Source organism: Cuculus canorus, chromosome 13 (genome assembly GCF_017976375.1).
Source record: "Cuculus canorus isolate bCucCan1 chromosome 13, bCucCan1.pri, whole genome shotgun sequence".
In the NCBI taxonomy this organism is placed as follows: domain Eukaryota; kingdom Metazoa; phylum Chordata; class Aves; order Cuculiformes; family Cuculidae; genus Cuculus; species Cuculus canorus.
This window is the reverse complement of record NC_071413.1, coordinates 14,093,527-14,225,000: the sequence shown is the minus strand read 5'-3', so window position 1 is coordinate 14,225,000 and position 131,474 is coordinate 14,093,527. Positions and strand designations below refer to the sequence as shown.

At 40.4% G+C, this 131,474-nt stretch overlaps 1 long non-coding RNA gene across 8 annotated transcripts; it reads right to left on the bottom strand.

The window, feature by feature from the left end:
• Positions 1 to 9,900: 9,900 nt before the first annotated feature.
• On the bottom strand, positions 9,901 to 91,159 carry LOC128853511 (uncharacterized). 8 transcript variants are annotated; one of them, XR_008452083.1, is made up of 9 exons: positions 91,066 to 91,123; positions 89,490 to 89,552; positions 88,849 to 88,935; positions 32,479 to 32,642; positions 29,356 to 29,463; positions 25,424 to 25,569; positions 23,245 to 24,532; positions 22,321 to 22,951; positions 16,734 to 22,061 (listed from the first exon to the last, which is right to left on the bottom strand). It is a non-coding gene; the product is annotated as an uncharacterized LOC128853511 (long non-coding RNA). The 8 variants fall into 8 exon arrangements; XR_008452085.1 differs by lacking the exon at positions 89,490 to 89,552 and having other exon boundaries at positions 25,424 to 25,598; positions 91,066 to 91,159; XR_008452081.1 differs by lacking the exon at positions 89,490 to 89,552 and having other exon boundaries at positions 91,066 to 91,159.
• Positions 91,160 to 131,474: the final 40,315 nt, after the last annotated feature.

The following is a 131,474-nucleotide window of genomic DNA, read 5'->3' as shown; positions in this document are numbered from 1 at the left end:
TCAATTACTGGTATCTGCAAACTTGCATACTGTCAGCTGATCATAGACTAAATGAAAACTTATCATGCACAGAGGCAGCAAATACATTTATTTGAAGCAGGCATCATATTAGTTCACTGGTTTGACTGTGGTTAAGGGAAAAAAGGGGTTATCAGTCTTTTGGGAAATTCTTTCAAATGTAACCTGCAGCAAATATCTAAAATTGGGGATTATCTATGTTATAAATCTTTGTTCAAAAAAAGTAGAAAAGGAACAGAAATTGCTCTGTAACCCTCTAAGACGATAAATTATGTTATTTAACAATAGATAAACTTAGGGCACCTTTCCTGTGGTACAGCCCTATTGTGAATTAAGCTTTAATCTGCTTCACCTCAACATCTGTTTGGTGGAACCAAAGATCTGGCTGTATTGGACACAGACAATAATTTGTTTGTTAACCGCTTCTCCGGAACAATATATCATTTCAGAAAACAAAGCCTACTAACACAACGTATATTTATCTGTTTCCTCTATCTGTGTTCCTTTTTCCATAAGTGCAAGTTCAGGCTTTTGAAATGTTTTCCTAGCAATAATTTGTGATGCTATTAAATTCATAACCCTGGAAAAAAAGAAATTCTTTTCAAGTTTTTTTTCATCTTTGACCAACAGATGTTCTGTTCAGAATCTGAAAGCACTCATGATGTACGTACTAGCAAATTATAATTGTTAATGCCCCTGTGGAAGGAAAATGTCAATAAATATTTGTTATCACTAGGCTGTTTAGAAACAAAGGCACTTGCCTCACAGAAGTTCATGTGCTCAACCTTCCTATTTGGCTTTTCCAACAGTTTGTTCAATTAGACATTTAACATTTTGTTTCTTTTCAGAAGAGGAAGTGAAAAATAACTTCATAGAAACAAAAATAAAACATAAAAGCCTGTGGGCATCCTGTATTCCATTGTAAAATAACACTTCAACTCATTTCAGCGACACAAAGGTGACCACAGAAACAAGCTGTGATCCGGCTCCAGCATTTTACCATGCACACCAAAGTGGCAATCAAGGAATGAAACGCATCTGGGATTGTAATGCAAGTAGGTGTCCAAACATCTGTATTCTAATGAGAGCTATCCATCCCTATAGATAGTCTCCCCTGGCCAGACAGCTTTGCTAAAAAACATACTTACCTGCAAGTCTCCACCCTTAGTGAGAGATAAAGCATCTGGCTGGTTCACGCACACCAGTATTTTTACAAGTCAGACTCCTCCCTGCATTGAGGGAGCTAATCTTCCTTTCTTTCTGTCTTTTTCTTTCTTTCTTTGGTCCTTCCTTTCTTTTGGCTTGAAACAAGCAAATCACTATAATTTTCAACAATAGGATGGTGAGATCTTTATAGACTATCAGAACTACCCTGCAGAAATATCGTAAAGCATATTCTGCCACCGGTTCAGCAAAGACACCATCCTTGTGTTTTATTGTCTTGTGTTGAAGCCGCTTCTACTCTATTCTATATCTCATTGCATTCTTTCATGTCCCTCATTGTATCATTGGGTGTGTCCAAAGCCCTTACAAGTGCTATACAAAAGAACAAGGCTAATGTCTAACACATGCTGTGATGATCTGGGAGATCAAACTCTGTCCTGCTAAAATGAATTCCATTTTATGGTATGGACTGCCCTGCATCTGTTTCAGGCAACAGATCCCATGTGGACTGGAGTTTCTTGGCCATCTCTGCAGCCTTTTGTCCTCCTGTTGGTGCAATGACCATAGAAGATGCGGGGTATTTCCTTTTACCTGGGTACAGGGCTAACAGTGGAGCATCATTAAGATGGGAAAAATCAGCCATGCAAATCAGACAGAGAAATGGCTGCCACCCAAGGCAGAGGAACTTTTCCAAGTCTGAGCCTTAAGCAAGCAGCAACTTAGTAACTGTTTGTTTTGTGGATTCATTTGATGAGCTGATAAAGCTGATAAGAGTGCACCTGAGGTGTTACAAAAATCAGGAGAGACTGAGAATCCATGATTCTGAGAAGTCAGAGGCAGGAATTTGTGTCTGGAAGAATTGTGACCTACTTAGAAGAATCTGACTTAAGCCCCAAATAACGCTCTTGCTCAAGCATGAATTACAAGCAGCTGAAGAAAGATGAGCTTTTGCACTTGTGCTCCAAGCCAAGTTTGCCCACATCTAATGAGGGAAAGTACAACTTGGTGCCATTTTGTATTCCCATGATGCGGTACAGATGGAGAAGCTGCTCTGAGTACGGGTCCAGAAGCCATTCACCCACTCCTGGAAGGCACTCCACGCATTCTGCCTTGTGCTTCTCCTTGCAGAGCTTGAAGCTGGAAAGCATCAGGTTCCAGGGTGGAGAGAGCAGCAGTAGCTGTGAGAAGCTGCCTCACCAATGCGGAGTGGAGCTGGCATCGGTGCATCAAGGATGGACTGGGCTGGAGGAAAAGAATTAAAAGCCTGGAGAGTTAGAGAGCAGCGGTCACCCACAGAGGGAGGGGAAATGCTAAGCTATTGCACCTAAATATGAATACAATAGTCACAGTATGGTAAAATTCCCGGGGACAAAGAAGATGGTGAAAATATGGCTGCCATTTCATCCTCATGCTGGGTGGATGCTTCACTGTGTATCGAGTCTGGGCAGATGCCTTGTGTGTTGTCTTGTCTGGGCCAAAGTCCCACAGAGAAAAAGAAAGTGAGTCCAAATTGAATGATCCTATGAGTCAGACTTCTGATGAAAGAGAGGAACGTGGTGTTGGGGCTGACAAACATGACAGTGCTGTGGGACTGACAGAAAAAAAAAAAAAGGACAAGAAAAAAAGGAAAATGCCCTTAGAGAGAGGGAATTGATGGGGGAAAGCAAAATAGGACATATTCTTCAGGGACGCTTTGGACTGATCAACCGAGATTTTTATCAATGTGAGGAATCAAGAAGACATTCTCTTCATCATGTGCGCTGGGCTGGGCTTCGTGCAGTCTGCAGAGCTTCCTGGCACCCGTGGCAGGGCTGGGACTGCCCTCTGCTCACCACACCGGCCACATCTGAGAGGCAGGAGGCGAGCAGATGGGAGAGCGCAGTTTCTGCCTGGACGCTGTCTGGAAAGTTACAGTACCAGGGACTTAAAATACATGTATATTATGGGAGGGCAAAGTGTTACCTAAGTTGCAACTCCTACTGTCTGGATAAATTTGGGACTTACTGGCTTATGAGCACTGCTCAATAAATCTATTTAAAAATCAACGTGAAAAATCTTTATGTTTCTCTCCTCCCTTGTGTGGCTTTCCTTTCCCTGAATGGCAGATGCCTGGTGCTGCAGGTTTCATGGCTACGGCTGTGAGTCCAGAAGCTGCCAGTGCCTTTAACCAAACGGTAACTCAACTCCAACCACCATCCGGAAGGGCTGACTTCCGACATGCTGCCCAGCTGCAACTCACACGTGCATCACTGGCTCTTGGTGAGCACCACCAGCCTCATGACTTTCAACAGTGATTGCAGTGGGAATAGTTGGTCCCTAGAGCCCTTTATTTTCTGCTCCTGCTTCTGTGCCACAGCCTTCCTTCTTCAGGGGTGTTATCCAACCTTAGATATGCTTTTTGCTCATCTGTTCATCAAAGCCTGAGCGGTTTCCCCACTTTGGTTCACATCTCTTCTCACCTCATCACGCTGCCAGCCAGTGCCCAGGTGGCTCTTCAGTGCTACATCCCCACCTCTAGACTTGTCCCAGACAGTCATGGCTTTGGCAGCTCTTTTGAGCTCTTCCAGTTGGCATTGAGAAGTCAGAAAGATGTAAAGAACAGTAAAATTGGCCTTCACCATAAGGGTGCTTTAGTCCGGTTTTTAGGGCTACGTGGGATCCTGATATAGCTGCGTTCCCCCAGAGGATTGCACAGCCAGTTTGGGCGTGCTGCAAGACAAGCCGTCATCGAGAGGGATGGCCACACAGTAATCACTGACCCAGACGGGAGGCGCAGGCAGGCCTGCAAGATGACAATTCATAGGACCACAGTGACACCGACCTGAGTCGAAGCTCAAGTTTTAACTACCTTGTATTGTCTGCAAAAGCAAAAACAAACGCTGGCATCTGTACTGCCCAGCAATGGCAAAGAATTGTACAGAGGGCACAGAATGGAGGAAAAAATTACTGTGAGGCATAACTGAACTCTACATGGTTTTGTTTAGCGAGAGGTATTTTCAACAGAAAAGGCCCCACGTTCAACAACGCCGTTTAACTTAGCTGCAGCAGTGCTGGCAGTCCAGGCAGGGTTAAAGGAAAAGTAGGAGAGGCGGCTGTTGTCAGAAAGTTTCTGGAAAAAATTAAAGTTCTCTTGAGGCATGTAGAAAAATTCCAGGATACCGTATTATTATTGTTATTATTATTATTGCCCTTGATCTTTTGGAAGGTGGGGAGGGAACACGTGCAGTTTTAAAGAAAGAAGACAAGACATCTGCAGCCTTTAAACAGAAAAGCACAAAGGCTGCTAGGCTCTCCTTACAACATTTTTAATTATCTTCCTTAAGTTTCCCAAATAAAAACACATTGCATTGAGCCTCACCCAATAAAACTATGCGGGTAAATACAATACCCATTGTCTAATCAATATCATACTGCTCATGGCTTTAGCTTGTTCAATAGGTGAGATCACTGACTCCTGAGTTGCACCTAAGGATGCCAATATCTGCTTAATATTGGACAAACCACATTTGTCTTTCCCTGTAACTGAGTTCTTTAACCTCATTAATAACCCACAGACACTAAAATACAGCTTCAAATAAACTGGTCAGAATATGCCAGGCTTTCAGTACACACATTTAGCTCAAGGGTGGCAATATGTCGCAGGTTAGATAAACTTACCGTCTCCTGCCCCATTGATCCTGACCTCAGACACCCACAAATGGCAGAAACCACAAAAAAAAGCCAAAACCCGGGAGAAGCTGTCAGATGCAGAGCATTAGAGGCCATGGAAGATAAGAGAAACTTGAATTCTATCTATATTATTTGCATCACAGCCCCCATACCATGTTGTCTTCTAGCTCAGCACATGTAGCAATGACCTTAGCCCTAACTGCCATGGAGGCAGTGGACACCTCCTTGCGCCCCAGCCTCATCCTCCCCGGAGCTCACCCCCATATGGCAGCAACCCACACACTCCAGCATAAGAAGTGTGCATCAATAAATTATCTTCATTGGAAACACATTGCAAACAAAATGCAAATGGCAAGAAAGTGCTTGTTCTCAAAGGCCCGTCTTGAGAGTTCATCTACCCAGATTATAAACACTTGATAAGTATCCTGGTTTTCAGGCTGTCTATCCGTACGGCAAATCCCAGGACTAGGCTCTCGGGATTTCAAAATGTATCATGAAATAAAAACAGCTGCAAGGGAAACTCATATGACTAGGATAGGTGCCATATAGCAATTAACAGCCAGAAGTTTTGATCTGGAAAAATCACATTTATTTTAATTGCTTCACTGTTGTTTTTATAAAGAATTTGGCTCATTTGATTATTTTCCATATTAGATATACTACTTAACTTTGGAACAATGTAGTCATTAGTTCCATTGTTCCAGGTTTTTCATTGCAGTGAAATGAATGACAGAGACACGTTCTGCAAGGAAGATTGTTTATAAATATTTATCATAGACTTAACAGATATTTGTGTAATCCTACCTAATTTTGCTAGCACACAATTCGACAGTTATTTAATCTGTTGGGCGATGAGTGGCAGGTTTCTTAACCTGCGAGTTCAGTAAGGTGTTTAAAGTGTGTGATCTCTTATTGCAAGAACAGAACCGGAGAATGACGCTTCTTTCTTTATATTCCTTTGAAATCTTTTCCTTTAGTGGTCTGTTTAAAGCAGATGCGCGTGTTTAATTGCTTTCACGTCCGTCATTTCTTTTATTTTTGGACTCAGCAAAGTGGTATGGATAAACCCTAGCTGCAGCAGGCCCTACCCAGCTCCGCTGGGACCGACGGGTGCAGGATGGGGCCGGGAGCGAGGGCACGTGTGCGCCGCCACTCACAGCACGCAGCCCTGATGCTGTGCGTGTGCCGGAGAGAGGGCGTTAGCTGAATCCTACCTTCCATACTATAAAATATGCATAGGCTCTTCTGCAGCAAACGAATCTACTTAATTGAAAGGAATCGGAAGGCGAAAAATGAAATTTGGCAGTTCAGCGCCTCTCCGCCATTTGGTGGTTGTTGTGGGACTCCCACGAAAGGGAGCTATCACTACGGGCATAATTTACTTGATTTTAAGGATCCGTATGAATTCTGGCGACATACCAAGTAGCCATTAGCTACGAGGAGTGTTTCCCGATGCTCATTTGTTTTCCATGTGTGAATTTTCATTCTTCCAAACTTTCTTTAGAAAAAAAAAGTATTTTTTCTTCATTAATTCCATGTGGAAAACACAACAAAAATCCAGATAATAAATTATTCAAGAAACACAACAGATATTATTTTTTTTTTTAATGGAAAAATACCAGTTCTGGAATCAAACTGTCAGCTTGCTTTGATTTCAATATTTTAAGTGTTATAAAATTATATGCTTGTTCACATGCTCAAGGATAGTCTTTCTGGGCAAATTATCCTAAATAGGGTAACTCAATAGCAAAGTAGGCAGGCTTTTAATGCTATTACTATTAGGAAAATACTATTAATACGAGACATATGCAGGATGCTATTACATCAGTAGGCTGCATTTATTTAGTCAGTATGCACAGACAGTCCCATGGATCAGAGCAGAGATGCTGGGTCTTTAACACATGTAGCTTGGCTTAGACTCGAGGTCAAAATCTGTTAATGCAATTTTCTGTATAACAACAAGAATTTAAAATCCATGTGGTTTTAATGACACATTTGAAGACTGAGGGGAGGTTGATTGTGGGGTGGGTTTTTTTTATTATTTGTCCTACTCACGTTAAATGTGAACTTCTTTGAAATATGCGTATGTATGTCAGAAACTGAAACTAATTTGTGAAACAAGACAAACTTTAAAAAAATACTCTCTATTTATTTGCTTGAAAAGCTTGATTTTGTTCAAGTTATGTTTCAAATTAAAAATATCATTATTGGTAATTTGCATTTACTTATTGAAGCACTACATAATAAACCAAAACCATGTGTCAAAATGTAACTCTCATAAAATAAGTGCACTGAGATAAATGGGCTTCAGAGATTTAAAAAATCAATGTGACACTTAAATAAGACATCTAAAAGGGGTGCCTGCCTTTAAAAAGGGAGTGTTTCTATTTCAAATAATTAATATGTTTTGGTTTCTTCATTTTTGTGGTCTCATGGCACAACTTATATATAAAGTACTATGTTCAACATGCATATTTTGGACCGAGATCTTGTTTGTGTCTATTTAACAGCTACTCACAGCTGTCTCTGCTTTAGAAGTATTGGGATAAAATTTCATCACAAGCTCCAGTCAATACAAAACACTAACATTATTTTCAGTGGCCGGGCGGCACGGCGGCGGCTGGAGGGCTCTGGTGCTGCCTGCCCGCAGCTCTCGCAGCCCCTCCTCTCATCCAGCTGCACCACTGGCGGGTAGCACACCTTGCGTAGGTTTTCCTTCGGAACAGAGAGCCTGCAGGTTATCTGATTCGTATATAGAATTATATTTCAATATTTACTGCAAATTTAACAGGTCAAAAAACACACTTGCCTCCCTGAAACGCTGGGGAGCAACAGGGAAAGCAAAATTGTGATTTACATTTCTTTTCTTGGTGTACTAAGGAGATAGAAAAGGTGAGTGGTTGTTAACTGGGTCTGGAAAGATTTTATTGATGTGAAAACACAGAATAGGGGAAGGTTTCATGATTTCCCTCACTCAGAAAGTTATGGAATGTTGTATTAAAGGAAGACTTCTTGTTTCCCAGGATCACAGTGTTTGAAATCTTTTGCCACTCAAAATTCAAAATGTAAAAGCTTGTGGTAGCACACCAGCCACCGTCGCCTCTAAAGCACAAATGAGCACACACCATCCAGGCTGCAGGGCGAAGCACAGCTGTGGCCCCGGGGCTCTTGGTGGGGTTACAGAGAGCTGCAGCAATCAGGTGTTCTGCTCAGAAATGGAAAGAGTTTATTGCAGTAACAGACTCCAAGTACTGGCCAACAGTCAACTCCATGTCAGGGGAGCACGCCAGCACCTGAGCAGTCATTCTCCAATACATGTAGGAGACTGTGTTTTTAACATTAAATACTTGCTAAAGAGCACTTCTGATCTTGTCTCTTTTTCACATAAGCATTCTCTCTAACTCTAATTTAATTTTCATTTTTAATTTAATTGTAAGGGCTTTCCTTTGACCTCACTAGTCTACGTGAATCCTGGCCCGATTTTATAACCAAAGAACTCCATCACCTCTCCTTTGGAGAGCTCACTGGGGGCTGGTGGGTTTGCATGTGTAGAGCAGCTTGCATTACACCACAGATGATGAGATGCATGAGGTGATCAGCTAGATTGCCAGAGGCTGATAAGTAGGGTGTCTGGTCATAGTATACCTCTCGATTCTCTTATAAGGAGATTTCCCATCTTATTCTTTATGTTCACCCATCCTACTTACGTTTCTGCTTCCTGCTGCTACCAGAAGAGCTGAGCGATCAAGCTGAGGTGAGGAAAGTCACCTGTGGTGTGCTGACTTCAACATTTACATTGACCTTTTTTCAGCCACCCCCACCAGTCATGCGGAATTCCACCAGGTCTCACTGTCCCCCTGGTTGTGGTGGCTGACACTAACCATGTGCTTTGAGGTCTTTAGCCCAGATTCAACACCTGGGGATAAAACTTCAACTTGTGACAAGCCTCTTGGAGCATTAGGAGTGTTTCAAACCCATGTGTAGTGCCAGTGATGCTCATGCAGCCAGATCTTCATATTGTTTGAGGCTCTGAAGCAATGGCATGGCTGGCAGCACTGTGTCCCTCCAACACGTCACCCGCATGACTGACCAGTGGGGAGCGAGATCTTTCCTTTCTGACTATTTGGAAGTTAAAATGGCCAGAGATTTTTTTTCCATGATCTCCAAGTGCATTGTTTTCATTTTTATTTCTATTTATAAAACAGAACAAGAAGTTCTCATGTAATGATTTGCTCCTTGTGCTTAGTCTGCCCACAGAACATTAGCACTTAATGTCCCTCAAAACTTTTTGATGTTTATAGACTTTTGTCAAGCATTGGTTTACATCATTTTTCACTCATTAGATTAACTAGCAGTATCTGAAATGTGATCTGACACATGAAGCCTAAGGTTTTGTTTGGTACGCCTGGAAGGGTACTTAACGTATGCCCCTTTCCCACGTGCAGGTCCCAGTGATGCCCACCAGCTTGCAGCTGGGCAGGCACTGCCCGTGCACAGGCTGGCATCTCAGTGTCCAGCTACAGGCAGCATTACACACTGCCACAGTAAGTTAGGAGGCCACAGTAGTTAGGAGGCCAAATTGTCAAGATAGATCAGTGGAAGTTTTGAAGGATGCAGTGAGCACAGGCTGGGTAACATCTTCCCAACAGGTCAGCTAAATTAGCTTAGTGGTCCCCACTGCCCGAGGTGGCACAGCTCAGCCACCTCCAGTGCCACTGGTGACACCATCCTTAGAGATACCTTACTCTCTGTCATCACCATTCCTCTCAGGACAAGCTGCAATGGGTTTGTCCTCTGTTTGTAGGTTCTTCCAGTGTGTTCATGTCTCCTTCCACCCACTGGTCTTCCTCCCTCACGAGACCCTACCCCCCTCCTCCCATGAGGTGGCAGCCAGTTGCTCGGGCTGCTTCCATGTGTATGTACACATGACTTACTATGCATTGTAGATGTATACACATAAGCATACATATATATATATATATATATATATATATGTATCTCATAAACCACTAGGGCTGCTGTTTCAGCCCTGGTGCTGTTGTACCACATTCTGCTTGACCCTGTGAGGATGATGCAGTCTTCCATGGGGTGTTAGCTGTGTGTTTTGGGTGGGATGGGGTGTCTTTATTTCTTAAAAAAAAAACCCAAACACCTCTTTCTGGAGACTATCCCTTCTCCTTACACCTGGCAAAGGCCTCTGGGCTACTGCAATTCAATTGGTGCATTCAAAATACTTAGGATTAGCTTTACTAAGTGTGTTTTTGATGTTTATAACATGAACACTGATTGTAGCTGCAGAATACTTTTACAAAATTTTAATTAGAAACCTAGTAATTATGATATTAACGTATTAGATAGTAACTTACAATCTTAATGTGTTTTAATAAGAGCAACAAAGAGAGACATGCATAAGAAATTTCAGTGAATTGCTCCAGAGTACAGACAACTTCTGCTCTTTTAAGAGGCGAGCTGGTGCTGGGAGAGGCAGACTCATTCCCAGCAGGGAGAACTTTCATATAAAGGAAATAAAACTTCTTTTTTTTTTTTAACAACTGTTCCTTTTCACTTTCTCAGTGAACTCCATGTCTGTTTTATGGTGCAGCAGGCCTGGCTTTGCAAAGTTTAATTCTTCTGGTTTGCAATACCAGAACCATACTACTATCTGTGTGAATAAGGCATTTTCTCCAAGAGCATGCCTAATGGTTAGAGTCAGTCTACCAGATGGGTTGTAAAACACTTTGAAACAACTCCATTCAAAGGATATTATACTCCTGAAGCTGTATGTTTGTTTTATTATAAACAGAGCTTTCTGAGTAAAAAATATAGAAATGTTTTCTACTTCTGAAGCAAACTAACATGTGGAGTTGCACTAGATCTCTGCTGAAACAGAACTTAATTTATTGCTCCTCCTAAATATCAAAGGGGCTTGAGGAGCAGCCCTATCACTTTTGGTCTTTTTAACTGAAAGACATTGTGGGTGACTGAAAAGCCCACATAGTTTTAATTTATCAACTGGCTGATAGGCATTAGATAGTCTTTTTCTCGTAAGCTGATTTCAGGCCTTCCCTGGTCTAGCTCTGCAATGTCAGCAGCAGCTCCATGGGTGTGAGGAGCACTTTGTAGCTGATTTTCCTGTTGTAATGTCAGTGGAGAGGGCCCTGCAAACCTCAGTGCTCAGCTGGAGACAGAGCATCCAGCTGGAGAACTACTCCTGGATGGACCTTCCGATGGGGGACAGGTCTGAACCACTGTCTGCAGACACGGCAGCTCAGACACACTTGCCCACGCCAGGTCTTACTGCTAATGACACCAGCAGACATCATGTCAAGCCCATATCTGACTGTGCCTTAATCCATACCCATCCATGATACCCTTTGATTACAAAATGGTCCTCTGTACAATTTTTATGCAATACAACACGACACAAGCCCGAGCAGTCCACTAGACTATCTCAAACCAGGGGGTCTAATAATGCTCCCAAGAAGTAGGAAGAAAAGTCAACACATCCCTTCCCACAGAAGTACCATCAGCCCTTCAGCAGGGATGGAGCTCATGGCATTTCTCCTTTGCTAGAATGCAGTTTTCCTGGCTGGAAATTCCCCCACACCAACAACTTACACTTGATCTGACTTCCAAAATGTGCCATGCATATGAAAGACAGCTGCTCAGAAGAATCCATAGGTGAGATGAGTAGAGAAGCACTAACTCTAAACAGCCGTCATTTACAGTGACCATTATATTCCTTCAAAACCTGAGAAACTGAAATTGTCCCTGTAAATTATCATTTGTCAAACATCAACTGTAAGAGAAAAGCTAAACTAATTTTTATATCTGAATTTGTACAGGATCTTCTGTCATTCTTCAAGGAGATTCGTTATTTTTTCCCCCCCTAATTTGTATAAAGGACATAGCATACAAAACAGATCCTTTTTAACCTTTTGTCCAACTTAGCTTTTTGTACTTTTTTAAAAAAAAGGAGAGGAGATGGAAAGGGAAAGAAACCATTTAAGTACCCTGGGCCTGGGTTCCTTCAGTATGCAGGCTGTAAATGTTTTACTTTGATTTGAGATACATGACAATAAATTAGGGGACATTTATCAAAGCTGCTTTGTTGCATTGCTGACAAAAGCTGCTTTTTGCATAAATTACTGCATTATACAAATACACTTAGCAGGATCCTGTTTCTTTGATGTTAGTAGAGGAGATTTATGTCCGATGGAGTTTTTATTTATCTGCCCTGTTCACCTCAACAAGGGCAGGACATATTCCTCAATTAGTTCCATACCCCTAGAAATGACATATATATCTCACAACCAGAAGCAGAGAAATTTAAACAAAACAAAACAGAAAAAGCAAGTGCACTTTTTCTGGCAAGTCTAAACTACCGTACAGTGTAAAAAGTAAATATTAGGCCACTGCTGTAGCTTTGAAATCTTTGTTCTCGGACTGCTTTGAAAACTATTTAAGTAAGCTAATTTTGAGAAAACAATATTCCCTTTTCAGAAAAGCTTTTCTAGACTTCATTAAGAGACTAAGTAAATACGAGTCCGTTTCAACAAATACTCAATAGCTGAATAAGTAGGTTAAAAGAATAGATTCCCTGGGTGGTAATCCTCTCTGGAACTGTATTTATGCTAAGATGTCTTTCGATGAATATCTAATAAACTAATGAAGGCCATCTTAGGCTAAATGGCAAATTAGGATGGTTAAAAAGGAACTTGTCAAATGAATAAATCGCTAAACAGTTACATTACTTGAATGAATACACAATCTCTTGAAAACCATTTCTGAGCACTATTCTTCTGTCATTCGCCATCTCCATACCTCAGCCTACACGTAATTTATTTTGTTCCCAGGTCAGTGGTTCAAATGCAGCCCTACGTGGTAACTCAGAGCTGTTGCTATACAATGGCCTGAAATCATTCCGGAGAACTCTGTCCCAGATCTAAAAAGAGAAAACAAAAAAAGCAGAAATTTACTATTACCCTCCCCTTAATATAAATATCCACATATGAAATCTGTCAGTCTTTGGTGCATTATTTTAATTAACACTGGTATTATCACTGAGCAAGACCACGCAGAGGAGATGGTCTCTATCAGAGGCATCTAGTTACAGCTCAAAAGTTATCAGGACCTGTGTTAACTTTAAAGATATGACAATGAAATGAAAGATTGAACAATGAGAGGGCTGAATCAGCTCAAGCAGACAATTTGGAGCATTGTCCTCCCCATCTTCAATTTCCCCAAAATTGAAAAGAAGTCCCTGCATCCCTGGAGCCCTCCACTGAAGCTAAAAGGCCTATAATTGGTTCCTCTCATATTTCACACTTTCTTTTCTGGCTTCTGCCAGGCACTTTTTTGATCAAAATATTTCTCTTGGAATGACTTTGGGCTTTTGTTCATTTATGTCTATGAAGTTATTGAAGGTTTTCAACTTATAATAAAACAAAAATCTTCTTCTAAAATAGTTATAAAATTTCATTAGCAAACCCTTGTTTAAGGCAAAAGATGTTCTTATAATTTATTTATTTTAAATCAGATCACACTCTTTTTCAAAAATTATGGAAAAATCTCTCTCTCCTCTTCCCCCATCCACCTCTAAGAAAAAAACAAACAAACAAAACAAAAAAACCAAAAAAAAAAGAAGAAAAGAAAAGAAGAGAGCAAGATCCTTTGAACGTTTAGTGAAGATAGGAAAACAATAAAATTATACAAAAATAGATTTTCATTATTCAGGCAGCTCTGGGGAACAGATTCCACACAGCGCATTTCAATGATCCCAGACAATGGATTACTATCATAATTTGTTCTTAAAGTCTGTTTAATTGGCTTACTTAGCCACCTGTTCAGCACAGTTACCATGAAAACAGTGGGGATTGCTGTGTTTCTGAGTGCCAACCTTTCATGCTTCATCCTGCATCTTTCTCCCATTCTGGCCCTTATAAAGCATCGAGTGATGCTCAGAACAGATTTTTAAATAATCTCATAGACATACAACATATATTTCAACTAATCGGGAAGGAATTGCAAAGGTATAACAATAACATGCTAATCAGGGCATTCACTCACTGTCAGCTCTGTCTGTTCCTGGGTGAGTGTCAATTTATTACATCTCACTGCACATATAATAATGAGGGAGAAAATGAAAAGAATGATACGCATTTTTAATGTATGTAAATAGACGGATAGATACTATGCACCCCTCTAGGTGAATTATATCAGCCAATTTCACAATAAGAAGTCCCGTAAAAAGCAGCAAAATTGCAAAAGGAAATTCAGCCAAGGACTTTGAAAATGTTGTCCGTTCCTTCAAAAAATAATAAAAAAAAAAAGCAGCGAGTGGAGTTAAAGACATGAACTCCCATTTAGCACCGCTTACCACATTAAAAAAACCCCACCCAGTTATAAAGCACTGGGGCACCCTTTGTTGCCTGCCGCAAGTCAGATGGCTTTCCCCAAGACTGATGTAAAGTATTTTTGCAGGCCAGCAGATTCTGAGAAACAGAGGGGTTCAGCAGTAGAGCATAATTAGCACTCTCTAAAACTGGAGCTACAATGTAAACAGCTCAAGTCTTCATTGCACAAAGCAAACAAACAATCCCAGCTGAGAATTCCCTGGCAGGGCTTGAGCAAATACGGCCCTCGCTGCTGACTGCTGTTATTGCTATGGTTGCTTAATCTAAACAGACAGCAGCATGTAAAAATGTAAATATTTGATATTTGTTAATACAGTCCTAAGTTATTGCTCTAGCCGGCTGTTTCGGTTTTCATGCACAGGGACGCCTATGTGCAACCCGCTCTTCATAGATTTCAGTAGAGGAGTATTTTTAAGAAGCCATTATCTAAACTGCTGATGTAATAAGGCACCAGTATATGAAATACACTTAATAACTCAACTTTAGTTATTTATTGTGAACGAGGGTGCATTCTCCTTGATTCCATTTCCCAGCGACATATAAGTGGAGCTTTCATCATGAGTGCTTGAATTTATGGCAAGCAGACCAAGTGACATTAAGAAAGCCACACAATCCCTTCATTCAGGCTTTAATAAGGAAGCCAAGGAAAAATTATCCAAGCTGGTTTGCGGGTGACAGCACAAGAACTTTTTAGAGTCAGAAAGTTAGCACGGAGGCTCCCTGTCAGCCCATTAAAAAGCAAGGTTGGCATTCCCAGATATTGGAACCATGTGTGCAGAGGAATTTTTCTTCTGGTAAGACATTCCAAATATTGTCCCAGAGCCAAACACTTCGGTGTTAGACTAATTTAAGCAGTATGTTGGAATCAGCGCTCAGGACTTTGATCATATGGAGATCGTTTGTTACAAATTGAACTAACCCAGTCTCTATTTCTGGTGGATCAGAACTATGGATTTGTTGAATTAAATGCCTCATTTAATGCAGTTTGCACATGAAAAGAAAGCTGCACTCAGGAATCTGATAGTGAATTTTTCACCTAACCAACAGGTCTACTTTTTTATTACTTTTAAACCTAATCCATACTCAGTCCACACTGTTCCTAATAAGCCCGAGGCTGTTTGGAGTGAAGGTTTAAATCAGCTCGTATGTTATGGGGGTAGGGAGAGCATCACTGAATTATCAAACCGTGTAATAAGGAACACATTTGAATCCAATTCAAGAAATAATTTTATGAAGAATAATAAATTAGTCCTCACTTGTTATTTACCATTCAAATAGCGCAGTCCTCTTTCATGACAGCAATGGAGGAAAAGCTGAAAAATGGTTTTGCAGACGTACGATTTTCTCCCTGTCTCTCATTGCTGTCCCCATTTTTGCAGCTGAACTATTGTGAAGGTTCAAAGTGCACAAAATAAAGCATTTCCACATATGGCTGCACTTTCTTCTCATTTCTTGAAGTTATAATGTCTTTAACTGTTGATAATGATATTATAAACTGTCATTTAGTGCATTCTGAGTATATTAAATACATGAAACAAAGATGTGTAGTTCCAGCTGGACTCTGATCGAAAACACTGAGATCTGATTCACTAAAACTGCAGATAGCTACGTGCAAGGCTTGTGAGGAGCGTTGTGGAACAGGCAGCAACTGCAATAGTAATAGAAAAACAGAATTAAATAAAAGCTCCAATTATTACTCCAGGAGTGGGACAAAACTGAAAACCAGGTACCCCAATGATAACTAAATAGAAGAGTTGCCGGTAGGCTGCTACACCATGGACTGATGCAGGACTAGAGTATATCACAATTCTCTGCCTTGGGGAACTCAGGATTTACACCATTTTCAACACATTTTCATCTAGCGCCTCACACAAAATAAAAAAGGGAAAGCCAGCAATTCCCAGGAACCCTTCCTCTTGGTCCCACAAGAACCTGCACAACAGAGCTTATTTTGAAGGAAATGGGAACACTGGTTTCTGCCCGGAAGGGGCAAAATGAATGTCTCCAAATTCACTGCTTTGAAAGGACCCTCTAGCTGAGTTGAAAACCTCTGATACAGGGATGTAATTCTTGAAGACATCCTACTATTTGACTGATTTAGCAAGGAGATAACATGCCTTGGTATAAATAACCTCAGCCTCTTGGTGCCATTGCAGGCATATCTGGCCACCGCGTCTGAAAGAGGAATGAAACCAAAGGGTTAAAAATGAAAACAAAAAAATCATAAAACCCAGATATAAGCCCTGAGCAAGACCATTCCTTCCAAATAATCAAGACCCTTTTGGGGTATTAGAGACAGAAACAGAAAATAGTGACATGCAAATAACATGGAAATACCCTAAACCTGACCAAGGCAAGCTCAGTCCTTGGCTTGTGTGGATCGTGGTATTTCCACTGCATTCACACAAATGGCAATGAAACTGGTTTGAGCCTACACTGTCCTGCACAAGGCCACCAAGAGATGAGCATGAGATTGCCACTACCGATGCAGAACACGAGTCAGATGAGGGCAGCAATAAGTGTGCCCTGTGCTCCAAATCCCAACCTGGGAGTGGGAAGCGTCTCCCACGGATTGTTCCCTTTATCTGTCATTGTATGCACAGAGCAGAGTTCATCCTTCATAAAGAAAAGAAAACTGTTCCTTTAAAAAAAAAAAAAACCAGTTATATAGCGGATATTGATTTACACACACACACACACATTTTATTGGCAAATAAAGAAAGATCAGATATTTAATGAAATCAGGATGGTTTGGGGAGCTGAACTTGAACTGAACTCCTCAGATTTTCATGGAACTTCAATTAAAAGAGTTTCAGAGGAGTTGTTGAAAGCCAAGCACTTGCCATTGAAAGCTTAATTTAAAATGAGAAGTATTTTACACCACATTTCCCAGTGAAATTCATGATCCTAATTATATCTTTTTTTTTCTTGAATGATAGGGGTTTTTTTCTTTTTCGGATAATCCATGTAGCAATGCAGATCAATTTTATCCCCAGGTGTTGTGACCAGTGGCTACACTGACAGAAGAGCCCATCATTATTATGGAGAAAATGAATCCACGTTTTCCACTCCAAAATAAGTGGTGAAATTTCAGTCAGCTCTTGTTATCATAAGCAATATACAAGGATTTGGGCGTCTGAGAAAAGCTATGACTAGTGAAAAATGTGGTTAGAGGAAAGGAGTGAAATCTGGCTTCAGAAAACAAAACAGAAGAAAATAATTAAAATTAAAGATGGTGGTTTAATTTCTGCTTGCCATCTTAGACTCACTCAAACAATCCTAGGAATACAAGGTTAATACAAAGCCTCAGTGTAGGGCCCTTTTAAATATCAGGGAGTCATGCAACTCAATCCTTGAGCTTTGCTTTGACAACGTATCCCTTACTTTATCAGATGCACTACAATTCAATCTCAGCATCAGCTTCTGGGGTGGGAAGGGGCACCAACAGTGTTTGAGACTGATCAAAACTGGACAGTGGATCCTGGAGTATCGATGGCTCGAAAGCATTAAGGGAAATGATCTTGTTTTAACCAGGTACAAGGAAATTAATTACTTTGGAAGGCATTTAAATAAATAATGCTTTACTGTATAATGAAACATGATGCAATAGAAATTATTCTGAAACTGTTTTAAATAGTGATGGAGGGAGGGGAAAGTTGTGCTTAAAATAACAAAATCCAGCACTGTTCCAAGGGCACAGTTACCAAGACAAACCTTATCTGCTATGGATTTAAACCTCTTCCTCTGCCCAAGTTATCTGCAATGCAATTGAATGATAATAGATCCTCAAACAATATCTGAGCTCTTGGTGCTGTAATGTAAGGAGCAAGCACTGTGGCTTCATGTGCAAACAGCAATAATAAATAGACTGAAAGGCCTCATTCCAAATAAAACATTAATTTTTCATATTTTTTCTGGTTTTCATTTTACTCTGATCATTTATTCTGTCCTCACTGTAGCCCAAACTTGTCCTCAAAGGCTCCTCAGTCTCCTTCGTTTCCTGGATGCTTTGTGAGGTGCCTCAAAGGAAGGCCTTCCTTCTTTCATCCTACTGGGAGATCAGCCTATGTCCTAGTGCCTTCTCTGACCTCGTCACATCCAGCAGCTGTGGGAAGTAAACTCTAGAACTGTGCAAGTTTTGTAGTCTGGGAGATGAACGGGAAGTTCAGATTGGCAAACACGAGTAATATCGGTGTGCTGGATTGTCTCTTAGAGAGATCTGATATGGTCTTAAAATTGTCTGAATACTCAGAATATTCAACCTCCTCATTGTTCCTCCTCTATGAGATCCTCTTCACTTACCCCACAGGGATGGGTCCTGCCCTGTTGAAACTTCATGGTGTGAGGGCATCAGGGGGCAGCCAGCCATTTCCAGGTCAGTATTGTGTGACTCAGTGTTTAATGGGCAGCTCCTACAAGAGCCCAGAATTAACAGGCATCCCATTATGTTCATAGCCATCTTTGTAGGACCACACATCCAGCAGGACAAACGTGATGGGGCTCTGGAGAGGGGTATGGCTACAAAGTTGCTGGGTTGACCAAAGCACTCAGTTTATGCTGGATGGAACTCTGCTGAGGAGCAGTAGACAGCTAGTGCAGCATGGACAGACAGCATCTGATCTCTCATATAGGCTGCCCGACAGCAATTTTTATACCTGCAGAGCGGTCATACACCAAATCAGATCTCTACATGGTGTGTTCAAGAGATTTTGGGTTGGTATCAGAGGCACCACCACTGGGATTGACATACCATCGAACCATGTACTAGGACAAGCATTTAATAGAGAAACAGGTAGTCTGGTACTAGTTAGAGGAAACAGCTTGTGAGACAGTGCCTCCCCCTCAGTCTGCTGCACAGACCTGAGCTCACACCAGCTAAACCAGGCTGCTCCCAAGATGTCCAGGATTTCACAGATAACCTTCCAATTGATGTTTTCAGCCTGCTACAATGCAGCAAGGAAAAAAAATCAAAGCGGATTTTTCTCTCTGCTCATACCTTCCTTTCGGTTTCCTATTTTACAATAAGACTGACGCTACTTAATATACAAGAGTCATTAAATCTGTTGTTTTCTCTAAACAAGAAAGAAAATGGTTGCTCACAGTTTTATGGGAAAGCATCAATCTTTCCCAAAGCGACTTACTGTACTGAAGAAAATAAACATCACTGTGGATGTAGAGCAGAGCAGAAAGGCTGCAGTCATGGGCAAAGCACTGCTTTCTTTAGCAGTAGCAACATATTAAAGACAAATATAGTCCACTGAAAGTGACATAAATAAGTGGATTTCTCATCTGAAACATTGTTTTTAGCAAGAGAAGCTTTTAATCCCCTTAAGTTCATTTCTAATCTGCCTTGGAAGTGCTTGTCTAAAGAATATTACATTGATATAAAGGATTTAATTTATTAAAACTAAACAGCAGCCAGCATACTACTAAAGAATATCTTGTACACAGTACTCTCCCAAATGAATAAAACTGCTACAGGTAGGAAAAAAAAATACACAAACACTTGGCACAGAATTCATTAAAAATTCACACATTATGTTACTGCGCTATTCTGCTCGCTCTGCTTTTCCCAATAAAGCAAACACTTTAGAATTCATAATACCTCTTTATCCCATGTGCACAAGTGACCTCCTCTCCTTTACCCACCTAGCAAATGAACAAGTACAAAAGGGAATTGAGTAAGCAGAAAACTAAACATGCCCTCTCCTACCCAAGAGCATAAAGAGAGGGCAAGCAGAGGTTCTCTGAAGGGTTCAGAGCAGCCTCTACCAAGATGCCAGTGCTCTTGCTACCCATCCGTTTTGGCTGGTGCACACCATATAGACAGCATCAACTATACAGTTTGTCAGTCAATTAATTTTGAGGGATCTTTCTTAAAACCGCAGTTGAAGGAAAAAGAATCTGCCTTCAAACTACGTTTAAATTACCCACTAGCCATAAGTTTGGAGGACTAATAAGCAGCATGAAGCCAACCACCAAATGACAAAATGGCTTTCTTGTCTCTTCCTGAAGATACGAATGTTTCTCCATGTTTCTAACAGTCCGCCTTAAGACATCATGAAATATCTCCCTGGATTCTCTGTGAGTGCTTTCATTATGTAAGGTGGTGTCCAAGCACAGTAGTTTCAAAGGAGGTCGCAGAGATCTTTTAATCCTACACTCCAATCATGGAAAAGACTTGCAGAAATTCTGTGAAAATGAGTAGCCATCTGTCTTAAGGGAAGATTAAGTCCAGTAGGAACAACCTACACACTCAAAAATGTACTGTTATGTATAGGGCCTCTTTCCTGAACTGTGCAGTTCAATATAGTGTAGATTTTCAGGCTTTTTTCCCTGTGTCTTGCCAAAAAGAGACATTATTTATAGAGAAAACTCTATTCTGCTGTGGCACAATATATGCGTTGTGACTCATCTTACATTACACCCATTGATTTCTTCTGAAGTCACAACGGAAGCGTACTGTTGCAAATGAGATCAGTATTTGGTCACATATTGTTATCACACTGGATCTTAGCTGATATTATGGATGACATAGTTTCCGCTCATTTTAATAATGGCCAGCAGCCGTACTGCTTCCATTCCAAGCCCACATACCTTAAGTCAAATAGGGTCAAGATTGGTCAGAGCTGGAAGCTCTCCAAAGAAAACCACGAGGCAGGCAGAGATATTATTCGGGGATTAAGATTTTAAACCTGCAGAAAAAACATGTTCGCAAGGAGTCAGTGTATTAGTACACGTTTTTTGTGAGGCAGCCTTGGATCAGTTTGATGCTGAGTAAACACCCCCTAACCAGTCTGCCCAAAAAAATAAGAGTCAGCAAGTCATTCTTGCTTTTGCCCTACTACATGATCCCAAAGCAAAGCTATTTTTGTACTATTACATATAGGCAGTCAGGGCAGTTCTAGCAGTATCAGCACCTCGTTGTACGAGTAGAAGGCGGACTGGCTTTCCTGAACTCTTGCGAAAGAAAAAGTGTCCATGAAACTGAGGGTCTTTTATAAGAAACCATTTTTCTCTGGATGCTATATAGGTGCGCACATTAATGCAATTAGCAAGGGCAATGACGAAAAGCTATGCTTTAAGGAATAAAATAATTAGCATAGACAGGGAAGGCTTCTGCCTAATAGGAAATTCCTTTTCTTCCCACCATTTTAGATGGTGCTGTAGCACAGTCAAGTGGTACTTACTGACATTTTTATTTTGGGTAAAAGCCCATGAAAATATTAAAGCATGAACAAGTCATCAAGTCAGTTTATGAATCAATATACAGATTTCCTCTATGCCCATAGCTGATTTCCATAACCATGAGCGTGCTGAAATCCTGTCTAGATGCCAAATCAATTTTTCTTATATATGAACATCACAGCTACTTGAGAAAGGGAATCTGTGCCAAAAACCTCACGCTCTTAACTAATTATTTCTGTGACTCTCTCCTTGCAAAGCACAATGTCTGCCACATAAATACACACAACATTTATTAGGAACAGGCACACTTCCCACAGGTTCAGCCTGAGTGCAGCAACGTTGCTGACAAGCTCATCTTTCCAAACCAAGCAGCAAGCCTTTATCACAAGAAATAGTTCTGCTGTTCCCAAGACTTTTTTGCTGCGAACTACTCAAGCACCTATTGTTTTGGGCAGGGTAGCCAGGACGGTACAGAAATTCACAGCTCTCTGTAGAAGCATCCTGCAGAGAGTACTGCTGTCTGGAATTTGCTTTTGCTGGTCACTGCTACTGGTCTTGCCTCGTGTCATCGTGCCCTCCCATACGGTTCCCTGTGTGAAATATCTCCTGAAAGATGAAAAACCTGTTAGACTTCCTGTACCCAAATGTATCGATAACATCAATCAGCACTTAGTTTGTCCTGAAGACTTCAGCCCCTAACTTGCCTGGATTGTGGGAAGGAAGCAATAGTGCTGCTGGGGAACTCTGCTGTAACCCCTTTGCCACACAGCCTCACCCTTGGGCAGAGGTGCCCTGTTGAAGGGATATTTTGGATTTTGCAGCAGCAGAGCTGCTCCATGAATTCATTGCAAGGTTCTGCTCTCACCTAGTCTGGAGCTGCTGTCTGTGGTGGTGACGTGACCGCAATACTTCATGTAAATAATTTCCAAGTGGAGGTACTCATTATTAATGCAGACAGTTCTGAAAGTAAAAGCAAACAGCATTTGGCAGCAAGAACTATTAATGAGAGCATCATTAGGGAATTCATTCTGCAAACCACATGACGATTTGTTGTGCAAGCGCCACTGGCACAGATCAAGCAAAAAGAGAGGTTAACGTATCGAGCCAGTGCAGATGACCAAGCAGAGGGGAAGACAGGAGGTTGTCAGAACAGTAGGTCCTGAGAAGACATGGGTTGGTATTGGCAGATTAAAAGCACACTGATTGAATGAACTACCACAGCACAACAGGAATGGCTTTGGGGTAGGTGGTGATTAGGTCTTGGTTCCAGCCTCCAGACATTGTTGGGTTTCTGGACTTCAGGCACCATTAAACATGTGTGTGCACATGCATGTGTGTGCATGAAAAGCCCCATCTAGGCTAAACTTTCTAGGCTCTCCTTGAATCAATAAGTCTTGTTAAAAGATCAGGAGGTCAGTGATGGACTAATGACTCATTGGGGTGTCCTAGATATTTGTTTCCTGGTATTTCTTCATATTCTGACAGTCTCCAACCATCTGAAAAAAAAAAGAAATAAAAAATACAAATACAAAATAAGCAACGTTCGAATGCAGACTATATTAACTAGATTAATTAGATAACAAATAAAATCTGTACTATAAGAAATAGGAATATATTAGAGAAATTATAAATAATGGTATACCAAATACTGCCCTAAAAGAAAGGAGGTAAGTAGGACAGAAGCCCTTTGCTTGTGCTGGGAAGGCAGGAGCAAAACTTGTCTCAGACCATTCTCCCTTCCCAGCAGGACCCATGAAAGCATATAAACCAGCCAGCTAACCTGACCCACCTGTAACATTGAGGTTTTGTAGGGAAAATGGAGTCTGTTCAAAAAATACTACTCTTGTCTTTCAAAGGCAGCTTCTGTTGATGAAAAATAAAGTGGGTGCAGAAAAGGAGAAAAATCCCTCCCTTGTGTTCTATATTAGTATATACTTTTGTTGAACATACTGCTGGTCCCTGCTGTCCCGTCGCCCACAGCCTGAGCTCTTGGCTACCCTTCCCCATGCACTTCACTTGAGAAAACAGAAATTTTCTTCATTTCAAGCACTAGAATAACAAAAAAACGGAAATGTCCTACTCAAGTCTCTTCCAAATTACCACATACCAATTAAAGATATTCAAAACCCCGAATCACTGCTTTAACACAAGAGGACAAAGTAAGTTTTCAGCTGCCTGGTAAAACACCATTTATTGCAGAAGGTCTGAGGGAAACTGCTTCCTTCATTAATAAGATTTGGGAAACATTGTGCAGTGCCCTTCAGCAATGCAGGAGATAATGTTTGCCCAGGGAAGGCTGGCACCGGGTGGTGCATTCAGTGCCTGAGTTGGGATTGGAGTCCAGGTCCCCCTAAAAGTTGGCAGAACAGAGCAGTTTGTCCCCCAGGGGTTGTGCCATGGCCATGCAATGAGGTGCTGGATGTTGGAGCACTAATTCTGGTTCACCAGGGCCTTGGACCAGGACCCAGGACAAATTACAATACCAGGAGTACCAGTTGCAGCACCGAGGATTGGCCAACCCTTATTCAAATACACATCAACCGACACTCTAAGACTCTCTCCTAATTTATAGTGATGTTTCATTTCACTTAGGGCAAAGTTTCGGAGCAGTGTAGTCCTGTTCCCGGCACTGATCACCCGGTGCACAGTGTACACTGTCAGCCAGGTGCTAAATGCCAGCACACAGAGGATTATCGCTCTCCCTCCCTCCCTGCCCGGGCTGAGCCATAGCGGAGGAAATGCCACAGCCATCACACACTGCAAGTCAAAGCTTCTGCAGATTCCTTTTGAGGACAGAGCAGGAAAAGTGGGGTTTGGACTAGTGCTCTCTGCTGCAATGAGGTTGAGCCCTTCACAGAGGAAAACTGTTTTCCCTGGCAGAGCAAGCAGTCCAGGACACTGCTGGGTGACAAAAGGCAGCCAAGGGCTCACTGAAAAAGTTTGTGAGTACTGCAAAAGTTATAACATTGAGGACTGCAGTGCTGCAAGCAGTATCCAACTCACCCAGCTGAGACCTTTTTAAACTCTTTGTCTTGAATCAAGCACATAAGGTTCCAAGCTACATCAGCCCATGGCACCTCGGAGAAGGAAATAATCAAGTAGTTGTTTCCAACACAAAGGCAGTACCATTTCGTAACATCACTTTGCCATTAGCAAACATAACCTAAGTACTTCAGTAGAAATAAAAGCTACAGACAGGACAAAGCATGTCTGTGTGAAAAATCCATAGCTTTTCTAGGTAGCAGGCACATCAGTATCTTAATCAGTATCCTAATTCTATTATAGTCTAATGGCTAGTTCCTGATCTAATGGTTAATACTAACGATATCAATGTTTTTTTCTTAATGATTTAAAACTTGGAGAGAAAAATATCCGCCCTGTGCTTCTTGTTTGTGGATATTTGTCTTTGGCTTTAAAGCTGCAAAACTAAAATGCTTACTATGACTCAGAACTTACTATATTTTACCTCTGTCTCCTAGTTTATATAAAGAGACCATAACCTCCTCTGGCACCATAAATAATCATGACTCTACAGCAGCAGAGCCAGGCTCATTGGACAAAAAATCATCAAAAGTGCTAACCAAACAAGCAAAAGGAGTTATTAAAGAGTGCTTAAGCTCCCACATGTTTATGTTCAATGATTTCCACTGTGAGTGCTGCTTTGGCTCTCCCAAAGAGCCAGGACACTGATCGTGCTCTCATTAAACAATGCCCTGTCATCGAGACGAGAGGCTGAATACAATGTATAATTATTAATCCCTTCAACATAATTATAGATGACAAGAAAAAAAAGGGGGGAGACCATATCAGTGGAACAGCTTCGCTCATAAGAAATAACCATGATAGCAGAAATTATAAATGTTTCTAATTCAAGCACAATGTAATGTTTTGTTTTTCCAAGTAGCACCCTACTATTTACCCCATATTTCATCAACAAAATTAGTTTCTACTTCAACGAAATTACAAACCTTCAGTCAGAGATTGGCTGATAACTTGGTGACCCAGATCCAAGATACCATTTCCGTCTATATTTTGTCATACCATGGTTGTGTCTTTGGATGTCTTGCATTATGTCTTGTGGGTGGAGGAATCAAGTGCAGTCACATTGGGTGGTCTGTTGAGGACCAGAACAATGGTTTTGAGCTGAAAGCAAAAGGAACTGGATAGATAAAAATCCATTTTTTCCAACCTCTTTGCAGGAGACTGTGGAGACAAAGTTGTGGATTTATCAAGGAGAAGTAGTGAGAAATATCAAGATTCTCCTATTTCTCATGCTGTCTACAGCAGAGTGAGAAGTTCTGGACTGCTGAGTCTAGGTTGAGGTGACTTGTGTGTCTGGGAAGAAACACACCCGAGCTACAGAAGAGTCATATGGCAATTTAGGGAGATGGCAGAGAATAGGGCTGTAGCAGGACTGTGATAAAGGAGTTACAAGATGGAAGCGGGAGCTCCAGGAACATGTGAGGGTCTGCAGCTATGGAGCCTTCACTCCACAAGAATTGGTACCAGATGACTCAGCTGTACAAATCTGATACAGATCACACTATGGACATGTGACTGCTTTACCAAATTAGATACAGCACATGATGCGAGCTTGTGCCAGCTTCACTCAGGCTGTTGAAAGACAGACAATAAGGATAAATAGTCTTAAAGACAGAGCAAAGCAGTCAACCACCACCTATTTAAACAAAGATCTTCTCCCCAGACTTTACTCCTCCAAAATGGTGAACAAACTTAAACCTGTGGCATTAGGATATACTGGATCAGTGCTTTGCATTGCAGAGCCACGCCACATTCCATTCAGTAGCTGGAAATAAAGCCAGATGAGCTGCGTCACCAACAGTAGTCAGTGCCGCACTGTGTCCAGGCAGAGAAGGAGGACATTTAGCACAGTCTCATCACAGAGGGACTCTGCCCTAGCGGTTAGGAAAAGAAAGAGAGGGGGCAAACTTCTACCTGAGACCCAAGGCAGAAGATACTGTTGAAAAGTCTGTCTTTCTCATAGACCTGCTGTACAAAATAGGTCTAAAACTCAGACTATAGTGTTCATAGCATCCTGGAACTCTGACTTGCAACACTCTGAAGAAAACCAAAACAGCATTAAAAAAAAAACCTTAACAAACAACAACAACAGAAAAAATTCACAAGCTCTCCACCACCAAGCCAGACCCCAAATCCAAACCTTCTGGCCAGGTCATTCAAGGCTCTTTGTCATTCTACTTATCACTGCCACCAACATTTTGCTTAGTCTTGAAGAAAACATTGTCATTACACAGTCAGATGTTTTTACATGTACATCCATCATCGCCTGATACATCCTGACCTTAGTTAAAACTTATGTTTTCTAAATTGTACTTTTATGTTCAGCAAGCCCTTAGGCTATGCTGCTAAAAGTTTACATTGAAAAATCATTTATAATTGGTTTGTTTGAATTATCCTGTTGCAAAGGCATCAGAAAGGGCAGTATTAATTAGCAATAGCTTACACATAGTCTAGACAATAAAAAACCAAATCATTTTACCTTTTTAAAAAGCTTTCAGTATTATACCAGTTCTAATAAATTTTACCGATATAAAATATATTTAAGAAAAAAATATTGCAGTATAATTTACAAGGCTGCTCCATTTGAATAATTTATTTTCCTTGAAATATTTTCATGATATGCGCACATTGCTCAAGTAAAAATATGTTTATTGTGAAATTGAGACAGCCAACAAAAAATCTTAATTAATTCCATTTGCTGTGCAATAGTTTGGTTGGAGGATTAAACAATAAATTTCAGTTTGTTGCATAACGTCCTAAGTTTCACTATAAAAGATTTGTTTTCATTTTGGGTACATAACGATGACAATTGCACAGAATATTTAAATAGTTCATACAACAAAAAACTTTCCCGAGATCTGGCAAAACCTTTGCTGCAAGTGTTGTTTGAGCAAAATTATGGAGGCAGTTCATCTGGGTTAAACACTGAAGGATTGAACCTTCATTTCCAAACATCCTCTCTAAGTGCCCGACATAACTATGCAAAGTCTTATTAAACACTTATTAATGAATCATTGGAACTGATTTTCACTTATTCACAATGTCACTGTGAAGAGGCACAGGAGTTTTGGATCATGGCATTTTACAGCAGATGACGTTATTTTAGCTCATAATTGGTGGTGACAAAGCCACAAAACTGTAATAGGGTCTGGTTAATGCCAAGAAAAATATAATAGCAGTCGAAGAATTTATCTTACATCTACCTTCATTTGGAAACAGATTGCTTCATCATCCTTGAGGAGACTGACAACAGATCACAATTTCTGTATCGGTTTGGATCATAACTTGCTTTCTGCCCAGGACCACATATGTTGCAGTTTATCCTACTGTCACCTGATACCACGGAGGTCAACGTGGCAGGGGGTGAGAAGGAAGAACTGACAATACAAAAATGACTGCAAGCAAAAAGGCATTCTTCAGGGCTGATTCTGATCTCAGAGCAACCAAAGATCAGCATGTATTTAAACAGATATGGTTACTTTAAATAAATGTACAGTAGCAAAAATTCCAGGAAACCCTAAGGCAAATTGGAAAAAAATAATCTGCTCCATTTCCTTGTAGATCTTTCCTATTTTGTATAGGAAAAAAAAAAAAAAGGTCTTTTTCTTTTTTCCTCAACACACAGAACAGCTGAAATGAGGGAAAGAGGGAGGACTAACATGCTTCCACCCCAGGGCTTCACTCAGCCGAAGACAACCAGTAACTCAAGAGACATTCTCTTCTTTCATCTCTCCCATTTTTCACTGACAAAGGCAACAAACTGTAGGCAAACAAGGGCAAGAAATACAAAGCTCCATCCTTGGGCTGTTTCTTGATCCCTTTCCTATTCTTCCTTCCCACCTTCTGTTCTTCTTTTACAGAACAAATCCTTTCCTAACAGCTCCAGGCACATATTTTGGAGTAAGTGAAGCTGACTGAGGTCTTGCTGACCCAGGTTAAATACAGATTCATGTCATGGAAGCCAGAGAAATTGTATCAATATCAAACCAGTGTGAGCAAAAGTAGAATCAGACCCAGTGGTATAAAGGTATGGAAACATATATGTCCCAGTCGCCTTTTATTCACATCAGTTTAACATTAATGAGGTGCCATTGGCTTTGGTGGAATGGTTCATGACTTACAGAAGCAGAAGTAATTGGAGATGCCAACAGCGCATGTGTCGTTTGGCATTGCTCCCTCTGTGCAGCACAGGAGCAGAAACGTCAAAAATTACTTTCCCTGCCTGACCCTGCCCCAAGTTCTCTCCCCCTCACCCAGCCGAGCTTACTCTTGCCCACCTGCTCTGGAAAGAAGCTCCTGCTCATGTTCTTGGTGTCAAGCACAGCTGTGGGGGTTCTCTCCGTCCTTTGGCACCACGTTTGGGTACATGGCCGAGGTGTAGTGGACCGGCTCCATGGCACAGCCCCTATTTCTATGCACAGCATGTTTCCCCATGAGGCAGTGTCAAGTGCCTATTTGTACCCAGTCTCGCTGCCAGGTTAAAGAGCAGTTACCACAGGCAAAGAGAAAGAAATATTTTACAGGTTTGTAATTCATTAAAGTACTGGATACATTCCAATACGAGTCTGTTGTCGGGTAGGAAAGAAAGGAGACATGTTCAGACTGTGGTCTACAGCAACCCACCTGTAGAATCTGGGAGCATTTCTACTGATTAAAACTCTATTTTCTGGGTGTTCTGCCTGTGCCAAAAGACTCAAGCACATAAATCCAAGGTAATGCCCTTTTGCTTGCATGATTCAGGCTTATGTCATTTCAAGTTTTAACGGTAGATTTTTAAGAGGGTCATTTCAACCATGCCCTATTAGACAAACACTCATGAAACAAAAAAATTCCATCATGGCACAAACAACAAAATTACCTTAGATCTCCTCGGGTGTGGTCCTTTGGGTATACTTCAGGGACTTCTATGCATGTGAAGGAAAACACTTCAGGGATCCTTCTAATTCTACTGTAGTCACACATTTACCTGGCCAGAGAAAAGAGTTCTTGTCTTTTCTCTTTTGGAAAACTTGTAAAATATAGTTTATGAGACTTCAGAGTCTTTAGCCAAGATCTAGAATACATATCTTTGTGTTAATCAGAAACCAAAAGTTTAAGTAGAAGTCGAGAAAGTTGTGTCCTGTGACAAAAATGATGACCATCTAGTAGGATCTGACAGGTACAGCATAGGCCTTCAGCTGTCAAGATCATTCTCTTATTAATTTCCATACACCTCTAACCAAGGTCATTCATTATATACATAAAAACTTTTTTGTTTTTAAATTTCACAGAAAGCTTTAAGTTCCTCCTTTTTTCAAGAGAAGGCAACATGTCTGTCACACCAGATGAAAACTTTAAAAAAATCCCAAAATGCAAAACTTAGTGCATATTCAAAATCACTGCATGTTCTAATTTTCCTTCTAATACTTTACCTGCTACTGTTCAAAATATCCCTCCAGTCCATCCAGTGTCAACCTGTGCACACTTACCCAGTGATTTGTAGGACATATTAATAATTCTACTCAGCAACAAATGTGTTTTTCAGAACAATAGCCAAATAATTATCCTAAAAGATAGAAAGGTTGAGACTAAGGTAAGGGAAAATAAAGAAGCACTATAGCCAAATGCACAGAGAGTGGAAACGAGTCTCGCAGGAATATGTCAAATCGAGCAACATAAATGCAGCTTGAATGCACAAAGAGTCAGCAGCGCTGCCAGCCTCAAATAGTCACAAGTCAGAAATGATGCTCTAGAAAACCAGAAGATGTTGAAGTTCAATGAATGTAAAGGCCCATTTTATTTGTTTGTGAAGTCTGCATTTGAAATTCATGCTTAGAAGCTTTTTTCTACCCCTACAAAGCCTAAAATCTTTTAATAGTAACCAAATACCTTATACAGCTTCAGGATCTGTGAAGTTTGTAGAAAACACCAAAAGCAGAGCATTTGAATGGGCAAATTTGACAATTCCACAAGGGAAAATGAAAGAGCACATGAAAGGCATGTCACTGTGACTGGAGGTACCCTGTAGATGTGACCCAAACCCTACGGAGTACCTGGTGCAGTTGTGCAAAACCACGCTCTCAGCACGCAACGCCAGGACAGCTAATGCTTTTCAGTCCTGCCCTTTGTGCAATGCTTCTCCTTCTGGTTCAGAAAATCTGGACAAGCTTCATCTGGGTACATAGAGGCCCGGCTAGAACATTCTGCTTGGAAGAAGGGCATTTCTGAATAAACACGCCCCTTTTATGACTTTACCTGGGGTGAATTGTGTGTTGGTTTCCTTATCAACACAACCAGCACCACAAAGAGAAAAGAAACGCACCTTTAAATTGTGCAACAAAATCTGTGGAGCAGCTAGAAGAGCAGGATTAACAGCTTGGGCACTTCTGCCTTTCATTTAAAACCAAAAATGTTGTTGTTTGGGTTTTTTTTTAATGTACTATAAAATTTCCTTATAAATATATATGTGTGTGTGTCTATAAATTTCCTTTCAACAAGTTTCAGGAACAAGCACTGTTTATTACTGAAGAGAGTCAGGACTAAACAGAAACTTGTTTCAGAAAGCTAGTCAGGTCAGCCACCAGCCTTCACAGAGATGGGTTGGGTATTTCAAAATCACTAAGACAAACTTCTTTCTACACTAGTGCAGCATCACTGATTTCACAGAGGTCATAATGCTGCAACGAACAAAATTTTCCCCAGTTACAAAGTCACAGCAACAATTATTGGCCTGTAATGGTTTACTCAAAACCCTTAGAACAACAGACCTGTTTTTTATTGCAAGAAAATGTCTGTCAAGATGCCAGTATTATTACATTTCTTTTAGACAAAAAAAAAAAAGGGTTAAATGATCTCTGAGTGCAGCCGTTCTAACGTCACACAGAAGCAAGGACACTGGGAAATCAGAGCATAAAACATGAAAATGGACATGAAAGGAAAGATAACTTGTGCGTATGTGATTTTGAAAATGCACCTCAATGCCTGTGGGTCTCCCTCCAATATAAATTTTATTCTGCTATCTTAGTGACTTTATTAACAATCTAATGAAAAAAAAAAAGAAAAGAAAAATTAAAAACATGGACTTTTTTCCAGAATTATGGTCATACAGTCAGTACTTGCCTTGTGGCAGTAACTGCATCAGCTGAACAAGGGTGACTCTCAGATGGAAACAGGCAAAGGAATTAGAGAGCATTAGCACTGGTTGAAAATAGCACGGTCAGCATCCCACTCAGGACTTGTCTTTTATTCACTGGGCTGCCACTAGAAGAAACTTTTCCTCTGGAGCCATCTAGACAGGGCACAGTGTCCCCCAAGAGGCTGTGAAGTCTCCATCCATGGAGGTTTCCATGGCCCTGCTGGATCAAGCCCTGAGCAACTTGGTCTGACCACCCTTTCTGCTCCAACAGACTCTCAATCTCCCAAGGCCCCTTGAAATCTGAATTATACTTTGATTCAGTATTATAACAGTAATTACCCTAACAGAGAACAAACCGTTGTCCTCTACCGTGCTTAACGTGATAAAGCATAAGTAAACAAATGCAAACAAGCAAATACAGAGATAAAATTGGAGCTCGCATATTGAAACCCTTTTGCCACTCAAGGGAACCTTTTCTAGGCAGCGTTTGCATGCAGAAGTGATTATCTCTGTTTCTACTCTCCCCCAGGTGCCCCCTCCCTCTACTACACATGATATCCTCCAGGTTGCTGCACCTCTCATGATTCCAGTGCTCCAGCTCAGCTCACAGCCTCCCACACCTATGTCAGGATACACCATCTAGTGATGAAATCTGCCACCATTGAATGCCACAGCAAAATCCCAAGCAGAAGCAAGGCAGGTTTCACTTCTGTTACATGTAGGAAGCCTTCACACTCAGCCTGGAATTAATTAGGAGCTGAAGTCTCGAGTGGGGCCTCTATCGGTGAGGGTCTTTTGGTGAGATAATGTGCCCTTAATTTTCAGCGTCCACCACGGGCAATGCACACAGTATTGAGAGTTTCTTACATTACGATCAAACGGAAGCTCCCTGCAGCCTCTTTTTGCAATGCCCAGGTGCAGAAGAGCTGAGAGTGTTTCATGTCAGTCTTTCCCGTCACCAGATCTGCGAGGTATGCCTGCAGGTCTCTCAGCAGCTCCCCGCAGCAAACAGGCAATAGATAAAGAGATAGCTGTAAAGAATAACACACATTTTATTTTCTACTTTAGCAGCCAGTTAAAATGGCTCACCGGCCAAAAGAGTTACACAATAATTGACATCCTTTTAAATTTGGATTTTGGAAATTGCGCAAACATAAATATGTTCCTATCATATAGAAATTAAGCTTTGTTTTCAATTAAGCAGTTGTTAAAATATGTCTCTTTTTAAAGAACTGGCCTATGATATGGGATTTCTTCTTTGGCAGTTTTAGTACGTAGGAGCTTAAATTTAGGTTACAGAACAATCAGCCTGACCTTTTACCAGAGCTTTAAACCCTAGACAATTTCCATGTCACTCTGAGGTTACTCAGTGCTTTTGAAAACTAGACAACTTCTTGAAAATATCAAGAACTTAAATTCAGGTTCTAGTCTTGACAATCCTGGACTAATAAGTTTCAGAAACCATTCATTTTCTTTAGTTAAATACAGACGACTATAGGCAAACCTTATAGAGTCAGGTATATATTCAAAAGTTTGAAATGCTTTGTGTCAGTAATACTTCAACTATACAGGCAAAAAGTATTAGCTATCAGAAAGAGTTTTAAAAAACACAGATCATCTGTTTTTCCATCTCTCCAAATGGAATTCTGAAATGTCATCAGTTTAAAGTTTCAGATGAGAAGATATTTTTATCCGTTTAAGAAAAAAAGAATCCATTTCCCATGCATTAGATTCATGCGAAACTCTAATGTTAGAGGATATGTCCATTCTGCTCACTGATATAAATTGTACCCTGACAATCCCAGTGATGGGATTGGAAGTGGGATGAGCACCACAGCATCTCATAAGACGGTCTGGCTTCTCAGTGCTATTCCTGCAGATAAGATATAATTCGTGCTCCCCTCAGGCACCAAAGGCAATGTACCAGTGCAATAATCTTCTGAGTATCCCAACATTTACAAATAATTGTAAAGACCTGCTAATATGGTTTAGTTCAGCAACTCTTCACAGTGCTGAGTGCTGACAGAAATGTCAACTAAGAGAGTATTAAACAGCCTTAAGGATGTCTTGAAGGAGAAAACTTGTGAAGCAGTTATTCTAAGGAACAAGTACTGAGAAGCACGCTGAACATTTCATAAGTGTGGCTTCTCCAGCCCTGTGTTTTGTTTGTAGACCATACAAAAGCCAATGTCTTGGGGTTTTATAAAACTCCCTGACAAACAGTGCAGGAAATACAACAGTGAAAGTTACAGCACGGTCATAGATATGTTGCCTGTTCACTCGTGTTCAAATTCTGTTTCTAAACTGATGTTTAGGTTGAATAATAGCTGCATCAGTGAAATTACTGTGTAGGCATCTGAACAAAGTGACTTTTCATATTTCTCAACCACTCATTCATGTCTTCTGAACACTTTTATGGTACAACCCTGACTAAAAATCTCATGTGAAGTAAGGTATTAATAACAAATACATCACACTTCTGCAGTATTTACCCCTGTTCTACCCATCCTCCATAGATAAAACATATTTTCCCTTAGAGCTACAAAATTATTTTAACCAACACGAGATTAAACAAGCCAAGGCACAGGTATTTTTTAAATGTACTTAATAAGAGGGTAGAGAAAGAACAAGGCAAAATTTCATTATCATTAATGAAAATGTAGTTTCCAATACACTGGGCCAACAGTGGTTCTTGGCCTACAAGCTACAAGTCCTCATAGGTGTCTTCTCCTAACTGCTGACTTTCAGCAGTCGTGCTTAAAGTGCGCCAGTGACATTCATTAATAGATGTTTTTTAAATTTTAAAGAGGTTGAAGAGTCCTACAGGACAAATTAAGGAGTCTTGATTGATAGAACTATTTAGAATAGCAATTATTGTAAGGAAAGACTGTTTTCACCAATGGAATGAGAAGTGACACAGGAGCCAGAAGTGTTGAGGCAGTACAGCAGAAAACTAGGAAAAAAAATACACATATTGACTCAGATGTCCCCTGTGTTAATTCCACTAAAATTAGCACTGTAAAGTGATCAAGAGACTAAATATTTTGGTGTCAGTCAAGACAAGGTTTTGTCTCACCTCTCTTATGTCAAAGGTAGGGTGTCCTGTGCCTCATGATGCCTCCAGCAGAGCTTTGAATCTCCACCTCTCTCACCATGATGAGCTGCACGGCAGGAAGAAGTTATTTGGTATGAATTCCTGCCAGTGAAATGCTCAGGAAGCCAGAGCTGGTGTCCACAAAGTTGCCATGAAGGTCTGAAAGTCCCTGTCAGACTCCAAGAGATAGTCAAGATCATGCCTCAGATTCTCTGTGGAATTGTGACCACCTATGGCAACACGCCCAAAATGTCTCAGCAAAGTAGCAGTTGTAAGTTTTGCACTAAGCAAATTTAAACTTTCCATTCATTTTATGTATGAAGTTGGATAGGAGTGTTAATTAATTATTAATGTTTTGGTTTGCTATAGATTCCTTTTAGCTTATCGCTGAACCTGCCTCTGCCTCATTTATTAAATGGCACTACTATTAATACTGTCCACCACATAAGCATCTTAAAAGTAAATCTGTAAAAACTGTGAAATACTAGAATCACAATAAGGTACTAGAGAGAGACAGCAAGTTTGTATATTGCAAAAGAACACCATGGTTTTCAGGTTTTTTTCCCAATTATATTCATCTTCTGTAAAATGTCACTTTATATCCTTACATTAAATTATTAGACTTTTTCATTTAGTGCATATTTCTGAGAAAAATGCATGCCTACAACAACAAATGAGAGTTAACTAAGAGACGGTCACCCATATTTTATTCTTCTGGAAGTGGAAAATCTAAGCACATAAATCAAAGTGACCCTAAAGCAGTGACCAGCATGCCCTGAGCAGATCAACAGTGGTTTCATTGACCTCCAGACTCATACAGGGTCATATTTTCACACAGATGAACTGGTCTTGAACTGCTTTGCCATTGCATTGTGCACCAAGAGACCCCAGCTGAAATGTGTCTCTGCTTTCTGTTAGGGTAGCCTGGATCTCTTCCCAACATAAAAAAATTAAACTGACATTCTATTTTTAAAAGTGTTTCTCTGTCCTGCCATTTTTCTGGATTCCTTTCCTCTTGTCTTGATTTTCATAAACACCTTTGCGTAAATTTGCTGTAGATACTAATAAAAGAAAAGAAAAATAAAGACCAAACACAACCCTCTTATTCTTTGTTTCTGAAGATTTTTCCACGCCACCTTTTCACACTCATGAGACTCAGACTATTCAGTAAGTGCATAAACTCTGGGCAGCTCATTTGAAAGCTATAGACTTTCTTTCTTATAGACATACCCTTATGTGTCCCTTACGTTACAGCAGCATTTCACAAATGCTTATGTGATTAACCTTGCAGTTTTCCTGCTTGGCAGGAGGAAGGACTGAGGCACTGCCTATAAACAAGAGGTTCAGCCCTCTGCTGAAGAGCAACACAAAACTTACATGCCATTAGAGTTTTCTGAATATACTTATATAATGTTCAACCCGCGGGCCAGCCTTGTTTGTCTCCCAGCATCAGATGGCATCCAAGCCTCTAGCCAGCCCTCAGCACAGGGATGAATTTCATCAAAACCAGAGCATGCTATGGCCACGCAAAACATCTGTGGCACAGGCAGGAGCTGAATCCAAACTAGCTAACTCCCAGTTGAATGCTTTAATCATAACTCAGCCTCGTCATTATCATGTAACATCTTTCTAGGCACTTTTGTGAGCGCTCCCAAGGCAAAATTGGAGAAGCAGCAAGCAAAAGCAGGAACAGATAGAAATGAGTAGCTGTGCAGGCTAGATCACCTCCTGGAGAGGAGGGCTCTAGTCCCTATCCTAAGAGGTTTCCATGGATTTTATAAAATAATTATGGCAGCTTTGGGGTTGACTGCTGTGGCAGAAGTGCAAAAAATATAGGCAAATTCTCCCTCTTTCTCAGGCCCACATTTTGTTTATAATTTCAGTGCCACCATTCATATTAATGACAAATGCACTGGTTTTGTTGCCTTCTTTTTTGCAATGGAAGTGATTTCTCTCTGTCAAAATCAATCATCATATCAGTTTTAATCAGATAAAGCTTTTGTCTTCTGCTATCTAAATTGCCCTTCCCACAGTGCCTAAGACAAGCATCAGTACTCCATCACAAAATAAATGTGTTGATATTTGATAGCTCATTTGAACACGGTGGTATTTACATCTTAGTTGGTTAGATTTTCATTTAGCACAAGTTATGGGTTCACATTGAAAATAAAAACAATACTTCTCTGTTCCTCATGCCATTCATGTCTACTTTTGTTTCAGCCTAAAATAACACATTGCTGGAGGGTATTTTCTTAACACTGCCAAGCCTGAATGCAAGCCCTGTGGAAAATGTTTGTGTTGGGCTTGCCATGGTCCAGGCTAATAACAACGTGATGATGTATAGGTGAATTCCTGCTCCTCAAGTCCTCTGTGACATACGGATTAGGCCTGCCCTTATCTTCTAAGACATCTGGATGAGTGTCTGGGTTTTAATTTCACAATGAAATCACTGGGGACTAGAGTTATGTTATGTGCTTACGAACAAAGTGGAATATCCCTGGTAAGGGCAAGAGCGGATTACCTTAGATAACTCAACTTAAACCAGGGAACATTTGAGAATGTTGAAGAAAGGAAAGAAGTTCCACCAATAAAAACAAACACAGGCCTAAATTTGTGTTCTGTGTACTAAACATTTTAAAGCTCCTGGAGGTTGAAATATGACCACATGTGAATGGACTGATAAAGCTAAGGCAACTCTTGAAAGACCAGATCAGGCTTCCCAGGACAACTACCAGCACTAAATCCTAATGGCATGCATAAATCATTTGGAGACAGATTTATTCAGAGGATGCCACTTTAAAGTCAAAAATACTCTGCTTTAATCACCAGAAATATTGTATGCGTGCAAACATTTGCAGAAAATGCTCTAGGCAACATGAAATTAGTATCCTAAAATTCCTAAATACATGCTTTTCCTGAAAAGAAGATTTTTATCTATTTATGCTTATAAAACTGTCAGGAAAAAAAGACCTGTGAGAGCATAAAAGGGTCATTCTTGCCGACTACAACACAGCCATAGACAACATTAAAAACATCAAAGTTCATATGATGTTCATGGTTGGGCTGTGAGTGCTACAGAGCTGAATAATCAGCTTGCCAGCCCCAAATGCTGTGATCCAGGACTATCGCAGCTTCCCAGTTTCACCGTAGCCCTGAGACTCTATTCGTTTCTTGCAACCTTTGTAGAAATTTCCTCCACGCTCTCAGCCCCTAGTCGGGTTGTAATTCCAGGGCTCTGAGCCTGCCTCACTTACTTGTGGTCCTGTTAATGTATGCTGGCCTGCAAGACAGCACCAGCAGCTTGGAGATGGGCTCTTCCACTGCTCTCATGTATCACCACACATGAGAAACAGGATGGAATCAGACTGAAAGCTTGAAGGATCCAGGTTTATATTTCAGTAACGGCTGCAAAGTGTTCCCTGTCTGTTTGCACATTTAAGTTGCAGAAGTGCCGAACATTTGCAAAGTGGAAAAAATTAAAACAGAATTAATGGCATTGAGAGTAAGACTACCAAAAATTCATTTGGTTTAGCATACTAACCACGTCTTCTAATTTGTTTATTAAGTTAAAATCAACCCAGACATATCGAAAGCTTTTAGTAAACTACAGAGATTAATATATACTTAGGAAGGTTTCTGTTAATATGCTATTTTAGTTAATAAATGTGCAACCAGCTATTCCATTTTCAATAAGTAACAATATAACCTGAAGAAGCTGTTTTCCTTAAATATCAATTGGAAATACAGTAGATTTCACTGAAAACCACAGAAAAACTTCTACTGACTTTGGTGGGGCCAAGATTTCACAGAATAATTTTTCATTTTTCATCACTGCAATCAAATAAGACATTTTACTTCTCCTTACTTACATATTCTATTCACAGTTTCTCAGCCTAGATAGGAAAATACTTTTAAAATTAAGTGTCTGTGCTGTTCACATATAGACAAGTTGTTCTATTTAGGCTAATCCAGTCATGAAAAGAGCTAAATGAGGTGTCGAGCTTTCTTTTTGATCCTCAGTTTAACAAGAGTTCTAATCAGTAATAGATCTAACATACATCTGATGCTCAGCAAGTAATGCAAGAGAAGTATTTCAGTTTCTTTTCTGAGCACTTCACCTGCTTACTTTGCTTAACAAGAAATCAAAACACAGATCCTGTCTCTATTGTTCGTATGTTAGATACAAAGAGGGGAAACTCCACACTACCTAATCTCTAAATTTGTGGAGTGGCAGACTACAGACTGCAATATTTCAAGGCGAAAATGCTAACCTTGCCCTCAGTGTTGCACCTGGGACACTGGCCCTAGAAAAATGAATGTAGGACACAAGGCATCATTATATGCCTTTCTTATGCATTACTCACAGCTGTTTCTTAACAGAGTAAAATATCTAATATCCCACCAAAGAGCCTCAGGCCAGCCTTGTGAGCTAGATGTCCTGCATGGCTGGAAAGCTGGTGGAGTCCTTTAGTACATGAAATTATATGTCATGGAACCATTCAAAAGACACTAGAGAGATGGCTGAGACTAATTTTTCTTTTCATTTTGCATGGAGAACCCACAGCTCTGAGCAAGGCAGACAACAGCCACAAAGGGTTGTTGTAGTCAATCTCACTGAAGCTTTTTGCCATCATCAGGTGCCTGCTGCACTCCTCTGGCAGCAGTTACACCTCTGTGCTGCAGGGTGGAAGGGAATGCTCTCAGCATCTCAATTTTACAGACCAACACATTAGCTTAAACCACTGGTAAAACACTGGAGTAGTCTTTCTAGTCGTGCCGTAAGGGCAAACAGCTGGGCAGCAATTGCGTCTCTGAATTGTGCATTTATCACTGGGACGTGTTACCAAATGGAAACTGAGTCAGAGCCCTAAAATCAGACTGGAGGTTTTAGTGTGTGGATACGAGCCAGGTCAAGTGCCTAAAGAGTCTGGGCTTAACCTCACACCTTCTAGAAGACAGTAGGCTGGTGAGAAGGAGTTTCCTCATCTTCGACAAGCTAACAGGTATGCCTGGGGATGGAGGCAAATCTCCAAGTTGCCAGAGGAAAGCAGGAAATCTTCCATGACCAAGCAGAATTGTGTCTTCGGTCTGACACGACTGTGCGTAAGATGAGCAGATTTGCTTTCAGTGTTCAAATGAAGGCAGCGGGTTTGAGAACAACAGCGGTACCCCACCCACCAACGAGATTCAGTCTCAGCTTTACCTCCACAAGCATGTGTGGGCCCACCTCAACTACACATCTCTCCGGTTGTTCTGCGGTTGCCTGGCATGTTCAGTCTTGCCAATGCATGTACACCTAGAAGGGCAAATCTTGCAATCATTTACTCAGGCACATGGGTTTCACATAAGTAATGAGCTGCTAGCATCCTAGCATGTTAGACAATGTGCTGACAATGTCATAACATTATTTCATCCTTCTTAAAAGATAAGACCCAGCCTGTTCTAACCTGCTCGGGTCATTATCTTGTTACCACAAGATCCCCTGTCACTAACCAGTTTAGAGTATGCAAAGCTGTAATTTGCACTAAAATGAATTATGTATTGTTTACAGTTTACCATTAAATTACAAGGAACAAAAAACGAGCATCTAGGATGCCTCTTTCAAAGTCTTCCAGATGATTTTAAACGTACACAGAAACAAAAGTCTTGATGCAATAGCATTAGAAATAGGCTGGAGCTGAGTTGGCTAATTTTCACACTAACTTACTTAAAAGCAAGAAGGAAAACAGTGAAGATCTTTATGCAGGCTATCAAAAAGCCTGACTGCAAGTGGTTCCAATTTGCTTTAGTAATTAAATTGAGAGGAGTTTAAGGGTTTTTCACCCAGGTCATTTATTACTTTGGAATTTTACTGCTTGCTTTGCAAAGAAAACAAACTAGAATGAGTCACTAGTGAGTATAAAGAGTGGATGAACACTGCTAAACAAACCAAACAGTGAGCTCAAGTGGATATAGAAAACACAAGTCAGAATTCTAAATATGGATCTGAGAATAGTGTAAAAGGATTAGATGTCTTTGTCACATGAAGAGCAAACCCACATGCCAGCATGCCTTTCCAGTGCAAGCAGCCACTGATCAAAGTAACATCTACCAGTTTGTAAATATGCTAATCTTCATGTTTACACAAAAGTGTCAGCACTTGCTTTACATCACAAAGAGCCTCATACAGTTGAAGATTAATTACTTCCAACACTGAGATGGTGTGTAAATACTGGTTTCACCAGAACCCTACCTTTTGCTGTATTTGCACAGCTCAGCAGAGGTGTGTGTTGTTAAGACAGATAATTCAGGGACACTTACAAAGTGTCAAATAGGCTCCAGCTTTATACAGAGAGACAGATTTTTGACAGGTATTTTTTATGATTATGTGAAGCAGGGATTAGGCAGGTTTAGGCTCCATGGTCTAAATGCTGGATGGGAAAATATTTTTGCTTTTTTGTATGAATTTTAGCTCTGAATAACACTATCTTCCCTAAACCTGATTTGTGCCTTCAGCTTTTACACTTACATGTGATTACAAAACATTAAAAGCTACTTTTTCCACTCACTGGGTTAGTATCACTTTCCTGCATTATAACAGCTTAGAGCCACCTCACAGTCTACTGGGCTCTTGACAGCTTCCATATCTGTTTGCTGAAAGCCCTGTTCTAACTGCTGTTTAGAGAAGGATAAAAACTATGCCAGGGACATACAAGCACATCATTTTCTAATAGAGAATTTCAGGATCCTTCAACTGTGTTACAGAAAAGGTAGAAGGGCTACGATGCACATTGAGACTGAGAGATCAGTACCTAACGTTGCATTGTTGCAACAGGGAATGACAAAAAGAAGATGAAGCCGAGGTAAGACTAGATTTCCAGGGTTCAGGTGCTTAAGTCATGGCTTACAACATTTTAAAAGATGCTTTACATTTTAATTTCCATTATTGGGTATCCTCTACAGAAAATGTGTCGGTAGGTCTAATACTGAAGGGCTACTAGAGATAATTAAAACAAAAAAGAAGGGATTGTTTTCAAGTAAGAACTCTCAATTCCCCTCACTTCTCTCTTTCTCTGTTAGTGCTCAGCACAATGATTGCTACAAGAATGTCAGTACTTGCCAATAAATACTATCACATTTGTTTCGTATTCTAAGCTAAGGAAAAAAAAAAAAGTGGGATGTGGGAAGCTGGGAAATGCTAGCATTACAAGATTTCCAGAGTTAGCAAGAGAGTATAGATGAAGATAATTTGGGGTTTAAAGAAAAGAGAATCAAAGGCAGTGTTTAGAAAGTGAGAAAGAAATGGCTTCCGTATGAAATACTTCATACTAAATACTCAACAAAGTGTTTCATTGAAGTACTTGCTGTTCAAGTCAGCCAGTCCTGCATTTTCATCTTTACTGTGTACACAACAAGATGGCATTGAAACTGGGAGGTGCTCCCGAAGCAAAGGGGCTGATAGGAGCCGGGCAAGACTAACAAGGTGTCGCACGGGCCCCTCTGCCCCTGGGCCCCATCCCCGCAGAGGCAGTTCCAAGCCAGCAGACCCCAGCCCACGTCGCTTTGGGGCACATGGCAGCAGCAGCGTGTGGAGTAGAGACTGAGGCCGGTGTGGTTAAATCAACACGCTCCATCTCACGTTTGCACAGGGCAACACAATCATCAGATTAATTACTAATTACAGTGGATTGCTCATAAGTAGGTTCATAGCAATAATAGTAATAAAAATGCTAAAAGAAGCATTATTAGCATAGTTAATTATATGACTATTGGCGAGATTATTGATGGAGATACACAATGCTGTTAAACAAGAAAGATATGTTTGACATTGCTTAAGAGAAGCTTCATTATTGCTTCATATCTTTTTGGATTTTTCTAATCATCTCATCTGTGTTCCAAAAGTGCAAAAAAACAGTAATTATCTCTGTTTGATCTTTGACTAACGATTGTTTGCGAATCTAATGAAACAGTAGTATTTCTAAAATGAAAGTAAACCCGGTAATTTTTATCAGCATAAAACCTTCAGCCACACTGGACTGGGTTATGGGAATCTGTCATGTGATGAAAGCAGACAATAGTAATTTATTGGTTTAGTCATAATCCTTTCAGTAGTCCAGATTGCTGTTGCAAATTTGTTAAAAATCTGCTACCATTCACTGAGCAACAGTACAACACCTGAAGCAATAACATGGGTGGGGAATGTAAAGAAACACTCGGATATTCATGTGTGGCATGAGTTGGACAAGGCCACAGAAAAGGAGCTGAGAACAATGTTGCACAAACCAGAAGGAGGTTCCTGTTCTCCCACAGCATGTATGACACTCAATCTCCACAAACAGATTCAGTTTAGCTTTTCAAATGGTTCATAAGTATGAAAAATAATTAATAACTCAGCAGTTATTTCTTATCCCTTACAGAGTGGCCACATGCCTCCATGGAGGACTGCAAGGAGAAAACATCTACATAAAACCACACTCTCATCCGAAAAGTATTTATGTTAATACATACTATTTTTAATTTTTCTTTATTTTGTGCACTTGGCAATACATCTCTCACTGTTCAGTCAGCCAGTTGGCCCATTGCTTAACATGGCAACTCCAAGAATAAATATTAATATTTTTAATCATCTAGTTTGGCAAAGGAACTGAAGAGCAGCTGCTGTATGCACAGTTACCTTTATTTCATGTTCTGAAATAGGTTGGACTTGACTGCCCTCCTTTACAAATATCCTAGAAGGCAACCCCCTGTTGGAGTCTAACTTTAGCAGCAGATACAATTACAGACCCCTTGAAAAGGAGACAGAATTGTGAGCAAGTGATACAAATCTGTTTTCAAAGCAACACTCAGCAAACAAACAATCCTCCCAAATGTTTCAGGGGAATAGAGCACAGCATAAATGGATATTAGCACATTTCCCCCAGTGTTATAGTTTGGTTATGTTCTGATCACTTAATGCTAGTCATCACATTTTATGAGCCTCGTCCATGAAAACTAACATACAAACTGAAACTTAGGACTCCTGACCTTTAACACAAAATGGCCATAGGTATTCCCACAGCTGTTAAATAAACCTGTGTTTATGGAGTCATAAATGTAGTGCAGGTGAGGTTTCCAGTGATGTAATAACGACTTCCATCGCTGCACAGTTTGTCATTTATACAGCATTGTACCATCACCGGTGAATATTGTTTTACAATAACAGCACAGGTTCCTTGGATTAAATCACTCTTTTTTCATTTATGAGTCATTCGACCTTTAACCTTCCAGGGGAAGATCAAACCACTTCTGAAGGCCCCTCTCTTTTAACCAAGGAGCACAACAGTTGGTTAGATAACTAAGGAGGTTGGTATGTGCCCCCAGGGTTTCGCAAACAACTATCCTAGATCTTTTATAAGATAATCTTAACATAATCATGTAGCCACAAATTGTCGTGTAAATTCCCAATTAAAAACACCAAATAGGAGCTGTAAATCATGACACAACTGCCACCTTTTCAGGACTGAAATACAGTTTGAAAAGCAGTAGAGAAGCTCTTGTTTGTGCTTGTTCCAGCACTTAAAAAGCCAGCAGCAAAACAGCTCTTTTGATTTACAAGCGAACGACAAAGTGTCAGGACAACTGAGACTGCTTAAAATTTAACCTAAGCAGCACAGAAAACACAGAACTTGCAAAAAACTTCTCCATCTTCCATTCAGGACTATGTTTGTAAAAATGAGCATTTGCGTTGGCACGGTTCCACACCCTCTCCTTGTCCCAATTTACATTAAATTGTAGTGCACTCCTGTTGGAAAGATTGATAGCAATCTACGGGGATGGGAGGAGATTTTGTTCTAAAAAATGGCAGCTTAATTACAATACAATGCATTAGACAAATAAATAGTCATTAAAGCCTTTGATTCATGGCCAATTGGCTTCTTTCCACAAACTTTAGCAAAGTTTGGATCAGACCTGAAGACATTATCCCAAGCCTGTGCATGGACAGAAACACCCCATCCGCCACAGCACTTCAGCGAGGATGCAGCTGAGCTGCAGGTAACGACTCACAGTAAGTGCAAATTGTTCATCAGGACATGCATTTCCAGCCTAGATCATAGTTCTACAGGTGCCTTAGTATGAGACTTCTGCTCTTCTCCTACCATCACCAAAAGTCAATCTCTATTTCCTTTGCAAAGATCATTCTGTCGCCTAAGTTATTTCAGGATCAGGCTTTAGTACTAAGCTTTCTTGGCTGCTTTCTGTTCACATGCACACTTACTCGCAGACGGACAAACACACCCCTTCCCTTTAACACCCTTCCCCATTCTGGCAGCCAGAATCATGATCAGAATGAGTTTTATAGGTTGTGCATAAACAATCCAAACAATTAATTAAAAAACTTTTAATGCATTCAACAAATGTTTTACTCAGTTGCTGTCAACAAGCAGTCAACAAAAGCAGATCAAGTTTTTCTCTTCCTACTTTACACTTTCCATATTTCCCAACACTTGCCAGAATGTTGTGGTAACAGATACAGACAATAGATGCTTTACTAAACATGTCCTTGGTATCTCCATAATCTCCTTTAATATATATCATTAACTTGGGCCAGTCTCATGTTACTGCTTCCCCAACATTGCTAGCACATCATGATCTGGAAGGAGGTATTTATTGCTCCAAGAATGTGTCTCTCTTGCCCAACCAGTCAGGCTTCAAAATTTTACTTACTCATCCATTTTAGCTTCTGTTCCCTCCAACATATAATACAGAGAGGACTAAAACGAGAACTTGCAGTCACCACCTTGCAGCGTAACATGCTAAAATCTGGGCATCTGCAAATCCAAAGTTACACAAACTTATTGTAGTCATTGATGAAATCCCTCCTCTAATCAAATTTTATAAGTGCAAAACATAGTCAGCCATGTTTCTGAGGTGCACAGCTTTTCAGTCCTCTGAAGGGAACCTCAGATGTCTCGAGGCAGAAGTTTCAGCATTGTACAAGGGACACCTTTCTCTGTGTTATCTGGTAAAAATTTGCAGTTGGGACAGAAACAAGTTGCATTGGCAGGAATGTGGAGGAGTCAGTAGTAAAAAGAAACAGCATTTTGAAGTGATGGGCAAAGTCAGATTCTCAGCCTGAGTAACCAGGACTAAAGTAGAGCTGAGGGTCATAGCTATATCTCCTACCTCAGAGTTACAGCATCAGCCCTGGCATCACAGGCCCTGAGCAAATAGCCTCAGATGGGGCAGCCTGCCGTGACGAAATGTTTGGATGTCTATCTAGGGCCCACATCTCACAAAGGAAAACAAACTTGGCTAAAGGCTCCCTTGCTGTGATGCAGCAAGGATTTGTGGTCCCTCAGCGCCAGCTGGAATGACCTGGCTCCCAAATCACAAAACTGACTTGATAACCTACTGCTGTGCAGTGCTCAACAGGGCACTATCGTGCTGGCCACAAAAGCAAGCCTGAGGCTGAACACATTAGAAATGCTCTCGTGGTATGGTCTGCTCCACCACACTGCTCTGAGCCATCCTCCTCCCAGAGGGACTCACGTACCACTGTACCACAATCGCCCCCTCTTCACTCTTCCAGGCATGCGGCACATTTCATGTTAGCAAAGTAGTCTCTTTTTCCGTCTCAATACCTCTGTGTTTCTTCTCTCATCTTTTTTTTTTTTTAAATTGATTTTGTCTTTATGAAGACAACTGTCAGCTTATCAGAGGACAACGCCAACAGCCTCTCCTTTCTCCTTTACCTTCTCACCATGACCAGCAATCAAGATCCTGTGGAAACAATCGAAACACCTCAACCCTATCTGACACTTTCGCCCAGATACTATGGCCAAATGTACCAACTTTCCCAGTCTTTTTCCTGTATAAATACATCCATAAGACTCTTATCATTCCTCTTTTTTGATAAATGCACTCAGATCTGGACATTTTCTACATATTCCCTAAGAATGGCTATTTCAGGAGTCACTACATGTCCATGCTTTGTGCTTCTTAGCAGTAACTGAAGACTACGGGTACAGCTACCCAGGGTACATGATCTAGCCTGCTTCATTTGTAAGACACTTTCCAGATGATAAAGATTTAATCCTCGCACCATGCCAACAGAATATTTAGGCCACAGGGAACATCTAGAACCATGCCAATAAGAGTCAACAGCAGATGCCTAAAATATGAGCTTCGGTGATCTGAACTGCACAGATATTTATACAGGCTCTGAAAGCCTTTCCCAAAACTGCACAGAATTCAGTCTACTGCGGCCTATGAAGACCGCTCTGGGAACAATTTTATTGTTGATTTTCCATAAGTCCTGAATAGGAGCCTAGAAATTATGGTCCTAGGATCCTAAATTTGGTACAGGCTGTAGGCATGTTTGTTCTACAGAAACAGAAGCCTGGGGACACGGGCCGTGTCCTCCCAGAGGGAGGCAGTCAGGTACAGCCTCTTTCCTTTTTTTTTGCAAATGCCACAACAGCCTCCACTGCTTCCCAGACAGTCCTGAGTGAAGACAATTCGTCTTGCAAGGCAAGGCTAACAGGTTCACCGACCTAACTAACAGGCATGCTGCAGGAACCCTACAATACGTACAGCCAACAGCCTTTTCAATTTGAGGTAAATGCACGTGCCCCTGTTTGGGATTTCCTACCTACTGTATTCTCGTGCCAAATTCAATGCATTACCCTTTGCCCACCTTTGTTGGGCTTTAAGTCCATATATCCTATATCATTGCGGCAGCCCACTGCAAGTCTAATTTTTTTCCCCTTGCAATGTCTGCCAAAATCATGACAGAACTTACACAAATATAAAACGGAAGCACGCAGGAGTGATTTTCTCTTTTGCTTTGAACAGAACTACCAGCAGTTGTGATAGAAACGAAGTAACCACGTTCAGTGGCCAACCACAAAATGTCAGGAAGGAGATGAAGATTTAACTACCATTCCACTAATAACTGTATTTTTTTAGATCTTCAGCTGCTATTGAGATTTCATTACTAGACTGGCAATATTCAGGACCTGGTTTACATCTATTATGGAGATGAACTTTACTGAAAACAAGCACATTAGGAGCATATTGCTTTTCGGTTTTTGATAAGACATTGCCAATGTGAAATCTGTTCAACTGCTCGTGAAACTCTGGCAAACTGAAACTAGAGCCTTTTGCCCGAGCCCCGTAACACAGAACCTTGTGCCAGATGACTGTGTCTTGCATGCATAAAATTTGCTTCAGTCAGTTGACAGAAGGTTTGGGGTTTTCCAAATGTTGTGAACCTGGTTGAGATTATTGAAATCCTCAACTATAGGAGTGTTGGGTTACTGTTCTTTTAAAGCATGCTTCCTCTGACAACAAAATGTAATTAAGGAGGCCATCCCTGTCATGTTACGGTCTCTTTTTAGAAGGTCTGGAAGAATGTAAAAAGGGCATAGCAAAACTTACTTAACCTTCTTAGAAATAAACGTCCCTAACAGTTTTACATCTTCTCTTTGGTCCACATCGGTCACAATGATGAAACAATTTAAAGGAGAAAAGGTCACGGCAAAGCAGTGAACTTTATACGCTCCTCAATGCAATAAAAGTTTCTTAGTGTATTAGCATGGGAAAGGCATGCCTAGCAATATGAGAGAAGAGGATGGATTTCAGATTCTCAGTAGGCTATTCAGAGAAGAAAGGGTTTGGGTGTCTGTGTGAATCAAACACCCAAAAAAAAAAAAAAAAAAGAAACACTTGCAAATTTTCCATCTTATCTATTTTCAGCAAAAGGAAGAAAAACGAGGTTCAACCCTGCCATGCAATATTCAACACACATGCAGTATCACCAGCTACCTCACTTCATGTGCTGTACTGAAGGTACAAAAACTGGCGTGGTTAAAATTGCCTATAATATCTGCCAGCACCTACAGGCAAAAAAAGATAAATTTGAGTCAGGAAGATTACTTTAGGCTCTGGCTTGAAAACTAAAATAATATCTAATTTTTTATTGCATGTATTTTCTCTTTTTCTTGTATGCAACCAGGGTATTCAGGAAAATTCTTAAGTCAACTCCAAATTGTTCAGAAAGCACAACTTGCTAGAAAATTCACCTTTTCCTCCTTATTCTCATGCTGCCAACACAACTCCTTCTAATAACGCAAATGTCAAAACTTCCAAATCTTTTTTTCTATTAAAGCCAAAGATTCTGCAGAAAATTTAAAACAAATAGGAACTAAATTCCATACATTTCTTGTTCTTTTTTTAAATTATTTTTTCTTTTAAAAGTGGCTGGAGTTAATTATCTTCCTAAGACAATTATTTTTGCTCCCTAATTTTAGAAACTGCACTTGGAGTAAGAGTGATTTAATTTTATATATTTTTTTTCTCAAAGTATGTTTTCCTCAAAATCTCCACATAAAGCCCTTTTAAACTTTCTTCTTTTTTCCACCATTCTGGAGGTTCACATTTTAATGTGTTTCTGGCCAGTGTCAAAAGATATTTTTTTTCTGGGCACCATATTTAAAAAAAAAAATTAAAGGCTATTTGCATTAGGTCTCTTAAATGTTCACAACATCAACTGATTCTAAAAATTGCACTGATTCAGCCAAGACAGAAATATATCGTACTGTGTGACTAAACAAAATCGCTCCAAACTTTAAGTCCTGAATATTCAAAACCTCAGTGAATAAACTGAAATCAAGAAGAATCCATTATAATCATTTGCAAAATGTAAACTTGAGAAAGTTGTATCTGTTTGTGAGCAATTCATGAGCACAGGGTGAGGCATAATTCATGGAATGAATAATTCTTTGTGAATTATTGGCCCAGTATTATCCTCATAACCAATGAGACACATAATTTACATTTCTTTTACAGGCAATAGTAGCTAATTGATGTCCTGGTGTGATATGGAATGAAGCACAGTCATATAAATAAATTGTTTCCTAAATTCTTCACAAAAACACATTAATATCTTAGACACCATGCAATTGTATGCAGTGAACACTGCTAAGACAGTAATCGTGTCATCAAGAGTTAATTTATTCTCAGCAAGTCCATGTAATGCAGATATTAATCTCCTGGAGCACACACTGTTGTTCAGGGTTAAAACATTCAGTTTCTGAAACATAAACAAGTCTCTCCTATGCAGCTGTTCTCCAATAGCCAAACCGAGCCGCAGCGCAATAAGGGTTTGTCACTTAGCTGCTTTTTTAGAAGAACAAGTCAAGAATTTCAGAACTTAAAGGGAGGGTGAGCTTGTTCACATCTCTGAGATTTTTCTGCTACCTATAGGTTACAGCTACTGAGTTGCAGATGCATGTGAATTCTTAAAATGTTAGCAATGTGACTCTTGGCAAGAGTCAAACACTTCTTTGAGCACAACTTGAATGTCAACATGACCTTAAAAAAAACCTAAATAACTTCCTAAATCCATCTTGTTGTATATTGCCTTAGTTTGCCACCCTGCAATTAAAAATGAAAAGAAAATACACAGCAGAGCAAAGGCAAGGGTCACACGGAGCTAGTTGTTGGTCAGCAGGGCCACCACTCAAATAACGCCCAAACAACCCTTACCACATCCAGTGCACGATAAGAACACAAGTAGCCTCTGAAGAGGTGGCAACCACAAGTTCCACGTGCTTTAAGCCTTCAAAATATGGCCAGGGTAAACCCACCCAGCTGTGTGCAGGGCAGGAGAAGCCCCGGATGTGGGCCCTCATTCTCTGTGCTGCTGCCTCTGGGGAAAGCTGTGAATGAGAAGATTTGATACACTTCCCTGAGGTGGTAGGTAGGTTTTTTCCCTTTTTTTCTTTCTTTTTCTCCAATTGGCTGCCTTTAATATTGGCTCAGCACACCGCGTTATGATATCTTCATCAACCGTTTGAAAGCTCTGGGTCAGAAGCTCTGAGATTTGAAGGTAGAACTGTGCTAATTGGCTGAATGGCCCTTTTGACCATAGTCAATTTCTACTAATTAGAGAAAAAGAATAATTAGCAAATGTTGGTGATGAGCTTTGAACATGAATAAGCCATGGAGAAAGCACTAGCCATTTTTAGTAGGGAAAAAAGTTTGATCCTTCTTCGAATTTATATTTAAGTAGCTCAAAGTGATTATAAATGGACCAAACGTAGTGGCTAACCACCATAAGATTAATACAAAGTCTTTGGGGAAATTACAGTTTATATTATACAATTATATATTATACAATCACTTTATTTTAAGGACTCCTCCCTGGAATTTTCTATTTAGTTCCGGTCAGTGTGCTTTTTATATGTCATTTAATCCTTCCTCTTACCCAACTAATTTGTACTGGTAAATTATAATTATATAATGATAATGGCAATGGTTAGTCAAGTAAATGTAAGCCTGCACCTGAAAAATATTGTATTATAAAACAGGCTAGTATAAATGACTCGAGCACATTGTTTTCCATTGACCAGAAGCTTTGCCTACTTATAACTCTTGTCAGAACAGCACTGTAAACACCTTCACAGAGTGGATATGATGGGCCATATCCTGAGCCAGTTAGCTCAGCAGAGCCCCGTTCTCTATCACAGTAATAGATATCCCACTTTGGAAAGGCACAAAAGTGGCAAAGCAAAAGATTAAGCCCTCCTTTGTTCTTGCTGAATTACCGGAGTATTTGATATGTAAACTTCTGTTGGTATAAACATCTTTTCTTTGTAAAAAAGCATGATGTACACCATCCAAGACTGAAACATAGGGGCCCCAATGAAATTGAGGTCCCAAGTGGGAGTACCCTGGACAAAAGTATTCCTTTCATTTACAGTTCCTGTAAGAAAGGTCCATCTTTTGCATTACCACAAGTAAAGAGCCTGTTCCTATCTGGGTATGCTTCCAGGTACTTTAGCTCCAATAGCGTGACCAGAATCCCAGCATGAATAACATGCTGTACTTCTTCTGCTGGAAGAACTGTACTTTGGCTTACCAAACCTGCCACTCCTCAGAGACACCTCTGGAGCATGAAGTACATGTTTGCATATATTAACGTATGTTGCTTTTCTCCCCTCCCTTTTAAAACTGCCACTCAGAAATAATTTAGCCCCTGTTAGCTGGAATGATAAATGGAAGATGTATTTGGCAACCTTCACACCTGGTTTCCTTCTTGGCGTCCCCTCTTGTAACACTCAAGATGAAATTACTAACTCACTGTCATTACTATCCTATTGCCAAAAAAACACCTGGATAATTTATATATGGGATAAAGAAAAGAAGGGAGTAAAATAAACCTTGGATTTCTATGTTGATTCCTACCCTGCCTTATAGATATACGATGCAGAGCCCTTGAGTCTGATAGCATACCAGTCTGTGAGGCAGTAAACTAAGCAAGGTGTAATGATGTGAAGAATTAAGAAAAGCACCTTCTGGCATCTCAAGTTCAAATATGCTTCTCTCTGAGATGGGTATGCTGGGTTGATCTATATGCTGTGTGGGCATCAGAAACATAAAAACAGAGTCTCTGTCTTCTGCATGTGGCAATAAACATTAATGATATCATTTGTAAGAAAAAAAGAATTATCCAGTGTGCACAGCTGCTGTGTGACCTACTGCCCATTGGACTATCGACCTCATCTTTAAGATGCCTTCTTGAAATGGAGAAAAGAATGCTAGCATATAACCATATGTGTACCAATATATGTGTGAATATTATACACTAGTGCTTTGTTCGACAGGTTTTAAAGAAAGGAACAAGTTGTAGGTAAGATCAGGGACAAGTATTTTCAGCCAAAATCTGCCCCAAGCCTTAAACAGTTGATTGCAACTTTAGAGAAGGTTGACAGTCTGCCAGACAAATCAAGTCAAATCACAGGGGATTGGCATGAAGAAGCTGTTCTCACAAACCCAAAGTTTAGTTTCAAGGAACTGCAACCATGACAAATCATGAGTTTGTGCATGTCAGTACACCAGGGATGGGTCGTTCTCATGTACTACTGCTCCCCAGGGCAAGGGAAGTCCAGAGGGAAGGTACCTGAGTGACATTTTAGCTTTCATGTCAAAACAGAGGACAGTGAGCAGTTGTGTGGAGTGTGGCTGTGCGGGTGGAGCCCTGCAATTCCTCAGCAGTTCTGCTGTCCATCCTCCCAACTTCTGGTGTGGGTCTGGGCAGTAAACTCATTCAAAGGAGCAGAATGGGAATACTGCAATGAAAAACCACCAGGCAAAAGTTGCTTATTTTCTCATGTAACCAAGGTTTTATGTTTTTTTTCCCCAGACATTTTCTTGTATTCTTATCCCGCTCTGCAATAATAGCTAGCAAATTACATATACGCAGCTCCCTGACATAAAAATAGGAATAAAAGGGAGCAATACTCCGAACCAGTCTACTAGGAACAATTCTGTTTTTAGAAGAAGGAAAAAAGCCTACAAAACAGAAAAAGCATGTGAATTAACTAGCAACAGTGTTTCCAAAACCACTGAAAGCAAAGGAAGATCCAAGAAAAGACTGATATTTATATATCTGAGTTTTTCTATCAGATCTTGCAATGTGACAACAACACGTCAGTGTCAGCACAGGTCCTGCTGGCAACACCTTGAAAACTGTGTGGAGGTATAGAAAATAAACAGCACTAGCTGTGATTTCCGTGATAAAATACAAATGTAAGGAAAGTCCCTTGGGATCCATAATCTGGAATTGTCATGGGATACAGATTGTCTGTCTTTCTGATAAAAGATGTCAGTTCCTTTTCTAGGTTTTAAACAGAAAGAAGCACTTGTGATTATTAGGCTGGCTGTATACCATGAAGTCTGTTGACAGAATCACTACACACAGCTGATGTGTCTGCTTTACCCATCAATGTTCCTAAAATTTCTGTATCAAAAGAACAGTGCAGCCCAGTCTCAGCTACAGAAAAACCCAATTTCCTGACTACAGAACTCCTAATTTCCCCTCGTACACGTAGTGGAACAAGACTAAAATTTCCTGGTATCTACACAGATCAAAAAGCTTCCACTAGGTTATCCCACATTAGGCATTCATAATTTTTGAAAGCAGCTGATTAATTACGCTTGATGAAAGATCACATTGTTGATGCCATTTTGCAGAGCTGGAAGCTCATGCTGTGAGGTGCACAACATTTCATGTGCACCCTGAGCTAGCACAGGCTCATATTCTTTGTGAGAAATGCTGCCTGGCTTTTAGAAGAGGAGCTCAAGCTGCAATAGGCTGCCTTTAAAATTAATTAAGAAGAGATGCACTCCACACTGAGAATTATTATCCTTAAGTACCTTTAAGACTCCAAAGAAGGCCAACAACTGAAATATTGACCTTTCTGCTGCCAGCATCAACTCTGCTGCCAACTTAGTGAAAGGAGAAGAAAACCCTAAACAAAAAAGGCTTGTTGCTCAACATTAGTCTTAAAGCACAGGACTGGAAAACGTTTTTCCAAGTGCCAGTAATAAAACAGAACCCACATGAGCTCTCTGAAAACAAGCCTCTGGTCTGAATCAGCAGTAGCTCTCATTTTGCTCACCACAGCCTGACTGATGAAGATTCTCCTGGTTTGCACAGAAAACACCAGGACCTGCACTCTGTGAATCCCTGCTAAAGACAACTAGTAGAACCATGTTGTGTTTGGAGACATCATGCCACAGCTTAAAATGACTCCTCTCAGAGTACAAAGCTGGAAGTGAATAGACCTGTCACTGTGGGTGAATCTGAATGACAATGTTTTCCTAACGTCATAAATCCTGCAAAAGCAAAGCAAAGAGGGATGGCAAATATGCTCTTTTCTTGTCTGACGTTCGTCCAAATGAAATTGCACAGCTCTCAGCCACTCCACTCTCCAGATTTCCTACTGCCTTCAACCCAGCACAAACTAGGTTGCTCTCTAGTTTCTTTCACAAAACCGACTACATGTGCAAACAGTAAAATTTAAAGCGTCACACACTGACTGAGTCAGTCATCCATTTCTGCACTCACTTCAGGTGTACACCACTACTACAGAAATATGACTGGTCTCCCTTCTGCAATAGTTATAAGCTGGGTTAACTCTGCTCAGATCAACAGCACTGCACCTGGGTATCCAATAGAGAGTTTCAGCCCTCAGCGTTACAACTTCAAGCCTGAAAGTGGGTTTCTGCAATAAATTCTTCCAAAACACCATTTCCACCCACACTGGTGTCTGTGACTCACGTTTGCTTCACTACCAAGTGTGGGAGAAGTGCCTCAGCCCTGCCTGTTCACTCTAATGCTCCTCCTGTGGTTCTTTCTGCTGCCCACAAGGACAGTGCCGCATCGACCAAGGGTAATGTCCATACTTACCCTGACATACAGAACCCTTCCAGGCTGCCACATAGTGACATGGTCATCCAAAAATTCCTTCTTATTCTCATTATGACTTGAACAGAAAAAAAATAAAATCACTCAGTTTATAACAACCACCTGTCTTCCACTGCAGACCACAGAGGAAAGAGAGAAGAAACTCAAACATAAATGGAGACTCACTGTCACTGAATAAAAAAAAATCCCTACAGTTTATGCCCACTCCAGGGGTAAAAAGAACAGTTACAGCTTGTGAAAATACAGCTCCTGTAGAGCTGCCAATGTTAATGTCACTGACAGCTTCAGCTTATTAACCACACAAATGCTGTTCATGTAAATCAGAGCTACACAGTGTTTAAAAAAATATTCCTGCAATCATCAGTTGATATTAATAATATTTCTTAAGCCATGTCCTCCTCTCTCTTCTCTACATCTCCACCCACTTCTGAACTTTTCTGTCACCCTTTCCCTAGAGCATACCAGCTAAATGCCCAGCATGTAATCTATGCTGATGAGCAAGTAATTTTGTTAATTAATCCAGGAAGCTCAGTATTGCAATATTTTTCAGGCAATTTCTTTCATCAGAAACATGGGTTTCGGTTGATTTTCAGCATCTGTGTAATGTCAGTGAGTGCAGGGGAATAGAGTAAGGAGGTAAATCGGCTTCATCAGAGAGTGGGAGCTTGTTGTCCAAAGCAAGCAGCCCCCAACAACCAGATCTGAAGCACTGAAATCAGAAGAAATACTCTCTTTTATTGACTTCAGTGGGCTTTGGATCAAATCCATAAGCTTTACTAATTCTGTAATGTTATGAAACTCAGTTTTGCAGAATTAGAGTGAATTACTGATGCCCACTCCCACTTTAATATTTTCCTAGTCTGATAAAAACATCATGTCATATGATTCTTTTCTGTTTATTTTCCTCTTTTCTTCTTTTTTGAAAATACATTTTGATTATGCCAAAAGGGCAAATGGCCATTTTAACTGACTTGAGCCTTTGATCCTCGTGAGTTACTTGTCTCTTCAGCAAGGTTCTCATTTGAAGTGCTTTCAGCACCTGATTTATTAACAGTCAGGTGGAGTTAGGCTGTTTTGCAATTCCTGAGAACCTGATAATAAATCTGATGCTCGTATCACAGGTGGTGCTGATATTTAAGCTGGATTGCAAAAAAGTTCATAAACTGAAACAAATGTTTCTATATTGATGCTTCCATCCTGGAGTCTAGAAATGGACTCGTGTTGTCCATTCTGGAGGACATTTTGCCTTTTATAGATTTCCTACCTGATTACTCTACAATTCAATCTTTTATATGTCTTCCCTTCATATTATTCTCATAAATTTTATTTTAATAAAAATAGGTGTCAAACGGGCATAAACAAAAAATGCCAAAATCCCCTTAATTCTTTTTCAAACCTCTTGCACATTTTGTTTAAACCAGATGTTTCCCTGACTTGTCATTGTGATGAAAGGAAACTCAATATCCCCTCTGCTTTCCAGCGCAGAGCTGCAGAAACAAGGAATGACAGAGGAAGAGCAAGACCATCTTAACTGGGAGGTGATTATTACAGCTAGAAGCGAAAGAGCGAGGACACATGCTGATGGCAGGAGCTTATGTATTTGAACATTCTTGTTATCTCTTTTCTCACAGTCTAAAATTATTTTAAAGACTGCATCTGTGTGATTCAATATTCCAGCTGAAACAAAGTCAAATAAACTCCACCCACCTGTTAGGCAACATTCTGCAAATCCAGTATTAATGTCACGTTCCTAATTATATTTCACTTCTCCTGTTACATTTTCGCTATGATCCTGTCTTCACAGAAAGCGGCTTTCATCTTAAACATGGTTTTTCTCTCTCTCCACTCCCCATTCCCCTACCTCAACCACCATTCATTATGCACAGCCGGGTAATAGTTCCGATTTTCATGCATAATCTCATTCCCAAATCATTTACAGTAAAATATTAATTACATGTTTTCTTTCAGGCTGACTCACCCTCAACTCTCTCAAGCTATGCTTAGTTTATAAAGCCATCACAAATGGTATGATACACTTGAACAAGAGCTGAGAGCCTTGTAAAGCTCCTTTACTGCCTGGAACAAAGCAAAAATATATTTCTTGTCCTTCAATAAATTACCGTGTTGTCTTCAATATAAAGGCAATGTGAGGCAAAAGAGACAATGCATGTAAACAATAAATAGTTCATTCCATAATCCAGAAGGTATCTTCTGCCTGGTCAATGCAAAACTGGATCCTCCACAGATCCAGCTGCTCGTTCAGCAGAGGATACAATCCTGTGCTTAAAGCTATGCAGCTGCTAGAAGGATCTTATACACAATCAAATCAGGTATCTATTAGAGGTTGACTGTCCTGTACTATGAATTTCAAAACAGATTTTCCCTTTTAGTGTACTAGTGATTTCCTCCAATACCACCCTCCAATTATTCTGAGAGTAAATACACCACAGATGCAGAAGCAAGAGGCACGACTGATGAGAATCGCCATTCATCTTGAGGAACCAGAGTCCCTGTTTCCAACTTTTCCCACTCTTTTCTCCTGTTTTTGTCCCACAATGTACAGAATAAAGACAAATAGCTGTATTGCTTTTCTTTTTTGGATAAAGAGTATTGCATGGATGTGTTTTTAATGTGAAATGTAAGCTTTGTTGTGAAGGCACGGGATCATTTTCTAAGTATGATATTTAAATGGGAAACAGAGCACTTGGGAAAAACAGACTACATTTCCTCCCCCAGTTGTAGTCCACTGATGTAGAATTCAGACTTAAAGAGGAAGGAGACCTTATCCTGCACATAAATCTTCAGCAGTGCTGGAAAAGACCCTATGGCTTACACAGGTGAGACAGCTGTAAGGAAATACAGAGGGATTTGCTATGCGAGAGCTTGTCCATTTTCCTGCTTGCAAAAAGAGAAGACTTCAAGTTGATGGGCATCTTACTGCACAGATGGCAATGAAACCATTATATTTTCCTTTCATGTTCTTCTCTTGTGTGCCGGAAACACAGGAAGACATAGGATCACCCAGCATATGCTTCTTTACATTTCTTTTTCCTCAGTCTTTTTGGTTGGTTGGTTTTGCTTTGGGAGCCAATTGGATCTCCATGGATAGTTAAGATACTGAAGACACTTCCTAATGTTGAGCTCTTCACTTCTTAGCACTAAACCAGAGCAAAAGCTTTCTTTTTCACTCTGCAAAGCTGCATGTAGCTGAGGATTTGAGAAATCTTAAATCTTATTCTCACTAATCGTTTCCAGGCTAAGAATGTCAGTCTCCCTGATTTGGCAAAACTTTTACCCTACACTAGCAATTTACTCCCCAGCTGTCATCATCTTGTTACCCAGGAGCTGTGTGAATCTACTATAGCTGTTCTCAGAAGCAGATAATTTGTACCTCGGTATGAACACCCAGATGACCAAATAAGGCCAAAGTGTTCTCAATGAGTGAACTGTGCTTGCATCTGCAGTTCCAGGACCAACCAGCCTTTCCAGAGCAAGTCAGTGCAGCCCCTGACCTGTTCTGACTGGCACCTACCTTTTATAGCTGCGAGGGACCAAGATGGTAGGCAAAGATTATTCAGATAAGAATGTCCTGGCTGCGGTCCAAACACAGTTGTAGGGATGTGACACAGGAGTTACGATGGTACTTATCTCCTACCCCAGGCTCTCCTATGCAGGAATAAAGTCTCTGGTGACCAGCTAATCTGTCTTAAGGACAGATTTGCACCTATAGAACAGGATCCAACAATACAGAATGAAAATATATGCCTCCTCCTTAACCTGCATGCTTGTGCTCTGCAGTATAGTTGATCTAACACTTCCCACTCACTACTACCTAACTAGAGAGAAGAAGGCAGCTTTGGCTGAAATTGCTGATGAAATGACCAACTCCAAAGAGTATTGTTCTTTCTAGAAGGAAATTTTAGTTACATGATTTTCACTAATGCTTGGAAGCATTTGAGAGCTGACAAGACAGAATGCAACAGCCTTTCAGTCTCTCAGTGGTCGGCTGTGTAAATTAGTAGCTAGACAATTTTACAAATGTATATTATTTACCCAGCAGATGCTGCTATGGTCTCTTGTGTAAATTCATAACTAGGCTATGTACTGCTTTGTGAAAATCGTTTAATAACAAAGGTGCCACTGGGTGCTGAAATAATTAAATCAGCCCATTTGAAACAACACTAGTTCGCCACTTCAACTTGGGTGATATAATATTACACATTCCTGTAAAAACAGACAGAGAAATTGAGATTGATCAGCTACAAAACATCAGATACAAGGGATAATGTTACCCATTCAGTAGCTTTGGGTTTGGCATGAGTTTAGTGTCACAGTTGAAAAAGTTGCAGCCAACATACCAACAGCACAGACAAAGAACAGATGATTCATCTCCTCTGCCATCTATCATGCACAGCATTGCCAACTCCAGGGCTTTACCAGCACTGACATTTAAAACAAAGTGTGTGTCAACCATATTAAATAATACACCAAGCTGTGGGTTATTAAGTGTGGGGTAATTTGACCACAGCAATTAAACTGAGATTAAAGAATGATAAAGGCAATGTTATATGCACTGTTCAGTGGGGTTTTTGGAACATATGGAGTCCTGAATATTTCCAAGTGTGAAAGCCACATCAGATATTAAGGCATATGTCAGTCACAATCAACATCCTCCTCCTGCACCCTCTCTCTTTCCCTTCCCCCTGTGAGATGACACTTTCAAATGGCAATAGTTTTCATTCTGCATAAATTCAACCAAGAAAACATCTTCTGACTTGTGTCTCCAGACTGCAACCCAAGGGACATGTTAGCAAAGCAATGGTTTAACATGGTCACACACTAAAATCCCATGATTTCTCAGACTCTTTCGTAAGGCAACAGTGAGCGTGTAATCCATAGTTGCCGAGCACACAGGCCACAGACTCATAGGCAAACTTTTAATTTTCAGACCAATAACTCTAGTGGAATATCTACTCTTTCCCTCTAAAAGGTTTTGTGATTTAACTTTAATGAGGAATTTGCATGTAATCGTCATTTCTGCACACATGAAAGCAACTGTATTCAGTCTAGTCAAGTTAAATCCACAAAAAACTAAAGCCTAGGAGGCACAAGGCAGCTCATCATCAACCTGTACTCACATTGTGTCTGCAGGCGTTTCCCTTACCAAGAGGATGGCCAGATAGAGAAGGAGTCAAGACCCCCAGTCTACGGCAGCCAACAAATGGGCACTGGAAAATTAGGGTTGGAATTTCTTATGTACGGCTGTGTTTCTGAAGTATTTTTTTATTTGTAAGAAAAGAAACATCATTGAAGGTGAAGTTGCATTCCCAAATTACACGGTTACCAAACATGCTGTGAAATTGTCCTCAGGTAGCTGGGGAACAGGCCTGCTCAGCAATTGCAGTAAGCGTGGGTCAATTGTAACGCACCTAGATTTAACGTGCACAAATAAAAATCCTAATAAAATGATTGAAGTTCATAATCCATTTATAAACAATGTCTCTTAGAATGATCCTGATAGAGATAGCCACCACAGTGCTTCTCATAAATAACTTAGCTTTCCTTCTTTAATAAACCCAGGTGGCTTTTTTTGGGACACCTTTGAAAATCTCAAGTAAACAACATTTCCCTAGTATTTACTCACCTCAAACCAGAACAATACAGGTAAATAGAGGTTCTTAAATATCCATCTATATTTCAAAAACCATCTTTCCTAGAGAAAAAAAGCAGCAGAATAGTAAAGAAACTTAAAACATTAGCTAGAGCACTAAAGAAAAATAAAACAACATTCTAGCAAAATATATATGCAGAGAAATACATATATTGTGATATGAGAACCTCCAAAAGAACCTTTGAAATATTCACAGTCCTCAATGATATATAAATGTTGAAAAAAATTGAATTCCCCTGGAAATTACTGTGCTACAAAACAGTTCACAATTGTTTAAAAAAAACAAACAAACCAACATACCCAGACCTGATAGGATATTTATGCTACTGAAATGTAAACAGCTTACCTCTTATTTGAAGGCCTTTATACATATTAAAAGGAAGGCAATCCTTGCATATCTTTCCCTACTCGCTTATCTGTAGACACATAAATAGTTCTTTTGCAACAAACGTGGCTGCTCATGTTCTCAAAGATGAGCAGATATTTCATTCAAAAGGAAAAGGAAATAGGGAAAAGGAAAGTTTATTGAAACATAGAAGACGGCTCCATTGCCGTGATCCCAAAGGAAGGAACCGTCAGTACAAGCCCAGACTCTACACTAAAAACAATTTCAAAAAGTAAATAAAATTGTTAAAATTATAGATTAATATGTTTTTATGTCCCTATCCAGTGTATAACACAAAATGTATGTTCTGCACATTCCATCTTTCTTGTTATTTTCATTGCCTTTCAACGTTGCATTGATAGAATTATTTTTCTAATCACACCTGTTTAATCTTCTGAATTTAACTTCTCTTCTCTGGATCTTTAAATATATCCCCAACCCTACACACCACTCTACTACCTCCAAATAGAATTTCCAATAGCTTACAAATTTGCTTTAAAAGATATGATGCTAATGCGGAATACACAGTATTTACTTCTACGGAAGACAACATTCATTCTAAGAGAAGACCACAGAGACCAGAACGCAGTGGCCATGGAGATCGCTGCAGTCCGAGTCAGACAACCAAATAACTTTTTCCTCTTCTGAAGGTTTCCTATGGGTTAGGCCACAGCTTGAATCTACTGTTATACAACGAGTATTATTAATAAGGTATCAATCATGAGTCAGACCATCTCAAAGGAAAAAAATAAATAGGAGAAATGATGTTAGAAGTGAAGTTGACTCATAAACATCCAGAAGAATTCTTGAAGCCTTCAGGGATGTCCAAGCCCTAGTGCTGGTCCTAGACCACAGACTCTACCACACCCAGGCCATCACAGGGCCACAAAACCCAAACCAATTAGAGTATATTGCATGGTACTGGCTGTCTGCTTGTCTGCTCTGCGATGGGCTCAAAGACTCCCAAAGGGCAGCTCTTTTCATACCTGGGCAGTAATTTTTATTTTGCTCTGTTATAGACTATTTGTCTACCTTTGCCCTTTGCCACTAGCACTAGTATGGGCACATATTTTTTCCTCGTTATTTTTTCTATGCCCACGGGCCGTAAGAATGAAATAGAGTAGAGTAAAATAAACCAGACTTTTAAATACTGGACTCAAACTTCTCTCTACTGTAATAACAAATGAACAGATTCATAGCACCTTCTTTTTAATAACTGAGCTATAAACCTCTCAATAATAAGTCTTGTAATGGAAATGCTAAGTCTGCCTTTGGCCTACTGTGGCCTGAACTTGCTGCTATAATCAGCTATTTTTATCAGTTAGTTGATTACACCTGAGAAAAATGACTGCTGGCAGCACAAGTCTTGTTTCATTAGAGACACTTTTAAATACTCAATTGCGATACTACAACCGAGAACCAAAAGAAAAAAGACTGAGAGAGTGAAAGAAAGAATGAAAAATAGTAAAACTTAAGGGGTAAGGGGAAGGAAGAGAAAAATATGTGCAATGGATGACAACTCCCTGAGTTGTCTTTTCCAGTTTTGACAAGCAATGCAAAAGGCTGCTTAATGTGTAGCCCTTGCTCAGCCAGGGTTGGTTTCAGCCCTGGGATCTCTCTTCCCTCTAGCCAGTGTCCTGTGCCACACTGGACCCTTTAGCAGCTTTTGAGGTCTCCTGGGTAGCCTTGGACGCTGAGCTCTGCAGGTCAATGTCTACCATCGCCATTACAGGCACTGTAAGCTTTTCTTCTTGTTCTAGAAACCTTGTAGATTCCTGTTCATTTCTGAGGGATTTTTCTTCTCCCTGGTTTCCCTCAAGACTTCAGCTGGCACATGTTCACCCAATGTATTCAGTCTGTAGATTCCTAAGGCCTCCCGTGACGCAGTTGGAGATATAACTGGATATTATATATCAGCTGAGCCTATAGAGTTTCCTCCCTTTCCTTAAGTCATCACTTTCTTCTGCTGTTTTAGCTGTGTCCACGGCATGTTAAAAACCTACATGATTTCCTACATAAACAACATCTAACTAACTTCCAGACGTACTCTCTAGAGAAGCAGAAGAGGACATAGGAAAAACATTAGTAGCTGGTCTTTTCCTGAAAGACCTTATAGAAATACAAGTTGCAATGCAAACCAGAAATATTGCACCTAATTTTCTTCCCTTTAAAGAGTTAACCTAAAACTTTGAAGACTTCGTATTAAAATACCATTAACAGTATTATCTGTGCATGTGCAGCTACATACCAAGTGTCCCAAGGACACACTGGCATGCTTTTTCTCCTTATGTTAGTCAGTGGGAGCTGGGGCCATTTCTACAAAAATCCTGCATTTCATCAAGCGCTTTCACTTAGCAGAAACGATATGATGTTGTCCAACAGTGAGATATGATAAAGGGAATCCATCAGGCACTTATAATACATTGTATGGCTAATTATTGAAATGTGCAGACATAATCATTTGAGCTTGAAAAAAAGTACAAGTAAAGTATTCATAAATATAATTAAGAAGGGCACATTGGCTGCAAAGCGATGACAATTTTAAACACGCAAAAGGAAGGGCATTCAAAGAGGGGGTGTTTGGATGTGCAGAAATTGTGCATTGTTTTTCTTGCTAACATCCTAGGCAGCATTACCCATATGCAGTTAATCATGTCTTTGTTTATACAAACATATTACAATTACATTCAAGAACTCTTCCACAGTTAAATGAGAACCATAAAGTTGACCATAAGACAGAGTGAAATGCTGTCTTGTAAGAAGAGAAAACACAAATCCTGGGAATCTTGTCTCAGCTACGAGATGAGGAGGCATTAATTCCATGACTTTATAATCCTAACCTCTCAAAAATACTTTTTAGCACTATTCCCTCAAAACCTTGAGTATTTAGCCCAATCATCCTTCAAACTGCTTAAAAATCCTAAAGTCTTTTGCAACCCTGCACTGTAGAGAACTTTCTGCTGACCTGAGCAGAGCCAAGACTAGATCCAAAGCAAGCTCTGTCCTCAGCCTTTAGACACTGACTGTACTGCATTTCTTCCAGTTATCAGGGACCAAAAGCTAACCCCTTAAAGACAAGCACTCGTCTCCCCAAAGGATTCCTTGTTCCATTTTTGTAGCCCAAAGGTGCTGGGAAAGTAGGAAAGAGCACTAAAGAGACAAGAAGTAGAAATTAGATGACCATTTTATATATTCACTCTCTACCAAATTTCCTGCCTCAGGTCTCTAATCCCCTCAGGAAAGACCTCAAGGAATATTCCTGCCAGGAAACTTGTCATCATGGGAGAGGAATGAGCTTTTCACACACCCACACTGACAGAATACATATTTGTGTGGTTGCCCCTCTGGCAGAGTACTGATTTGGCACAGGACTGAAGAAAGTAAAAGAAGCTTTTTTTCCTTAAGAAGAAATAGAGTAAATTAATCAGTGATATAAGAAGGTCTATGCAAAAATCCATTCAGCAAGATGCATGTTGCATCCCTCAGTCAGGCAGCCCATTAATATGAGTGAAGGTGAGCCATCGCCTCCTGAGTTCCACAGCAAGTATGAACATCACATCCCTAGCCACAAGGCAAGTATATCACAGGTGTATTCTAGGGCAAGAGCAGTGATGCACAGAATAGAATAGCATCACTCTTAAACAAAGCTTTTGTGGTTACAGAACAATTATAAGAGCTTTCATGAGCCTGCACTGCTTTATTGAGCAGAAAACATCTCCCTCATGATGTTGTGGAACAGCAATTCCCACAAGTGACTGAAGTATAACCACTATCTTTTTCTTTTTTTTCCTTTTTTTTTTTTTTTTTTTTGATAGCTTTAATTTGCTTGTTCTTTATATCCATTGGCAGCCCTGCTAAAATGTATCTTTACAACCTATTGTCTTAGGTAAGATTATATCAACAGCTCCAGATGGACCACTTTTAAAAATAAATTCTGCTTTCCCTTATCATTGACAGGAATCACATTTACATATTCTCCTGGTGGAACTGATAATGCACCAGATGATTAATGTGCCCCGATGTACTGATACCTGTAGACTGTTTGATCAATGTCTCGCAAAGAAAGTGCCTTTCATTCAGTATGCTCAGAGTTCAAAAACACCCTGTGATTAATGTAACTAAATGTTTGGGGTCAGCTAAAGCTACAGTTCTTGTTCCTGATTCAATATCAAACTAAAGATAGGTCACAGGAGAGTGGATTACTCATGTGAAGAAAAAGTCTGAGCGTACAACTTCAAACTATCTCCTTAAGAGAAGCTACAGAAGAGTTCTAGCATTTTTTTAGTTACTACTACAGTCATCTGCACCATTTTTCACCTCATTGTTAAACAGAACAGCCCAACATGCTAAGCCTTTTAATGCCAGGATATTTTTAGTATAAAAATAAGTGGGTTTGATTCAGTCCTTGGCATTGAAGTTGGATTTATTCAGATTTATTTATTACAGTTAGTGAACCATGAAAATCCAAGTTTCTGAAGTTATTCCCCAAAGAAAGCACTTCTTACACTTGGAAGATAACAAAACATCTAATGAACACTAGACCTGTTCCTACTTTTACTCGATCGGGAGTAACACTGACTATTTCTGCTTGTTCTTACAACAGCTGTTTAGTGTCTCCTTAAAAATAAATGGGAGATACAGGAAGCACAGGGACCTGCTGAGGGATGGCTTTCATATCTACTTGCAGTCCTTCACTCTTCTCCTCAAACGTGCAGCAGGAATAACATCCATTCAGCTAATGAGGGGAAACATCTCCTCTTGCCACCCTGCCAGCTCTTTCCCAATCTCTGTCTCATTCCAACCACATCCTGGACCAGCAAGCAAGAAAGTAGGCCAAGGAAAGAGACTTACATGTACGCTGTCAGTTAGGTCCCTACTTGGGGAACTTGGTTGCCTTAAGCCGTCTCTATAGTCATAGAAAGTCCTTGAAACTAAGTGGGATGAATCCAGGCTGAAGTATAGCATGCTGGGAGCAGCTAAAGACATCTTGTCGGATATGCACATGTTGGAGCTAGAATGTTGGCTACTGGTTCCCAGGAGATTAACGGTGACATGCAGCTCCCCTAAACCCACCCACTGCTGCACTGCACCTCCCTCTGCTCAGTTCAGTATTGGCCTTCCACTCTGTAAACACAAATGCCTAAACTCCATTTACGCTGATGCTTGGTTCTTTTCATAGCTCGTGTTCTCAAGCTTTTAAATAAGACCACTGTAACATTACCTGAGGACCATTTCATAAGACTGACTCACATAGGGATACTAAGATGACCTCTCTGCTATCAGACTAGGAGAAAGTGAAGTACTGGGCTTCTGTGGAGTAGACAACACATGAAAAAATAACCCACCAAAATGCTGTTCTGGTAAATATGCCACGAGGAAGAAATCATCGTATTTTCTAAATAGCACACAACAATTTCTAGCTCAACTAAACAGTAAGCTATGTTGAAACCAAGATTCCGGGCTGAACTGTACCTACCCTCTATGCAAACGTGCTTGGGAAGAGATAGAACAGGCAGAGCCTTTCCTGTCCTCCTGTGTGCTCACCCGGGGAACAGAGAGGTCTGGTTCAGCTGCCACCACTCCCTCCACCAGGTACAGCCTGTGGTCTGCAGGACAGAGCTCACCTAAGGGATAATTCCACCCCATTTCTGCCATGGGTATACCACAGGTGAGAGTGGAAGTCACTGTAGCACCTCAAATGCCCAAGAGATGAATCATCTCACAGCCCTTCACACACCACAGAGACAGTGCCTTGTCAGCATACAGGACATGTCCTGAACTTTGTATCCAGCCCCACTGATCCCAAAACCTTTTCCTAAGCCATGCTGTCTCTACTGAGTTGCTATGAGTTGCTTCTCTCGTGGCCAGGCTTCACAAAGCAATTAGTGACAAAAGAGATAACATCATCTCATATGCAACACCTAGTGAAAAAAAAAAAAAAGAAATGGCAAGATTTACCCTGAAAAATTCTGGTTTGCAACGTAGTCAATCTTATAGACAAAGCTCCACGTGAGCTGGCAATGTGCGCTTGCAGCCCAGAAGGGCAACTCTATGCTGGGCTGCATCAAAGGAAGCGCAGCCAGTAGGGCGAGGGAGGGGATTCTGCCCCTCCATTCCTCTCTTGTGAGACCTCATCTGGGGTATCGTGTCCACTTCTGGAATCCTCAACGAAAGAAGGACATGGAGCTGTTGGAATGGGTCCAAGGGAGGCTGCAAAGATGATGAGAGTGCTGGAACAGCTCCCATATGAGGACAAGCTGAGAGAGTTGGGGTTGTTCAGCCTGGAGAACAGAAGGGTCCGAGGAGAATTCATAGCGACCTTCCAGTACCTGAAGGGGCTACGAGAAAGCTGGAGAGGGGCTGTTCACAAAGGCTTGTGGGGATAGGACTCGGGGCAATGGGTATAAACTGGAGAGGGGCAGATTTAGACTAGACATCAGGAAGAATTTCTTCACCATGAGAGTGGTGAGACACTGGCACAGGTTGCCCAGGGAGGTTGTGGCTGCCCCATCCCTGGAAGTGATCAAGGCCAGGTTTGATTTATCTAGTGGGATGTGTCCCTGCCCATGCCGGGGGGGGTTGGAACTGGATGATCTTTAAGGTCCCTTCCAACCCAAATATTCTCTGATTCTATGATCTCAAGAGTAAGGTGATAAAAGAACAGGTAAGGAAATACATTACTCAGGAATTGTCACACCTGCCCACAGAACTGCCTACGACACCACCAAAAATGTAGTCTGGGCCTCAAATCCCTGTTTTGCAAATGAGCATTTCTGCCAGCAAAACCCAGCTTGTGACTTGCAGAAATTCCTAACTGACAAGAGCTTCAGCTGCTGACTCTTCTGAGCAGCTGATACAGTCGCATATTGTATAAAGGAAGATGACAGGCCTGGTACTGAGTTTACATTCTTGAATGGTAAACACCTTCAGGAGCATCATTTCCGACTTTACTGATAAAAACCAAAGGCTTCTGTGCCATGTCTTGAACTCCACAGTAGTGGTGCACAGGACATTCGTTACCCTCTTCATAATATTATCTTTAAACACAGCTTAATACCCCACTTTATAATTGTACTGTGGACCTACAGCATTATAACTGATAATAGCTTTCAATGTAAAGAGACTATAACAGGCTCTGAGATTGTATTTATCATTCAAGAAATACTCAAGACTAATAAATGTATCCTTAATACTAATATAGCTGCAAAAGTTAATGCAGGAAAAATAACTATTATGAAAAATATTGTCAATAATTTTAGGAATAACGTACATGCATAATGAATGAATTTTGCCCAGGGGTAATAGCTTGCATCTTGGCCTGATTTAGTATGGAGAAACTCTGCATTATAATGAAAGGCAGAATTATCACATAGTATAACTGCTAGCTTTATCACTGCTTGGTAGGATCCTAAAACTGTCATCAAAATGTTAAAATTACACTCACTTAAATGATCTCTATAATACAAAACTATGTGCATGTGGATTTATTGCCCTCAGAATAATGTGAAAAACCTCACCATCACTGATTTGTAAAACATTAATTATTCTTCTATAAAGATATACATCAAAATAAAACAGGATGGCACTTTAAAAGAGGGCAGGGTAGAGGAAGAGACTTCACCAAATGTGCTACCTTGATTTTAAGTATAAATTATTTATTTGTCATTTTAAAGGTTTGGTGGGTTCCCATTTAATATCTTGGCTATCTTTGGCTTAGCCTACTAAAGCATAAATGATTTTTCATTTCTGAGAACCAGATTTGATTTTTTTTTAAATGTCACAGTAAGAAGTTAAATGTGACTTCCTTGCTTTAGGAAGAAATTCAAGTTATACAGCGCAATCAGTCCCTGAGGAATGACTTAAGAGTGTATATATCTAAAGAGAGTAATACTATCTGTACATACCCAAATCAAATGGAATAATGAAATGGAGTTGCTTTACAGACAGAATAAACATATTGGGAAAACGAGTGAGTGTTAGCTACATGCTTATACTTTAGCGTAGACAATATATGCTCAGCACAAAACACTACATCTTTAGTGAGGTTCCGCTACAATGTTAGAGATTTTATTGCACATCGCCAGTAAATCTGCTTTTCATCATCAAATACCATTTAATTGCATACAAAGAGTCTTATTAGTGCACAATATAGCGATGTTTTAAATTATATGGGCCCATAATGGATTACAAAAAATAAGAACATGGTGTTGTTCATCAAAGCCTTTCTCCTTATACTTCACACTTACCAACACTATTTAATTAAAACTAGTTGTCAGAAAGAATAAATCTAATCTAGTCTTATCCTTAGAAAGACTTCAGTGCAGCCTTTAAGGTCCTGATCCAGCAAGGATCCCTCTACCCTTTCAAGTTTTATTTTAAGAACTTATGGGTTTGAGTTTTTCACACTCATAATTCAGCAAACACAAACATTTGCAGGTATGAAGATCAAAAGAGAAACAACAGCTCATGCACTAAGTGCCTTCCTCCATCTGGTGTGTTAACAAATTTATTTAAGTAGCTTTTTAATGTTGACAAACCTATAATGTAATATATAGAAAGTGCTGGGAAACTCGGGAAGGAGGCAAATGTATCTCTGTATGTCTTGCTTGTTTAGTAGCAACAAAATAATAATAAAATGAAAATAACAATTGACAAAGGAATTCTTAGATTACTCTGGAAAAAAAGTCAATGTGATAGAACATTACTAAGTATTTATTGGTCGTTATTATTATACCATCACTGAACACTCACATAATATGTGAGATATGTTTATCACCAACGTAAGAAGAATATATAATTGTTGTTGTAATAAACTAGTGAGGGGCAGCTTTTCGACTAGACGTAAAGAGGAATTTCTTCACTGTAAGAGTGGTGAGGCACTGGCACACGTTGCCCAGGGAAGTTGTGGCTGCCCCATCCCTGGAAGTGTTCCAGGACACGTTGAATAGGGCCTTGTGTAGCCTGATCCAGTGGGAGGTGTCCTTACTCACAGCAGGGATGCTGGAACTAGATGATCTTTTATGTCCATTCCAACCTAAACCAATCTATGATTCTATGGTATATGTGCAGAGGCCACAAAGTTCTCTAGTTTTCCCACCAACTTCAAAGGGCTTTCACCTCTCTGCCTTGCTTTTACAGGACTAGAACGACCGTGAACTCTTGAAAAGGTTGTAAACTACTCCTCAACTCCATCCTAGTTCAAGTAGGATTTACCAAATATCCTCTAACAGGAAATATTTCAGCTCCGAAATGAACTCAGTTCTGTTGCAACTCATTAGAAATATTACCCAAAATGCTCAATTCAATAAAATCCAACTACATTTCTCTTTAAAAGAAAGAAAAGAAAAAAGATAAGCATCTCAGCTGTATTCATCTCAGACAAATTATTTTCTTCAAAAACATGAGTATATTGGGAGAAACACTTGAAAATGATTGCTGAAGAGGAAGGTTGCATGGGGTACATCTTTTAAGACATTGAAGAATGGAAGCAAATGGGAGTGAATGAGCAAATGAATGATTAAGGAAGATTTTTTTTTTATTTATTTATTCTGGAAGCTCTGTCCAGCTTGGCCTCCCAGGTTCGAGCAATCTTTCACTGTCAACATATGCCATGAGATTGATTCAATTAAGATTAGCGGCACTAGAGAAAAAAAGTGGCATGGTTTACTTTTGATTAGTATTGTCTTTCCTCCCATCTCACAGTGGCTGTGACCCTTACAACCAAGATAGTTTAAATATATTAGATGAAGAAAGCAAATCATTTGTCCAGTATGTATAAGCACAAGGGGAAACAAGCTTAATCACCACTTATATTTTAGATGCTTTTATATCTTTGTAAGGATTCTCCTCTCCATTTCATATATTGAATTTAATTTACTTATGATTAACTCTTACTCATCTCTAAAATAGTGGCAATGGTACAGCACTGGGAAAAAAAGGGGCAGGGTGCTGAATACAGTTTACTGCATGAAGCAGTGTAATTCCCAATATAATTACCTTTGAAGGTGGATTAGTTTCTATCCCTCCTGCATCTCAAGTGCTCTAAGAGTATATAATGACACTTAGTTCTCATATCACACATTAGCAGGTAGATTACATTTGAAAATTAGCTAGATATTCAGGGTGTTCATCTCCCTGCTGTCACTAGCACGGCCTACATTTTCTGCTGGTACAAATAGGATAAACTGTCTTGAAAACAATAGAACCAGACTTACTTACAGTAGACGAGAATTTGACTAAAAGTCAGGGGTTTTTTTCTTACATCAGAATGAAGAAGGAAGTTAATTCTGATATTATCTATTCTAGAGAAAAATGTTATGGCATTTTTTCTGTTTTTTCACACTCTCCTAGGACACAGAAAGATGAAATCGCTTAAATCAGACAGGTATCCTAGGCTTCATGGTAACACAAATAATAATAGGTAAAGGAACACCATTTGCTAGTAAGGTTACATTTCTGTCATTCTATAAAAAGGCTTTATTCAGCTCAAAGGAACATGCCACAAATCTAATGCACAGTGTACATATATTCAGTGTCTTTACATTTCTAGAGCCATCTCTAAATTAAAGGTTAAATATTACATTTATTTTAATTAAAAACAAACGGAAAGAAAAAAACTCTCACCTTTAACCACCATAACACAAAAACTCTGCAGACCAGTCTTAAAAGCAGTAGTTTTTAGGAACACCGTCTCGGACAGCAAAGGCCTGATTCTGACACAGCAGGGAAGTTTCTCCTGACTTATGCTAAGATATCGATCACGGCACCGAGGTTCACTTAGTGAAAGCTACTTATTTGCACTCCCAGTGTTTTATAGCAACATACATAAATCACAAGGGTTTTTTTCCCTGAGATACCTGGGGCAGGATCCTTGTCTGGATCCATGCCAAATAATACTGGTCAAAGGCTGATGGATAAAGGACATGAACATAGCCTTTTATCTTTGCCCCAAATTCATACTCCAAACCAGTCTCAACAGTGAGTGTAATGAAATCAGAAGTCTCAGTTCGGTCCCTAGTGGCATTAGTTCACATTATAAAATCATTACACATCATTTGACAATGTTGTGCACTGTTAGCATAGAGAAGAACTTGTTCTGTGTCTCAGGGGGGGGTGGTCCCCACAGAAAAGATCAGGTTTGTGTATGATGAGGAGGTGCAGCGAGGAGTGCAGCTGGCTGGTTGATAATGAGCACTTTGATGTTTAGCGTTTTTAGTCCCTTAACACTCATCAAGACCAATATTTGTCAGAATACAAAGAGGGAAAAAAGTCAAATTGTTGTTTTCTAAAAGGGCAACTGAGTAACATTTACCTAGTACAAGTTTAAAGGGAAATTCAGATGTTGGAAAATACATGGAATCTATTAAAACACCTTTGTCTATTGTTATTCAAAACATCTTTGACTATTGCTGTGCTGGAACTTCAATGTAGAAACGTGGATGTTTTCCTATTTCTTTTCTTTTTTCCCCTTTAAAGGCAGATTTACAGCATAACATCTGATCTCATACACTTGTCACCGTGATACTCTCTAAAGGCCCTGAAAGACAATGGATCCTTCCAAATCAAGCAAAAGAGCGAATGTTTGCAGACTTGGTGTCTAACTACACATCTGGGGGTATAGGAAAACAGAGACAGAACATGCCTCAGTTCACAGCCTCCCCAACGGGCAGTGGGCTGTTTGTAGCACACTTACACAGCTTACAAAAGCATATCTTTAAGTACTAGGGAAGAATCCTATCTTTAACTGTAGTTGAAGAAATTAGTCTCTTTGCAGGCTACAGTGCATGTTCTTTCTCAAGTGAGATGAGCTGCAATTGTCACTGGAATATAAATAAGCAAGGATAAATCACTAAGAAGTTAACTGGCTCTGCAGTTTTAGTAAAAAGCTATCTTGGCTTTTCAGTGATGGACAAATCATGGTTTCCAAGTGTGTGGCTGGAACTATCTGGACAGCCATGAGAAAACCCAGTCCCCAGAGGTAACCTGAAGCATGACGGTAAAAACTAAGGATTGGAAAGTTGAATTAAGCTGTGTGGAAGCCATTGATTACCTATAGCATGAGTACTGTTCTCATGTGTTGGTCTCATGTCAACTTAACTGATGCAAGTCAGGACCAGACAGTTGTCCAGTCTAAGCCATGTGCTTTTCTCCTGTGCTTCCCTACTCCTCCAGTGGGATGGAAAGGCTCAGCAGGGAGTCAGGCAGGAGCCAGAGCCAAGACCATGCTGAGGAAAGAGGAGAGGAGAAAAGAGAACAGCAACCCTGCTTGGATGGGTCTAACCACGGCAGAACCACTACCTTACCAAACTACATGTTGTCTATCTTGGCTCTGGCTTATGCATTACAGCAATTTAAGTGATTGACAGTCAACTGCAAGGCCTGTTGTCACATTCCATTGACAGAATAGAGGATTTGGGGCTGGAAAGTGTAAGTCTGGATCTCAATAGTAGCCATCAACTTAGGGCCCACAAAAGCCACGGCTCAGGCATTGAAAGTGGTTACCTCCTGGATTTGGAGGCATTTTCACCAAGTGAGTTTCGCTTCCTTCTGTGTCATCCAGTTCTCAAGTTCTCATTTCGTTTGGACTTTTGCCTCATTTTCATGACTTTCTCTGAAACTAACGTGCCACGGTTCACTTTTGGTTTTAAGATTAATGTTCTGATACAGTCTCAGTATTAGTACAGCCTGGGTAAGCATCCCCTAGGCTGATAAAATAAAACCAGGAGACCCGACAATACCAGAGATGCTTTAGGTAACTCCAAGGAGGTATCTCTACTGTTCACCTGAGTGTAAATATTTTCAAACCAAAATCAGAAAAACATATTAAAGACATTATTGTTCCAAGGCTCTAAAGGTTTCTGCTGTAAATTGCTCCTCAGGCAGCTGTAGTCTGGGGGAAGGGGTGCTGGAGATATCTGGCTTCATTCACCATTCACTCTTAAATGGTGTAACAGTTTTATGGCCTTTCCCTAATGATCACCCATGGTGTAGTGGATTGCCAATCAAGGATCACTTAATGACAAAACAGAATAATTTAACCCCTATTCAGATGACAATGCCCAGAATTGCCCACGTAAATGTCTTGACACAACAGAGTCCTACGGAAATTTTTTCAGCTGAATGAGGTAAATAACATTAACAAGCTATTATCCCATAGCTCTTCCTCGCCCGTTACAAAAGCCTGACCTTTGAACTTTGAACTTTTTCTTTGACTGATCGCCACCACTAGAACATTTGTGTTAGCCATTTAAAGCCGCAGGTGTAGCCACTTTCAATACCTAATAAAACGCGTAGGCTTCAAGGGAAGAGAAACCACGGGAACAAAACCGCAAGAATTAGCAAGGGCGTCTCAAAAGGATTAATGTCCCGTAATTCTCTTGCGGCAATGACAAAGCAGGTCCCTTTGCTCCCCGTGTCCCACTGAGGAGAACTCCTGGCGCCACCACCAGAGCTGGGCACCCCTGGGCACAGCCGGCTGGGCCGGCTCCTCACCTGTGAAGCTGAGCCTGCTGCTCCTCCACTTTTCTCCCTGGGTTATCACCTGTGATCTTAGTGTTATGCTGACTCTCACTAACCATCTGCTTCTGAGGTTACTGTGAAATGTATGCCTTAGGTTGCTAAATCACACAAATAAAAGGACCCTTGCGCTGCTAGAAGCAAGGGCGCACGCACAGTGTGCTCATGCCGTCAGGAAAAGTTAACAACATCACCTCGTTTAGATAACTGATCGTAAGCTTGGGAAAAAGATGAAACAAAGCAGTTGAGCCCGATGGCAAGAGATTGGAATTGATGGGCAGGAGACCTGTAACTACCTGCTATTTCAGTGGGACTTTCTGGAAGACATTGAGGAAGGGAGAGGAACTATTTTCCAATCGGGTATTACAGAATCATAGAATGGTTAGGTTGGAAGGGACCTTAAAGATCATCTAGCTCCAGCCTCCCTGTCACGGGCAGGGACACCCCACTGGATCAGGCTGCTCAAGGCCCATCCAACCTGGCCTTGAACACCTCCAGGGATGGGGCAGCCACAGCTTCCCTGGGCAACCTGGGCCAGGGCCTCACCACCCTCGTGGTGAAGAAATTCTTCCTTATGTCCAGTCTAAATCTGCCCCTCTCTGGTTTATACCCATTGCCCCTCGTCCTATCCCCACAAGTCTTTATGAACAGCCCCTCTCCAGCTTTCCTGTAGGCCCTTCAGGTACTGGAAGATCGCTGTAAGATCTCCTCTGAGCCTTCTCTTCTCCAGGCTGAACAACCCCAACTCTCTCAGTCTGTCTTTGTATGGAAGGTGCTCCAGCCTCCAATCATCTTTGTAGCCTCTTCTGGACCTGTTCCAACAGCTCCATATCCATCTTACGTTGAGGATTCCAGAGCTAGACACGGTATTCCAGATGAGGTCTCACAAGAGAGGAACAGAGGGGCAGAATCCCCTCCCTCACCCTGCTGGCTGCGCTTCCTTTGATGTAGCCCAGGATGCGGTTGGTTTCTGGGCTGTGAGTGCATGTTGCCGGCTCATGTCGAGCTTCTCATGGACCAGCACCTCAAGTCCTTCTCTGCAGGGCTGCTCTCAAGCACGTCATCCCCCACTGTGTACTGAAAATGGGGATTGCCCCGATCCAGGTGCAGGACCTTACATTAGGATATGACTCAAAAGGATCTGCTATAGGCTAATGAGCATTCCGGGACACACACAGAAACTAAAATCAAGGAATACATTGCTTTCTTTAAACCACAGACTGGGGTTTATTGAGCTGACACAGTACAGAATGCAACTATTCTATATCTTTTTCTGTGTGTTTGAAAGGGAATGGGAAGACAACTTGCATAGTGTCAATATGTCCTACCCAGTTCCAGGACAGCAAAGTAATCATCTTGCTGTTACCCTGTGATTTTTACATTTATTTCTTTTTTTTTTTTTTTTTTACTGAAAACAATTAAAGGTAAGTGCAAAAATAAGTATAGTAAAAAGTTATTAATTTAAATTTTTAAAATAGAATCACTTCTGTCATTTTATGACTTGTGTTTACTTCCTGAACACGTTCAGATTTTTTTTTCACTTGTTTTTCACAGAAGAATTTAAAAGGCAAATCAGTACAACAAAATCACTTATTGGAATGAGATTTTAAATTTGCACAGTACTCATAAGATTTGCCTTATAAGAACAGGCACAATACTGTCTGATTTATGTGGGCAGTCCAAAATAAGCCACCTACATTCCACAAGAAAGTTTCAATATTATAATCAACTCAGTGAGAAAAACATGCACAATGTATTTGTCTAGTAATAAATTTAAAGAAATTTGAACGTAGTTGTAGATATGCTGTAATTTCCAAAGGAAGGTAAGATGATTAAATAAATTGTTTGCTTTGTATCACTTGTGCAGCTCTATTTTAAATAATTGAAATAATGACTTTCCAAGTTGAAAATAATATTGAATAATGTAATAACATTCTAGATAATTAGTATGTAACTGGAGCTAATCTAATGTATGAAGAAAATTGTAAAATAGATAAATAAAAAATTAGTATGAACAGCCACTGAACATCACCAGCCTACAGTAGAATCTGGGAATTCTAAACCTCTATTGTTTTAAAAACCACTTTTTTTGCCGTCTTTTCTAATGATGCCTCACAAAAGCAGACTGCACCCTGACCCCATTGGAAAGGGCACACAGATCTCTTCTCTCAAGTAGCTGCTATGTTCACATGCACTTAAGTATTATGATAAAACAAGGCTTCATGCTTAATAACCAACCAGAGAAGTCCTAAAGACCTGATGGCGTTCCTGTTTTGGTTCATAAATACTCAGTAATTCAAATTAAACCATCACCCTGCAACATGAGAATAGGTGGCCAAGGGATCCCAAAAGGGGACAAGCAGACCTGCCTTTTCAGTCACCACTTTAAATAAAGGACTAGTTAGAAGTGTCCAAAGTCCTGTGAATCCTTAGGAGGTTATCTGTATAAGATGGTCTTCCTTGTGAAAAAAAAAAGACACAAATCCACCTTCACGATAAACACATTTCTAGCAAGTTCAGTGGAGGTGATCAAGAATAAAAGGAGGTTCACAGTCAGGCATGTCACTGCCTTTGTGATTCCTCCGCATGGAGGAAATACGACGGCATTAGAGCTAACAGGCCAACTGGGCCACACAAGTTCCTATGCAGAACCTCTCAGCTGCAATCCATGTAGTAAATCCGGACTTTGCTATCATACTGCATGCTTTGAAGAAGAGAAGAAAAAGCTACAATGCAACTGCAGTGTTGAATGATTCAAGACCAGGCAACTCCCACAGTTTTTGTTATACATGCATCAGTCTCCAGTAAGGAATGAAATCCCACTGCCACTGTTTTCCCAATTTTCATTACTTTTCTTGTGTTTAACATTAAACACACCCACACTATCTACCAGAAACAACTGCATACCCCACAAAATAGGGTGGATAATTCAAATAGTCGTCTACAGTGCCCCTGACCTGACGGGCAAAGAGTGAGCCAGAAGGACAAAGTAAGTTTTGAAAGAAATCTACACTTATTTTATATGTGGGCTTTACTTAAGTTATCAGTTTGCAACAGACGTATTAGACAGGACAATATATCCAGCATGTATGTTGAGGTAATTTATTTAGGACAAAATAATCAAAAGAGAAGTTTATGGAAATAGCAAATACTTTAAAAACACCTAAAGCCCCCAGCTTCACTATGAGACGTGTAGAAACCACTCTGTCTTCTCACGGGGATCACTCTGTTTCCCTGGAATCCCCTGTTGTGGGTTACTTAAACTATCTAGTGTCAACCGCAACCACCGACCGCGAAGCCCCACGGTGCGATGCTCCAGCTTACTGCAGGGTGAAGACACACATTGGCACATATGGGGCTGACATCGCCTTATCTCAGGCCTTTTGCTGCTGACATTTGTCACCAGGTCAAAACTTATTATAGCCACCATCTCCGTTTAAATTTACAGATACGTTTTAATTAATGGGGGAAAATGCGTTTATCTCCTCCCAGCAGCGCCCTGGGTTCCAGGCATTTGTTATCTCCGGTGTGAAATTTAGGCTGACAAGAATCAAGGCTTCCCACGCCCCAGCTCCACGCCGGCAGCCAAACAAGAGCCCTGCTTGAACAAGTGTGCAGAGCACATCTGCCTGGGCTCTGTGACCAATGCAGCACCCCAGAGTTCAATTAATGGGAAAGAGTTTAATTGTGAGTAAGCAATGCCACATTAAGGAGCAGTAAACACAGCAGCAGGGACTAAGCATTCAATCACAGATGTGGCTGTTTCGGTTCTTTGGTTAATGATTTCCCGTCTGTACCTCTCGAGCACTGTCAGTCATCTAAACGCCCAGCTTGCCCTCCCGCTGCTGCTGTGTGCGGGACCCCGAGCGGGAGCAGGGAGAGGGACAGCAGCAGAAGCCTCTGCTCCAGGACCTTCAGCGTGGAGTGCTCACTCAACACCTGTATGGTTGGGTTCCTTTTAAACTGGAACATCTTTGTTTCTTTAAAATCGCTGACTGACTAAATGTCTATGTCACGCACCCTCGAACACTGAGATTTGGGCAGCCTGGATACAGACAACTTGGGAACAAGGACTTGGTAGCCATGGATATTTACCCCGGTACTGACTGGCCTTGAGCAAGTTGCCTTGACTTTCTGAGCCAAACCTGAGGGAGTCAGAGCAGTTACTACCATCAGCGTTGTGCCTTGGCTTCCTCCTTCAGGATCGGGAAGTGTCTCAGTTCATGTGAGCTGCAGATTCCGTGAAATTGTGAAAAAAAAACAACCCACAACAGCTGAATAAAGTATACAAGGGGAGATACTGCACTCTTGTTCATCATTTTGTTTCTCCACTTTCCCTTTACTTCCATTGTCATTTCTTACTGATTTTTGTTACCAGCTGACACACAAGTGACAACCTGTATAAAGACAACAGCAGCTGAGGCATCAGTAAAGTCAACAACACTATGTACCATTAAGAAATCTGCTGTTTGATGATACACATTTGTCTCTCAAAGAAATGCCTTAGGAAAACGCAACATCTCCTGATGGGGGACTCGTACTAGGTGGGTGGGCTTCAGAAAACGCTTCTCTGCGTGATGTCCAGTAGGAGAATCCCTTTCAAAAACAGCAAGACAGATGAGCTGTCATCGACCCACTTTATACCCTGCTTTGTAGGACACTCATAAAACGGGCAAGGGACAGTTGTGGTTTGTTCAACACAAGATAAAAATGTGCGAAAGGTGACTGACATGAAGAAACTGGAAGTGGGGTAAACTACTCTAAACATACACTTCTGGAGACACTGATCTACTGGAATAACTGAGTTGTGTGTATCCTCTAGTTGCTGAAAGACTAACCACCACTTTAAAACAATTGAAATCCCTATATATTGTGAGTATAAGCTTTTAATTAATTTGCCATATTACATACATCAACAACTAGACAGAACTGGAGCTTAAGAGCAATTTATCTTCAATCTGGTTTTGAAGCCAACATAAATATTTCTTCATTTCACTCTGCTTTTGAGTCACTATGTAAGTAGAAGCAAAAGGGCCCAAACCACTGCTGGTATTAACATCACAAAAAATGTAACCTGGTTTAAATCAGTGGCACTGACTCTTATGCCAGCAATGAACTGGGATCTCTGTCTTCACTTATGGCACTCTGCAATTAAAAGAATTTGATGCAAAACTAATTATGAATGTACTCATGAGACTCTCACATGAAATGACACCAGCAACAGGCTTGCATAGTCCTGAAGATGCATTTTGACTGCTAGGAAGAAATCTTCCCTATTTTCTGGTTAAGGAAAACTAACTGCTCTCTCAACAAAGTTACTTGCACTGTGTAAACCCCACAGAAAGGTTCCTGCCAAGCTGGTCCCACTTTTCCTGAACCCACAGTGGAAGAGTAGCCTCTCTTCTAGGCTGACAGCAGCTCCCTCAGACAACACAAGTCACAGAGGCGGCAAGGCTCCAGCTGGGCTTCTCCTCCTCTACAAGTAGGTCACTCTCGCCAACGCAGCTAGCGGTACAATGGAACAAAGAGTATTAGAAACAAAATGAAAAACAACAAACCCCACCATCACCACTCAAATTAATTAATTATTTTTTTTAGGAACGCGTGAGGGAATAAAGGACTTTCTTGCTTACTCTGTCCAGGCTTTTTCTGTTGCAACAGTCAGCAAGAATATTTTCAGGGGTTGTGTAGGTGGACACAGGAACCACCTACTTTCACTTGGCCATTGTATCAGCATTATACAAACAGGGCTCTTGGCCTAGGCTTGATGTGAGTGGATAAATGAGGATTTCCCTCTATCTTTTGTCATTCAGCCCCAAACAAGTATTAGTAAGGCAAATCTCTAAACTCCAGATGCTCAAACCTGAGGAATAGTTCTATAAGGGCAGAAATCTGCAATAGAGGCTCAAGCGAAGAGAGAGACAACTTATCCGAGATAGTCGGTCCATATTTTTATTCTCCAGTTTATTCAGTCCTCCTCTGATGATTTCATTAGCTCTTCACTTTTTAATGAGTGTAATCCCACAACTCCCCAAGCACGCACACTACCCAGCCTGTCCCTAGAAATTACCTCCCTCTGCCTTTCATAAAAGCTCTCTCACAAACAGACTGCTCCACACTGTACACACGTATCCATGTAGCTAACACAATTTGCCAATTTGCCAAAGGGCAAAAAAAACTCTAAGCTCCCTTTATTTGCCTCAGTGCTGAATGATCTCAGCCCCGGTGACTAAGAGTCAAGCAGCGAGCTGCGGGGAGATGCCACGCTGCTGCAAACTCACCTCAGCTGCAAGCAGCAGAGCTGCCATCTTGCTAATCAGCTTTAATTTAGCTGTCTCACAGCTTCATAAGTAAATAAAGACTTACTTAGTGTCAGAAATATCAGTATTTAACCGTAGAGTTAAAAAAGTATGGTAATTAAAAGAGTGCCACAAGTCACAGCTCTGTACAATCCTAACAGATTGTAGGGTTTGCCTTTTTGAACCTCTCAGCACGTTTAGAAACTTGAGTAAAACAACAAAAGGTGTTAATAGCTTTAAGGAGAGCACCATGCTGATAGATTACCCATTATGGTTATCCACTCACAGCGAAATGGCAAATAGGTTTGATCAATTCGATTTTAATGTAAAGTGGGACTTGGAAAAAAAAAAAAAAACCCAGCAATGAGCAAAGAGAAGACCTTTTGTTGCTAATGTGTCTGAAAAAAGCACTTAATTGAGGTCATAATAATATTAGCAGTTATCACCATCAATAATTCAGCCTTATTTATTACTACATGGTAAAGTTCTGTCAAACAGGAATCGTTCAGGCTTTGTTATACATGTTAACGTGTTGGATGATTGGTATATATTTCACCAGCTGCTCAAAACTGCGGGATAGCAACAACTAATGATATTCTTTCTTGGCCCTTGCATTACACAATAGTTAATTTGCTGTATGCAGAAGTATACGTTACAAATATAATAGTCCCACATAAAGCATGTGTAATGAAAAAAAAAAGCATTATATCTGAAACAGTGACTGACTAATCTTGCCTGAGCTATCTGTCATAAGGAAAACAATTTCAATTCCTGCATGATTTAGTACTCTTACAGCAGGAGAAACATAAATTCTGCCTCTTCACACAGTTCTAGTCACCTGTGATTAGTTATCTTTAAAAAATCTAAACGAACGCGTAATTGTACAATTATAGATGCTAACTCCAGTGTTAAAATTTAAAATGTATTAGTCTCGTAAAATGCCTCATTAATCTCCGGGTTTTAAAGGACATACTTGTCCGGTAATGAGCCAAATGCAGGAAATATGTGTGTGCTGGTGGATGGGGGAATTTTAGCTTGTAAGTATTTTTTTTTTTCTCTTTTTCTTTTAACCTTCGAATCATTTTATTCCTACAAAATCTGTTTACCAAACACAAAGAAGTTGTCAGTGACAAAGTCAGTTCTAGTTCTCTCGTCATTAACTATGGAAATAAGCTGTTTTGAAGAGATTAGTTGCTTTTTTTTTTTTATTATTATTCTTATAGGCGATATTCATGGATTTATTACAGCTATATAATTACTGACTGGAACTGCAACCAGAAAGGTTGGGCAGGAATATTGATCTCTCCCTGTCTGCTAATGACCGCTTCTCCCCTGGCTGATGGCAGGAAGCCTTCTATTAGGTTTTTACCACCTTCCTTAAGGAAAAAGAAAGGATAGAAAAGAAAGATCACAGGGACACCTGTGAAAAACAAAGCTGATCCCACTTAGAGCCTGTCAGGCGGTGGCATTAGCGGCTGCAGCGTTTGGGGCTGACAGTTCGAAGCCCAAACCCGGGGGTGGAGCGCGGAGCAGGAGGGCAGCGGCGAGGATGCGCATGAGGAGGTGATGGATGCAATCCCTGAGCGGGAGGGAGCCGGCAGCCCCTCGGAGAGCTAATCCACTTGGCAGCACTGAGATGGCTCCTTGAAGGAGCTAAAGTAGGCTGACACAATGGCCTGCGAGGCATTAAAATGTAGGAATTAAAAACTGTTAAATTGCACAGAGGGATTCTTAACCTCAGCCCTTTGGCAACGCAGTGATGTTTCTTCCCTTTTCTTCTCTCTCGCCCCTTCTTGAAAGTGCCGTACGCAGGAGATTTATTTTTTTTCCCAGGTGCCCCAGTGGTCGGAGCTCCCTGGTTCTGGATGCCAGTGCCTTGCCGTACACAAACACCGCTAATGACGGCTGTAAAATGCCTCAAAAAAATACTCTCTCCTCCTGCTCCCGGCCGGGCTGCCCCTCCCGCCTGCCCTATTCAGGAGTCACGCTGCCCGTAGCGCTCAAAAGCACATCTGGATTCATAGATTTGAACCTTTTTGATCCTGCAAATGTAACAGCTCCAGACAAGCCTTCCCTTGCAATTGGGGTTTGTGCAGATTCCCGACCCGATTTGAATGAGAAAGGTGAGACTCTCTGTTGTTTAAATGGACAAGCAAATGTTCAAAACGATTTTAAACTGTGGACCATTATTGTTTGCCCTGGAGCTTAAGGCGATGTGGGTTGTTGTTTTTTTTCTTCTTTTTCTTTCCCTGAAACACAAGTTATCCTCAGGCTCAACAAACTGACATGCGGTTCATGACAATAACAGGGTATCGCTCAGCCAGTTTGTAGAGAGCTGCCAAAATAGACTCCTCTTCTCCCCAAGCTGCTGGGTTGGTTGGAGATTTTTTTGTTGCTTTTAAACAGTGTGACATTTTAAAAGTTATTAGAGCACTAATGCAGCTTTTTAATTAATAAAGCTTTATAAAACTACCGATATGGTATTAACATCAGTTTACCTCTGAACGCAAGTCTCTTGTTTTATTTTACCATCCATTACTTCATTAAATCAACACTGAAAAAGACTAGACTTGCCAAATTTCTCACTGCAAATTCAACTGTTTGCCCATGACAGTACTTGAATGTGCTTATTATTTCTGGTAAAGCCCTTATCATTTTCACTGTGAAATTTAAATCACCCTGATCCAACTCTTCTTAGCTAAAGTCAGCTTTATCAACCACAAGAGATGTGGGATTTCAAAAAGATCTGAGTAAATTCACATTGTTTGGATAAACTCATTCAGGGGGTTCAGCAAATGAAAGCTGAAATAGATACGTATTCCAAGGAGGTTATGGACTGCTCAAAAACAAAGAAGTTAAAGCATAATTTAAAAAAAAAAAAAAAAGAGAGAGAGAGAAAAGGAAAAAAGTTAATGGTATCAGTATCTTTTTAATGAGGGCATTCACAGCCCAGGTTTTGAATTGGTATATCTATGCCTCCACAATAATTCATTTGAAAAGTAAAAAACCATTAAACTGTTTACACAAAAATAATTTTTCTGTCTGTAATCCACTCTGCTATGTTATCTGGTCAGTGTTGTGCTATCTAAAATGTTAAGGGCTGCATTTATGCATTATCCCACAATTTAAGTAACAGTGTATCATGTATATTTAAAACCATCTCTCTGTAGTTTTAATTATCTCAGTCTGCAGGGACAAAACGCAGCTCCCATGCCTGAGACTGAAATGAAAGTGCTGCACGCTGACAGCTAAGATGTCTGTCCTAGCTTGTTGAGATTTCCTGTAAAATTTGCATTGAAAAGGCAGCTTTAAATATACTTAAAATAAAAAGAGCATTTGCATCTAATTTGCTACACTTGCAGTATTAAAGTTTTATCTGAATAAAGACATGTCAAATGGATTTATATAGTTAAGCTGATAGCTTTTAAAGTCAACACAGTAACATCAGCTAAATTCAACAAAGTAATGGCAGCAGCTAATGGCATTTATTAGTTTATCATCATTTACTTAAAAACCATAACGCAGATCATTTTATTTTCACATTACTGTTTGTGATTCTTTGACTTAGTTTGTATTGATTCCTCAAATTATGGCAGAAACTGACATTTATCTAACAGAGTTTTCCAAGCTATAAATGTTGGCTTTAGTGGGAAGCAATTGAACACTTGCTACACAATGGTTTGAGCCATGCTAGAAACAACCATCTTCAAATAAAAACATTTGGCAACCATTTTAAAATACGATTGTTCCTTGTCTGATAACGACAGAGGGTTTTTGTTACTGATAAAGCTCTTATTACAAACCACCGCCTATATAATCTACAGCTTGATCACACAAACTGCTAAGCACATTCACCCCAACTCAGCAAAGCACTGAAGCATTAAGCTTTGTTTTAAAGGTATGCATAATAGCAAGCAAGCCTTGTTACAGTACTGCCCCTTTGCAGATGTCAAAGACTTCCACAAAAGAGATCATCACTGTTTACACAGAAGCAAACTGAGGCAGAGAGAATCCAAATCACACCCAGTGCTGCAGTGGGATATGATGCTGAGTCCCAGTTTAGTGTTCTGCACATTATGTTTTACTGCCACCTTATGCTCCTGTTGACTTCAAAGTGTCATCATCACTTGCCCAGACTTCAGCAGAGCTACTTGCCTAAAGCACATGCTACAATAAAGATTACTGAAGGAGTCTGAATGTTACAGAACAGTCTTTTGACTGTAAGTCCACGGTAAAAAGAAGGGCTTATGAGCTATACTTTCAATTCTGTTTCCCCCTCTTTTTAGTAACAACTACTGAGGCCTAAAATTTACTAGGAAATACTAAGCAATATTTTATTGCCACCATAAAAACTAGGCACCCACACAGTTCGAGTTGTAAATATTTTGGGTGCGGACACCTACGTGTCATCACTTAGTTTTACAGGTGCATTTGAAAACAACATCAAAAGTTTCCAATGAGGAGATCAACTCTCCTCCTTAGTGACATCAATGCCTCTTTTTCAGATGAATTAAAAAAAAAACCAGCCAAGTTGTAGATAGAGTTTATTTTCAGAACTACGCACAGAGGTCAATATTCTTGCTAATGAGAAGCCCATGTCTAATTCCCCATGTCATATCCTAAACCTTTAATTCCAAAGAGATCACCAGCTTTTATCTTTTTTTTTTTTCCTTTAGTAGTAAGGCTGTATTCCCAAGAAAAGTGACAATTGCAAGTCATATTTATCAAGAATTTGAAATCATAGAATCATAGAATGACTAGGTTGGAAGGGACCCACTGGGTCATCAAGTCCAGCCATTCCTAACACTCCCTAAACCATGCCCCTCAGCACCTCATCCATTCCTTTCAGGTAGTTGTAGAGAGCAATAAGGTCTCCCCTCAGCCTCCTCTTCTCCAGCCTAAAAAATTCCAGCTCTCTCAGCCGCTCCTCATAAGACTTGTTCTCCAGCCCCTTTCACCAGCTTCGTTGCTCTTCTCTGGACACACTCCAGAGCCTCAACATCCTTCTTGTGGTGAGGGGCCCAGAACTGAACACAGTACTCGAGGTGCGGTCTCACCAGTGCCGAGTACAGAGGGAGAATAACCTCCCTGGACCTGCTGGTCACACTGTTTCTGATACAAGCCAAGATGCCATTGGACTTCTTGGCCACCCTTCTTGGGCACACTGCTGGCTCATGCTCAGTCGCTGTCAACCAACACCCCCAGGTCCTTCTCCTCCAGGCAGCTTTCTAGCCAGGCTTCCCCCAGTCTGTAGCACTGCATAGGGTTGTTGTGCCCCAAGTGCAGAACCCGGCATGTGGCCTTGTTAAACCTCATGCCATTGGCCTTGGCCCATCACTCCAGCCTGTTCAGATCCCTTTGCAGAGCCTCCCTACCCTCCAGCAGATCCACCCTTCCACCCAGCTGAGTGTCATCTGCAAACTTGCTAAGGGTGCTCTCAATGCTTTCATCCAGGTCATTGATAAAGACATTGAACAGGGCTGGACTCAGTACCGAGCCCTGAGGAACCCCACTTGTGACTGGCCTCCAGCTGGAGTGAACTCCATTGACCAGCACTCTCTGGGCCATCCAACCAGTTTTCAACCCAGGAGAGTGTGCGCCTGTCCAGGCCAGAGGCTGACAGTTTCTGAAGCAGAATGCTGTGAAATGATCATGCTTTGTTCATGTCGCTTATTATAATTCTCCCATACTGATGGGCTTTGTTCTGCTGTGTCCTCACCCTGAACTCTGGTTTCAGCACACATTAGTAGTTCCCTATCCCTGGGCTGAAGTGCACGAACCTCGGGCTCACCAGAACAGCCTGAGACAGCTGGAGTGATGGATTCTGAGGGATACACATCCTTCTTGAATCGTCATCTCACAACTGGCCAACTTTCTTATGTGTAACTGCCAGATCAGGCAAGAAGGAGAAAGAAGGGACTAAAAATTGTATTGACTTTCACTCGGACCCCAGTCTGACCTCATTCAATTCAATAGGAATTCTGCTCCTATTTTAACAGCACCTGGGCTGAGTATTTATACCATTTTATTTTGAGGAAAAAAACATTGAGTAAAAATGTTATTTCTGTTGCTGCATAGGCTCTCTTCCTTCAGGTCAAGAAACAGAGCTGCAGCCTAGTAAAAATGCATACTATATTTTACATCTATTGCAGTTGTGCTGGACAGAATGACAATCCCAGAAGCTGCCACTGTGCCACAGAGACAAGATCCTTTTTCCTTGGGACTGGAGACTTCCTCCCCAGTCCCAAGGGAGACCCTTGGGACCTCTAGCAAGACTCCTCTGGTGGAGAATATTACAACACTGTTGTTCTAGAACAAAAGCCCGGAATGAGATCGATGCAGCACTGCAAACAGCATGAATGTTTAAGAAGTACGGCAGCTTAAAGGAGGAGAGAGAGTTATATTCAAAATCAGAGAGAAAATAAGTAACTTCTTGGTTTTCGTCCTACAGCAAATAGAAAGCCAATGCATCTGCTGAAGAACTGGTTCTTGCCAGCTCCACCTGAGAAACAGGGCAGAAACAGTAGCAGTCAGAGCCTCCATATGGCTTTGAGGTGAAAAGCCCAGGGCATGGGAGCGTTTTCCCATCTCTGATATGGGCTGGGGGAACTTTTCTGAGCACTTATCCCTCTAGAGTAACGTCAAGCAAAGCAACCACACTAAGTTCACCTTGCTTCAGTTGCATCTCACTATGTTATGGTGAGTTTTCCTTTTTATTTCACTCTTGTACTTCAAACCACTCATTCCCAACTTGTGCTAGCAATGACCATTCTCCACTTTCATTCTCCCCCACTGAGGCCCTTCCCACCCCATATAGGAATGAAACAACAGCACCCCAGCTGGTGTCCATACTGAATCAGGCATGATAATGTCAACCAGACATAAGGCCACATCCTCAACTGATGCAAATTATCCTAACTTCATTTACTTCAGTGGAGCTCTTGGTGTTTTCCATCAGATAAGGATGTGGACTTTAGCATTAATCGTGTGCAGAGCAAAAAGCCATTTCAGGCTTCATTATGAAACAAGTGCTACATTAGCACTGAGCATGGAAAATCTCAGAATTTCCCTTTAATAATCTTGAAGATTATATGCAGCAGGAAAGAAGAAGTGGAAAATCTGTCATAAATATCACTGAATATTTTTAATAGCTGAAAGCTATGCTTTCTTTAACTCTCCGGCCTGAAAAAACACTAGAAACTATTCATTAACTAGTAAGCAAGGGAACTGGTTTGTCATTATACTATGCCTGTGAGACAGAACACAATGGAAAGACAAAGCTGTCAGGCCTGGAGACAGCATAAGCTAGGAAAAAAAGTAGATGGGCAAATACAATATTCAAATATAGTGTATAAATGTGGAAATGACTGAAAAATCTCGGGATGCACTTATTAAATATTGGCTGTTGAAACTTGTTCTTTTCTCATCCTTAGCAATCCTTTTAGTCACTACACAACATCTGATAGCAGCAGGAAGTACCTGTGATGGTGACTTGCTTTTCAGTATCTCCAGTGACAGCTGAAGACGGCTTATATGAGTGGAGTCTGCAGGGGACTGCCCTGCTCCCTGATCGTGTGTAGTATGTGCACAGAACACAATAATTCTGAGAAGGTATTAGAGCACTGCTGCTTGAATTGACTGTTATGTCTTTAACTCTAAAATGAAAGAAACCATCCCAGAGATCATTTTAGCCCAAGTTTCCAAGCCCTGCTCTATGCTCAGGCACTATCCCAGCCTGCTCCAGTACACGTGCATCTCCCAAGGATACCTGCAGTTGGCTTCGGCTTAAAGAAATACCTCTAACTCTATTCTGACCTCAGAGCAGGAACTAAAATCCCATTTCCTCTTAAAGCAGTGATGGAGATGGAAGATTCTGCAGCTTTACACCCTGTCTCAGCATGCTCTTATGAGTCTAATCCATACTGACACAAAACCTTGAGAAATGTCCACATAATGAGAACAACGTTTGACAGGAGGACATAGAGAACTAGTCAAGAAAGTTGTAGTTGTGATAGCATTTCTACAAGGAGATCAACTTACTTCCTTAGATGCAAAGGTTGTGTGAGGCAAAAGCATCTTCTCTCTTTCACAGGAGCTGGAAGTCTGCTATGAATTACTTGTTATTTGCTAAAAAGAAACAAGCAAAAATACTGTGAATACATGTCTTCTGCGGGAAAGGAATTAACCCAATATGTAGCATTGTATTTCACTGAAGTTTTTAACAGAATAAATACCCAGTAAATCTTCACTTGAAAAAGGGAACAGACGAGTACTGCGGCCTTTACAAAAATTAGCAGTTCACTTTAATTTCATTGGGTGATGGTTAGAGGAGTTTTTTCTTGGCTAAACCTCATTACACACTCAAATTGTACTTCCACACATCATTGCATTTGCACTTGTCTACAGAAAAATCTTTGTAACTCTATTTCCACAAAATTATACCCACCTTGTTATCTTTACCCCACAGAAATCTTTGATTATAGGGAAAATAGCCCCTTTTTCTTTCTTTCTTTCCCTTACAGTCTGTTAATGACAAGTTTGCCCTCTTTTGGGGTTCAAACTGTGAAACAAAAAGCCAACAACAAAACCTTTGTGAGAATTAAAGGAATGAATATGCAAACTACACAACCCCAAACAGCCAGATAGGAAGAATAACAATAGAATTGTAATTAAAACATTACCATTTACTTTATGGGCTGATTGCATACTCCCCTTTCCCTTCTGAACCAGTCTTTCATTTAGAGCTGGAAGGAACAACAGAAATCTCTTGGTCTCAGCTGCTAACCAGTAAACCCTAAGACTTATAAAGCGAGTAAGTTGTGTGCATGGCTCACGAGCTCCCATGTATGTGTTTACTGAAGGCTATTTCCCACATAGTCATTACATTGCATTTTTGAATACCAAAGATTCAGGTCTTGAGAAACTGTTTTACTCGCTTATCACTAATGTGCCAAGTTGAAAAACTATCTTCAGTGATCTGCTAATCAGTCTTTCCTACTACGGTCTAAGTGCATTGTCTACACTCAAGATAATGAATATTAAAATTGCACAATTCATCCCACAGGGTGTTTTTCAAATTATACAGAGCACAATAGAATCCCTTTTCTTGCTCTTGAAATTCTGCGTTCTTTAGGGCGGAAACACAGGAGATATGGATGAATGGAACATAACACTGCACAGCAAAGAAGGGAGGAGAGATCCAGGCCAAATATAGCAGGGCAAACCTTGAATCTTAGAGAAAAAAGAACAGGTCATTGGGTCTTTGCAGCCTAATATGATATCATTGGCCACTGTGCACAAAATCAAACACATTCATGTGTAAGCCACAGCTGGCAAACCGAGGAGGTTGCATAAACAGTGACAAGCTCAGCATGGAAATTACTGAGGCTTACACATATTTTAGTGTATGTACAAGACGGAAAGGGCTATCTTATACCCACATGAAGGGAACAAACACATACTTGCACACTTAGATCCAAAAGACAACCCTCTCCCTAAACTACAGAATAAAACCCCGGAGAGGTGAAAGGCGGCATCAGCCTGGCTGGGTGCTGACCAGATAACCAGCGCATCTGGGAATGTCTAATATGATGTTTAGATCACAAAATGTCTGCTCGCTGGAAACCAGGGAGTGACACAGGCTTTCACTATAGTTAGGTTTATAGTAAAACTATTTTCATTTATTAAACAAAAAACAATTCTTAGATTTAATGGCAAAAATTCACAAAGACAGTAAATTTAAACACAACTTTTGAAAGTGATCTAGAGTTCCCAGAAGCTAGCGGCAAAACTCCTAGTGGGTTGGATGAGAGAAACAGCCCACAATGAAGATGTGTTTTCAAGAGTTTAAAAAACTTTACCTCACAAAACATTCAGTTCCAGAATCAAACAGAAAATCCTCGCCAAAAGCTAATCCTGAGCCCCTCATCCATTTCTAATTAGACAGGCAGAATATTTAGCTCACACTTCTATGCCCTTTTCACAGCATAAGTGCACCTCCAACATTTTTTCATCTAATAACCAGAAACAGAGGCTGATGCCAGTGGGGCAGGCGTGCGGGGTGGGTATGTCCATACCCTGCAACTTCAGTGGCAGCTCAGCACCCCTTCCCTCCCACCCAGAACTTCTCTGTACTTTGCAAGATCATGCTTTTTAAAAGCAATGAGAAAATACAGTGTATTGTGTCAATTTCCCTCCTTTAAGATATACTGTACAGGTCATAACTTATCCTTTTTAATAAAAAAGAAATAAATTTACCTTTTGAGCGTCGTTTCTGACCACTGCTGCCTCTTTGCTAAAGCCACAGGGCTTCACAGTAGAGAGCCTGGTGGAATTCCAGTTCACAGCTTAATTTTCCTCCTGATAAAAGAGACAAAAAGTTCCTTTCAGTAAAAATAAAATTTAATATGGTCCACAAATTTGATATATTACAACCTCCGACCTCAGCTTAATTGTTCACAAAGGGCTAACGGTACTGCTGGCAAGTAAATGACTTCTACAGAGTGTTGCTAGTCTGATAGCTCAAGAGAAGGGGAGCAGCAGTCTGACAGATAATCAAAATTTTTAATGTGAACCATAGTGAGAGAGGTTATTCAGAGCACACCCAGACTGTAGGAGCCTTCCACAGCTGCCATGGTAGCTCCTTAGGATGAGAAATGCTTAAACATCATCCTCACTCAACTTTGTTAAGTGTTGTTTCTGTTAGTTAGTCACCAACCAACAGAGTCTGACACTTTACAGCAACAGACAGCAATCGTCTGGGATCTACAGAGATAGAAAAATGGTACTTAAATTTCTTTGAGGCCAAACCTGCCCTCAGTTACGTGGCCCTGAAGAGCTCTTTTTAGTTTGACAAGGAACCAAGAGAAAGAGTATGGAGACAAAAAGAAAGGAGTCATGCAAAACTATCCACCACTGGCCCACGGTGGATGACCTTTTCAAGACTAGTGCAGAGAGCAAGATTTTAGTGAGGCAGCTGGGTCTGCCACTGCTTATGCGGGTTTGCAAAGGGCCATAGAGGGCAGTGCAAAGGGAGGGTGGAAGAGAGGTGAGACGGAAGGTCTTTGTCCTGGCTGTTTTGATTTGAGACATTAGAGAAGGACAAAACCTGTTGCATTCTCACGCATATGCCACTTACTGTCTGGAAGTGCCAAAACTGAACACTCTGCAGTGTTCAGTTTTGACAAGAATAGAGACAAGAATATTTAATTTATGCCTCTTGGTTAAAGTTGTACAACTCGGCTGCATCTGGCATGGGGACGCTCCTGCTCTCCTCACAGAGGCCACCCCTGAAACCCCCACAGCTACAAACGCCTGGGCACAAACTCTCTGCACAGATGCGCAGTACATGGGTGACTTACCAAACTGACTCTCCTCCCCACATGCTGAGCTGAAGTCAGCAAAGACCTGCAACACACAGAGCTGGTGTGGAAAGAGAATGAGCCTGTGGAATTTAAGGGACCTTATGTTCTCCTTGTATTGTGAACACACAGAACAAGTTGCTTTGTGGTCAGGAAGACAGTATGATCTCTAAGGTAGTTTAGCTCATTGTCTTTATTGTATTGGACAAAATCAGGAAAATTGTATAACTGTCGCAGCAGCTGATTTGCTAGTTAAAGGAGACATGCATCAGGATCTTAAGCAGATGAGCAGATGCTCACCTGCATACTCTAAAGCATACTAAACCCAGTACCATTCTTGTTTCTCCAGGACATCAAGAAGCCAGCAGCAGCAACAAAAAGCATTTATTTTCTCACTGTTAACCTGGGTAGGACTTTTGGAACTGTATGACTGCCAGAACATAAAATCATAGTATCATTAGCTTGAAAAAGACCTTTGAGATCATCAGTTCCATCCAAACCTGCCCACTACTAAATCATACGCCTAAGCATTTCATCTACCTGTCTTAAATGCCTCCAGGGATGGTGACTCAACCACCTCCCTGGGCAGCCTGTTCCAGTGTTTGATAACACTTTCTGTGAAGAAATTTTTTCTGATGTCCAATCCAAACTTCCACTGACACAGCTTAAGGTCATTCCCTCTTGTCCTATCACCTACCACTCAGAAGAGACCAACACTCACCTCTCAAAAACCTCCTTTTAGGTAGTTGTAGAGAGTGTGAGGTCTCCCTTCAGATCAGGCAAGGAGCGAGGAGAAACTAAAAAGGATTTTGGAGCTGTATAATGTCATGAAAAGAGCATTCCTGTTAAAAATACAGTAGCAGTGTGCATGAATGTTTATAAAGGGAGAGCACTTGCAGCAGCGCTGAACTTTGCATGCATTTATGCCTTAACAACCATAAGTCGTTAGCAGCTGTGCTTATACAGATAGTGCTGAACTCAGTTTCCTCCTTCCCCTCCTGATTCTGTGAGGGGTCAGTGACATCAAACAGCTCCCCCAGAGAGCACTTGCAGCCCCACGAGACAATCAGCAATTGCATTTGTTCTGGCAACGGTGGCTCACCCTCAGGGTCTGCTCCATAGGGAGTTAGGTTGCCACTGGTAGGCTGAGGACCGCAGCACAAAGGAACCCAAACTGTATTCCAACAGAAAAAGGAATTATAAAAGCCACGTGCCAGGTGGAAGCATTAATGCCTGATGTTTTCTCCTCTGAATGTGGAGGACACAGTGATCTATGCTACCTTGCACAGCCACTCCTCAAGTCATGGAAGCATGCAGGCTCTCTGGGATCATCCTTGAGGACCATCACCCTAGCTCAGACTCTGCTACAAACCATTGACAGCCACATTGTTTGGCTTCTTGACAGGCAAAAAGGGTGGTGAGCACCATACCCATCTTCATGTTGCTGAAAGACAGCTGAGCTACTACATCCACAAACCAAAGGGAAAGAACGTTTTTAGATAAGAGGGTATCTCTGGCTAAACATAGCCAAAATTGACAGCTTCTTCCTAAATTAGAGGGGCTGATATATCCAGCAGCCGCTATTCATACCGGTTGTCTCAGTGTCAATGGAAAGCAACTACCCAAGCCTTCAGAAGTTCATATTTCAATTTTAAAGCTGAGGCTGTTTAAGCTAATGCTCCCAAGGCAATTGTCTGGTCAAATGTCAGAGTTTATATTGCTGAATGAAATCTCTATGTTTATGAGATCTCTGTAGCTGGGGAACCGCGTTAGATTCCAATTTGAGCTTCTTGGATTATATTGTGTTGTGGATATCTCCTTTTACCCCATTTGGAATGTATCTCAATGTCATATTCCTAGGAACCATTAAAAATATCTCTCTCTCTGTCATGTTTTACTATCAATTTCATTGTTGTGGGATTTCCCCCATTAATTGACTTATTTTTTAAAAAAGTATCCTCCCATTGATGTTGTTTCTGTCTGTTTTCAAGTCTAATATCCTGCAAATTGGTAATTTATTTACTTTTTCTTTAGCAAAACATTGCTTGGATTTTGGTCTCTTATGACTACTGCCAAGCTTCAAACTTCATTTTAACTCCTTGACCTCCTGGATTCCCCTTCCTTTTTATCTCTCTGAGCTTCCTGGGTTTTTTTTTCCCCGGTCACTGCATGACTGACACCAGAGCTCGGCTCCTTTATTTTGGCACAAGGACAGTGCAAGTGTTACCTGTTGCTGGAGATGAGCTCTGGCAACTGGCTTCCATGTACACTACACCCTGCCTAGTTCATGGGCTGCGACTGTGCTGATTGCGTGATAGTGACTCGATGCTCATGTAACTGGATGCGAGGCATTTGAAGCCTTACATACCAATTCAAGTCATGTGGCATAAATGCGAATGTTCCTATTGCAGGGAGTTTCCCTACCAAAGCGGTTAACTTCTATGCCCTACACTTAATTTTGTTACTACATGAAGGCTGCTCCCTGAGCAGGCTGTGTTGAACATACTCCTTTACAAGACTAGATCTAAATAATACACTGATGAAAACTAATATCTGATGAAAACTATCTCTTTAAATACAGAACTGAGTGAATCCACTTTCCTGTTCCCACAAGAGATAATGGTTAAGACCCTCCTTCCTCCCCATTATGTTGCCACCCCCAGTAGTTGTGGTTGTGTGACTGGCAGTGGCACACAGCTGCAGCACCTCAGCACCCACTTCCAGCATGTGTCTGAAATAAAACAAAGTAAAGCGAGTATTTTAGTGGTAAGAGGGAGAGTACAGTAAGGATCACAGTATACTTTTTTCCTTTATAGTCAAGGTTTAACTTTTTTAGCTTTGTTCTCCTCATATTTCTGCTAGATCTTCTTCATTCTTGGGAAAGCAATATGTACCAGGTGCTGACAAGATAACGCTAAGCTGAGCCTGGAAGTTAAATTTTCATATTTCCTTTCCTGTAATGAGCGCTTTTACTTTTAACATTTATTTTTCTAAGCAAGTTCCTCCGTTTCCTTCTTTTTATTTTTTTAAATATTGTTGGCTGATACCCAAGTAGGTAAAGTATTTCAGTGCCATCCCATCTCTAGGCTCAAATTAAAAAAAAAAAAAAAAAGAAAGAAACAGTGTAAGGTTGATCACACACTTGTTATTAAGTCAAAGCCGGATTCAAGTGTTTGTGTGAGGTAGAATTATCTCATTCTTTTTGTCTGTGTCTTTCTGTGATCTACCAGTCAAGTATGTGATTGGATTTCAGCTCAACAAAACCTTAAATTACACACCTATTGTGCCTGAGCTAAGCCTAGTTTCACAGCACTGGAGAAGGCTCCTCACTGCTCTTTTGGCACTGTTCGATCTGGCTTCTGCTATCATCTTCAGGTTGATGAATGAGTAATAGGATTAGAAAGTCTCATCTCTGAGATGCTGTAATTGTCACATTTGGTGAACTGACAAAAGGCTCGGGTGATGGAGAGGTGCTCTGCAATGTAAAGTCATACGTTCAACCTGCACTCACTAGCCAACGCTAAGAGAATGGAAGGAATAAAAAGAATCTCTCCAGCTTTCCATTTGCTCAACATACACGGATATCTGTACACTCTAAATTAACCTTTTATGCATGAGTTTGTTGGAAGACAGAGTGCTTTGCCTCTTAAAGAATCTTATCTCGCTGCAAGGAAGATTATATACTTGTTGATTCTTTGGTTAGCTCAGGAGATCAAAAAGTCTAGGACAGCTGGGAACAGGGAGCAGACTTTCCCGTTCTCCCCAGGAATCTTAAATTCAAAAGAAGGGGGGAGAGATGTGTCTGTGCTCCCCCTGGAAGCAGAAAGGCACAGCTCAAGCCACGACTCAACAGTTGAGGATCTGAGACTGTATTCCCACAGACTGCCTTTCCATCCACTATTGAGGAGGGTCAGTGGCACACTGGTTCTGACACGAATTCCAGAGTTTTATCTCTCTAGGCCCACCTGTATCAGCCAAGATGCATCTGAAAATGGACAAAGCTTTCAGTTGCTCCTATTCCAAGCCTTATTTCAAAAGGGCAGATTTCCAAAGGGATATAATAGCCAGAATTGGGTAGACGTGATAGTGAGGGACACTGGGAACCTACTTGCCTAAACAGCAATGTTAACATAGCTTTGAAAAGACCAACAGCAGAAAACAAGCAAAACAGATAAGTAAAAACTTTATATTTTTAATTTCTCCTATTTACTGTTCTGATCTCCACTGTTTACAATCAATGGCAACATCCCTGCTTTTAAAGAGGAGGATGGAAAATTAAAAAAATATGAAGGGGTATTTCTCTGTTCTAAAGCATCATCGACACTGCCTTTTCCTGAGGTATGTCTTCATGCAGTGCATACAAATTAACACAGAACTTTAATCCTGTTCACCTTTTATTAAAAAAGAATATCAAAAGCCAACATCACTTTTGCTGAAAGACTGCGTCCCCGAATGCTCTACAGATGGAGCATGCGAGGTCAACATTCACCATCCCCTTTCTCTGTCAGTGTGAGTTTCATTTTAATTACAAGTGCATGTTTTGCACATTGTAAAACTACCCCTGGCTCTGACCACCATAAGAAAAGGAACATTTAGCTCAGGAAACAGTAGCTGACCCTGTCTGCTCTTTTTCTTCCTTGGCATCGGCTTAGACTATTAACACCTTATGTGTGTTGCCTGAGTCGCCCACATATGTGTGCTCTGCATCCATTTCATGCAATACCTGTCATAAGTGCATACTAAGATCTTCCTACTGGGAATTCTCTGCTTTGTTTGACTCCTCTTCTTGGTGTCTTGCTTAGCTATTGAATTCATCTGCTTGACAGAAACCTTTCTATGGACTAAAAGCTTTGTCCTTGGAAAGCTGTGACATTAAACTTAAACACATAGAGGCCTTTTTCACCTCTCAGTTCACTTCTTAATTATTCATTCCCAACAGAGGAAATCAGGAGAAATCTCGGCAGCCAATGTAAACATTTTGTAGTAGAAGGCTTTTTTTTTTTGCCCCAAGAGCACAGTGTGACCATGATAGTTGAGTCCTTTACTACAAAATTGCTGAGTTTTGTACAAGAAAAATGGGAAATAAGAATTATAATTTTTTTTTGCGGGAAAGGACTGAAACAGAGCAAAACACAACCCATTTGCTGGTGAATATTTTGTTCTGAGAGTCCTTTGGCAAACAATTCCACAGAAGAGGTCCAGGTCTCCCATGTATGTTTCTTTTACAATTTTCATTTTCTCCTGCCTCAGCTGGAAGCAGCCATCCTACAAGCCTACAGTACCTTGTAACACAGGATAAGATCACCCAGTGGCTGTTTAAAGATTTTTCCACCTAATGTGGCAGCTGCTCTAAATAATCACTTTCCAGAAAAGTAGTGTCTCCCCATGGGAGCACCTTCCCCCCTTTCACACATATATGATCTCAAACGGCTGCTTTTCAGAGCACTCGGTTATTAACAGCAATAGATGCCCTGTGCAAACAATTCGCAGAACCAGGGCTACGGCCAATATTTTTCCAGTCTCACTGTAACCTTAACTGCAACACATAATCTTGGCCTGTTCCCAGGAACCGTCAGTGGGATGTGCATATAGCAACGGGCCACCCACTTACTGTTTTCTTAGAGAAAGTTTGCCAGGAGCGATACGTAGCTTGCAACACCTTCCTGAAACATTTGCACACTCCCTGCGCCTGCACAGGTCTGCCCCTACCAACTTCTCTCATTTCAAACTGTCTTGCTCCATCTCCTGCTCCTTACACGCAGCCCAGTCTTCTCCTCCCATTGCTTCCTTTTTCTTCATTGCCTTTTCCTGGCTTCATGCCTTTTTTTTTTTTTGTGCTGTTCCTAATGCCTGGGACAACCTCTGATTAGTGTTCAGCAAACAGCCTCCTCCACAGCTCAGACCGCACCCAAGCCTGCTTTGTTTCTCTTACTCGGCATTATCCCGACTCGTGTCTTCCACCTTTCCAATGCAAAGGCTTTGACTTGTTTGACAGCGAACCAGTGCAATTTGTTGCTTCAAAGCTATATAGCAGTCACTGAGTGGGCTGCTTGCTGTGCAAGTGCCACCAGCGCTTCTCGCATGAGCAGTCAATGGGTCAGTTTATGTCTGAAATTAGCTAACATAACCTGTAAACAAAGGGAAACCTATGGCATCATCCAGAGCTGCAGTGTGCTTTAAGATTATTTGTGTACCTTTTAATGATGATCGATAAATACCACCACATCATCTGGTAACTGTTTTTTTGGAGAACTACTGGCATGATACCACTTCCCCTTCTCCAATTCTCCCAGGAGTCACTAAGCAATGGAAACATCCTCATGGCTGCTTTGCTAAAGAACGAATAATGAACTTGCAAAGGAGCCAGTTTTATGGTCCACTGGTGAATATTTTTTTTTCTGTCAGCCTTTTTATCATTATAATTTATAAGCAGGTTACCAGGATTGGTCCAAGATGCCATAATCTGCTACAAAATCCATTTCCAGGAATCATTGTCTAATGATTACCTAAAATAAACTAAGAACTGAAGGACAGTTTCTACTAGTAACTGATCACAAACTAATAGGGTATCATTTTTAGCTCAGACTGCTTCACATATATTTGACCTTTTGGGGCAAAATCTCATTTTCCCTCTTTGAGAAAAGGTAAGATAATACGGAAAACAGTTGGGTGACTTTCTACTGTATCACATTTAGTTTTCTCAAGACCAGCAATACTCTCATCTTTAGACTGTTTCTGTACTAAAATCTAATTCTGAAAGTTTGACAAAGCACACATTTAACACAGGTCAGCAGTATATTGACAGGATGTTAATTTTAAATTGTGTCAGCATTTCCTGTCTTGAGTGTTAATGTCAATTAGCACCTTGCTGCATAACCTCCAAGTCCTCCCTTATTACGGGAAAGTAGCAAAGCACACAGCAAAAGCCCTTCTATTCAAAACACCACTCACTATCAGCCAAACAAAGAGCTGTCATAACAAAACCGGTGAGGTGAAAGTGCCTAAGCTGCTATGGATTTGAGGTTAGAAGCCTTAGTCTTTTTCCTTATTCCTGATATTAAAAGTGTAAGTGTGTCAACTTGGAGCAAAAGGCTAATTATTTTGAGGCACTTTGAAAAGTGTGTTACCATTCAAAATCTCTAAGCCTGACATAAAGCCCTTGGCTTTAGATTGCACAGTGCACAGCTCACTGTAGGTCATCTGTTAGTATCCTTAACACGCTCTGAAATGTGCAGTCTTTTTCTGAGAAATGGGAGCGTTTCTGCACACCTGCTTTTTTTTCAGTATTTCACACATGCTGCAGAAAGCACATGTTCCAGTCTCCAGCATCTCGGTGCCCTCCCAGGTGCCCAGTGAACAAGCCTGGGAACTTTGTATGTTTTCCTAAAGTACTGTATAAGGACTTCCTTACAAATACCACAAGATTGTCACCTTACTCCATTATTTGACAGCAGCTCACAAAATATATTTGTATGTGAAGGTCTATCTAGGCCTGGTACCCTTTCTTGCACTTACCTTCTCTGTCGAACACAGCAGTGTAGACACGGTGAAAAATCTGACTTAGAGTCAAGCAAAAGCTCTGCCATAATGTCACTGCCCTCACTGCCTGTCTTTCTCAGAATACAGATGTGTTCCCAGAATGACATCTCAGGACATTTAGCCTAAATTCTGAAGAACGCTGGCTGGTATTGTAGTCTTCTGTGAAAAAAAATTATTTAATGGAAAATAGAAAATATTGCAGTCTTTCTTATCAGCTGTAATACCAGGCCCTATTGCCTGTTTGGGGAAAAAAAGAAATGAAGACAAGGGTTTTCATCAATTCAATATTAAGCCTAGACTGAATGTCTGGAAACCCCAGTTGAAGTCCATGGATGCTTACATTTTGAACAATTTGAACTTCTAAATAAGACTTGGGTCACTTTTGGAATCATTATTTACAACTAACTGGTCTTTCCAAAGAAATATTTTGGGAAGTACATTGCTATCCATTTCCAGACTTACAGGGAAAAAAGTATACTAGAGAAGCATTATACAAAATTATATAGGCTTAAAATCAATTATTGGCATGCAAATCAAAATCTTGATAGGCACAGCTTTAACGATCTGTGAACTTGCACACTAGTGCACCAAAAGTTAGTTATTTGAATTGTGTATGGCTTTCCACTGAGGGCTTCCTGGGGGTATGATTATTGTCCGCTGTGTCCCAGGTGACGACAGTCAGTGACAGCAGGGAATGGCACCATAACTTAGGTCTGTAGCTCAGGCAGTGTGTGTGGGAATCAGTACAAAAAGCATTTTCATACTCTCCCTCAACGCGCACGCTACCACTTTGGTTTCTACCCTTGTTTCTCCTGAGCACGGATGCAAGGTGTGGCCAGGCATCATGCAGTAAATCTCTTGCTCTTGAGATCTGGTGTAGAGATGACACAGGTATTATGCACAGACATTGCACTGGGTGCCTATGCTCTGCCAGATTCTAAACAAATTGGCCAAACAAATTAATGCCACACACCCTAAATTGGCTGAACAAATTAATGTAACACGCCCTTTGCACAAGGGTGCTTTTGAAGGCCGAAGACAGAGCACGTTACAGTGAGATGCATTCTACTGAACAGAGTGTTTTGAACAAATCTATTTTGAGAGAAGAGAAACAGCATATTATAGTTTAAAGTTAGAGCAGGGCTTTCACCCAAGAGCTTTTCAGATATCAACACTGTGTGTTGACATTTAACTACTAAACTCTTAAAACAAATAATTTGTATGAGCAAATACTCCTCAATCATTTCATAATAACACAACTAGTGTTTCTTGGCAGTTAGAACAAAACCAGAAGCATGTTGAAATCGCGCACACAATGCCTTGTTCTGACACGGGAAGAGGTGCCAGATAGAGCAGTGTGAACCCTCCAGGCTGTGGGAGCTGATGGGATTCAGGAACTGAGTGCTGCAATTTTGTTCCCAGGGGCTGGCAGAAAATCAGCCCCAGCAGGTTCACTTGGAGGTTGGAGTTTACTGAATTTCATTTTCCAAACAATCCTGCCTCCTTCTGCTAAAGGTCTTTTCTTCCACCGAGCCCCAAACGTCCCAGCAGAGGATTAAGGGAGTGTGCATTCTTGAGGCTTGTTGGGTGAGAGAGGTAGCTGGAAAGGCATGAGCTTGGCAGAGGAGCAGCAGGTATATACTTTTTGTTGCTGTGTGTTGCGCACCTAAATCAATGGGGCATTTCCTTTCGCTAACTTTCAGTGTAATCTGTTGCAACGTTTTGCACGTCTCTGCTACCAAAGAGCTAAGCTCAAAACCAGTTCTAGTCCACATGCAAAACCCACACCTTTGCTTTCTCACTTCCTCTGTTTGAAGATCTGTCTCAATGCAGCACAAAATACTGCTCCCTGGAACAGTGCTATCTTCTTTACGTCCTTCTTTTTCTCGTATTATCTATTATGCCCTCTTTTTCTCATCAAGCTCTTCAGGACAATGTCTAACACTTTTCAAGAGGTTTTTTTTATAAAGAAGTAAAACTGCTTTCCTAAAGCATGCTCCATATTCTGAAACTATCTGCTTACTTATGTAATCCCCTGTCTGTATCTGGGACTTTCATAAAGAGTGATGTTAGAAGGATATTAAAAAGACGCAAATAACTTTCTGATGAGATTAAAATATCTGCAGTAAAATAACTTAGCAAGTAAGACTCACAGCTTTGGTTTGCTGTGTTTCTTTAGGTCTATGCCTCATTAATATGCTTTTGTACAGCATCTGCTAGCTAGATGGTCTCCATGTCCACCACAAAAGTCTGGAGTTCCTAAATTAAATGTGAAATAATTTTTGGTTTGAGTCATGACACTGGGATTGACTAGGGCTGCTCTTTCCCTGTTCCCCTTCCCTCCTTGCACTTCCACCCACCTACTCCAAGTCCTCCCTTTCTTCCTCCCTTTACTCACAGTTACATTCTGATCTCCTTACAGCTTTCTCTTCTTCACATGGTAACCTCACCATTCCCCAGTCATCTTCTTTCTTGTGCATATCCACTGACACATCCCACTTCTCCACTGTAGTCTATCCCTCCCTCCTGTTTCTACAAATTTGTCACACCTATCAGGCAAAGTTAGAGATTTAGAGTAGAAACTCATGAGAGAAAAACCTGTCTACATAACCAGTTGCTAGAAGCACGCTGGTTTCGATGATGCAGGACCAGGCATGGGTTTGATATGCAAGCTTTCCTTAGGAAGGTTAAACTGGAGAGTGCTTGTTCATGGAAACTTCACCTAAAATACCTACTCAGCCATTAACGCTTTAATTATATTCCAAATTTGCTTTTGTGGTCCCAAGCTCACTACGCCTTCAGGTAGTGGACCTCTGAAACGCTAAGGCTCTCTGAGCATATTGCCCTCCTCTTCAATTAGGAGCCAACTATTGTGTTCCATTTTTCTCTCTGAAAATTGCCGCTGCAACCTTGCTATCAGCTCAGTATCTTACCATTAGTCAGAAGGCCAAATGTGTGGTGTCCTTGACATGTCAGCTAGAAGTGTCTGGCCCCCTTGTCTCTAGGGAGCAAGCCTGTAAGCTCTGTAATGCATTTAACCTCTATCACCTCAGGGAGTAAGAGTCTCCACAAGCAGTTTGCTGCTGCCCCACCCCTGAGCTAGCTCATTTACCTTATTTTTTTCTTGCGACGGTCAATAAATTACACTCCACCCTTTAAAAATTATATGGTTAATATATGACTTGCTAAAGAGATGTTTATAATTCATACAACTCTTATGTTATAGCTTTAATTTCATAACATAGAACATTAATAAATGTGGCAAGGCTCTCTCAATTAATAGCCTGACGTGTTCACGTATTTAGATATGCTTGTATTTGTATACTTCTGTTAACATATTACAACGTACAGGCCAGATTCTGATCTCCATGTCAAAGGAGAAGGAAAAAAAATAGAGAGAGAGAATTAACATTGTAGGCCATCAAAAAAATATAACGCTTTGTTAAAATTACTAATTTCTGTTGCAAAACAATGAGCAGTTGGCTTTCGCAATGCATCTACAAGCAAGAATTTGATCTGTTTTTGTTTAATTTTCATTTGAACAGGTTCATCTTTAAAGACAAGTGTATTCTTTCTACAGTCCTCAAAAGTTTATTAAATTTGATAAAGGCTATATCCCTTGGTTCTTGATAGTTGGTTCAATAATGAATCAAGCTGCTCAAATCTGAATATTTAAAGTAAGGCCAATTGCTCAGGCAAAAGCAGAGGATGTGCAAGAGCTAGTGCAGAGAAAATACTTGGAAACTCCTTGGAAGATTCATTCCCATTTTTATACTTATTAACTTTTCAGCTCTTTTTTTTTGTGCTTGCTCTACCAAATATTCAACGAGCAAACCAGGAATTCTCACCTCAGCATGAAAAGTGATGAGGATCCATAGAAAACACGTTCCAAGTTTGCAAACCCAAGAATTCACACCAGAAAATGTTATTATTCTTGATGGGGAATTTCTACATAAAAACCAGAAAAATATAAAGTGTCATGAGACTTTCATTAATATGTAATGCCTGAGAGAAATGACAGTTGTTGCTAATTGGAAACCACAAGTTTGAAAAAGATTGTGTTTAAAAGCAAAACAAAACACACAATTAAAAAGCCAGCCGAATAATCTTGAAGTTCCCTGAGTTATTCACAACATCAAATAATTTTCATAAATACAATAAGGAATGGAAAAGTCTGTGATTCTGGACAATGGAAACCACAGTCCTACCACAATTCAAACCACATCTCCTTTATTAAACACACCCTTGGAGCCTCAGCTGGATGTTGGTGGTAGTGCCCATGTGCATGAACCACTTTACAGCTTCAAACCCACTTTTAAATATTTGGTGTCAAGTGGGCCAACTTCTTACTGTGCAGCACTCCACACATTTCTCAGAAGCATCACCAGCTGGGGAAATAACTCTGATCATGGCAAGAAATAAAGAGAGAAATATTACCAGGGTTACCTATGCAAAGATCAAGTTTTTAGGGGCTGGGGAAGTCATATTTCATGATTGTCCCTGCATCTTCTTGGATTCTGTTGGTTTAACTTTGTTAAAAACTTGCAATCCCTGCAGCCAAGTGAGTTTATGTGAGAATCTCAATTAACATTTAAACAAAGGAGGTTTCTGTTAAGGCTCACAGTAGTGGAAAAAAGCCTGAAACCTGAAAACTCCAGAGTCAGAAGACACACCAAAAATGGATCTCAGCTTTAATCTTTGGAAAATTTATAACCAAATTCTTCATTGTCGTGTGCGTGCATAGAGGTAGGTGTCCAAGTTATGACTTTTGCACGCAGTCATTGGTAATGCTAAAGTAAATTTTTAACTAAACTCTGTGCTACTTATGAATTAAATCAGCTCCACCCAATTTACACAATATTGTATGTTAACTGCTGGCTAAATTGGAAACATCAGTAAATGAATACACTACATCTGAAAGGGAAAAGAGGTGCTGTGCTCTGAAGACATTATTGACAATCCTAGGCTAAGGATCTGCATCAAATCCTACTTTAAAGCATTTGGCCTCAGGAGGGAGGGTTTACTAGTTGAAACTCATCCTATTCCATCAGATAGATTAGTCTAGAGCATAGGATTCTTTTAAAGCCACTGTGAAAGTATATTAGCTATACCCTGCTACTGGGAAACGTCCACACATATCTGGAAGTAACTGTATTCACACTCCTAACCAGCTACAGAGCTCTTTTGGTACATCCGCTGACCAGGTATTTGCCATCTTGATGTAGACCACAACCTCATTGGAGGTAATGGAATAGTTCTTTTAAATGCAAACTACAAAGGCAATAGTATCACTGCTTCAGTCCAAGGCTTTATTAGTATACAGAGAAGGCTGGGCATCTTCCACAAGAACAAAGGGATAAACTAGAGGTTTGGAAATACCAGTAACAAATAACAGTGTGGAAAATGAACACTTTTAGGGACTAATAACAATTTTGCAGTGTAATGCCAACAGCTGAGCTTGCAACGACAGTAGATGACCCGGGCAGAACCGTCATTCACAAGACATCAAGGATGCTTGGTGATGTGGCCATAAAGAAGTGAAACACAATCCTAGAACACGAGTCAAGGCATGTCAGCCCCAGAAAGATGGGGCAATTTTCTCTATCACACAGGTCTGGAGCATTGTCCGTGGATCTGTTACCTGAGAGGGATTGAATTAAGGCAAATTCAAACTGAAACAGGCACAGAAAAAGCAAAGCGGGAAGTTTAGGGGCATGAGGAACATACTGTAGGACAGAAAGCTAAAAGTACACAGTTTTCTTAACTAGGAAGAGGCAGCTATTGTCTAAATTTATTAATATGTATGTTTAGTGAATACGTACTGAATCCTACCTGCAAACATGCAAAGTACAGAGCAATTATCCTCACTGTGATGGGGAAAGGCGGAATAAACGATCTGGAGTTGGGAAAGCAAGAATGACAATTTCCCAGAACAGCCAAGAGGAACAGCACAGGCTGGAGGACATAGGACCTTATTTGGAGAAAGAATGGTATAACGTAGATGTTCAATGTCGGATGAAGCAGGTTGCTCCCAAGTCCTTCAGGGAATACAAGAAGGACCACATAGTCATAGAATCATAGAATGGTTTGAATTGGAAAGAAGTTTAAAGATCATCTTATTCCAGCCCCCTGGAATGGGCAGGGACACTTCCCACTGGATCTGGTGCCCAAAGCTGCATCCAGCCTGGCCTTGAATGCATCCAGGGATGGGGCAGCTGCAGCTTCCCTGGGCAACCTGTGCCAGTGCCTCAGCATCCTCATGGTGAAGAATTGTGCCAGCCAGGAAAGACTGGTGCAGTAAGATGGTTGGAAACAGGGCTTGTAGGCCTGGCTTGGAAAGGGGAGTCAGGGAAAGAAAGACAACTGGAGAATTAAAGCTTTTTCTTTCTCCCAAGCTGGTGGGTTCAATCTTGAAACTCCTTGAAACAACAGCGCAAAGACATTCAGGAATAACATTGTTTTAGAGTGTCGGAGCTAAGGCTGCAACATCCAGTTTTAACATTCCTACTGAAGTGAGACAAACATAATGGCTATACACTTTCATTTGAAAACAAAATAAAATAAAAAGACTCTCTCAAATGCTGAAATGGCTAGTAAACGAACCCTGCATTCCCAATTTTCTTTTTCCGACTGCTATGATGCATAGGGAGGTGAAGTGCTATTAAGCTAGTTTACAACACCAGGCAAAAGTGCTTTTCTGCTTAATAAGGAAGTATCTAGTAATTGGTCATAAGGCAAATGACATTAATGAGCGGGCCATTTGTCTCTGAATGAATGGATCATAACCCAGAGGGTTTTATCTGCATCAGCCTTTACTCTTTAAGAGGTTTTCACTTCAGGAGTGAATGAGTGCTACAATCGTAAACTAAAGATGAAAGAACATACTGGGAGTAAATTTGGAAGCCAGTCAACTATTGGAATGAAGAATCTTTGTACACTTCATGCATGGCTTTGGGAAGTCTCAGGACATCCCAGTTCAGTTTTGCTGGTGTGCCCTGGAATATTCCTTGGATGCTATGGACAAAAGGAGGGTTGAGTCTCAGAGGATGAAATCGCTGCAATCCACACTGAAGGTAGAGAATGATGATTGTATAGACAAAAAGCAATACAAAAACAAGAGGTCTCCATGTGGAATTACTTATCTAGTGGTGGCCAGCATCCAATGGACACAAAGAATGAACAAAATTTTGTTTTGAAAAAAAATATTAAAAAGCTACTAAAAAAAAGCAGTTTGCAACAGTTGAAGCTATTTCAGTTTTGAGCAAGTATAATTTCAAACAGAAAAATGTGCCTAGCACGTCTGTTGATGGGTTTGCATTGGTGGAACTCTGCTGTTAACTGCCTCTAGAGGATTTGAAACATCCAGTATATTTTAACAAGATCTGGATGCTTTAAAACTCTTGTAGGTAAAGAAAGGATTTCTCAAGTGGTTGTTCTGATTCTGATCTCAGCTCCTTCAAATCCCTGTGCTCCGTTTATGTTGACTTACTTGACTACCAGCTGCATAGATAGCTTAGGCTTAACTAATGACATATTAAGCAAAAAATAAGACAGAAAGTCCAGACTCAAACATTTTTAGCTCTTAGAGTTTCAGATTCTCTTTGCTAGTAAACGCCACTGGAAAGGAGAAGGAAACTTAATATTTCTGTGCAGCATGCTGGTCATTTAAACTCTTAACTGTCAGCTCTGTTCAGCCTGCATAGTATAAGCCACAACTGTTTAATTATCACATGTTCTGCCAAAGGTGCAGTCAAGGGTGTTTATAAGGAAACTGAGACAGTAAGTCAAATTTCATTTGCAGATCAGACACGCCTGCTAGCAAACAAAGCCAAGGTTTTAGGTACAGATGAGATCAGTAGTTCTGTCCTCCAGGGAAGGCGGATGCACCTCAAAAATTAATGAGTAATTTTTCAAATTGATGTTGTGAGGTAAAGTGGTTATTTTCACAATTAAGTGCTTTACCAAGCATTTAGGAAACTGTAGTTTCTCATTGGACAACCAGTTTTGAGGTCCAGCTGGAGAAGATACAGTGCAAACCGAAGGTTATATCAAATCCACTTAACCACAGCATGAATACCATTGGGAAGGACACCTCTTTGCAGGGCAAGGAGAGGACTTTCCATATTATAAAGGCACTGGAATCCAAGCTGTGTAGTTTTCCAGGCCACAGTAAATCATTTTGCTTCCTAGTTATAAAGCCAACCTTTAACTTACAAATCTTGCTAATAATTGTCAGTTATTTTCCTTACAAGTTCTGCACTGGTTTATAATAATAATCAGTACTTCCCTGTCTCCGTGATGAGAGCAACACATGAGACTGGCCCTGGTACTAACCACAGGGTCAGCAAACACATACTAGCCTACTTCCCATCTCCCAGCCCATCTCCAACGTAGTTTCCTCTTTCCCTTTCCTCTGTGACAGGGCCATCCCTGTCAAACTTTCCTAAGCAAAAAACCTTCAAGAGATCCCTGCCAGGCTGGCTGTGTTTTTTCTTGCAATGCATTACACATGCCAGCACAAAGGCTTGGAAAACACAACATGTCTTTTGGAAATAGAGGTGGTAAACATAGGTTTGATGAACTGAGATCACAGTATGCTGTTTGAGTTTTGCAAGGTTTTATTCCTTGCCCAACCTTACTGTATACTACCAGATAATCAGTGCTTACATATGGACTGATCCTGTAATCCTATTGCAAAGTCGCCTTTAAAGCCAGAGGGAACTTCAGCTGCGAAAGAGCTGCACTTCTGCCTACAGGTAGACATTATTTATCAAGTCCTATCAGTTTTCACAAACTTCACCACAAACCAGTAGCTTAAAACATTAACCTCTTGCAGCTACTGTGAGGGACTCTATGCATTGCATCCCATAACATGTTGGTTACTCATATCCAAGACAGATATACAGAATGTCCTACTGCATTTCCTGCAATCAGAGGTGGAAGAGTGTGTCCATGCTGGAAACCTGCATAAGTAAATCTGCTTCTCACCAGAGTAAATACTAGTTTTGTTGTTACTGCTTCCTGCACTGCTTATAACAGGAAAGGTTTTGTTGTGTTTTGTTTGGATTTTCTTTTGGGTTTTTGTTCAGATATCTAGCAAAGAAAACACAAAGTTTAAACTGATCTGATCTGATCTGGAGCAGATCTGAAGTTTCATGTTAAAAAAAACCACCAAAAAACAAAAACAAAAAAAAACCCTCCAAACTCAAATCATATAGAACACAAATACAGTCCTGGCAGACAGAAATGAAAAACCAGCTATCCCTGTTATGCTGAAGACATCCGATTTTATTACATTACATATGATACAAGTCCTAGCTGTCAAAATCCTCAGGAGCACCTAAACAGATAATAAACAATCAGTGAAAGAGTTATGGCTACATGTTTTTCATAGTATTGGAAATCACCTGGGAACCATATTTTAATGGAAAATACAGCTTGATGGAGACAAGCTTCATGGATTTATGAAGAAACTGCAGCACAAATCAAGTGGAGGGTTTAGCTTTCCAAAATTATATCGAAGTGCTAGAAAATAACACCAAAAAAAAAAAAAGAAGAAGAAAGGACGAAGAAGGACAAGCAAAGAGGAAAGAAAGAAGTACCCTTCTAATGATTTATGCTGTAGAGAAGGAATATGCCTACTTGAGATCCTGTTACCCTTACTGCTCTTTGTGATTGTTATTCTTCCCCTAAGAGAAGCGGTCATGTTACATACTGACAGAAAGTTACACCTCTTCAATGTGATTTGTCCACTTAAAACAACATTTATCATGTTGCCAGTTTATAAATCATTTAGGCCAACTAGATTAAGGCTATAGGAAGCCAGCACCCCTAACCGATCCTCATGCTAGATAATTCACAGACCTGCATTTGTTTACACTAAACCTTATCAGCCAAAATAGTAGAGTCCGGTGCCAGCTGAACTCCGGTTCCTTCATCTGAGTGAGAACTCAGGACAAGACACAGTTTTAACACATTGAAAGATAGACTCCTGTTTTAAATGAAAATGTACCTATATCAGTCCACACCATTTCAATGTCCTGAAAGGCTTTGCTAACATGGACAGCTCTTCCTCTACATCCTAGAGGAGCAGAGCCTCTACACAGACATAGGCGACGAGCTGAAGAGGTTGAAGGTTAGCTCACATATTTTATCTATTTTGTATATGAAGATGTGGATAATATCCATCTTTAACTTATAAAAATATGTTGCTCCCTTGCAAACACACACAGACACAAACAGTTTTCTTTGCTCTGTGTTCAGCATTGATTCCAGTAACCATTGATTCCAGAAATTGTGAAACTTGAAATTGGCCTTTTGTCCAATTAAAACTCTTCAGATACTAAGAGAAGGCTGAAATGCCAGTTTGGATGCACGATACAGCCCACATCGCTGTGTACGGTTACTGAGAGGGAGCAGGTGCCAGGACCCCGCTCACAGCAAGATTCACAGACAGGCATACAATGAGACAGCTTGTACATAGAATGCTGCCCCCAACTAAAAGACAACTAACTTTGAATAAAGCCCCCAAGCCCACATTTCTTACAGTGCTAGGAGAGAAAAACAAAAGGCTAAGCATTAAAAAAGGATGAGCTTTGGATCCAGAGGATTTCAAACTAATTGAGAAGTAATTAATAACCTCAGGCCTGATGATCATTACGTATGAGACCTAGCACAAGGAAAGAGAACTACAGGGAAAATCTTGGGCATTTCACGTGTTTTGCCTTAGAGGTGATTTTTCAAATCCACAGGGAAAGCTATATTAGTCTGTGTAAAACACCAGCTAGTTGAAGCTCTTCTGCAGAATCTTGTAATCTGAAGCTCTTTGAAGTTTTATGATTGTTGTGGGTTTTAAACCAACGTACTCTTAGAAAATGAATTAGTCTTAATCCAAACTACAGATGACAAATTACAGGAACAATATCATCTTATTCACCTTAGAAGATACAGGATGCAGGCTTTACGCACCAGGCTTAGGTAGGTACACTTCTCCACACAGCATCACAGACCTTACTTCTGGTTTTAATTATAGGCACATGGACCAAGGGATCAGATTAAGACTTAAAGTGGGCCTTTTAGCGATGTTCATGCATAAGTCCGTTTAACAGATCATCCTGGAATACAAAATAAGCTATATCTTATCACAATTACCTTCACAAGTGGGACCTGTGCTATTTTCAGTCATCACAATTGCTCTTCCTTCTGCCTCTAAGTGATTTTAATTCCTCGGGTGCTTTGCTGTCTTTTCATTCTTTGGCCTCCTGCAGAACCTTCTAAATCCCAGATGTTAAATTCATTTAACGTTTTAACATTTTCTTTAGGTTCTGTTAAATCAAAGGCAAAATTGGTTTTAGGATCGATAGACACCCGGTCACTATGTACTGGTGGTGACAGACTCCCGAAGAAAACTTCTGGCAGAATGAATTCAAGCAGACAGGCCAGGACCTCATCTGACACGAATGGAAACCCATTTCCAGAGGGTGAATGTACATCTGATACCTGAAACAAGATACCGAGACAAAGGTAGGGACAGAAGTATAGCTCCTCTCTAATCATGACCCTGAGCACTCCCAAGCCAGGCAACATTGACAGTAGCCACTCGACACAAATTCCTCAACAATCTGCTTTTGAAACATGAAATGTGCAGATCTACAGGTTCTGGGCCTTTGTCTGTAATTATTATTCATTGATTTTGCAAAATATGAATCTGTTATACTTATATAGGCCATACAAATACAATGAAACCAGAGGAACGAGCTCCGGGGCATAGCTTTGACAAAATCATCTCAGCTAGTGGGAGAAACCCTCTCTAGGAAAGACTTTCTGGATAGATGTACCAAAATCAGCATGCTATGCAGGGTTGTAAAATCGTTGGTGTTTAAGCAACAAATTAAGGGATCCATAGATTCCGAGTAATTTTATAGAAAATAGCTTGCAGGTTTTTTACAATGTGTTATAGAAGAAAAAAAAAAACAAACTTAGTTCTAACACATTTTATACCAAAAGCAAAACTTCTACGTTTAGGAACCTTTGAATTTAACGCATCATTGAAGATTCTCTTGAGCATTTAAAATTTAATAGCACTTTTGACCAGGGCTAGATCGTGCAGTAATTTCCACAATGGGTACTTGGTTCTCTCTACTGAACTCCTCCAATCCCTCTGTCAACCTAAGGTATCTTCTCACTCTCCATACCCAGAATTTTGCATGGAGCCAGAGGCTCTGATCCAGGGGGCCACAGCCCAGCAAGGCTGCCCTTGGAGGGTCGATACATAAAGGGGAATACTCTGTATAAATTTGAAAATCTGGCTCCACCTTTGAATATCACAATAGGGATTTGAGAATTTTTAAAAATATAAATGAAAGAAAAGAGACCTGGGTGAAATTAGTAAAATGAGAGTATAATGGAATAATTTTCTTAATGTTGTTATTAGGAGAAATAACTGGATTTCTTTTCACAAAGGAATTGTATAATAAGTTCATGAAATAGATGCGTTACCCAAGATGTTTAACATTAATCTAAACTCAGTGTAACTCCACTGGTTTCATTTGCTCTCCTCTGTCTCATACCAGCGAAGAACAGAACTGAATCTAGGAGTTTAGTAGTTCAAATTCATTTCAAAGAAATGCCAATATGAACCGACTGCCAAATGCTTAGTTTGCAGGTCTGTTTCTAAGTTTCTCTCCTTGCCTCTCTTCATTATATTCTTCCTGAGCTTTTTCTTTCAAATGGGAGATATTCCTGAACACTGAACCTCAATTAATTACAAAACCTGCCTCTTCTAATACTCAGTCCAAGACTTGGCCCTGGATTGAAGGAAGCCCTCTTGTTACGGCAACTGATGTTAGAACAAAAATAAATGACCAGCAGAAAGGACAAAGGGAAGCGAAAGGGGGGTCACCACTCTCCTGTGGCAACTGCTCAGGGCCTCACACTGCTCCTTCCAAGCCGAGAGTGTTCCTGTCCCTCCTGGACCCTTGGTTTGTGGAGGGAAGCAGACTGAGGTCACTCATCACAGTGAATGTGAAAAACTGGAGGTTGTTCTGCTCTGCTCCAAGCAGCACAGTGATCCCGGAAAAGGGATGTTAAAATCAAGCGACTTCTAATTAGGCCCATCGAGAAAAGAAGCAGTGCACCAGACATACCAACAGCAGTGACAGTGCTCAGAAAGATGAAATGCCATCACCAGTAGAGACGAGTTTGTGCAAGGGAGCAAAACTTTTCAGTTTAGTAATTGAATCTGGTAATCTGAATGTTATCATGTAATAGGAAAGATTTCTTGTGAACCGTTTCCCATGGGCAACAATGGAAATAAGTAGAGCTCTATGAAAAAAAAAAGAGTTTCAAAAACCAAGACTTGGTAAACCTCTAGGGAACATATCTACAGACACTGTAGGGAAAAATCCTGCTTGAGAATAACCATTATTAGGTGACCTCCCAGTTCTTTACCATTTCCAACTGCACGGCTTTTAAGAGCTTGGCACTGAAATGCTGTACAAAGTGGCACCAGTTTTTCCACTCAGCTAGAAAAACTATTTTACAACAGAATTAAAATTAAACAGACTTCACAGAACAAGAAAAAGATTTTGCTTTGTTTCATCTTATTTTACCATGAAGTCACTGCTGCTTGGTTTAACAATAGACAATCCTTCTCAGGTAATGGGAGGAATGAAAAATGTGAGCAGTTAAGAACTCCTGATCATTGAGAAGATACTTGAGACATACAGCTCGATTAGCTGTTAGCTAAGAGACAGAAGAGAATATCGTTGCTTTCTGCCACTGTGTTTCAGCAGAGCGAAGATACACAGAAGATGCCAATCTTGCATCTCAATCTGAATTTCAAGAGCCACAGCTGGATAGGGGTTGACATTTAATTTGTCAAGGTTTTTTTGTAATTGGTTAATTCTAATACCCACTGTAATCCTCAGGTTTCCATAACTGAACTTAAATTTTCCAGAATATCACATCACACAGCTTAAAACTACTGCAACTACTGTTTCTCTGCTGAAACAGATGCACAGCTAAAATATCATCATCTAATACCAATTCATAATTACATCCCATGAGTATATGTCTACAGTGAAAATATGAATTTTAGTTTAACACTTTCAGGATCAAAGTCCTCTTCGGGACAATCTGTATCAGTGGAAGACGTGTGACTTTGGCAGGTATTTCTGCTTTCCCTGAGACTTCCATTACTGCTCATCAGCCTTTAGCGTAGCATATCAGACTTCTGAAATGTACAGACACAGGACAGAAAGAAGAACTGAAACATAAGCTAATATCCAGAAGAGACATTTTAAGAGGTGACTCTTATTTGGCTGCTGTGCAGTAGAGACCAGTTGCACAAAACAGGCTTGAAACATGACTTTTATTCAAGTGGAAAACAATTGTTTAAACAACCTGAATGTAAACGGGAATAAAATGCTCCTCTGTGAGCTAAAACCCTCCTTCCAACCTCTTCAATTCGACCTCATTAAATGTCAAAGTGTTGTACATGTTTTAGGCCTCTTGGAGATCTCGGTGCTGACCATGGACCACTGATCAGCCAGAGGGCAGAAATAAGTCACGGAGAAGAGCAAAACCTCTTGCAATAATTAATTTTAATTCAGCCTAAATGTAAACTGTGATGAAGATTTCCAGTAGGGTAAAAAGCACTCAAAGAACTAATGGAATATGAAAACTTTATTAAATTACCAATCTATAACACACCAAATAAGTAGGGGATATGCATTTTGATCATTCCAAAATTCAGCATTGCTCTTTTTGAAAGGAATGAAGCTGGTTCATTATAAAGACCAACTATCACCAAAATTTGAAAATGTCTGAAAACCAGATTTCTAGCCCGTATTCAACTTCCACCTTAATTCAGCAAAGCAAATAACACGTTTAAATGCTTTACTGAAAAGCAGCTTCTGAAAAGTACATTGTAATTGATTTACATCTGATAAACCACCAGTGAGGTAAAGGATTGACCAAACGAATCCACCTTGGAAGCAACACGAACAATATTTTCTAAATTAGACATTTCTTCTACAGAACAGACTCCCTAGCAGAGGGCAGATTAAAGCATTTCCTGCATGCAACTGTGTTACAAATATCACTAAAACCGCCCCTTCAATGCTGTCTGTGTCTTATCTTCACAAACTCTATTAAGATAAAAATCAGTTAAAATGTGAGATAAATGTATAATTAAGTGAATTCAAATATTCTTTTTAGTTTCTGTTCTCAACGAGAATTCAGTTAAACTCAGACTACTCAAGTTCACCATTTGTTGTTCATCAACCCCAAATTACATCACCTTGAGCCAACTAGAAATCAATGTATGTGTTTATTCTCCCTTAGGATTTGTACCCCTGCTATATGATGATGGAGAGAGAAAGAACCAAGATCATTAGGAGCGCTAAAATGAGAATATTGCAAGAGAACAAGAAAGCCCTCTACTATTAATCTTACTCATGGTCTTTTAGCACAGTCATATCCTCTGAAGTTAGTGGCACACAGATATAACCTGGGAAGTCTTCCAGATTTCTTTTTAAGGAAATAAAGTTCTCAACGCTGGCTGCACTAAGAAGAGTATTTTTGGTTTTCCACAATGCCTTCAGCAGTGCTGAGTAGGGCTCTGAATATGTACTTGGAGGCTGCGCAGTTTGTAGCTCTGTCCTTGTAGAGCTAAAAAAGCTGTCATCACCATACCAAGTACAATATGCATCCAAGTTTCCCAGCAACAGTGCTCCATCGCGTTTGTGCATTGCTCTATAACAAAATCCACCACAGAGCTGCCATTTACAACACAGTTCTAATCCCGGGCATCAGCTTTCCAACAAAAAAAAAAAAAAAGAAAAATATACAGCTTTATTTTTTATGTCTATTTCAGCTATTTTAACTGTAAAAATAATCTCCAAAATGCACTTTTATTACATGAAGACATGTTCACTGATACTTACAAAACCCAAAGAATGCCCAGTATTTCCCCATACCTCCTTCTCCATGTAGCAGGAGTATCTAGTCGATGCGGTAATTCCACAATCCAAAATCGTTTTGCCTCCCTAAAGTTTCAAAATTCACATTAGTTCTTCTCGAGTGCCCAGTCCTCCAGCGTTCCCTACCACAACTGCTATGAAGTGTTTCCAAAATCTGAGAATTAATATATTAAGTAAATACATAATAATGTAAAAAAAAAAATCATGGGATTGTATCAAATCAATTAGGATAACTAGAAATCTCTGTGCTTTAGGATTGTGCTATGATGTGATGGAGACAGACTAAAGATCAAACAAGGGCTAAAATGAGAATATTGCAAGAGGACAAGAAAACTTCACCTGATAAATTGCTTCATTGACTTATACGGAGTTAGACTGATTTGCATAGGTAAAGATTGCTTCACTCAGCTGAACTAGCAAAGACCATCACGCTGACTGCAATGTCAAAATACAACGATATTCAGTACATACTACATTTGCTTATGTCAGCTTTGAGAATGTCTCCATTTCAGAATGTCTCAAAGCTATCACTGTATTTCCAGTGTCACCAAACACAGGGATGTTGCCACTTGTTCACAGCGGAGTGTTTGGGATTAAAACATTTCTCGTGAATAAATCAATGAAGTAATATAGAAATTGACAGCTCAGCTATAACATCTGCTCATCCATAAAAAAGTCACTCCACCCAGCTGAGTGGGTGAAGGAAATTTTACAAGGTTGAATTAATGTGGGTACTGATGGAAATACGACCTTTTTTAATCAGCATAATTTCAAAATGAATTCTTAAGTAATAAAAAATTAAAACATACATGCTATAGCGAGTGAAGTGAGATGATCTGGATTAATCCACCATGACTGTAATCTGTTAGTGAGTCTGTCGTGTTAGACCCTAATGTTCTTCTGTCCTGCATGCCAAGAAACCTATAGCAAGTTGCTTAGAAATCTGGCTTATGAAACAAACAGGTTTTTGAGCCAGTATTCCAACGTGTTTGAAGTGATCCGAAAAAGCTGAGTCTGTATTGAGTCATTTCATCTTTCAGAAGAAAGCTTTCACTAGTGACACGTTGTTAGAAGGAGAGAGAGTGAGAGAGTGAGAGAGAGGGAGGAAGGTACCAAACATTTGAAGGAGTTAAATAAATGCCAACTCAACACAATTAAGCACCAGTTGAACTTTAAGGAGAAATCTTCTTTCAAGACATCAGATGTCCAAAAGCAAAGCATCCCATCTTCATGAATGTGTAAAAACAGAGAGAAAACTAATGAGAACTCAGACTTTCAAAAGTACGGGTGCCATGGGAAAATGCAAGTGCTGTGTAAGGCCTAGTTTAAGAATAAACTCTCTTTAAATAATAAAAATACAAAAATACAGAAACATGGTAGTTTATTGTGTATCTCCCTCCTTCAAATGAGCGGTCTGTGAATTTGTCTGTTCACATAATGGTTACAGGTGTGAGATATAGATGCTGTTCTGACCCTAGTGTACATAAGCACCTTGATAACAGCATTTCTCCATCATAACCACATTAGATCTGCAAATGTCCATGCATACACGTGTTACACTGGGGCTATTCAGCTACAGCAGCATTACAGTGGAAATTGGTTTGACCTATGTATGTAATTTTACTATCTTCACAGGGCTGCATTCTCTTCTGGCTGATATGCTCGGTGATTATTTCTCGTCTTTATCTTTTGTGGTTGTTTGTTTGCTTATTTAAGTGGTAGCAGTGTACTGACCATGACAAATAGCTTGGAGGATTCCAAACAGTTGAGTGTTTTCTTCTTTAGCAGCTTTATAACAACTCTTTATCAGCAGCTTCTTCATTGCTGTGCCTTGAAAACTCTCCCATTGCTTTGGGGTTTTTACTTCCACTGATACGTGGGCATCACTCACCCCAACACCCACCTCCTCCAGTGCTTTGATGGATCTGCTCAGAGGCTGTCTGAGAGCACATCTGCCAATGGAAGTGTCTGCAGCAGCCTCTTAATGGCTACTTTCTTTTCCATTCATTTACAATTAGCTCTTGGTGATGTGTTTCAAGAATGAAGCTCTGAACAGACCACTCAGAGGAGTTCAGATGGGAAAAGACCCTTTGGGAAGATGCTCCAAATGTCCTTAGACATCCTAACATAAATCTATACACTGCTGTGACAGAACCCCTGTGTTTTGGCTCTCCTAGACATAAGTTTTTCCACGAGGAATGTCCCCTTGCTTCTCTGACTGGCAGGAGAAGGGAAAAAACAAACACAACAACAAAACATGTTCACAGGGCTGCAGCACTCAGAGAATAGCATGCAAGGTGATGGGAAGGTATTTTGGTTTAGTTTAAGAATGCTGACCTTAGTGACGACACTGAAGCCACTACACAAATTGTTTAACACTGTAGCTTCATGTGTATTCAGAAGCCTTAAGTTAATATAGTGTTTTCAAAGTTACTATACGGTGCACGTTTAGAACTCCAAATGGAAGTCATTCCCTTTGCTCAGCATGTGAGATAAACCTGGTAAATTAGAGATTTGTTTCTATTCTGAGCAGGTAACAAGAAAATAACATACCTACAGCAGCTCAAGGACTGCATTTCAGAAATGGACTACAGCACATTTGCACTCGGGTATCATTTGCAACTCTTGTGTATTCTGCAAGTAGCAGGAGTAGTTGTCCTCCAAAGACGTTTGGTAAAAAGAATAATATTTCTACTGTGATTTGACTTCTTTAGATCATCTTATTAAATTCAGAAATCAGAATTCATTTGCAAACAGCTGCATTTTCCAAGATCTCTATGCACGGTGGTTTTGTTGATAGGCTAAATCTAAGTAGGGAAACTCTAACCTCTGATTTTACAAAATCTGCTTTGAGCATAATTAGGTTTTCATTGCAGGCACATTAAGCACCTACTAAACCAGGGCCCTTCTCCCCCAGACAACTATCTCCACATAAATGATAAGTAATCACAATAAAACGAGATCTCTTAATATAACTGTAAACTGCTAACTTGGTCAGGATCCAAGGTCACAGATAGATGCTAAGCCACATCAGCAAGTGCATACAGATTATGGAAGAGGTGTAACCTTGCGCCACAGAGAGCATCTTGGTTGTGTTTCATACGTATTCTTCACAATTCTTACAAGGGATACTTCCAGCTCAGGAACAAAACCAGCCTTGCTCCAAGGGTATTGTATGTAAAGATTAACAGTGTCAAATGGTGACAGCACTATCGTAAATTCCGAGCACACAAAAACTAAGATGTTAAATCCTATCTCTATAACTTCTGTTCCTCTCAATGCGAAATTCAGAAGGTGTTGAATGGAAGTGATCACAGAAAGTAGTAGCTTGATTGATAAAGTCCCTATCTGGTCATTTACGATCTGGCTGAAGGAGAAGCAGCTTTTGCCAGACAGAAAAGCAATTAATCTGCAAACAAGCCGAGGAACAGCAGGGCTGTGCATTGGAGTCTCAGGCTGCTGGGAGCTCATGAGAGGAGATAAGACTGCAGCCTGCTATTTATTGTACATTTTAATTAAGTGCTTGTTAACGGCAGTTATCTTAACAGTCATAAAATTACTGTTGTAATGCATTTTGTTTGAGGAAAAAAAAATGGAGGGAGCCGAAGGACTTTATGAAAGCAGTCACAGATTGCTTTCACTTTAAATCAAAGAATAAATTCTGAAGAGGAGGGATGTTGCAATGATCTAAGCCGAGCCACTAATGGTTATTTAATGTGGCCATCAGTGTTTGTAAGTCCCTAGCATACGGAACGTACACAATAGCCTCCAAACCCTCTTTAACACTTATTTGAGATGACAGGAAAAATGAAACCGTTTGTGCTTTCAATGGAAAAGCAATCATTGGTACATTATATTCTGCTTGCCCTATCATGCTAATGCATGGTAAAAATGTCACCAAATGTATTTAAGGACCTGATGGAGTGTTGCTGTTTGATTCCTGTTACTGGGCTGATTAATAAAAATCTTCAATTTGTATGTAAATGCAGCGGGGTTTCATATCATCCGCATACCTGCACCTGGAGAAAATAATAAACTGAAGTTTAATGCAGCAATTATAAGCATTTATGGAACTCTTTAAAGAGGCTGCCTGCCTCCCCTGACCATCAAGATGAGATATTCACAGAGGAATATTACTGATGCTCAGACAAGCAGGGCTGCAGATGGTCCCCAGTGCAAATGCTGCCAATGCAGATTAACTCACTGACTCATACTCACTTTGGTACAACAATGTAAGCTACTTATTGTTAGACAAAAGTGTCATATTTTTCCCTACATCTGAAATAAAATCAAATTGAACTGTTCTTTGGCATAGTACGGAGAGTGGTAATTAACATTTCAAATGAGGTGTGTTTGCATCATTTACACTTCTCCTGACATCATTTAATTCCCTTGTGCATATGTTCCCATGACAACATCATCACCACAGATAAAAATTGCATTGGTACAACAGAAACTCTTCAAGATATATGACAACAGATGTTTGTTTATTTTTTTAAAATCCCTCTAATGATCTTCAGACTTTTAACCAGTGACCCCCTAATGGCTGATCCTTAATAAAACAAAGTATGCAGCTATTTGCATCTTCACAAATGGATATTGGAAAGGGTTTGTGGTTTGGGTACTAATGGAATAATAAGTACCACGTATTGGATATGGTCATGTGGAGGAATACATTACAACATAGATAGATATCAGCTTTGATGTATGCCCATGCACAAGCCCTGCTCACATAGCAATCCATGATTAAGTGCATGTGACATGGATGCTCTTAGTTTGTTGTAACCATTTGCTAATCTGCATTTGCAAATTTCAGTGAATGTGCTCAAAATGAGAAACAAACATATTCAACTGTAATCCCTGCGAGACACTGTGTTGGGTAAATTATTCTATTGTTTCAACACTATTTTTATTGGAGTGTAGTTCTTCACTATTAGCAGGGTACCAATGAGTTTTAATGACTGTGATGCTCCTCACAGATTACAGCCAGAGAATGAAATCAGTGAGCTACCAGAAGCACAACTATAATTAGTCTTTTATTTAATAGTGTCAGACAAGGCTTTAACTTATCCCATCCACAGACGAGTGCTCTGTTGACACTGAAGAGCTGGTTTTGTTCTGCTTCTCATGGTGTATGATCAAGCCACTCTCTTTAAAGAAGTTTAGTGGAAGATCACCCTTGTTTTCAAGCCAGCCTCCAGCTTGTCACCAAACAATAGTTCTCCATCTCATCTGTGGCGCATTTGGCTGGCATACAGCATGTACCCCCGGAAAGTTGTTCTTTGGCTTTCCTGAAGTAAAAGCAAAATGCATAGCCTACTCAAAAAGTAATTCAGTATTTTAACCAAAAAACACACCAAGAGTCACTTTTGGGCATGCTTTTTGCCAAGTAACTGTTCTAGAGGCAGCTTCCCAGCATTGTGCATTGACAGACTTAATAAATCTTTCCAGATGTGGCTCAAAATCTAAATTCCAAGCAATAATGTAAGTGTTGAGAGAAAAGCTTCTGTATTAGAGGTCTCTAGACCCAAAGAGAAGTCATAAACCATTCTAGAGGAGAGGGGCTTTGCAATTGCCAGGCAAACCATTGTTTGTTTACCATCCTAAACAGCAAGTGTAGATTCAGACAATGAGCAGCACAATAGCATCACACTGCAGAGGAAGAGCTGTACTTCCAAGATGCTTCACAGAACCATCAGTCACGTTATTCACTGTTGACTTGGCAGACAGAAACTAACCAGAACGACCCAATTTCTTGACATTCTCACAGAGATTATCTGTTTTTTCAGCCAGGGTTCCATCCAAACTGGTACAATAAAATCCTGATCCGCTCTTGCACCTGCAGCTGGTGAACTTGCAAAGATTCAGCTCCTGCTGTGGTTTCAAGTGTTATTCCCATACACCACTCGGCTCACACAGCCCCGTTCTGCGAGGACAGGGAGAAGAAGCTGAAGCATCATCATTGCCAGATGGACACAGTGACGAAGACAATGATCTAAACCCCATCAGACTAAATGGGAATACTATCATTGCCAGCAAACTTTGAATTAGAAACCTCAGGTCTCAACCATTCCAGCTGTACAGCTCTGCCTCGCTCTTAGTCAAAAGTCACCCTGGCACCAACACTTTGCCAGTGCACATCTCTGCAGCCACCCCTGCCCGGAGGCGAGGAGGCTGGGACTGCAGAACCCACTGAGCTGTGCAGGACCAACACCAACGACAGTCCACTTTGCGTGTTAGCAACAGAACCAGCACCTACATTCTGATGATAAAAGTCTATTGCTGGTCAAAACACAAACAGAAAGCTTGTCAGCCAATTTTCAGATCCCAAGCAGCCTCCGCAGCAATTACTAAAAAAAATAAGTATATGCCAATAATACTGAAGGATAAATACAGATACACACAATGACAGATAAATAGAAACACTTCTGACCACATTTGAGGTAAGATGTAATACTGCTAAAGTCAAGAAATTAAGTTTCAATTGCAATCAGGATTATGGAATTTTAAAAATATGGAATTCAAAAGTCAAAGGTATTGCCGATCTTAATTTTCTTCCTCTCCTGGATGGGATCAGAATCATAGTGGCTCTTATATGGTAATACCCTCAAAGAGAAAAGAGATTTCATTTCTTTTCCTTTTTGTTTATAGGTCTGCCATCATATTAGGATATTGAATCCATGTATATTACTTAAACCTTGCAACTTGCCCTGTAGAAGTAAGGAGAAAATGGAAACTTAAAGCATGAAGAGCTCTGCTTCTTAAAAGGGAAAATATAAAATGTTCCATCCAGCTCACTACATTACCTGGAAGACGCTTGTTTCAGTGCAAGCCTGTGATTATGTCAAAAAATAAACACCATTTTCAGGATGAAAATAGTTTTTTAAAAAAAACAAACTTGCACTGATGTGCAAAAATTAGCAAAATACTAAAGCTTATTTATACAATACTGTGTATAAATACATTGTCACCACATTTAGGTGTATATGACTTCTGCTCCAACAAACACAGAGAATCTACATCAATAAGTTGAAAGCCCTGGTACATAAAGATATATTCACAATGTTAAGGCAATGCTAAATAATGTAAATATTGAAAATGTTTTCAGGGATTCAGAATAATATTCTGACATCGTTTTTTAACATAGCTTCAAAAATCCTGCGGTCAGTACCTATGCAGGTTGCTCAAGATAAATCTATGTCACAGGGACCTTACAGAAACTTCATATTTTGATTTTTTTATTATTATTATTCTTTCTTAGAAGGTTTCTAAAAATCCTGTTCAGCCACAAGCAGCTTTTCATTGGAGAAGTATGCTGCTTCTTACATGTAGGATGTGGTAGGAAGCACAACGGCTTTACAGTTACTATGCCAAAGCTCCAGCTTCAGCACTGTCAAACCCAATGACTTGGGAGAATCACCTGAGCTGTTAAACAGAATCACACCTCTTTTTTCAGCTTTACAAGTACATGAAGAAGTTTGATCAATCACATTTATAAAGTGACACGTGAACCTCAGGTGAAGGGGGCTATGTACTTTTGCTGTTCCCTCCCTCCTTTATAACTGCTTATAAAGTTACTACCCGGCTTTAGACTGACCTACAGATTTTTGAAACCCTGTACCTACCTCCTTGTGCCCCCCCACACACACATCTACACACCATTTTTTTCTAATTCTATAAATCTTTCAAAAACCTCAGTATTAAGACTTAAACATGTGGGCTCTGAGCCTTTGGGCAACAGCCCCAAGCTGTGGTTTGTAGAGCACGTTTAGAGCAGTACATGAAATGTTTGTTGATGGCTTGGAAGGAGATGGACAGACACACAGAGGTGGCATCTTATTTCTACCTCTTTAGACAGCTCATCAGCTCATTACACAATGAAGTAGCATAAAGGGAATTTTGGTGCCATTCAGTTGGTGGGAACCAGGAGAAAGCCAGCTAAAAATTTTGGACAGTTTATTAAGAATATATAGCATATACTGTGAAAACATCTGTGGTGTCCTAAAGCTCAGTCTCCTATGGTAAAGCTACTCTGTGAATACCAATTATTTTGTCCAGGAAAAAAAAAGAAGTCCCTAAATAATGTACTTAGATATGCTTTGAATACTAAAAAATAACAACTAATACAATTCCAGATCCCTGTAAGGGATACTATAAGATCTCTGCAGTACTGTAAGACAGTAGGTCTATTTTGTAGTCATCAGTGGTATATTCTACTGTCCTCCTCACAGCTCGTTACGGCTAAGGCCAGCTTCACACATGTGCGTGCTTATCTAGTTATATTTGTTATAGCACAGGTATTTGTAACCCAGTGTAGTACAAGCTGCAGTATCGATATAGTAACAGCAGCGTAAACATGCCCTACTTTTGTACAACATAGGGCTGGCCCACACAGTAATGTGACCCTATAATAAGCTGCAGCATTCAGGTATGCTGTTAACTCCATGCTAATTACCACATGGTCATAACGAGGTGCGGTAGCTAACTCTTATGCAAAACAGAGCAAACCACTTCACATAAATGCGCTCACATTGCTGGCTCAGGCTACATCTAGCAGCCTTACCAGTAAAACAAATCCAACGTGCTAGGGAATTTTCCAGGGCACGGAGGATGGGTGGCCCCAGAGACCTCATGTCTCTGCGCTGCCAGAGCAAACTGGCTGCTTGCAAACCCCCAGCCTGCTCCAGCTCTCAGTTATGGGCAGAGGACTCCAAGCACAAGGTGGCTGGAGGTGGTCAAAAGCCCACTGAGACCTTCCCAGTGTGGCTTTTCGGATATCAGCACTCAGAAATGTTTAATTTCTTAATCTAAATGTAGCCTCAGTGTCTGCACGGGGAAGTGAGGTGAACACTATTTGGAAGTCGCTCCTCCATGTGGGTAAGCATTTTTTTTTCACACCCTTAGGTGAGAAATATCAGGATAGTTGTATCAAATTATCAACAGAAGTTAAAAACAGTAAAACTTGTATGTAGACAAGGCTTTAAAAGTCCTTTTCCATTCAGAAAGTTGGTTTTACTGTTCGTCTACAGTATTTTCAACGATTTCATGTATAAATCCCTGTTGAAGTCCAGGACTCTGCTTGCTGTGGTGGAAGAGAATAGGTCTTATTACTCTGAGTCATATTTTAGTTTTAAATGACCACCGTAAGGATAAATCATCCCAAAAAAATACCTCCAGATCATTAGAAATACATCCTAACCTTACCGTAAAGATTTCTTTTACCACTACAACCTTAATGAGAATGTTTCCCTTAAGAATTGTGGAGAGTTTTATGAGAAAGCAACAGCAAAACAGTAAGAAACCTTGGCAACACCGAGGGGGGAAAAAAGATCAATAAAAAAAACTCTCAGAAAAAATGCCAATAACAACTTTTAAGATGACCAAACTCTAATATCCTCTCATTTGTAAGTTTGTTTTCTGTACTATTTTTATCTCACTGAACTGCTATTATGTGAAGTACAGAAAAAAGCCTTTTTGCTTAGAAGAATTCTTGACTAGCTTTCTCCTAAATGTGATATTCTTGGGAAAACAGGATATCACTTTAATAGATGGAAAGAACAGTCCACAGCCACAATACACAAAATCTGATCTACAGCCTTAGCTAACCCACTGCTTCACATGTGCCTAGTTTTAAGCATCTGACATATTCCCTAAAAGCCTCTGATTCCCACCAAATGCCTCAATTGATCTAGAATTGAAGCACCCGTTTGAGTACCCTGCCAAACACACACCCAGCATGCCATAACGTAACCTCATCCTACCTCCAAAAAAACCCAAGAATTAATACAACATCCCAAGGAACAGCTCTAAAGGCATAATCCTAAAGACGGTGAGAAGCTGTCACAGCCATGAAGAGAACATTTTGGGATAAATCTGACCTCACCGACATTCACGGGTCTTCTGTACTCTGCTCCAGAGAAACAGGAGTATTCTCAGTGGGGACACTTTGTCTATAAAAAACTGAGCCTGACACTCCCCAAAAAATACACATGCTATATATATATACTCTTAAATTAGCTAATTCCATTTAAAACAGTCATTTTGCTTCCCTCATATTTGTTTCAAACTATAGCCATCTTTAACCTAAATTATTGATATTCTATTTTGCTAGAGTAGGGGTTTTGTTGGAAAACACCACACAACAGCAAGATCTTTCTGTTCAGGACCAAGTGAGAAGTTACAGGTCCATGGGATTAGCTCAGGTGTGTCCCGAGGTGCTGAGGGAGCTGGGTAACTTCATTACAAGGCCACTTTCTCATCACTGAATGACCATGCAGGTAACCTTCAAACTGCCACACTTTCCCTACTTGGAAGTTATTCATGAGATAAGCTCCGGGAAAGGAAGGCTCAAAAATATCCCTCATATTTTGGCACATTCTCCCACTGCATATTCATTATTTGTAAGTATTTGTATTTAATAAAAAAGTATTATTTGATGTTTGTATTTCCAGCAAAAATCCTAATATTTTAAATAAAATTCTGTTAAATTTCTATTTAGTGAAAAAGAGTGTTTTCTTCCTAAAACGTAGACTCTTCTGTGCAAAAAATGACAAGCTTTGGTGGATTGACAGTTCTGGAAAGGAACAGGGAAAGATAGTTACAGTCCTTCAGTAGTTAACTCATTGATTTAGTAGACAATTATGTAATTTCAAAAAAACAATGTGAAAAAATATATATTTCAAAATTTGGTGACTGCCACAGCTGTATGGCATTTCTTTTTTTAAAAAAAAAGTAATTGGCATTTCTGTCTTGAGAACTGATTCCTTTCTACATAGTTGTTCTTGAAGCAGCGAGAAAGTGAAACTATCTAAACTACAGAAAAAGCCTCAACAATAAAGACTGAAAATTCCACCATTATATGTTATTCTGAGCCTTTATTCACAGTAATATATTTCAAAAGGATGGGAAAAAGTCTCATCCTCTATGTCCATGAGCTTCCCCCCGAGGAAGCGGGAGGATTGTACACCGCAGTGACTCTTCCAATATTCTCAGCATCTTGTCTGATACCACCATCTTTTCTGCATCACAGATACAACATGACATAAAATAGTGACCTCTTCCAAGATGAGTTAAATAAGCGAAAGAAGTGATCCTACAATGAAACCCATACTTTATCAGACCTTAAACACGCCCAAGTAATCACTATGAGAAGCAGAACTCTGACTGCTTTACAGTTCTCTACAAGTGCCATATCAGGTTTGATACCATGTTTGTATTTGTAGTGGAAGTCAAAGAACTGAATAAAATAAAGTCTTACCTTCTGATCCCCTAGTACACACGCTGACAGATCCTTTTAGGATGTATATCAGTAAATCAGAAGTTCACTTCCACAGATCTCTGAAGAACAGTAGTTTATTTATGTGAAGAAAAGTTCTTTTTAAAGTACAGTATAATGACCAATATTTATTCAGAAGTCCTAACGTGCTCTTCAGAATTCACACACTGAACTATGCAAGAAGTGAACATTTTACCAACCACTGAATTCAGGTATCTCAAGCATGGAAGACGGTGACCATTTAATATGACACTACAATACCATTTCTGAGTTGAGAATATAAAAAAAAAAAAAATCAGGAAAAAAAAAAAGTAGCTATAACTTGAACTAATCACTCAGAACTGTGGCCAGTGCAACAAAACTTACATTCCTTCTTCTGCCAGAAGCCCCTACATATCTTCAGTGAAATGGTCACAAACTCCACATTAGGTCTCACCAAGAAAGTTATCTTCTCCATCCGGTGTCCCTCCCTGTTCCCATCACTAGCAATTACATTGATTCAGAAACTGAGTCCAAGGGAAAAACAGCACTTACTAATTACAATAGAGTGGTGTTCATTCAGCACTTCAGTTTTCCTTGGAGGCTTCTTACCCAAACATTAACCCCCAACCAAACCAACCTCAGCTGTTTCAACATTCTTTTCTGCTTTTTTTTTTTTTTTTAATATGTATATAAAAAAGAACCACCAGACCAGTTGCAGTCAGAATTCTTGGCAATTTAACATTTTTAACCAAAGTAATTTATAAATTATGCAAGTGGAATATTTATTTATGTGAAGAATTTTGTGGGTTTTTTTAAAGGTGGGATTGGAACCACTTTTATACAGTGACCAAGAAATCTCTGAATGTTTTCTTGTATGAACTTCATGCGAGCAGCAACACTATAGAACAATTTTGCTTTTGTTGAGGGCATACATACATTTTAATTAAATACTTTAATTATGAGACAGTTGCTTATATAGCTATGTGAACTGAAAATGGTTTGGGTGTCAGTTTTTGATCTGCCCTAATATAAAAGATAGTGTAATTTAAACATAACAAAACTAGAGTGTTCTTCTCTCTGCAGTAAGAGGGGAAAGACACGCAGCAGGAACTAAAGGAGGACTTGAAAGGAGCCGTGCTGGCCGCCTATCAGGGTCCCCTCTATTTGCACACCAAAGGTACCAGACATCTGGGGGAGAGTCTGTGCGGTGCCTTATTGCCGTCCTCTGCGGGGCTTGCGCCGAGGGAATTCTTCCCCAACCAGAAATGGGGCTTCCAGCCCTTTTATGCCGCTCCAGCCTGTTTACCTACCATAACGGGGTCAGAGCACAGGAAGAAATCTTAACCCTACATTTGAGGCAGAGAACGCTGCAAACCGAAGGACTCGGCCACATGTGGGATTCAGTCATCAGCAGCAACCCTGGTAACTGGCGCTAATGTAAATGCCAAAAGTAGAACAAAACCCCTCAGCTCAGCTGCTCCTGCTTTGAGAAACCTACTTTGATACTAAGGTCACATCGGAGAAGTGCTCTGAGACATTAGAACAGACACCACAGAAATGCTAAGTATTTTCTTCCCAGGCTATTTTTTGAAAGCTACTGAAAAGCAAGATGCATCCCTCTGCTGTGTGTGCCGTATTTGCCACATATTCACCAGTAAGTCAGAGTGAACATCCCATTATTTTGTTTTTCTGGATGTTCTTTAGAGATGCTTCCATCCCTTCCCCAGCTGACCCCCCAGTCACCACACAAGCTCACAGTGTGCTGCTGTGCTTGGACATCCTCCAATTCTGGGCACTGCGGAGTGCGAAGTCAAGTAGAGAAAGGAGGAGAGTACAGAAAGATGAAGGGACCGAGAGGAAGGAAACTATCAAATATCACAACCCCAATAAGCCATTACTTTTCTCTGGGATCAGCTGGAGGGTTACTAGTGCTCTTTGAACTCCATGCCTAACAATAGTAGCAAATTAGTAACAAATCAGTAAATGTAGTAAAACACTGACTACCAATGGATTCCTTGCAAGCACAAACGTGAATATTTCACTCTAAAGCTCGAAGCAGATACTGAACAACACTTTTGTAAAATACTGTTTTCCATAGATCAACAACAAGAATTGTGACCAGCTATGTAAGCCTGGGGGGCTGGAGAGGGTTATGAATTATATTAAACCACAGCATATTAGCTAGACAACTGCCCAAGTACTATAGTATTTGCAATTTTTTTCTAAAACTAGAAATATTTTGATAACTTTTATCTGCTGTAAAACCAGTTTTTAAATTCCCGGCACATTTTTTAATGGACTCCCAGCTCCAGTGTATCAGGTAACATGTCTTAGTGAAAACAAAGCATTCCTGTTTTCCAGCCAACTAATAATCAGGTTGCATTTGGTACCCCTTAATGGAAAAGAACAATTGTTATTAAAAGAACCTGGCAATTAGATCACTAGGGCTAAATTGCCACATCCTCCCAGTCAGCTTTAGGAGTGGGCTTTTTGTGATGCAATCTCTGCCAAAATTTCTTCACAAAGATTCTCTTGCAATGTGTCACAGAGCGTGAATGCAAAGGTTTGCTCTACACCTCTGTTCAAAAGCTGCTCCTAAACCTGGAGGAACTTTCAGATTTTGGGATTCCAAAGATCTCAGTTCAGAAGCCCCAGATTACCACAGGACCACCAGAGCCATCCTTCCCTTGATCTTCCCTGTTCTCATTGTGATGGAAGGTGCCTACAAAAAAATTCATATGGTTTGCGAGTGTATCACCTTTCCACTGAAGCTTTTCCAGGCTCGTTATTCACATCTCAGCTCCACCTCCAACATGTATTCACAAGCACATACAGTAGAATCTTCCCCAAAAAGTCATTTGGGGGCTATCACTACCAAAGTACTCCACTTGCAGTTCTGAAAGCAGGCATTGTGATCTTCATGTTGATGCACAGATCTCAGAAGCGCGATCTGGCCCCTGGACATGATAGGTTTCCTATAAATAGCTGCGTTACTATAATCCCTCTCTTGTCATGAAATATTCAATTTTCTTTTTCATTCTTAGAAAATAAAATGCTAAATTACCTAGTTTAGTAGGTCAATGTCAAAACTTACGATGAAAAAGAATCTTCCTAAGAGAGTTTCTTAAAACCTGTGTAATCAGGTTGGTAATGCTGCCCACAGGGAAAACCCATTAGCAGAAATCTCTAACACATTTCAAAAAGCTAAACCTAAGTGGATTGTGGGTGTGCCCAACTTTGTTATATTGCAGGCAGCCCAACTCCTCTGAAAGAGTTGCTACATCTCAGTGCATTGGTTTCCCTCTGCACACACTTGGTGTAGAAAGCTGCAACTGCAGCCAGTAGGCAGATTTTATGAAGATAAAGTGGATTTCATCTTCCTCACCTAACTGGAAGAAATTTTGTAGCCATTTTAAAGGGTTAAACTCTGCTCCTGAACTTCAATACTCAGAAATTCTATGCACTCTCTTTTTAGAGTACTCTTCCTTCCTTCCTATCTGCTAACACAATAGGGAAAGCTTTGTTATCATTAATCATCTTCAGAGCCCTGGGGATTCTCCCGAGTCGGAGCACGGCTGCAGCCTCACTGGAAAAAACCCACGCAGAAACACACCAAAGTTTGAGTTCACTCACACAGATTGAAATTAGTGACTGGATTTATGAGCTGGGAACACGGTTAATGGCTCACCTCCAGTCAAAAGAACTAAATTTGTGATAATTATCACCAGAATCAATATTTTCAAATAAAGGATTTGAACAATTTTTTCCCCTGTGCCACGAAGATCTGTAATCTGAAGGGGAAGGGCAAGACGGATTTTTCAGTATAAAACTAAATACTGTCATGCACTGCACAAAACATCACAAGGTACTTTAAAAAGTTAAGATAAACAATCTGAACAGAGATGGAAATGTATCAAAAAATATACATTTCTGAGAGAGATTCTACCTTAAGAGAGAACAATGTATCCAGGCAAAACACCTTAGATATCAGTTACCTGAGTTTAGTTAGCAGCAATTATTTGACTAATTCACCTTGTCAGCCTCCTAACAAATAAGCCTCAAAAAAAGCAGCCTGTCTCACAATTTCTGGAGACTTTGAAGGAAGAGGATATCCTGTAGAAATTAAAGAGAAGTAACATGGCTGAAAAAACATTTGTAAATAAGTCATCAACGCTCTGATTAGAACTCTAACTCCTTGATCTAAATGTCCTGTTTTCCATGCATTCTGCTACATAAAACTAGTTTAAAAAATACTTTCAGTGCAGAAATAAACAAGGACAAACACATCCCTGGTTTCTCAATCAAGCTTTTTATCTGCAGGTGCAAATTCTGCACTTATTTATAGCCGTTTCCTCGATTTAATGTCTGGTCTTCATAGAAATATAGTGCTTGCTTTAATATAACCAATTATCTATCTGAAGCTGGAAGATATGAAGCTCGGATGTGCAGAAGCTAGTTTTTACAACTCTTCGGACAACACTTATGAATTCCCCAAACAATCCAGCAACACAATTCTGTAACTAAAAA